A 144,179-nucleotide genomic window follows, 5' to 3' on the forward strand; every position below is an offset into this window, starting at 1 on the left:
TAGGTAAATCATTGATCTTACTGGAAAGAGCTGGCTTTTTTGCCAATTGATTATCCAGCCCATGGATTGCAGAAGAGCTAACGCTTGATCTCTTTGTTGAAGTAGCACAGTCTCTGACTGGGATAGGATTAGAATATCGTCCAGATAGTTGTAAATTCTTATGTTGGCCTTCCTTAGGATTACAATCGTCTCCTGCAGAACCTTGGTGAAAGTACGAGGGGATGTCGAAAGGCCAAAAGGTAGGGCTGTGAATTGAAAATGAATGTTGGCAAAGTGGAACCTGAGAAACTGACGAAATCTTTTGTGAATAGGAATATGAAGATAAGTGTCCTTGAGGTCTATGGAGATCATGAAGTCGTTTGGTTGGACAGATGATATTATTGAATGTAAGGATTCCATTTTGAATTTTTCTAATAGAATATGATGGTTTACCTTCTTCAGGTCTATAACTGGTCGCCAGTCTCCTGTTTTTTTCTTGACTAGAAAAATGGGTGAGTAGACTCCCTGGTATTGCTCCTTTGTAGGTACTCGTTCTACAGCCCCTTGTTCCACTAGAGTTCTTACATACTGAAAAAGAAAGACTTTCTTCTGCTCCGATTTTGGCATATTTGTTGACACAAAGATTCTGCGTGGTACCTGAGTTTTGAATTCCCACATGTGGCCTTTGGTTACTGTCTTCAATGTCCACCTGTCTTGAACATTGTCCACCCATATCGGACCGAAGTGAGCTAATCTCGCCCCCACCGGTCCGACATGAGTGGACAATGCCTCAAAAGGACTTCTGTTGAGAATGGGATGCGCCGGAAGCTGCTTTCACTGATTTAGCTAGCGTGGATTGGGAACTTCTCCAATTTCTTCTGTATTGTCTGCCAGGACGATAGGATTTAGCATCTCTGAAATTAGTTGTCTGATGAACTCTTTGAGTATAAACTTGTCTTCTAGCTTTGCGATCTTGGGGAAGCATGCCCGATTTTCCCCCAGTCTTTCTGCGGATGGCTGCATCCATCTTCTCGCCAAACAGTAGCTGACCATCATAAGGTATTTTGACCCAATTCTGTTTAGAAGAAATGTCAGCTGACCAGTGCTTGAGCCATAGGGCTCTTCTTGCGGTCACTGAAGAAAGAATCCCTCTGGACGCCAGTTTGACAGTATCAATGGCTGCTTCGCTAATAAAATCCGCAGAAATGCGTAGGTCATCTAAGGCAGGTAAGATTTGGTCTGGATCCACTTTTGCTTTAATGGCTTCTTCTATATTAGTAGTCCAGGCCTTAATTGCTTTAGCTATAGAGGTTAAGGCTACGGCTGGTTTAGCTGACCCTCCTGCAAAGAGATAAAGCTTCTTAAGATCTGTATCGATTCTTCTTTCTAGCGGATCTTTAAAAGAAACTGAGTCATCCATTGGTAGGGTAATATGTTTGATTAGGTCAGATAATGAAGAGTCTACTAAAGGACAATTATTTAACGGCTTGGCTTCTTTTTCAGGAAGTGGATACATTTTTGACAACTTATTGTTAAGACTTTGTTTCTTTTCCGTGTTCTCCCATTCCTCCAGCATTAAAGCTTTTATTTCCGTCATAAAAGGAAAAGAAGGGCCTATCTTCTGTAAATGAGGATAGTATTTTCCCACTTGAGATGAGGACTCCTCTACCTCTTCCCAGAGGATTGCGTCTTTGACTGATGCAATGTAAGCTTGAATCATGGCGAAATCGATATTTCCGCTGGGACCTAATTCTTCTTCTTCTTGATCTTCAGGTTGGTTTGACGCCGACTCCACCTCTCTTTCTGGAATAATTGAAGCAAACTCCTCTCTGACCACTTTACGAATTAATTCCAACGCTTCTGAAGACTCATCGTTCCTACGTCCCGCAGCGTTTAACAGGCAAGTATTACATAACTTTTTCCCAGGCAGAGAAAGAGAGTCACACGCCCAACAGACAGGATCTTTAGATCTTTGTGGAGATCTTGATCTTCGCCTGGATCTGCTTCTAGAGCGTGAACGTCGATAATAGTAATATTCATCCTTGTAATATCGTTCCCTAGGAGGCGACCCTCTTGGAGGATAATCCTTATATGAAGTGGCTTCCTTTTGAGATGACTTCCCGTCTTTCTTCTTGGACTTGTGTTTCTTTGTTTTTTCCTTGGAGTGGGCTCTGTCAGGGCTTAAAAACAGAATACCCGTAAGAAATAGGTCAAAGGACCCTCCTTTTTTTTTTTTTTTTTGCTTTAAAGGGATACTGTAGGGGGGTCGGGGGAAAATGAGCTGAACTTACCCGGGGCTTCTAATGGTCCCCCGCAGACATCCTGTGCCTGCGCAGCCGCTCACCGATGCTCCGGCCCCGCCTCCGGTTCACTTCTGGAATTTCTGACTTTAAAGTCAGAAAACCACTACGCCTGCGTTGCCGTGTCCTCGATCCCGCTGATGTCATCAAGAGCGCACAGCGCAGGCCCAGTATGGTCTGTGTCTGCGCAGTACACTCCTGGTGACATCAGCGGAAGCGAGGACACGGCAACGCAGGCGCAGTGGTTTTCTGACTTTAAAGTCAGAGATTCCAGAAGTTAACTGCTAGGAAACTCCTCCAGCCTCACAGACATCCCGATCTTCTGCTCGCAAAGTAAGTCCTCCGAAAGATTGTAGCTCCATGGAAGTGCTAAGGTCTTTTTTAAAAACCAATTTAAGCCTTCTGATCCGGAAAACAGGCAAGCCGGAATACTGATAGCTGACTTTTAGTCCGCAAACACAGTATCTTCCCGTGGGAAAGGGATAAACCCACAGGGGTAAAAACAAAAATAAGAACCCATACAGCTATATAGAAACCTGTCCTGAGGGAGGACAGGAAAAAAAAAAGACTAAAGGGTGACGCACTGTTAGACAGCTATATAGTTAATCTGTCCTATGGGGTTAGGGGCGGGACCTACCCAATTAGTATGCTGCCATGAAGGCACCTGGAAAGTGGGTAGTGGGTAGTGACTGGTAGCCGATCACTTGCCGCTGGTCTCCTCCTCTGCATAGCTGCTTATACACACTCTACTACCTGTTTGTTCTGGTAAAGTGGTTGCAGGAGTGGTGTCCCTGCTGGATTCTGACACCGGCGGACCGGTGTAAAACGTACAGTAGCATCGGTTGTGAGAAGAGAGTGTGTGGTTTTCTTTATACTATTAGCAGTAGGAGAACAGAGGCGCCAGCAGGATAAAAGTGGATAAAAACTTTAAAATTTGCTGGGAGGAAGTGGTGGACTTACCTCCATAAAGCAGACACGAAAGACTGTCTGAATAGTAGTCACATTTATTAATTAGTACCCCCAAAACAGTGCAACGCGTTTCGCATGCCCAGCCCGCTTCATCAGGCAATAAAAATGGGGACAAGACAGAATTTCAGCAATAGCAGGTGTAGCGCCTCAGTGAGGCGCTACACCTGCTATTGCTGAAAAAATTGTCCCCATTTTTATTGCCTAATGAAGCGGGCTGGGCCTGCGAAACGCGTTGCACTGTTTTGGGGTACTAATTAATAAATGTGACTACTATTCAGACAGTCTTTCGTGTCTGCTTTATGGAGGTAAGTCCACCACTTCCTCCCAGCAAATTTTAAAGTTTTTATCCACTTTTATCCTGCAGGCGCCTCTGTTCTCCTACTGCTATACCGTGTCCACCCATGGTGGAGGGGTGATCTACCCCCTTTCGCATCTACAGAGAGCGATTTCTTATCCCTGAGAGAGGACAGGTCTAATCTCCTCACCTGCCTATACAGTGGTTGCCTGTGTGGTAACCCATGTTTGTGAGTATAATTTTCTCACGATAACCTTTACTTCATTTATGCTTAACATACTACACTATATTGGGCTCTCGGTTTCTCTACACTTTTTCTTTATACTATTGAGCAACTCACCTCCCTGCCGTTCCAATTGTCGATCATTTGCCGCTGGCCTCCTCCTCTGCATAGCCGCTTATACACACTCTACTTCCTGTTTAGCAGGAAGTAGAGCGTGTATACGCAGCTATGCAGAGGAGACCAGCAGCAAGTGATCGGCGATTGGAACGGCAGGGAGGTGAGTTGCTCCCTGCGCTTACTCTGCAGCGGAGGGGGCAGCACGGAGGGCGGCCTGGGGAGAGGAAGTTCAGGAGAAATCGGGCCGACCTCCTAGTGACTGACTCCCCCCTTCATTTTGGGGGTATGGGGGGAGGGGGCACCTACCTCTCTAACTTATACTGGGGCATTTACCTATCTAACCTGTACTGGGGGCTCATATCTATCTAGCCTATACTGGGGGCTCATATCTATCTAGCCTATACTGGGGGCACCTACCTATCCAACTTATACTGGGGGCACCTACCTATCTAACCTATACTGGGCGCACCTACCTATCTAACCTATACTGCGGGCACCTACCTAGCTAACCTATACTGGGGGCGCCTACCTAGCTAGCCTATACTGGGGGCAACTATAATGGCTACCTGTATTGGAGGCACCCACCTAGCTAACCTGTACTGGGGGCACCTACCTATCTAATCTATACCGGGGGCACCTGCCTATCTAACCTATATTGGGGTCAACTATACTGGCTACCTATACTGGCACCTACCTTGCTAACCTATACTGGGGTCAATTTTACTGGGGCACCAATGCGTGGCTACATATACTGGGGGGACCTATAGCTGGCTACCTATACTGGGGCACCTATGCCTGGCTACCTATACTGGGGAGGGGGCCTATAGCTGGCTACCTATACTGGGGGGACCTATAGCTGGATACCTATACTGAGTGCAACTAGACCTGCCTAACCTACAGTGGCTTGCAAAAGTATTCGGCCCCCTTGAAATTTTCCACATTTTGTCACATAACTGCCACAAACATGAATCAATTTTATTGGAATTCCACATGAAAGATTAATACAAAGTGGTGTACACGTGAGAAGTGGAACGAAAATCATACATGATTCCAAACATTTTTTACAAATAAATAACTGCAAAGTGGGGTGTGCATAATTATTTGGCCCCTTTTGGTCTGAGTTCAGTCAGTTGCCCATAGACATTGCCTGATGAGTGCTAATGACTAAATAGAGTGCACCTGTGTGTAATCTAATGTCAGTACAAATACAGCTGCTCTGTGACGGCCTCAGAGGTTGTCTAAGAGAATATTGGGAGCAACAACACCACGAAGTCCAAAGAACACACCAGAGAGGTCAGGGATAAAGTTATTGAGAAATTTAAAGCAGGCTTAGGCTACAAAAAGGTTTCCAAAGCCTTAAACATCCCACAGAGCACTGTTAAGCGATCATTCAGAAATTGAAGGAGTATGGCACAACTGTAAGCCTACCAAGACAAGGCTGTCCACCTAAACTCACAGGCCGAACAAGGAGAGCGCTGATCAGAAATGCAGTTAAGAGGCCCATAGTGACTCAGGACGAGCTACAGAGATCTACAGCTCAGGTGGGGGAATCTGTCCATAGGACAACTATTAGTCGTGCACTGCACAAAGTTGGCCTTTATGGAAGAGTGGAAAGAAGAAAGCCATTGTTAACAGAAAAGCATAAGAAGTCCAGTTTGCAATTTGCCACAAGCCATGTGGGGGACACAGCAACCATGTGGAAGAAGGTGCTCTGGTCAGATGAGACCAAAATGGAAAGTTTTGGCCAAAATGCAAAACACTATGTGTGACGGAAAATGAACACTGCACAACTCTCTGAACACACCATCCCCACTGTCAAATATGGTGGTGGCAGCATCATGCTCTGGGGGTGCTTCTCTTCAGCAGGGACAGGGAAGCTGGTCAGAGTTAATAGGAAGATGGATGGAGCCATATACAGGGCAATCTTGTAAGAAAACCTCTTGGAGTCTGCAAAAGACTTGAGACTGGGGCGGAGGTTCACCTTCCAGCAGGACAACGACCCTAAACATAAAGCCAGGGCAACAATGGAATGGTTTAAAACAAAACATAGGCCTCAATTCACGGAGCCTTATCAAACGTTTATCAAACACTTTATCAAACGTTTGATAATTTACCTCATGGGTAAAATCTCATTTTGAATTCACTAAGGTGTTATATATTTGTTGAACGTTTTATCGGTAAAACATTCGATAAATATATAACACCTTAGTGAATTTAAAATGAGATTTTACCCATGAGGTAAATTATCAAACGTTTGATAAAGTGTTTGATAAACGTTTGATAATGCTCCGTGAATTGAGGCCAAAGTCGTGTTAGAATGGCCCAGTCAAAGTCCAGATCTAAATCCAATCGAGAATCTGTGGCAAGATCTGAAAACTGCTGTTCACAAACACTGTCCATCTAATCTGACTGAGCTGGAGCTGTTTTGCAAAGAAGAAAGGGCAAGGATTTCAGTCTCTAGATGTGCAAAGCTGGTAGAGACATACCTTAAAAGACTGGCAGCTGTAATTGCAGCAAAAGGTGGTTCTACAAAGTATTGACTCAGGGGGCCGAATAATGACGCACACCCCACTTTGCAGCTATTTATTTGTAGAAAATGTTTGTAATCATGTATGATTTTCATTCCACTTCTCACGTGTACACCACTTTGTACTGGTGTTTCACATGGAATTCCAATAACATGGATTCATGTTTGTGGCAGTAATGTGACAAAATGTAGAAAACTTCAAGGGGGCCGAATACTTTTGCAAGCCACTGTATACTGGCTCCATGGGGGGGGGCGCAATTTTTTGCGGGTGGTGGAACGGTGACAGATTGTGTGGGTAGTGGCTGGGTGAGAGATAGTGCAGGTAGTGACGGCTACTGGGTGGTTGCTGGGTGACAAATAATGTGGGTAGCGATGGGTAGGGGTGGTGGCTGTTTGACAGATAGTGAGCGTAGTGGGTGGTGGCTGGGAGACAGTGGGGATAGGAATGGGTAGTGAGTTGTGGTAGGGTAACAGATAGTCATGCCTCCCAACTTTTTGAGATGAAAAAGAGGGACCCTTAAGCCACGCCTATGCCATACCCCTAATCACGCCCCCATCACACCCCTAGTCTCGCATACCATAAAGATTTCATAAGAAAAATTTTGTTTTATAATTCAATCCACACTGGTCCTTTCTATCCTGGTTCATTTTTCTTCATATTAACATTTTAAAATATATATCGATTTAAAGGATGGGAATAAAGTTTAGAGTCAATCAAACAAATTTTAGTAGAGAAATATATATATTTACATAGAAAGAGGGACAAAGTCCTGAAAGAGGGACAAATGATGAGGAAAGAGGGACAGGGCTGAAAGAGGGACAGATGGACAGGACTCTCAAACAGGGACTGTCCCTCCGAAAGAGGGACAGTTGTGAGCTATGCAGATAGTGCAAGTAGCAACGGGTACTGGGTGGTGGCTGGGTGACAGATAGTGCGGGTAGCAGGGGCGTAGCAATAGGGGGTGCAGAGGTTGCGACCGCATCGGGGCCCCGTGGGGCCATCCCTCAACTGCAGTATTAGCTCTCTATTGGTCCTGTACTCATAATAATCACTTCTATAGATACTTTGATTAGTGGTAATCATTAACAAACTGCTCCCCATCCCCTTCTTACTCCTCTGACACTTTAGTTGCAATTGGCAGGTTTTGGTGCACCGTATCTATTGCTATGTATAGAGTTCTTAGGGGGCCCCAATGTAAAACTTGCATCTGGGGCCACAGCTCCTTAGCTACGCCACTGGCGGGTAGTGGTGGGTGGTGGCTGGGCGAGAGATAGTGTAGGTAGTGATGGCTATTGGGTGGTGGCTGGGTGACAGATAGTGTGGGTAGTGGGTGGTGGCTGGGTGACAGTGGGAGTAGAAACAGGTAGTGGATTGTGGTGGGGTAACAGTGCAAGTAGCAAAGGGTACTGGGCGGTGGCTGGGTGATATTGCGAGTAGCAGGTAGTGACAATGATAGATAAAATTAGATAATTGGTGGAATGGACTTACTTGGTGGTAGTGTATGGTAGGATTGCCTGTAATATCAGTATGCCAGACTTACAGCTGCACACACAAAGCATTCCTCTATCTTCTTCATACTCACAGCCCAGCTCTTCTCCACATGCAGGGGGTGGGGCCTCTTTCCCCAAGCTGGCAGCTGGGCGGAGTCCTCTGTCACAGTGACAGGGACACATACAGGGGGCAGAGCCTGTTACGCCCATCTAGCTGTGTTACCCAATCACGCAGGAAGGTTGGAGCTGGCAGCCAATAGTAGTTATCAGTTAAAATCACCAATATTCAGGGCTGGTTCTCTCATGAAGCAAGGTGAAACAGTTGCATCAGGCGCAGAGATTACAGGGGCGGCATGTTTGTACTGTGTTTACAATAACAGCATGCAGTCAGAGTAGGAGGAGAAGCAAGAGAAGAGCGAGCAATGTGAAGAGGTCATCATTGGGGAAAAGCAGCTCGTTGTGCTGTGTGAGGAGTCTGACAGTGAGTGAGGAGGGGGGAGACAGGAGAGCAGCAGTGTTTCATTTGACTTTCACAGCAGAAGGGAGGAGGTGACACTACCTCCTGACTAAGGAGTACTGGAAGACGGCCGACTGGCTGAGAGTGAGAGGTTTGTTTGTCCCAGACTCGCAGCCAGCCAGCAGGTGTGTTATTGTGTTGAGCTGCAGCATATCATTTCTCAAGTTGTTGCATATGTTCCCTTGCTGACTGAGAACATTAAATGAAGCAGAGTAAATTGTCGAGTGCTGTGCAATCATTCAAAATCGGGAAGGGGGGGGGATGGGTGGGGCGCAACCTCATAAGTTTGCCTCAGGCAGCAAAAAGTCTAGAACCGGCCCTGCCAATATTTTACTACAGCAAAATCTAACCCTATTCTCACACAGAACACTCTCTTTATGATACCTTTAACCACTCTCTTTTGGGTGCCTAACCTTAACCCTCCCCCCCTCCACGGCTAACCTTAACCACGCACCCCCACCTCACCTTAACACGCAACCTCCCCCACAGCTAACCCTTCCAACCCCCCAGGCCTAATCTTAACCACCGCGCACGCCTAACCTTAGATCTCCAGGTCTCTCTGCAAGCTGGCTGGCACACATCCAAGAGAAAATTAGTCGGATGCCTCCAAATAGCATAAAAATGACCTTATAATACCACTAAGACAAACAGCAATGTTAAAAAGATTGCTTCTGACACTGTTGGATTGGAAGCCGGCTCACTAAAGAGCTACCCGCCAGGCGGACCTGGTGTGAAAAGCATCAGTGCCAGAGAAAAATAATGAAAAAATTAAATTGTTAAAAATAAGTCAGCACCATAAAGTAGCAGCCGCGTCCGGCTCCACTAGCACAACTAGCATCTCCTTGTGACTACACAACTAGTTTTGTTAGATGAGGGGGGGGGGCTCATGGTGAGTGGTTATCCAACAAAAGTAGCAATATATATGTAGAGGGGTTGGACAAAATAATGGAAACACCTTGAAAATCAACAAAAATATATTTTAATATGGTGTAGGTCTACCTTTTGCGGCAATTACAGTCTCAATTCTCCTAGGTATTGATTCATACAAATTGTGAATTGTTTCTAAAGAAGTTTTAGCCCATTCTTCTTAAAACACCCTCCAGTTCTTTTAGAGATGATGGCGGTGGAAATCGACTTCTTACTTGAATCTCTAATAACAACCATAAATGCTCAATAATGTTGAGGTCTGGGGATTGTGGTGGCGAGATGAGATGCTCAACTTCATTAGAATGTTCCTCGTGCCATTCTTTAACAATGCGAGCTGTATGGATTGGGGCATTATCATCTTGAAAGATGGCATTCCCCTCCAGAAAACGTTCTGGAACCATAGGATGAACTTGGTCACCCAAAATTCCGAAATTGTCTTGGCTGTTAATTCTTCCATGAAGGGAAATCATTGGCCTGGCGGATTTCCAAGAAATAGCACCCCAGATCATCACAGAACCCCCGCCATGTTTTATGGTTGGGAGAAGGCAGTCTGGAGGAAATGCTTCTTTCGGCTGTCTCCAAATGTACACTTGGCCGGAGGTCGGAAATAAGGTAAACAATGATTCGTCAGAGAAAATCACATTTTTCCACTGCTCCAGGGACCAATTCTGGTGGTTTCTACACCACACTAAACACTTTGAAACATTTGTCTTTGAGAGCAAAGGTTTTCTAATTGCAGTTCTTCTGTGGAATCCAGATTTGTGCAGCTCCCGACGAACAGTTTTTGTGGAAACTGGGTTCTGTAGGTGTTCATTCAGCACTGCAGTGATTTTAGGAGCCGTGGTCTTGCGCGCTTTTCTAACAATTCGATTTAGAGTCCGACGGTCTCTCTCAGACAACTTCAACTTTTGGCCACAACTGTGCTTTGCTGAGGACGTTTTTCCTTCTCTTTCAAAGGCAGTCATTACTTTTGAGACAGTACCTCTTGAAATGCCATGCATTCTGGCAGCTTCTGTTACAGTAGCACCTGCCATGCGAGCCCCAACAATTTGGCCTCTTTGAAAGTCTGCCATTTTTATAAATTATAACCAACTTTTGTTTAAATATCTGTAAAAAACAATTATTTTAATTAAACATATCAAATAACAAAAATAATAAACAAAAAAAATGTAACATGTCAAGTTTTGATTGCTTCAAACATGTTCAAAGATTATGATGCCAAAATGTTAGGGGTTTCCATTATTTTATCAACCCCTGTATATTAACATTAAAGGGATACTGTAGGGGGGTCGGGGGAAAATGAGTTGAACTTACCTGGGGCTTCTAATGGTCCCCCGCAGACATCCTGTGCCCGCGCAGCCACTCACCGATGCTCCGGCCCCGCTTCCGGTTCACTTCTGGAATTTCAGACTTTAAAGTCTGAAAACCACTGCGCCTGCATTGTCGTGTCCTCACTCCCGCTGATGGCACCAGGAGCGTACTGCGCAGGCCCAGTATGGTCTGTGCCTGCGCCGTGCGCTCCTGGTGACATCAGGGTAAGCGAGGACACGGCAACGCAGGAGCAGTGGTTTTCAGACTTTAAAGTCTGAAATTCCAGAAGTGACCCGGAGGCGGGGCCGGAGCATCGGTGAGTGGCTGCACGGGTGCAGGATGTCTGCGGGGGACCATTAGAAGCCCCGGGTAACTTCAACTCATTTTCCTCCGACCCCCCCCCCCCTACAGTATCCCTTTAAATATATTTCATCACCTTGGCCCCAGTACCAGGGTACTACTTGTTAACTTAAACTTTGTTTGCCGTGAAAGTGATCCTGGCAAAGAAAATGAGTCATCTTTGTTGTCATCACCATAAGATGCTAGCCATAACTTTCACTTACCAACTACAGTGTCTCCCACTGCCTCTACAACCTCTATCTTTGGTAAGGGCTTTGGAATTGGCACAACCGTGGCAGTGGTGAAGGACACCCTATTACATAAGTGACAGTGGCGGTGGTCACCATGAATTTTTGTTGGTCTTGTGAAAGTTATAACTATGGTTTCTTTCTAATATGTCTTAAAGTGGAATCTCCATCAAAGCTTCCCCACTTCTGCAAAAACATTAGACAAACCATAATAACCATCTGTCCCTCTTTTTTTACTGAAAAGTTATGCCTGATATGCCATTACTTATGCCATTTTCCTTCAGATTGATGGCCGAATCGATTATTTCGGACAAGTCAAATCTGATTTCTGATCGTTTTTCTGATCACTTCTATACAAAAATTGATCGGTAAAACGATGGTAAAGCAGATCTGACCTGTCGGCCTTCTGATGGAAAATTGCATCATGAGAACCTGGCATTACTGAAGGGGTTAAAGTGCCCCCTTTATTCTGAGCTTATCAGTTATATGCAATATAACTGATACAATACCCTACTGCTACTTATATGCAATAGTGATAGGGCAGCATGGTGGCTAGCTAGCTAGCGCTGATCGCGCACGGGACCCAGGTAAAACAGCTGGAGACGCGGTTTTAGCCATCCCGAGCTGAGCTCGGGCTTACTGCTTCCAGCTACAAATACCTAGCCCAAGCTCAGCTTGGGAATACCGCCAGGGAGGTTAAGTCAGGCATATGTACGGCAGCCGGCGATCGCGGACCCGCCGACCCGTGAGCGATCTGCCTGGCGGATCTACTCACCCCCAGTGACGCGGTTCCCCCCACTGATCCCATTGTTTGCTCCGCTCCCCGCCTGCTGCATGACATCATGCACGCCCTGCTCGTTGTCCCTCCATCCCCCCGCATAGCAACACAGCGTGTCATCAGCTATACAACTGACACGAGTGTGTGCAACCCAGCCCAGTGATGTTCCCCAAAGGGATCAGGTCCTGATACCTGACAGAAATTAATCAGCAAGAGTGAATGAGGGCGGTGTCTGAAGGTTAACCCTTTCTGTTCTCTCAGGAATGTGTAGGAAGTTAACACTTCAGGTTTTTTTTTTTGTAGGATTTCTATAAGGCCCCTTTTACACTTGCAGAGTAGACCTGTGTTGCGTTACCCTATTTTACCGCGAGGGGCCGCAAAAGCAATGATAGTCTATGGAGACTTTCCCACTTATTGTGGTCCGTAGCAGTGCACCGGAAGTATGTGAGCCGACGCAAGGGCAGCAGCGCTTAATGCACGGTGCTTGGATTAATAGAAGTCTATGGGCGATGCACATGGTGTAAATAATAATTCAATGGCGGAGTGCGGTGTGTTGCAGCACGCTTGGGCAGACTGATAGAAATCGCAATGATGCATTTCCTGCCCAGCAGGGAGTAAATCACTGAGCGGGGGATGGCGCTATGCATATCACCCAGTTGGTGCACTCTGCCGCAGGGTAATATGAGTAAGGTTTTTTGTGTGCAGTGCGATGTGGCAGGAGCATCGCACTGCAACGCAAAGAAAAGTCTAAAATCTAACAATAAAATGTTTACCCCTAAAGGTTATCATGCAGTGGCTTATCTGTTGGAGCAGAGAGAAAGTTCTGAGTTTAGTTTCACTTTAACTTACCTGGGGCTTCTCCCAGTCCCCTGTAGTCCTTCAGGTCGCTTGCTGTCCTCCCGGCTCAATTCGTTCTGCTGCTGTGTCCTAGAAAGCTAGCCAACTGAGTCCTGTCGCCAGCTACTGTGCATGGGCGGCCCTAGTTGTGCGTCTCCTCAATCGCACTCCTGCAGCTGGGAGCTCTCTGCGCTTGCGCAGTATGTGAAACTTGCAACTGGGCAAATGCCGAGTGATTGGCCGAGGCCCTTACATGCGCAGTAGCCTGCAACATGGCTCAGTCGGCCAGCTTTCTGAGAGGCATAGCAGCAGAACGGATTGGAGCAGGAGGACAGCGAGGGTCCTGAAGGACCACATGGGGCTAGTAGAAGCCTCAGGTAAGTTAAACTGAACTTCTTTAGGTCACTTAAGATTTCCTTTAAGATCAGTGCAGCTGTCACACTCAGTCATGTAGATACGTAACAGACCTCTTTGTTCCTTTGTAGTCCCATACACACTCCTATGAGTTCTGGTTCACCATGAGCTTGCTGGGTACTCTGTAACACCGGGTGTTTCAAGTCCTACTCCATAGAGCCACTTTAATCCATGCCATGTACTGATGAGGATCAACCGATTCGAAACAGTCTGTATGCATGTTGGATTATCGTGTCTCTGTACAATTAACAAACTGACACATGATTGCATTTCAGCTGTTCTGATGGTGTGGTTAGCTTGCAGGGACAACAAAGGATGATTTCCATATTCAGCATTGATGCATCGTGGGAGACCTTATATGCTCACTCCAAGCTGAATTATCGCAAATACCTTCTGTTTTCAGAAGGCAAACTTTTCTTTTGCATAACATTTTAGCAAGAGGGCTTTTTGTTCCTTTGTAGTCCTTTACACACCCCTAGGAGTTCTGGTTCACTATGAGCTTGCTGGGTAGTCTGTAACTTTATGAATCAAGCAGAACCTTCTCTCTCTTCTCTGTGCATCAAAGTGTTTTTTTCTGCTCCCTGCAGGAGAACTGTGTACAGGAACACCTCTGTGATACGGCTTCACAGAAAATGAAAGTAAAAAAATGTCAGACATTCTAGGGAGTTTCTAGCATTCTGCTGTCGGATGCTATAATGTTGTACTTAGAGTGTTAAAATGGGAGGATTTAAATAAAAAGTCCATCTACAATCATGGGCGTCCGCAGAAAATTTTCCAGGGGGGGGCAAAAAGTGGGGAGTTAAAAATTTGGGCTGGTGTTGTGTGGCGCGCGTAGCGCGCCAAAAAATGGAGCTACGTCATGCGGCGCGCGTAGCGCGCCGCGCCGAAAAATGGGTGTGGTCATGAACCAGAATGTGGGTGTGGTCGTGGGTGGAGACAAGTTTACATGAACTAAGCAATGGTGGGACATTAGATTAGGACAGTGGTGGCGAACCTTTTGGAGGTCGAGTGTCCAAACTGCAAAGTCACTTTACTATCACAAAGTGCCAACAGCAATTTAAACTAAATACAAACGTTTTAACTCATACATGAACATTATGGAAAATTAAGTTGAAAATAAACTGTGAAGATAAACAATTTCATCCATCGTACTCCTGAAAAAAATTATTCATTTTTTTTAGAACCTCCCAGTTTCATTTTCTGTTTTAAAAAGCAGAAAAAGTAGGTTTAATGCTATTGTCTCATATGATGATGATTCAGCTTTTTCCATAGTCTCGCAGTTAGCAATCATGTGACCCCCAACAAGACAAATTCAGCAATCATGAGGCCCCCCCCATCAAGACAAATTCAGCAATCATGAGGCCCCCAACATGACCAACTCAGCAATCATGAGGCCCCCAACAAGACAAATTCAGCAATCATGAGGCCCCCAACAAGACAAATTCAGCAATCATGAGGCCCCCAACAAGACAAATTCAGCAATCTTGAGGCCCCCAACAAATCATGAGGCCCCCAACAAGACAAAGTCAGTAACCATGAGGCCCGCAACAAGACAAATTCAGCAGTCATGAGGCACATAAATAGACAGCTTTTCACATAAATAGGCAGAATGCCCCCTTAATATGTAGACACCTCTCACCTGGCAGCAGTTCCCCAAAATACACTCAATCTGACAGCAGTGGTTCCCCAAAAATAGGTAGCCCCAGGTCTATAGGTGTCCCCAGAATAGGTGGCCAGCGGTATAGATGTCCCCAGAACTGGTAGCCAGGGGTAGAGATGTCCCCAGAACAGGTAGCCAGGGGTATATGTGCCCAGTATATGTAGGCAAGGGTATATGTCCCAGTATATGTAGGCAGGGGGTATATGTCCCAGTATATGTAGGCAGGGGTATATGTCCCAGACAGTATATGTAGGCAGGGGTATATGTCCCAGACAGTATATGTAGGCAGGGGTATATGTCCCAGTATATGTAGGCAGGGGTATATGTCCCAGACAGTATATGTAGGCAGGGGTATATGTAGGCAGGGGTATATGTCCCAGTATATGTAGGCAGGGGTAAATGTCCCAGACAGTATATGTAGGCAGGGGTATATGTCCCAGTATATGTAGGCAGGGGTATATGTCCCGGTATATGTAGCCAGGGGGATATGTCCCCAGAAAAAGTGGCCATGTGTGCAGGAGGAGGGGAGCAGCGGAGAGAAGAGGGAGAGCTATGGGCACTCACCTTAGGGGGCTCTCCCTCCCTCTCTCGCTCTCCCCTCCGGAGTCCGGAATGAAGTGTGCAGCGGCTGGCAGCGGTGGGCGGAACTTACCTCCTCTCGTCGCACGCGCCGGATGGATTAGCCGCTACTCTGGCCTGATCCAGACCAGAGTGCGGCACCAGAACTTCCGGCGCAGGAGCGAGAGGAGGTAAGTTCCGCCCACCGCTGCCAGCCGCTGCACACTTCATTCCGGAGGGGACAGCGAGGGAGAGAGAGACCCCTAAGGTGAGGGAAGGGGGGGGAGACGTCCGCCCTTCCCCACTGTGCCCATAGCGCTCTCTCTCTTCTCTGCGTGTTCCCCTCCTGCTGGCTGCACGGGCACGCGGCCAGGGGGGGGCAGCGGGCGGCCAGGCTCGGGCAGATGCCCGGTTTTGCCATATGTGCGGACGCCCATGTACAATGCTACAAAGCCTAGTACAAATGTTTTTACTGTCATTTTATTTTCTTCAGTGTGGTTTGCCTTCTTAAAACAGAAGGACTTTCTGACGATAATTCAGCTTAAAGTGAACACCTGTGGTTACCCACAATGCACTGCTACTGAATATGCAAATGATCTCTTTATGCCCCAGAAGGCCTACGCTTACATCCAGAACCGTTGGTGTCTAGCAAGCCTATAGCTTTCAATTTTACAGAGCCATACCAACCCCTACCAATACCAAGCCCTATAGGCGTCCTGGATACAAGCTTGGCTTCTGGGGCATAAAAAGATAATTTGCATATTCAGTAGCAGTGCATTGTGGGTAACCACAGATGTTCACTTTAAGCTGAATTATCGCAAATTCCTTCTGTTTTAAGAAGACAAACCACACTTAGCAATGCTTTTTAGAAGGAGGGCTTTTCGTGTCTCTTTAAGTCCCCTATACTTTCCTAGTGGTTTTGGGTCACTCCGAGCTGCTTGGTTACTGTGTTTATTTTCTTCACAAACCATGTTTTAAAGCAAGAGGAAAAGTGTCATATATGTACAATGAATAATGTTAATCATTAACTGTTCCTCTCTCTTGCTTATAGTGAACCCGAGGTGAGAGTGATATGGTGGCTGCCATATTTATTTCCTTTTAAGCAAAATCATTTTCCTGGCAGTCCTGCTGATCTATTTGGCTGCATTAGTGGCTGAATTACACCAGAAACAAGCATGCAACTATTATTGTCAGTTCTGACAATATTGTCAGAAACAACTGATTTGCTGCATGCTTGTTCATGGTCTGTGGCTGAAAGTATTAAAAGAAGATGATCAGCAGGCTAGCCGGGAAACTGGTATTGTTTAAAAAGGGAAATAAATATCACTCTCACCTCGGGTTCACTTTAAATATAATGGAGGTGGAAGTGCAAAATTAATACTGGGGCCCAGAAAAGGATTAAGATGAAATGGGGCCCTAGGCAAGATAGCAGTTTTTGACCACCGCTGATGGTCACCTGGCTTTTTTAGTAAGCTTTGGTGGGGCTAGCATCAACCAGGCCCCTAGACTCTCTCCAGCCCTAGGCAACTGCCTAGGTTTGCCTTGTGGATGATCCGGCTCAGCTGGGCCCCATGGCTATATTACTATGCTAATGAATAATAATAACAATATCTACATATTAATTGCAGTAAGTGATAAACACCTCGCCACCTTGGGATCTTCATCACATCAGGTGACAGGAGTTACCGGTATAAGCAGGGAAAAAACACTACACAAATTTCAAACCAAACATAGATTTCTATATAGAGGTACTGTATATAGTAAAATTGTACACAGTGTACTAGCCATTAAAATAGGTGGTAGATAGGGATAGGCCAGTGGTATATAGTTAGGCATCCTCGGAATTGCAATTTACCGTTCCGCGGTAATTCCGCATCCCGCCGATCCAAAATTCCGCTTCCATTTAATTCCGGCGGTATTCCGGAGCTGTTCCGCGGAATTCCGCGATATTCCGAATTCCGTCGAAATTTTTTTAAAATCTCTCTCTCACTCTCTTCTCCTCCTCCTCCTCCTCCTCCATCCATCCATCCATCTATATCATCCTGTAGGGAATTGCAGTTTTTCAAAACAGCTTACATACCATAGCTGGGATTTGAACTCAGGCCTCAGTGTGTAGTAGGTATCTGTCTTACCCCCAACAACCACACTACATGCTAAAGTTGGCCTAGCATGTACCATACTACCATTATCATCAATTCAATAGAAAAAGTAGCATGATTAAGGATTTGTACTTTTTTAAAAGACAGCTTACATACCATAGCTGGGATTTGAACCCAGGCCTCAGTGTGTAGTAGGTATCTGTCTTACCCCCTAGACCATCAACCACACTACATGCTAAAGCTGGCCTAGCATGTACCATACTACCATTATCATCAATTCAATAGAAAAAGTAGCATGATTAAGGATTTGTACTTTTTTAAAAGCCAGCTTACATACCATAGCTGGGATTTGAACCCAGGTCTCAGTGGAGGAGGAGGAGGAGAGTTTTTTTGGGTGTTATTCCGGAAAATTCGGAGGGAAAAATAAAATTTCTGCGGAATTCCGTTTGAGAGGTATAGCAATTCCGTTCCGACTACTGGAATCGGAATTTACCTAATTCCGGCCGGAATCACGGAATTAATAATTCCGCGGAATTTACCAAGCATCCCTATATATAGTAGAAGCATATACAGCATACTAGCTGTACTGTATATGGCAGTACAATATACAGTGCTCTAGGCATGATAATGCAGCCAGTGATATATAAAAGATCACATACAGGAAACTGATAATCCAGCCAGCTATAACGTACAGTACTAGCCTAGGTATGGTAATTCAGTACAAATGCATACAGAATACTAGATGTCAGGGGCGCCTCTAGTATTTTTGTCACTCCAGGTGAGAAATCCGCTGGCGCTAGCCCACAACGTCGCCTACCCCACGACCCCCCTCGTGGCGCCCCCCCCCCCCCCCCCCCATGAAATAATTGGAATGCGGCAGTGTTTCACCAGAAATAGTCGGAATGCGGCAGTGTTTCACCAGAAATGATTGTAATGCGGCAGCATTTCAGAAGAAAATAATCGTAATGGAGCAGCATTTCACCAGAAAATAGGAGTATTGCGGAAATGTTTCACCAGAAAATAATCGTATTGCTGCAGCATTTCACCAGAAAATAATCGTAATGTGACAGTGTTTCAGCAGAAAATAATCGTAATGCGGCATAGTTTCACCAGAAACTAATCGTAATGCGGCAGCGTTTCACCAGAGAATAGACATATTGCGGAAGCGTTTCATCAGAAAATAAATGTATTGCAGCAGTTATTCACATATTGTGCAAGCGATTCACCAGAAAATAATCGTATTGCAGCAGCATTTCACCAGGAAACAGTGATAATGTGGCAATGTTTCACCACAAAATAGTCATAATACGGCAGCGTCTCACCAAAAATAACACTTATTGCGGCAGTGTCTCAACAGAAAAAACACGTAATGTGGTTAGCTTTCACCAGAAAATACGTAATGTGGGCAGCGTTTCACTAGAAAATACACATAAAAAAGGGCTCCTCTCCCGCCCCCCCCCCCCCCCCCCCCTTGCCATTAGTTCTCCCTAATAGTTCTGGTGCGGTACTGGTGTAGAGATGGCTCGAACCGCTGATTTTATGTTCGCGAACCTCGAATGCGAACTTCTGCAAAGGTTCGGGTTCGCGCGAACCGCAATAGACTTCAATCGGCAGGCGAACTTTGAAAACTACAAACATTTATGCTGGCCACAAAAGTGATGGAAAAGATGTTTCAAGGGGTCTAACACCTGGAGGTGGGCATGGCGGAGTGGGATACATGGCTGTACTTTGGTCCAGGGCCGCACGAATTCACGACAGCACGACCTCAAACAGACCTGCCGGGTGGCCTGCCTCTGGCTCTGCCTCTGCCTGCTTTGTCAATATTGGGGGGAGGAAGTGAAAGGTATGCACTGACTTGACTAATACAATGTGCAGTCACACAGGTGCAGTGAACAGGTATGTAGTGACTGGTATAAATACAATGTGCAGCTGTCACACACACACACACACACACATGTACACTGAACAGGTATGCAGTGACTGGTATATAAAACTGCGTGCTGTCGCACAAGTGCAGTGAACAGGTATGCACGGACTGGTATCAATACAATGTGCAGCTGTCACACACACAGGTACACTGAACAGGTATGCACTGACTGGTATCAATACAATGTGCAGCTGTCACACACACAGGTACACTGAACAGGTATGCAGTGACTGGTATATAACACTGCTTGCTGTCACACAGGTGCAGTGAACATGAACAGGTATGCAGTGACTGGTATTACAAATGTGCAGCTGTCACACACACACAGGTACACTGAACAGGTATGCAGTAACTGGTATATAACACTGCTTGCTGTCACACAGGTGCAGTGAATATGAACAGTTATGCAGTGACTGGTATTACAAATGTGCAGCTGTCACACACACAGGTACTGTGAACAGGTATGCAGTGACTGGTATATAACACTGCATGCTGCTGTCACGCAGGTGCAGTAAACATGAACAGGTATGCATTTAGTGGTATTACAAATATGCAGCTGTCCCACACAGGTGCAGCGAAAAGGTAGTCACTGAATGTGCTGGGCCTTGCACAGTATAGCAATTAGCAATGGCCAGCTGTGACTGACAGGGCTGTATATGCAAGTGTGAGAGGGCCACACAAAAACAAAACAAACATCAAAAGAACATTAGCTCTCAAAAGAGCTTTTTTGGGGTGCTTCTTAGCAATAAGTATCAGCAAGGAGCAAGCTAACAAGCCTAACAACAGCCTAACTAAGCTTTCCCTAATCTGTGCAGCAACCTCTCTCCCTTCTCTCACTACCTACACAGCACACAGAGTGAGGAAATGGCCGACGCTGCTGCTTTTTATTGGGGGGGGGGGGGCACCAGGAGGGAGTGTAGCCTGATTGGCTGCCCTGTGTCTGTTGACTGTGATGTAGAGGGTCAAAGTTTAGCCTAATGATGTAGTATAGGGGGCGAGTCGAACTCGCGTAAAGTTTGCGGTTCACCGCCAACGTGAACCACCGATGTTCGCACGAACAAGTTCACGGCCAAACAGTTCGGGCCTTCTCTATACTGGTGCTCCTGCACCCATAAAAAGCATACATGTTCAGTGTACCTGTGTGTGACAGCTGCACATTTGTAATACCAGTCCGTGCATACCTGTTCATGTTCACTGCACCTGCGTGACAGCACACAGTTTTATATACCAGTCACTGCATACCTGTTCAGTGTACTTGTGTGTCTGACAGCTGCACATTTGTAATACCAGTCCGTGCATACCTGTTGTAACAAACACGGAAGAGACGGCTGCGGTGAACAGCGATACCACCGCAGCCGTCTCCATTTCTCTGCCTAACGATCTATCCGGTCCTCTAGCACCTAGGTTCTCAACGTGTGGTACGCGTACCCCAGGGGGTACTTCTGATGGTTCCAGGGGGTACTTGGGCTTGATATACTCAACCAAGAAGAACAAATTGAGAGTTTTAGAAAATGATAAATCTTATTTAAACAACACCAAATTAGTGTTTTAGCTAATTAAAAAAGCATCAGTAAATGCTTGGAAATTGTTTAGAACCAATTATCATGTACTATGATGAAATATATATTTGTTAAGGGGTACTTGTGACAATGTTTACTAAGCGAGGGGGTACTTGGTGAGTACAGGGTTTTAAAAGGGGTACATACCAATAAAATGTTGAGAAACACTGCTCTAGCACGCCGAGGACGGGTTTGTCAGCAGCACATAGGGTTGCATTGTCACGTGCGCGCACGCGCATAGACGAGACCTCTATGCGGGAAGGAGGCGCGTCAGCTGACCGTCCGGTCGGCTGACGTCAGAGGAGACGCTCGCCGCTCCTCATTGGTTGATGAGAGGGGGTGTGCCGGAGGAGTCTCCTCTGCTTCTTAAGCTTCCCTGAATCACTCGCAACTTGTCTGCTGTTGCGAATACTTCGTGTTAGCGCTCAGACCTTAGTTAGATCTGGTGTGCTTTGATCCGGGAAGAAACCAGGGATTTCACACAGTGATAGGATTGTTTGATAGCCATAATTATAACTGAACAAATCCACTGCGCTCTAATCACCAGAACCTTCCGCAAAGTATCAATAAGCTTTAACCAGAGTGCAGCTCCTATCTTACTCTGGGAAATGAGTATGTCACTGTAGAAAACAGAAAAAGGAAGGGGAGAACAAAGAGCTCTCTCTGGTGCATTAACTTTTTAATCAGCTTCCTTTAGAAAGATAAAATCACACGTACAATGTTCAAAATGAAAAGTGCATTCATCACATGTCTGATGTACATCACCACGTCCTCGAGATGTTATCACCGGTCAGCGCGGCTCCACGCTGTGGCCAATAGGGGGGGGGAACTGATATAATTCCAGCGCCAGCGAGTGGAGGAATGCGGGGAGATTATGGCAGCTGCCTTGCACCTATTGCGTCATGACGCGTTTCGGCATTCCACGCCTTCTTCAGATCTAATTATAACTGAATATTGTATTATCTGTGTATGACTCTTGCTCGTTCTGACTATTCTTACTCTCAGTGATTCTGTACTTCTGCCCATCTGATCTTGTTGCCGACTCTGCCTGTTAAAACCTTCCTGCCTTTGCCTTCTGACTTTGTACCGTATCTGCCAGCCTGTTGCCAACTCGTTTAGTCTGACCACTCTACTCTCACCAGAGGGCCCTAGTCTCTGGTGAGGGGTTTTGTACTGTTAGTGCCCACCAGCTCCTCTGGTGTGGCATAGCTAAACCTGTCAGTACTACTGTTGCACCAAGCACTATACTTTGCTATCGCATTAGCTGTTGGTATACCTGTATTATTGGTGATTCTGCAGATCATCATATTATCAGGTATATATCTGCATTATAGGTGACACTGCAGATCACCTAATAATCAGAATCCAGTTCTTGCTGACACCAATCGTTACACCTGTTCACTGCACCTGTGTGACCACACGCTGTTTTATATAACAGTCCGTGCTTACCTGTTAACTGCACCTGTGTGACAGCTGCACATTGTATTGTAATACCAGTCACTGCATACCTTTCACTGCACCTGTGTGACTGCACATTGTATTAGTCAAGTCAGTGCATACCTTTCACTTCATCCCCCCCAATATGGACAAAACAGGCAGAGGCAGAGCTAGAGGCAGGCCACCCGGCAGGTCTGTTCGAGGTCGTGCTGATGTGATTTTGTGCAGCCCTGGACCAAAGCTAAGAAGAAGGCACGTGCCATCAACTCCCAAGATTGTCAGGACGTAGTTGACTATTTAACACAGAACACCTCATCTTCCGCAGCCACCAGCGCTACTACAAGCACCACATCCGCTCCATTTAACACTTCGCATGAGTTATTTGGTGAGGAATTAACTGATTCCCAGCCATTATTGTTACAACAAGATAAAGGCGTTAAGCAAGTTACACCACCTCATATGTCTGAGTTGGGCGTCACTATGGACGTAAGGTGTGAGGAGGATGATGAAGTACCTGGTGTTGGTGCAGTTTATGAGGTGTCTGATACAAGCAAAGCTGTGGAGGATGATTATGATGATGACGATGATGATGATATGGATGTCACATGGGATCCTAATAGACATGATGACCAGGGGGACAGTTCAGAGGGGGAGTCAAAAAGGAGTAGGAGGAGATGAGTTGCTGAAAGAAGCAGGGTGAGCCCGTCATCAGAAACAGATCGTGGCAGTGTCCGGCGGCATGTATCGCCGCCTATGGACAGCCAGCCAATATGCCCTTCAACGTCAGCTGCTATGGTGCCATCATCCCAGGGCCCAGCGGTGTGGACATTTTTTTGTGTGTCTGCCTCAGATGAGAGCAATGCCATCTGCACTCTCTGCCACCAAAAAGTGAGCCTTGGAAAGAAAGACCTTACGAAGGCACATGACAAAAAAGCACAAACTGCAATGGGAAGACGGCCTGAGCAAAAGCAGCACACAAAAGCAAAGCCACCCTCCTTCTCCTCTTCCTCCTTCAGGTGCATTATCTTTAGCCGCTTTCTTTCTTGCACCTTCACAGTCACCCTCCTCCACTCCGCCTCTAACCTTGAGCGGTTCCTGCTCCTCTGCCCACAGCAGCCAGGTGTCCGTGAAGGAAATCTTTGAGCAGAAGAAGCCAATGTCTGCCAGTCACCCCCTTGCCCGGTGTCCGACAGCTGGCTTGGCGGAACTGTTAGTTTGCCAACTGTTACTATACCAGCTGGTGGACTCTGAGGCCTTCCGAAAATTTGTGGCAATTTTCGGACACCGCAGTGGAAGATACCAGGCCGCAATTATTTCTCAAAAAAGGCGATACCTAAACTGTACCATGATGTTGAAAGGCAAGTGGTGTCATCTCTGGCACACAGCGTTGAGTCAAGGGTCCATCTGACCACGGATGCCTGGTCTGCAAAGCACGGTCAGGGCAGGTACATTACTTACACAGCCCTTTGGGTCAACCTGGTGACCGCTGGCAAGCAGGGAGTATGTGGCTGTGCAGCTGTAGTTGTGACACCTCCACGGCTTGCAAGCAGGCCTGCTGCCACCTCCTCTCCTTCTCCTCCTACTCCTCCTGCTACATCCTCTTCACTGTCGTCCTCCTCCTTGGCTGAGTGGCAGTGCTACTCTACTGGTGCTGCGATCTCCTCTCCAGCTACACAGCCCCAGCTCCCCAGGGCCTATGCTGCATGCCAGGTACGACAGTGTCACGCCATCTTGGACATGTCTTGCCTCAAAGCCAAGAATCACACTGGAGCCGCTCTCCTGGCTGCTCTGAACAAACAGGTGGATCAGTGGCTGACCCCGCACCAACTGGAGATCGGCAACGACAACGGCAGCAATCTCATTTCGGCTTTGAATTTGGGAAAGTTGACACATGTACTCTGCATGGCACATGTGCTGAATCTAATAATTCAGAGATTTGTGTCTAAGTACCCAGTCTTACAGGAGGTCCTGAAGCAGTCCAGGAAGGTGTGTGGGCATTTCAGGCGGTCCTACACAGCCATGGCATGCTTGGGCGATATTCAGCGGAGAAACAACTTGCCGGTGAGGCGCTTGATTTCGATAGCCCGACTCGCTGGAATTCAACGCTCCTGATGTTTAACTGCCTGCTACAACAGGAGAAAGCTGTCAACCAGTATCTGTACAACTACAGTGAAAGGTCATGCTCTGGGGAGCTGGGCTTGTTCTGCCCAAAGTACTGGACACTCATGCGAAATGCCTGCAGGCTCATGCGGCCGTTTGAGGAGGTGACACAGTGCAGTTTCTAGGCTAAAATGCACCCAGGGCGAGGGTGTAAAAATTGCGCCCCCCCCTAGGTTAGATAGGTAGGTGCCTCTCAGTATAGGTTAGATTAGGTAGGTGCCCCCTAGTATAGGCTAGATTAGACAGGTGCCCCCCAGAATAGGTTAGATTAGGTAGCTGCCCCCCAGTATAGGTTAGATAAGGTAGCTGCCCCCCCAGTATAGGTTAGGTAGGTGCCCCCCAGTATAGGTTAGATAGGTAGCTGCCCCCCAGTATAGGTTAGATTAGGTAGCTGCCCCCCAGTGTAGGTTAGATAGGTAGCTGCCCCCCCAGTGTTGGTTATATTAGGTAGCTGCCCCCAGTGTAGGTTAGATAGGTAGCTGCCCCCCAGTGTAGGTTAGATAGGTAGCTGCCCCCCAGCGTAGGTTAGATTAGGTAGGTGCCCCCCAGTGTAGGTTAGATAGGTAGCTGCCCCCCAGCGTAGGTTAGATTAGGTAGCTGCCCCCAGTATAGGTTAGATAGGTAGCTGCCCCCAGTATAGGTTAGATAGGTAGCTGCCCCCCAGCGTAGGTTAGATTAGGTAGCTGCCCCCAGTATAGGTTAGATAGGTAGCTGCCCCCCAGTGTAGGTTAGATTAGGTAGGTGCCCCCCAGTGTATGTTAGATAGGTAGGTGCCCCCCAGCGTAGGTTAGATTAGCAGCTGCCCCCCAGCGTAGGTTAGATTAGGTAGGTGCCCCCAGAATAGGTTAGATAGGTAGATGCCCCCAATAATGGAGGGGGGAGCCGCAGGGAGGGCAGCCCGACCTCTCCCTCCCTCTCCTCTCCCGGGCGCCCTCCGTGCTCCCCCCTCAGATGCAGAGTTCGTGAGCAGCAGGGAAGCGCTGTTTACAACTCACCGGCTGCCTGGCTCCAAGCGCTGCTCTCTCGCCGCTGGTCTGTCTCCTCTCTCTGTATACGTACTGATACACGCTGCTTCCGGCTACAGGAAGCAGCGTGTATCAGTATGTACAGAGAGAGGAGACAGACCAGCGGCGAGAGAGCAGCGCTTGGAGCCAGGCAGCCGGTGAGTTGTAAACAGCGCTTCCCTGCTGCTCACGAACTCTGCATCTGAGGGGGGAGCACGGAGGGCGCCCGGGAGAGGAGAGGGAGGGAGAGGTCGGGCTGCCCTCCCCGCGGCTCCGGCTCCCCCCTCCATTATAGCGCCCCCCTCCCAACAGCGCCCCGGGCGGCGGCACGCTCCGCACGGGGCAAGAAACGGGGCTGAGGTGACAAACCTGGTGAGTCGCAGTGAAGGAGCCATCAGCAACTTGATCCCATATGCTTTCTTCCTATGGCGTGCCTTGCCTAGAGCTGGATCAAGCTGTGGAGGAGCGTGAACAGGAAAAGTAAGAAGAGTTGTGGGAACAATTATCAGCAGAACCAGATGTTTCCTCCACACCTGCGGCAGCACAGAGGAGGGGGGGGGAGGAGCAGGAAGAGTCATCTGAGGAAGAGGAGTCAGATGAGGAAGGTGTTTTTTTTGAGGAGGAGGAGGCGGAAGAACAACCGTTGTGCTGCTCACCTTTCCCGTGGTATAGTTCGTAGCTGGGGGGAGGAGGAGAACTTACCTGACATTACTGAGGAAGAGCAAGAGGAGATGGATAGTACGTCGGCATCCAAATTTGTGCAGATGGCGTCTTTCATGCTGTCCATCCTGTTGAGGGACCCTCGTATAAAAAAACTCAAAGGGAATGACCTGTACTGGGTGGCAACGCTACTAGACCCTTGGTATAAGCACAAAGTGGCGGAGATGTTACAAAATTACCAGTAGGCAGAAAGGTTGCAGCACTTGCACCACAAGCTGGCAAGTATGCTTTACAGTGCGTTTAAGGGTGATGTCACAGCACAACGAAATAAAGGTGCCACTGCCAGTAACCTTCCTCCTCCTACCACGCATACAAGGACAGGACGCTCTAGCGATCTCATGGTGATATCGGAAATGCGGACATTTTTTAGTCCAACGCCTCGCCTTAGCCTTTCCGATCCACCCTCCACCAACGCCTCGACCGGCAGGTAGCTGGCTACCTGGCCTTAACTGCGGATGTAGACAACAGCGATGAACCCCTGGACTACTGGGTGCGCAGGCTTGACCTGTGGCCAGAGCTGTTACAATTTGCCATCCAACTTCTGACTTGCCCTGCCTCAAGCGTCTTGTCAGAAAGGACCTTCAGAGCAGCTGGAGGCATTGTCACTGAGAAGAGAAGGTGCCTAGTTCAAAAAAGTGTTCAGTACCTCACCTTTATCAAAATGAATGAGGCATGGATCCCGGAGGGTTACTGCCCGCCTGAAGACTAAGTCAGTCCCTGCACACAGCATCTCTGCCTGCACGCCGTGTGACTGCCTGCCCAAGACTAAGTCGCTCCCCAGTCACCACACAGCATCTCTGCCTGCAGGCCGCTTGACTGCCTTCCCCGCCACCACCAACAGGGTCCAGGACTCCAGCGGCCGTTAACAAAAACAATATCAATTTTTTCAGGTGTGTGTACATGCCTGCCTAATTTTTCTGGCTGCACTGCAGCTGCAGCAACATAACAAAAGGCATGTACATGTGTCGATTCCCCCTCGTGATCATTACCTTGCCGCGGTGAAGGGGCTTGCGTATCACATTGAAACAATGACCGCCGGCTATATGAAAGTGTTGGGGGGCACACCCAAGATAATAAGGTCATTGCTTCATTGTGGACAGACCAAATTCCATCAGCTGGACAGTCACTGTTGTTCTATCATTGAGCTACCTCAGCCCAGCGACCATATGGGCTTGAAACCCGCTATCGCCTGCACTCTCGCCATAGTGCGCACCAGTCCAGCACGGCCGTCACTACACAAACAGCTGTTTGCGGTGCGTTACACAGTGAGTTTGGTGTGTCAGTGTGAAGCAGTACACTAATTACACTACCTGATTGGTGTATACACATGCAAAATATTTTAAGCACTTCATGTCTCCAATTTAGCATTGCAATGTGATTTCTGCCCTTAAAACCCTGCTCTGCGTCAAATCCTGAGTTTTCTCGGGGACTTTTGGCGTGTATCCCACTCCGCCATACCCCCCTCCAGATGTTAGACCCCTTGAAAAATCTTTTCCATCACTTTTCTGGCCAGAATTAATGTTCGAAGTTTTGAAAGTTCGCCTGCACATTGAAGTCTATTGTGGTTTGCAAAGTTCGTGGGAACCCAAACTTTTGCGGAAGTTCGCGTTCGAGATCCTAAAATCGGAGGTTCGAGCCATCTCTAATGATTTGCATTGTCATTTGCACAACTGTGAAGATGGGTCGGGGAATGATTGTTTCTTCGGTACTGATCCCAGATCTATCTTCACGTGGGCTAGGGCTCGTTTCCACTAGTGCTGTGTGCGTCTCGCAGACGCACGCCGGCACTGAGCGGGTGGGCGGGATCGCAGGCGAATCCCATGAGCCGTGCCATGCACGGCTATGGGAATCGCAGCCTCCGCCGCGAATTCTGCGGGGGGTTCCGGACGAATCGATCCCGCAAGCGATTCGGCCACGGCGCCGCTATCACCTATGGCAGAGTTTCCCTGTGCGATTCATGTGCGGGGAAACTCTGCGGAATCGCGGCGGAAACCGCGATAGTGGAAACGGGCCCTTAGGGTTTAGACGGAGCAGACCCAAAACTCTTCTTTTTTGGCAGGTGGCTTTTTTCCCCATCTCCCGATCCAAGTGAGACAGGAACCCTCAAATAGTAGTTGAAAAAACATGACAGTTGAAATTTGGCAGTTGGAAAATGGCAATTGGAAAATGACAGTTTGAAAATGGCAGTTAGAAAATGACAGTTGAAAACAGTTGACATTTGGCAGTTGGAAAAGGACGGTTGGAAAATGACAGTTGAAATTTGACGGAAAATGGCAGTTAGAAAATGACAGTTGAAATTTGGCTGTTGGAAATTGACGGTTTTGAAAATGACAGTTGGAAAATGGCAGTTGGAAAATGACAGTTAAAGTTTGGCAGTTGGAAAATGACAGTTGGAAAATGGCAGTTGACATTTGGCAGTTGTAAAATGACAGCTGGAAAATGGCAGTTGAAAAATGGCGGTTTGAAAATGGCAGTTGGAAAATGACAGTTGAAGTTTGACAGTTGGAAAATGGCAGTTGAAATTTGGCAGTTGGAAAATGACAGTTGTAAATGGCAGTTGAAATTTGGCAGTTGAAAAATGACGGTTTGAAAATGACAGTTGGAAATGGCAGTTGGAAAATGACAGTTGGAAAATGGCAGTTGGAAAATGACAGTTGGAAAATGGCAAATTGATAATGACAAATTGAAAATGACAGTTGGAAAATGACAGTTGAAATGTGGCAGTTGGAAAATGACAGTTGGAAAACGACAACTGGAAATAGTAGTTCAACCTCCAGGCTTCGTCTTGAGTCATAAGTCTGGTTCAAAAAATGTTTACAGCCGTGGTACACTAGGTGCCATGGTGAACTATGTAAACACAATTGCTGTGTAATTTTTTTGGAGGTGTCTGAGCTGAAAACTGTCATGTCCCAGATGTGCAGTTGGACTTTGGACACAATGTGCTTGATTCACAAAGCGGTGCAAACTGTTAGCATGCCTGTGAAAATCCCCTTAGCACGTCTAAACGAGTTTTCGCGCGTAAAACTTTACGCGCGCAAACTTTACGCGCGTACTGCACAGAGCGCAGGGCGCTCCGCGCGAAGTGCCCATTAAAGCCTATGGGACTTAGCGCGCATAACACTTTGTGCGCGTAAAACTTTGCGCGCACAAAGTTAGCGCGCAATCTGATTGAGAAATCCGGTGCTAACCTACTTAGCACCCTGGTTAGCACGTCTAAAGACTTTAGACGTGCTAAGTAGGTTAGCACCGCTTTGTGAATCAAGCCCAATGTGGGCTGCAGGACCGCTGTCTGGAAACTACTCCTGATGTTAATTTACAGTCATTTTTTTTTTTGTATTTTTAACTCCCCACACAATAAATTAGTGTTTCCCTTTAAAAAAAACATGATGCTACATGCATCATTTACCTCAAAAAACGTTTTGGAAGCTATTTATAGGCCACTTCCGGTTTTTCTATCCGGATATCCAAATCCACCCGAATAGCCCGGATAAAGCGTTCGGATATCCGCATGTACGCGGATATCAGAACGTTTGGATCCGGATATCCAATCCGGATATCTGGGTATCAGGATCCGGATCAATTCAGATTTTGAAAAGGGGTATCCAAGCACCCCTAGTCATGATGTCACATGTTCCAGAGGCCTGGATGGGATGGGAAGTTAAGTATAGAACTTTATGATGGTAGCAAGCGGACTGGCCCACTGTACAACCTATTATTTTCTTTTGTTTTTCTTAAAGAGGCTCTGAAGCGAGAATAAATCTCGCTTCAGAGCTCATAGTTAGCAGGGGCATGTGTGTCCCTGCTAAAACGCCGCTATCGCGCGGCAAAACGGGGGTCCCTTACCCCGCGAAATCCCCTCCGTGCAGCCGGGGATCACCTCCTGATTGAGGTAGGGGTAACCGCCGCAGCCCTGCCCCACGCGCGTCTGTCAGCGCATATCTCCGCCTCTCCCCCGCCCCTCTCAGTCTTCCTTCACTGAGAGGGGCGGAGGAGAGGCGGCGATGCGCCGCTGATAGACACGACTAGAGGCAGGGCTGCAGCCATTATCCCTGCCTCTAGGAGCAGCAAAATCTACGACCAATTTGGTCAATGATTTTGCCGGGGGGGGTTGGGGGTGAAGGGACCCCCGTTTAGCCGCGGGATGGCGGCGTTTTAGCAGGGACACACGTGCCTCTGCTAACTATGAGCTCTGAAGCGAGAATTATTCTCACTTCAGTGTCTCTTTAAAGGGACTCCGAGCTCAAACTAGAATAGAAAATGGTACTCACCTGGGGGTTTCTGCAGCCCAGTTTAGGTCTGGAGGTCCCACGCCGGCGTCCTAGTTCCTCTCCCAAGGGTTGTCCAAAAATGGCTGGCCGGCGGCCCCCGGCGACACTGGCCCGGAGTGTCAGGCTCCTTCTTCCGCATACATCACTGATGTCGTCACGCCGGCCGCCTCGCGTCATCACGGCGGCCGGCGTGACAGCACGGCGCATGTGCGGTTTAATCGCGCTTGCGCCGTACTGTAACGCCGGCCGCCGTGATGATGCGAGGTGGCCGGCGTGTGACGACATCAGTGATGTATGCGGAAGAAGGAGCCCGACACTCCGGGCCAGCAATTTTTTGGACATCTTGGGAGAGGAGCCAGGACGCCGGCGTGGGACCTCCAGACCTACACTGGGCTGCAGAAAGCCCCAGGTTAGTACCATTTTCTATTCTAGTTTGAGCTCGGAGTCCCTTTAAAGCATGTTTGTCAAATTTATCAAAAATTATTTCTAACATTATATTTGTGTGCTGCCTTTATTAATGTATGCACACCATTGGTGTTTGTGTTTTGCGATCAGGTGCCTTCGCAAAACAGTTATCCCTAGTGGGTGTTGGGCTTCCCACGACTCAGTTTCTTTTGGCAGAGGTTGCACATGGCATTGCTGGTATCAGAGGCACACAAACAAAAAAATGCCACACTGGTGAGCTTTGGAATGTCGGCATTCGGTTGTTTGCAACAGCAGGCGTTGAAGGCCGTGTTGGCTGGATGACCCCAAGTGTATCACTAAATGCATCATGTATGAATAACTCCTCTGACACATCAAGTGGAGCAGCTGTATTTCTAGTGGTGGTGTTAAGCTTTTTTGGGGTACCAGAAGCAGAGCAGGAGGAGGACGGCGTATCAAGGAGGTTCTGCGCGGAAGCTGTAGTAGATGTGGTACGCTGTGTAAGCCAGTCAAACACGTCCTCAGAATTTTGGGGGTTGAGGGTACATGCCCTCTGAACACTGTGCATTCTTCCTGGGTCGCAGGAAATCACAGCAGCATGACCTTGAGGACACTTGCAGGTGCTTTTATATGGCACACAATTCGATATCAGAGTAAGTGGGCAGGTGTGTGGCTCTGTGAAAGTGTGCTGTCTGTGCACTAACACACAGACACTGAGAATGCTGAAACAGTAGTTCAAACACAATACAGTGATAATAACACAGGCCCTGGAGCACCATTGTGCTTGTAGTGAGCACTGGTCACAATGGTGGGTGCCTGTGGGCTGTGGAGTGTCACACACACTAAAAAAAAAAAAAACCTGCAAAAGGATGAAGTAGCCCTCAGAAGGGCTGTTTGGGGTTATAAAACTGCTATCAGCCAGCGAGGATCAAAATAAACCAGCCTAACTACCGCTTTCCCTATCTCCAGCAATGTCTCTCCCTTCCTCTAGCTATTCAAGCCGAAAACAGATTGGAACATGGCGGGCACTGTGGTGTTTTTATAGTGGGCATGAGGGAGTGCAGGCTGATTGGCTGCCATGTGTCTGCTGACTGTGATCTAAGGGGTCAAAGTTTAGCCCTATGATGTTGTATGGGGGCAGGTTGAATAGCGCCATGTGCTTGCCGCTCACGGTCAGTGCGAATACACGATCTTCGCAGAATACTGCTCACCGGAGAACTATTTGGGCCATCTCTAAATATAAGCCAGGTGATACCTGGTCTGCGCACACACCTCCGTTTTCTTTTTGGTTCGTAACTTGATGTTTTCTCCCTTCTCAGGGGTGTATGTGGTCTCCCCAGCGGTGGCAGCACTTGGGGGGCTGTTTGCCCCTTCTCTCCCCCACTTTCCCCATTTACCGATGATGTCCGCTCCCAGGACATGCATATTGCACACTCGCAGCTGGGCATAACTTCCAAAGGTAATGGATCTATCCTTTGGGGGGCAGTGTGGATGGTCCCCTCCGGGCTTCAGCAACGCCTGGGTGTGCAATGTCTGCATTCCTCTGCCCCCCCCCGAGGGGCAGTTGCAGCGCTCCCGGGCAGTAGATGCTTTGTGGGGGTGTCTGCAATGCCCCCCATTTCTTGGGGGTAGAAGGAGGCCTACACACAGCAACCCTGTTAAGATGCAAAGTAGGCTAACTCCTGCAGGATATAGCAGTGAAGTAGTTTTAGATCCTGCACTTTCTGGCAAGCAAATGTAATATGCAAATGCTATGCCATTTTAATCAGTCAATAGACATGAGGCAGCCAGTATATAAGTCAGGTGATATTTTGGTTGGTTTTGATTAAATAATATACTCACCGGGTGTTTTGACTTTCACCCTTAGCCCCGCCCCCTAGCACAATAGGTCATGGGCGCTTTTCTAATTTGAGCTAGAGAAGCACCTTTGCCCTCCTTATGCTAGAGGGTGGGGCTACGGGCTGAAAGCTGGACATCGGATAAGTATATAAAACTTCATTTCTACAGAAAATCACAAATCGTAAGCGATGTACATTTAATTGTACTGCGCTTCTGAGCGCACAGGAATCGCAATGCCAATCACTCTGGGGATAGCTGCACAAAGCGCTTCTGTGATTTTAAAGCACTGAAGCAATACCCAGTGGGTCCCAGGCCTCACTCTGATTTACATTCCCCCTGGGAAAGATGGCGAATCCTATACAGACAAGGGAGCCAGAGGAAAAGCACCCTGTAGGTTAGTAATGCGATCACCCCACAGACACACTCTATTACAAACCTATGTATATAAGCAGATCTGTGCAGAGAATACTAGGCATGATAATAGAGCCAGGGATATATAGCAGATGTGAACACAGAATACTAGGCATGATAATAGAGCCAGGGATATATAGCAGATCTGTGCACAGAACACTAGGCATGATAACAGAGCCAGGGATGTATAGCAGATGTGAACACAGAATACTAGGCATGATAATAGAGCCAGAGATATATAGCAGATGTAAACACAGAATACTAGGCATGATAATAGAGCCAGGGATATATAGCAGATGTGAACACAGAATACTAGGCATGATAATAGAGCCAGGGATGTATAGCAGATCTGAACAAAGAATACTAGGCATGATAACAGAGCCAGGGATATATAGCAGATCTGAACACAGAATACTAGGCATGATAATAGAGCCAGGGATATATAGCAGATCTGTGCACAGAACACTATGCATGATAACAGAGCCAGGGATGTATAGCAGATGTGAACACAGAATACTAGGCATGATAATAGAGCCAGGGATATATAGCAGATCTGTGCACAGAATACTAGGCATGATAATAGAGCCAGAGATATATAGCAGATCTGAACAAAGAATACTAGGCATGATAATAGAGCCAGCAAGGGCGTAGCAATGGGGATAGCAACCATAGCGTTGCTATGGGGCCCCTACGTCACGGGGGGCCCGCAGCAGAATGCCCCGCTAGGTGCTGGAGGGGTCACAGCATGAGGGTAGAGCTTGGTGGCACGTCGGTGGGGAGGTGGGAAGGGCCCTCCCTCCCTCCCTCACCTCAGGCTCTCCCCTCTGCGCTTTCCCCTCCAGCATTAAACAAAGATTGTATGCAGGAGGAGGCGGCGGGGCAGCGGCGGCAGATACATACTTTCCGTGCGCTCCAGCGTGGATGGTTCTCCCTCTAGTGTCTGACGCGACTTCCTGTTTATACCGGAAGTCGCGTCAGAGGCTAGAGAGAGGAGCATCCGTGGAGCGCACGGAAGGTATGTATCTGCCGCCGCTGCCCTGCCGCCTCCTCCTGCATACAATCTTTGTTTAATGCTGGAGGGGAGAGCGCAGAGGGGAGAGCCTCTGCGCTCTAACCTGGGAGTCCCTGTCACTCACTACTTTACTGGGAGGCGCCTGTCACTCACAACCTAACCTGGGGGTCCCTGTCATTCACAACCTAGCCTGGGAGTCCCTGTCACTCACGACCTAACCTGGGGGGCGCCTGTCAATCACAACCTAACCTGGGGGTACCTGTCACTCACAACCTAACCTGTGGGGCGCCTGTAACTCACTACTTAACTGGGGGGCGCCTGTCACTCACAACCTAACCTGGGGGTCCCTGTCACTCACAACCTAACCTGGGGGCGCCTGTCACTCACTACTTAACTGGGGGGCGCCTGTCACTCACAACCTAACCTGGGGGTCCCTGTCACTCACAACCTAACCTGGAGGTCCCTGTCAGTCACTTCCTAACTGGGGGTCACCTGTCACTACTTACACTGGGGGTCACCTGTCACTACTTACACTGGGGGGCTCCTGTCACTGCCTGAACTGGGGGGGCTCCTGTCACTACCTGAACTGGTGGGGCTCCTATCACTACCTAAACTTGGGAACTCCTGGCGCTACCTTAACTAGGGGGCACCTGTCACTACCTAAACTATCCAGGCCAGCCAGCCTAGCATCACCACCAGCCAACCTGCCCAGAATCACTGTCAAAAAGGCCGCAGCATCACCACCAGTCAGGCCAGCATTTACTTCAACCAGCCAAGCACAGCCCAGCATCACGGCCAGCCAACCCAGCCACAGCATCACCGCCAACCCAGCCACAGCATTGGCCACAGCATCACCGCCAGCCAACCCAGCCACAGCATCACCGCCAACCCAGCCACAGCATTGGCCACAGCATCACCGCCAGCCAACCCGGCCACAGCATCACCGCCAGCCAGGCCACAGCATCACTGCCAGGCCTTTCAGCCCACACATCATCCCCAATCCAGCCAAAACAGTATTGCCAGGCACAGCAGCCAGTACAGGAGAATTCAGAAGCCAGGTGAGAGGTGTCTACCATATTAAAGGGGCATTCTGCCTATTTATGTGAAATGCTGTCTATTTATGTGCCTCATGACTGCTGAATTTGTCTTGTTGGGGGCCTCATGATTGCTGAATTTGTCTTGTTGGGGGCCTCACGATTGCTGAATTTGTCATGTTGGGGGCCTCATTTTTGCTGAATTTGTCTTGATGGGGGCCTCATGATTGCTGAATTTGTCTTGTTGGGGTCACATGATTGCTGAATTTGTCTTGTTGGGGGCCTCATGATTTGTTGGGGACCTCATGATTGCTGAATTTGTCTTGTTGGGGGTCACATGATTGCTAACTGCCAGACTATGGGAAAAGCTGAATCATCATCATATAAGACAATAGCATTAAACCTACTTTTTTAGCTTTTTAAAATAGAAAATAAAACTGGGAGGTTGTACAAAATGAATTTATTTTTCAGGAGTAGGATGGATGAAATTGTTTATCTTCACAGTTTATTTTCAACTTGGATTTTCCACAATGTTCATATATGAGTTAAAACGTTTGTACAGTATTTAGGTTAAACTGCAGTTGCCACAAGGGGGCCCAGTGATTTTCTAGTTACGCCCCTGACTACTACCTAAACTGGGGACACCTATAGACCTGGCTACTTATACTGTACTTAGAGGGGTGTGGGAATGTTGGAGTGGAGGGTCCTGGAGGAATGTTTGCGTGGGAGGTCCGAGGTCCGTGGGATTGGATGGTCGTGGGGGGAGGGGGGGGGGGGGCATACAAATTTTTTGCTATGGGGCCCAGTCATTTCTAGCTACGCCCCTGAGAGCCAGTTATATATAGCAGATCTGGACGCAGAATACTAGGCATGATAACAGAGCCAAAGATATATGGCAGATCTGAACACAGAATACTAGGCATGATAATAGAGCCAGGGATGTATAGCAGATCTGAACACAGAACACTAGGCATGATAATAGAGCCAGAGATATATAGCAGATCTGAACACAGAATACCAGGCATGATAATAGAGCCAGGTATATATAGCAGATCTGTAAGCAGAATACTAGGCATGATAATAGAGTCAGGAATGTAAAGCAGATCTGAACACAGAATACTAGGCATGATAATAGAGCCAGGAATGTAAAGCAGATCTGAACACAGAATACTAGGCATGATAATAGCAGGGCTGTGGAGTCGGTCCAAAAATCCACCGACTCCGACTCCTCAGTTTAGGATTCCACCGACTCCGACTCCACGACTCCGACTCCTCTAATTTGCATATTACAATTTTGTTGATTAAAAGTATGTAACATGAAATTCGTCTCTTAACTGCCAACGCTTAGGAATTTTACAAGACAACTGAAGTGAGAAGGATATGTAGACTACTATATTTATTCCCTTTAGACTAAAACTAATCCTTGGTAAGAGTACTTGTAAAAGGTACAAACGGGAACAAAGAACATCTATCAGGCCCTAGGCAATGTAAGTGTGGGTACATGTAAGAATGATGTGCAGGTACTCTGCAGGGGAATGAGGAGATTGTAAACAGACAACACCTCTGTGTTCAATGTGCACAGCATTCTCAGTGGATTCCCTGCAGCTCTGTGGGGAGTGCATATGTAGAGTATAGTACTACTGTGTAACAAAGTAAACCTGAGACAGATGAAATTAAAGTTTTATACATACCTGGGGCTTCCTTCAGACGCCTTCAGGATAATCAGTCCCTCGTTGTCCTCCTCCACCACCTGGATCTTCTGCTATGAGTCCAGGTACTTGAGTCAGTCAGGAGTAGTGCGCATGCACACACTCCGCCGCCAGGAGCATACTACACCTGTGCAGCACTATTGCGCAGGTGCAGAATGTTCCTGGCTGTGGGAGCGGCATGCGGCCGGACAGCGCTGACTGGCTGAATTACCAGGACTCATAGCAGAAGATCCGGGTGGTGGAGGACAGCGAGGGACTGATTAGCCTGAAGGGGGCTGGAGGAAGCCGCAGGTATGTATACAACTTTACTTTTCATCCGTCTCAGTTACCCTTTAATTTGTAGTCAACAAACCAAATTTTAATAACATATCAAATTATTTGATTTCATCAGCAAAGGGAGTGCATACATTTGCATAAATCAGCATCAATGCAGAATTATTTCCATCTCGTTGACCATCTCTATTAGTGACACAGCTACACATCAGGCTTTAGTCTTACAGCATAGATGTTATTTAGTATATATAAGAGATTCCTGTGTACACATCATATATACAGTCACAATCAGATGTGTATATCTGACCTTAAAAATACGGGGACTGCTTTATTGAAGCAGCACAAGTAACTAATTTTGATTGGTTTATTTCATTTTTGTGGACTAAGCACAGCTATTACTGTATATATATACTGTATATATTCATTATTTTTAATGACTATTATCTGAGAAATAGAACATTTTATCATATTTTCTATTTTAATTACAGTTACAAATTCATTAGGAGTCGGAGTCGGTGCATTTTTTCCCGACTCCGACTCCAGGCACCCAAAATTGCCCGACTCCACGACTCCGACTCCACGACTCCGACTCCACAGCCCTGGATAATAGAGCCAGGTATATATAGCAGATCTGTACGCAGAATACTAGGCATGATAATAGAGCCAGAGATATATAGCAGATCTGAACACAGAATACTAGGCATGATAATAGAGCCAGGGATGTATAGCAGATCTGAACACAGAATACTAGGCATGATAATAGAGGCAGGTATATATAGCAGATCTGTACGCAGAATACTAGGCATAATAAAAGAGCCAGAGGCATATAGCAGATCTATATGCAAAATACCAGGCATGATAACACAGCTAGAGTATACAGGATCATAGGCAAACGCGGGGGGGGGGGGGGGAATTACAGCTGCCCTGAATCCCCCCTCAGACCAGGGCCGGTGCAGTGTCTGCGGACAGGCACAAGTTGAAACACCAGAATATCTGCAGGCATCCTGCAGCTCACAGCAATGCCCCCTTTCTTTCCCTTCTACAGTTGACTTTGGATGTAGGAGCAGCATGTGTACTACTGAGCATGGAGCAGCAGAGCAGCACATTGTGTACAGAGCACGGAGCAGCAGCGTGTACAGAATATGAAGCAGCAGTGTTTGTACAGAGCATGGAGCAGCAGCGTGTGTACAGAGCATGGAGCGGCAGCGTGTGTACAGAGCATGGAGCGGCAGCGTGTGTACAGAGCATGGAGCGGCAGCGTGTGTACAGAGCATGGAGCGGCAGCGTGTGTACAGAGCATGGAGCGGCAGCGTGTGTACAGAGCATGGAACAGCTCTGGGGAACTTAAAGTGAACCTTAAGTCAAATGGAAAAAATGAGATTTACTCACCTGGGGCTTCCCTCAGCCCCCAGCAGCCGATCGGTGCCCTCGCAGCTCCGCTCCGATGTACCAGGACCCGCCGGCGAGCACTTCCGGTTTGGCCGTCACCGGCCGACAGGCATGGGAATGCGAGTGATTGTTCGCGTTCCCAGCCTGTATATCGCCCCCTATGCTGCTATTGCGGCCAGGAGGTCGTAATAGCAGCATAGGGGGTGATATACAGGCTGGGAACGCGAACAATCACTCGCGTTCCCATGCCTGTCGGCCGGTGATGGCCAAACCGGAAGTGCTCGCCGGCGGGTCCTGGGACATCGGAGCGGAGCTGCGAGGGCACCGATCGGCTGCTGGGGGCTGAGGGAAGCCCCAGGTGAGTAAATCTCATTTTTTCCATTTGACTTAAGGATCACTTTAACAGAGTCAGGTATGAGTACAGCCCTGTGCCCTGCTGCGTGAATGCTTCACTTTCCCCCTCATTAGCAATTTCGGCTGTCCTCATTATTATCTGTATCCAAACTGCTCCTGATCGATTCTGTCGTCGGTCAGTCAGTAGGGAAATGTCATTATGTGTACCCAGCATGAAGTCCTACCATATTATAATACTGTATTGTGCAGGGCTGAGGGAGACCTTTCGGGAATCCCTCCCTTCAAAATCCTGGGTTTTCCCCTGAGGGTATAATATACTAGGCATCCAGAATATAAGGCATAAAGCTACAGTGGGACAAATACTGTACGTCATTGACAGGTGGAACTACATTGTCTACAAGCAGACGTTCGCCCTCTAGTGGCATCTGGTTGTATTACAAATGCCCGGATCTATCCCTACGTGTGATTCTGGATGAACTCTCGCGTCCCTTTGAGTCTCTCTCTAGCGCTCTCGCAGAAGTCTCGCGAGACATATGGGGACTGGACGCTGGGCTGGTGGTGGAGGAGGCTCCGGGAGCTGGGCCCGGGCTGAAGGCCGTGGCGACCCGTAGCGGAGGAACGTAGGGAACGGGAGATCCACGGTGAGTGCGGAGCAGGCGGGGGAGTGGAACGTGGGGGGAGGGGCGAGCGCAGCTTTCTGTTGTCATCGTCGGGGGTGTCGCGGCCTCCTGACGGGGACCACTAGTCCCAGTATGCCTCACTATACTATATATTTATCATGAAGACCTCTTGCTGAAGCGCTGCAATGCTCCAGCAGGCTATGGGTGGTAAAAGGCATGCTTATTCTTGTAGTTCTTTTGCGTGGACTTTAGGCTAAGCATTATTTGCTTAATCACCATAGCAAGGCAATTATATGGCAGAGCTCCCCACCCATCCACATTACATCATCTGAAGTTTAGATGATGTAATGTGCATGGGGAGCTCTGCCATAGAATTGCATTGTTAAGGTGGTTCTGGACAGAACGAATACCATATTGCTAGGTACAACAGGATGAGATTTTCTGACAGATTTATTGTCCGCTCAATCATTTCCAACATGTCCGATCTAATTTGCAAACATTTTCCAATCGATTCTCGTTCACTTATATGGAAAATTAATTGAAAGACGATTGGAAATCAGATTGAACATGTTGGAAATGATCGATCTGACAGTAAGGGCCCGTTTCCACTAGTGCGGCGTGCGTCTCGCAGACGCACACCGCACTGAGCCGGTGGGCGGGATCGCAGGCGAATCCCATGAGCCGTGCCATGCACGGCTATGGGATTCGCAGCCTCCGTGGCGAAATCTGCGGGGGGGTTCCGGGCGAATCACTCCCGCAAGCGATTCCGCCGCGGCACCGTCATCCCCTATGGCAGAGTTTCCCCGTGCGAATAATGTGCGGGGAAACTCTGCCGAATCGCCGGCGAAACCGCCCTAGTGGAAACGGGCCCTAAAGCTAAAGGTGCCCATACTTCTAGCGATGATAGGCAGATTCAACCAATCTTTGTTATTATAAGGTATGCACACCCATACATTTAGAATATAGATGCGATTGAACAGACCGGGGTGCTAAGTGTAGTAAACAGGTCTATAGCTGCTCTAAGGAATCGATAGTATATAGATGGACCAGCACACCAAAATGCAGTTTGCAATACATTTGTATTAAAAATTGCATAACAAATACACAATCGATGAGATGAAGTTACTCAGTGTAAATAGTGAAACTCTGGTATACACAAATAGAGATTACACCTATAGCATACAATGGCTGTATATGCATAAGTACATAAGCAGTGGAGCAACACAGCACAATAGTGAACAGGCAGTGTACGAGCTGAATGAGACAGCAGCAGCCTGAAATGAGCCACTTTGTCGAATACCCTTTTGATGTTGGACGCAGGTCCAAAACGGCACTGTCAGAGTAATGAACTCTTGACATGTAGTCGCTCTGCTGCAGTATTCTGCTGTCTCATGCTACTCCTGCGTTGGATAAAATGCACCTTATTTACCTTTTAAGAAATATATATGTACAGTATATCTTTTGGTCCTTCAAAAGAGATTTCTTGCTAAAATTCTAATGGATATGTGCAATCATTATTATACTAAACCAGACTTTATTACTTCCTGGTCATCATCCTATCTAATAATACCTGTGTCCTGCACCCCCCTGTGTCCATGTGGTGCATGTGCCTGGGTGGAATTTGGACATCGGTGGAAGACGGGCATGCTTGCATCATGGTGGGCACTTGTTGTGGTCATGTGTGCGTTGCGGGGGGGGGGGGGGTCACAGCTGTGGCCTAACAACCATTTTGTAATGGGAAGGCCTTTTAACTGGTTAATTATAATGTATTACTGCACAGATTGTGCTCTCCTAAAGTGTAGAGATGGGATCTGAAAGCAGGGTTCTCACTACAGAATGGTTCAGTTGACAATACAGAGAAACTGACATGTTGACAGAATCAATGTTAATCAAAGGATTTGTTGAGATCGGTTTGTTCTGTCTAGTGTGTGTTCCAGTAATTAAATGCAAAGTCCCTACCTGCACGATTTTTACAGATACTAGACAGAAGTCATGTGTGTCAAAATAGTAATGCTGTAAGGACATTCTCAATGAGAAGAGATACTCTGAACAAAGGGTTCCTGCTGTGGAAGGTGTAGCATATGTGTTATATGTGGAGTTTTTAGTGTTTTTCCAAAAGGAACACTTGCATTTGGATGCAGTTTTCTCCCCAGGCTCTTTTAGCTGGGTGCTCCACCCAGCTAATTTTGGTGAGCACCTGGCTGTCATCACCTCATCCTCCTCCTATGCTGTAAGTAGCAAATTCACCGGCCCTACTTTTCCATGCCACCCTACTGGGAAAAAATTCTGCGGGGAACACTGGGATGCATGCTAATGAAAACCAATGGGCAGTTTTTCACACATGATGCTTCATTTTTTTTCACGCATAATGAATCTCAATGGCCTCCCATGTGAAATTCAAAAATTTGGCATTTAGGTTGCATTTAATGCACATGTACACATACGTTACTGTGCACTATCATTAAAGAGACTCTGTAACAACATTTTCAGCCTTATTTCTTCTATCCTATAAGTTCCTATACATGTTCTAATGTGCTCTGTCTAACTGCAGCCTTTCCTAGTTGCACAGTGGCTGTATTATCTCTGTTATATGATCTAATCTTCTTTCCTCTGTCGGCTCTGTGGGACTCAGGCTGGAATGTGCAGCTCTGCTTGTGATTGGATAGAAGCTATACACACCCTTCTTCAGGCCCCCTGCAAGCTCTGTATGAGTCACAGACTCTGCTTATCTGAGCCTATCACATGATATGTCTTTTGTTTGTAAACACTGCCTGGTACACTGGTAATGCTGGTTGAGCACATGACAAGCATAAAGATTTAGCAGGTTGTTGATCTCAAAACATTAGCATATTTCATCCGACCAATAAAAGAAAAGTGTTTTTAAAACAAAAAAAGTCAACCTTCAAATAATTATGTTCAGTTATGCACTCAATACTTGGTCGGGAATCCTTTTGCAGAAATGACTGCTTCAATGCGGCGTGGCATGGAGGCAATCAGCCTGTGGCACAGCTCAGGTGTTATGGAGGCCCAGGATGCTTCGACAGCGGCCTTAAGCTCATCCAGAGTGTTGGGTCTTGCGTCTCAACTTTCTCTTCACAATATCCCACAGATTCTCTATGGGGTTCAGGTCAGGAGAGTTGGCAGGCCAATTGAGCACAGTAATACCATGGTCAGTAAACCATTTGCTAGTGGTTTTGGCACTGTGAGCAGGTGCCAGGTCGTGCTGAAAAATTAAATCTTCATCTCCATAATGCTTTTCAGCAGATGGAAGCATGAACCCACTTTTGAACCAGAAACAGCGGCAGAAGCGCCTGACCTGGGCTACAGAGAAGCAGCACTGGACTGTTGCTCAGTGGTCCAAAGTACTTTTTTCGGATGAAAGCAACTTTTACATGTCATTCAGAAATCAAGGTGCCAGAGTCTGGAGGAAGACTGGGGAGAGGCATATGCCAAAATGCCTGAAGTCCAGTGTCAAGTACCAACAGTCAGTGATGGTCTGGGGTGCAATGTCAGCTGCTGGTGTTGGTCCACTGTGTTTTATCAAGGGCAGGGTCAATGCAGCTAGCTTTCAGGAGATTTTGGAGCGCTTCATGCTTCCATCTGCTGAAAAGCTTTATAGAGATGAAGATTTCATTTTTCAGCACGACCTGGCACCTGCTCACAGTGCCAAAACCACTGGTAAATGGTTTACTGACCGTAGTATTACTGTGCTCAATTGGCCTGCCAACTCTCCTTACCTGAACACCATAGAGAATCTGTGGGATATTGTGAAGAGAAAGTTGAGACACAAGACCCAACACTCTGGATGAGCTTAAGACCGCTATCGAAGCATCCTGGGCCTCCATAACACCTGAGCAGTGCCACAGGCTGATTGCCTTCATGCCACGCCGCATTGAAGCAGTCATTTCTGCAAAAGGATTCCTGACCAAGTATTGAGTGCATAACTGAACATAATTATTTGAAGGTTGACTTTCTTTTTGTTTTAAAAACACTTTTCTTTTATTGGTCGGATGAAATATGCAAATTTTTTGAGATAGGAAATTTGGGTTTTCATGAGCTGTATGCCAAAATCATCATTATTAAAACAAGAAAAGGCTTGAACTACTTCAGTTGTGTGTATTTGAATGTAAAATATATGAAAGTCTAATGCTTATCAGTACATTACAGAAAATAATGAACTTTATCACAATATGCTAATTTTATGAGAAGATCCTGTATCTCTGGAATCATGTCTCCTCCTGGGAGATCTACGTGTTTGAGAACTATAGTAATAGTAATGTCTCTCAGGGGATCTTCCTCTTCTGCTTGAGGTATATCGCTTTGGAGAGTCCTTTCTAGGCGAATGATTCTTCCTCTTTTTAGAAGACTTTTTATGTTCCTTAGAAGAGTCTCTTCTAGATGATCTTGCATCGTGTGAAGAGTAATGGCCAGCCGACTTTTTATGTCTTGACCTCGAGCGGGATCTCGCTTGGGATGAGGATTCGCGTCTTTTAGACACACTACTCTCCCCTTCTCCCTCTGGCGGACTGTGGAGATATAAAGAAAAATATATATGTTCCACTAAAAACATCCGCCTCTTCTAAGAGAGGTAGCACTCATATATACAGGATCTTCTCAAAAAATTAGCATATTGTGATAAAGTTCATTATTTTCTGTAATGTACTGATAAACATTAGACTTTCATATATTTTAGGTTCATTACACACAACTGAAGTAGTTCAAGCCTTTTATTGTTTTAATATTGATGATTTTGGCATACAGCTCACGAAAACCCAAAATTCATATCTCAAAAAATTAGCATATTTCATCCGATCAATAAAAGAAAAGTGTTTTTAAAACAAAAAAAGTCAACCTTCAAATAATTATGTTCAGTTATGCACTCAATACTTGGTCGGGAATCCTTTTGCAGAAATGACTGCTTCAATGCGGCGTGGCATGGAGGCAATCAGCATGTGGCACTGCTCAGGTGTTATGGAGGCCCAGGATGCTTCGATAGCGGCCTTAAGCTCATCCAGAGTGTTGGGTCTTGCGTCTCTCAACTTTCTCTTCACAATATCACACAGATTCTCTATGGGGTTCAGGTCAGGAGAGTTGGCAGGCCAATTGAGCACAGTAATACCATGGTCAGTAAACCATTTACCAGTGGTTTTGGCACTGTGAGCAGGTGCCAGGTCGTGCTGAAAAATGAAATCTTCATCTCCATAAAGCTTTTCAGCAGATGGAAGCATGACCCCACCTTTGAACCAGAAACAGCGGCAGAGGCGCCTGACCTGGGCTACAGAGAAGCAGCACTGGACTGTTGCTCAGTGGTCCAAAGTACTTTTTTCGGATAAAAGCAACTTTTACATGTCATTCGGAAATCAAGGTGCCAGAGTCTGGAGGAAGACTGGGGAGAGGGAATTGCCAAAATGCCTGAAGCCCAGTGGCAAGTACCCACAGTCTGTGATGGTCTGGGGTGCCATGTCAGCTGCTGGTGTTGGTCCACTGTGTTTTATCAAGGGCAGGGTCAATGCAGCTAGCTATCAGGAGATTTTGGAGCACTTCATGCTTCCATCTGCTGAAAAGCTTTATGGAGATGAAGATTTCATTTTTCAGCACGACCTGGCACCTGCTCACAGTGCCAAAACCACTGGTAAATGGTTTACTGACCATGGTATTACTGTGCTCAATTGGCCTGCCAACTCTCCTGACCTGAACCCCATAGAGAATCTGTGGGATATTGTGAAGAGAAAGTTGAGTGACGCAAGACCCAACACTCTGGATGAGCTTAAGGCCGCTATCGAAGCATCCTGGGCCTCCATAACACCTGAGCAGTGCCACAGGCTGATTGCCTCCATGCCACGCCTCATTGAAGCAGTCATTTTTGCAAAAGGATTCCCGACCAAATATTGAGTGCATAACTGAACATAATTATTTGAAGGTTGACTTTTTTTTGTTTTAAAAACACTTTTCTATTATTGGTCGGATGAAATATGCAAATTTTTTGAGATAGGAATTTGGGGTTTTCATGAGCTGTATGCCAAAATCATCAATATTAAAACAATAAAAAGGCTTGAACTACTTCAGTTGTGTGTAATGAATCTAAAATATATGAAAGTCTAATGTTTATCAGTATATTACAGAAAATAATGAACTTTATCACAATATGCTAATTTTTTGAGAAGATCCTGTATATATATATATATATGTATGTATGTGTATGTATATATATATATATGTGTGTGTGTGTGTGTGTGTGTGTGTGTGTGTGTGTGTGTGTGTGTGTGTGTGTGTGTGTGTGTGTGTGTATATATATACATACACACACACACACACACACACACACACCCTTCACCTAGTGAGGAATTAATAATAGTAACCTAACACCCAGTGCAGAGAAAGGGACTAAACGATGTCTGTTAGACATCAGTTACCTCTCCTCTATCACTTCCTCCATTTGCCCAGAGTCCTCAATATCCATGGTTCCCTCTTATGGACAACATGTGTATGTCAGTGTAACATGAACATAACATCATAAAGCTGCAATGCAACGTTAGAAGCCATCCACAAAAAAATGCCTGCTCCTACCTGTCCAGCAGAAATCCAAGAGATGTGGCAGTGTGGGTATACGAACTCCATCCAGAAGCGGCTGAATGCAGGCCAAACGTCCCTTCCGCCGACACCAGAGCTGCAGCAACGCTGTATCAGCTGTGTCCGCTCTGGCGTCTAGCGTACATCTCCAAATATGTCGCTCAGGCCAGAGATGACGTCAGCGGTTGCCGCCGACCAATCAGGAGGGATCTTGCGAACTCCCGCGAGATCTCAGGCGCCTGGAGAAAGTGTAGGGCGGAAGATTCCCACTCACGTCCTGTTTTCAGCTAGGTAAGGCGCATCTATAACCGCCATTTAGGCAGTGCAATGTCCGGAGAAGCAGGAGAGGCTGAACCTGCTTAAAATATTGCAAAAATAAAAAAATAATAGGGCGCCAATCAGGAATTGTAAATAAAAAAACAGACACCCAAAAAAAAGACCTTGTCCATGGAGGACAGAAAAAAAGAGAATGGGGGGGGGGCGGATTCTTTTAATTTATTCAAAAAGATCTGTCCAATTGGGTTCAGGGGAGGAGTTGAACTCAGGAGTATGCCACCATTTCTGTCCAGGAACCTGGCAATTACAAGCCAGGATTGCAGCAGGGAGAGGCAGAAACAGCACAGAGGGGCCCAGGAGAACATAATGAATAGAATGGTATGCTTTTTATTGTAAGAATTTTAGAGTACAGATTCTCTTTAACATAGCGTTTGTCAGTGTGTAGAAGTGTACTTGTATTACCTTGTAATAGATGTGCATAATGCACATCCGTGTGTGCTCTGGTAGCAATGCATTGTAGTTTGTGCATTGATTTAATGGATTTCACTGCATCACATTACAACTGATGCAGTTTGGGTACTTGTATCATCGCACCGCAGACAGTGTGAAAGGACCCTTAGTAATCTATTTTACATAAACTAATCAAGGATCTTCCTTGCATAAATTGAATCCAACTCTAGTGAGTGCCTTTAGAAATCTGGGGAAACAATTGTACTTGGAGTGGGAATTTAATGCAGAATTACTATTGTGTTTTTCTTTGGTACTAATCAGGTCCAATACTTTTGCTGAGCATGCCTATTACAATCAATGTCTCCTGCTTCTGGACTTGTTTGATTATTCCTCTGTGGTGGCTCATGGAGGTCCAAGGCTGAAATCACAGAATCTCTACACAGTCATTATTCCCGTCACTTTTAAGGTGCCAATAAACTTACACGATTTACCGCTGATAGACAGCAGATTCGATCACTGTGATATCGATGCGCAAACGCTGACCGAACGACCGATTTCTGTCCGAAATCGATCGATCCCGTCAATCTGTCCGCGCGGAAGATTTTGCTCAATCGCCGGCGGGTCAGGAGTGCGTCGATAGCGGCGTTCGAATATCCGACGATTGACGCTGTCCAATGACATTAACTGTTCCGCCGGCGCGTGTCCCCGCTGTCCCTTCGCTGCGCTGCGCTCCGGCTGGCTTCACTTACTTCCTGTCGGGGGAAGTTTAAACAGTAGAGTGCACCTCTACTGTTTAAACTTCCCCCAATAGGAAAGTGAAGCTGGAGCCCGGGGGACTCTCACCGGCCGGATCAGGTAATGTATGCAGGGGACGGCAGAGGCAGCTGCACAGAATGTGAATCGGTTTCATAGTGAAATCGATTCAAAATCTGTTTGCAGTGTAAGCAGCCAATAGATCCCTCTTTGATCAGATTCAATCACAGAGGAATCTATCTGCTGGTCGATCTGGTGGCAATCGACCAGTGTATGGCAGCCTTTACAGTAGCTAGTGAAAATCTGACAGATCTGTCAGGTTTTGGGCTAGTCCATCCCCTTGTGGGAGATGCTCAGTTATTTATTTACATAATAAGCTGGCTGACATCTTTGTATAAATCCTGTACAGCTCCTTTCCAAGGGGTGCATTTGTAGAGAATAAAGGGAATATCTAGTGAGGAGTTGGACTAGATTAAAATTGGTCAGATCAGCTTTTTACTACCTGCTGTAAGTAATAGCAACATAGGGAAGAAGTAATTTATACGCTGGAAGCAAAGTACATTTTATAGGTATGCAGTTTATTTTTTTGTGATGGTGGTCCTTTGAAGCACAACTGAAGTGGCACAATGAGATAAGCATAGGTACATATAGTACTAGCACTACTAAGAAATTAAGTTTCCCAGTATAGCAAGAGTTAGGCTCCCTGCACACTGCATGCGATTCCAATTTTTAATCTGTTTTTACATCCGATTCCGATTTTTAATCGTTATTGAATGCTGCATTTTCCCCTCCACTTTTCTGTTGATTGCATTCAGAGAAAATCGGAATTGCAAAACGGTTTTGCGGTGTGCATGGAGCCTTAAAGGGACTCAGAGCTGAAGTAAAGAAAATGTTTTATACATACCTGGGGCTATATCCAGCCCCATAGACTTGTATTGTTCTGCTCGCAGCTTCGGTCCAGGGTCCCCGCACTTCCATCAGTTGGAGACAGTCTAACGTAAGAGAAGCGTGCCCTCTATGTATCGCTCCAGCAGCTGCTGGAGACATACGCAAATAGCACACTTCTCCGGCGTAGACTGGTCCCGACTGACGGAAGTTACGGGACCCGGTACCGAAGCTGTGAGCAAAGAAGGACGGCGGCGTGGGAGCAATCCAAGCGTATGGGGCTGGAGGAAGCCCCGGGTATGTATAAAATATTTTCTTTACTTCAGCTCTGAGTCCCTTTAACAAAATGGACTTATCAATGCAAATTATCTTTTTGAACAGCTTGTTCTATTTAGTTTGTTCCCTGAAAGGTAAATAGAAGCCAAAAACAAGTTTTAGCTGAGTGAGAAAAGGTTTACTTCTGATTTGTTTTTAGCTCAGCAAGGCAGATTTAGAACTAGGTCTTCAAATGAATCATTAGAATCATTTTTATTACTACACAATATAGACATATGAATACGGTAGCTATTAGATTGTGACCCCTTCTGAGGGACAGTTAAGTGACAAGACATTATATACTATATAGTACAGTGTTGTGGAATATGTCGGCGCTATGTAAATACTAAATGATCATTATTTGCCAAGCACAACTGGGCCGTGTCCAGATTTGGATTTGGTACAAACGGTTCAAGTAGGAGATGGGATACACAATGTACAAGATAATATACAACTGAATAAGCAAGAAACTTTAAAAGGAAGTGACTCGTTACACAATTTATCAATGGGTAGTGACTCAGTAGCGTTCAAGAGGTTGAACTGAGGGAAAAAAGGTGTTTCAATGCCTTGAGGTCCTTGTGGGGATGGCCCAAAACTTCTGGCCTGATGGGAGCTGACTGAAAATGAGGTTGCCTGAGTGTGAGGCGTCATTGACCATTTTCATTGCTCTTGAGCACAGTTTGGTGTCATAAGGTCTAATAGGGGAAGGGGTTTCCCAATAATCTGATCTGATGGCCCTCTGCAATTTGTGTCTGTCACTGGCAGAAGAGCCAGCATACCCAAGCATTATAAAAAAGCAGAGGACACATTCAATAGTGGTAGAATAGAAGCTTGTCAGAAGCTCTTGGGCCATATTGAACTTCTTCAGTTGATTATTCTACCTGCGTCAAGTGAATGAAGCCTGACCTCAGAACATCCTCTGCTCTAATGCTAGCTACACACTATACAATTTTCTGTTAGATTAATGCTGGGCTCATTTACACGGCTTGTTTTTGATGCTAGATTCTCCCGTTCGATCATTATGCCGCTAGATTCCGCAGTCAATTCTCTTATCTTCCGCTCGTTTTTTCTTATCTTTTTCCATTCACTGCAATCCGGAATCGAGCGGCAAAACTATTGGGCGAGAGATCGGACATGTCGGAAATGATCTATCGAGCCATCTTAATGGCTCAAAAATGAACTGTGTATGCCCAGCATTAAGGTGTGTATACATGTCTGATATTTCTGAACGACTTGTTGTTTGAACGACTTGTAGTTCAAACAACAAGTCGTTCAGACATCATGTACACACTGACCAACAAGTCGTTTGATATGCTAATTTACATGTCGTTTAACCAACTTGATAATGAAAAATGGACTGAATAGAACAATGGACTAGATTAAATGACTGATCAAACGACTTGTTGTTTGAATGTCTTTTAGTGTCACACTAATAGACTTTCAAACAACAAGTCGTTTGTACACATGTACGGACCTAAATGCCGTTTGAACGACAGTTAGTTCACGGATCCGCCAAACGGATCAGTCAAAACTGCTGCTATCAGTCTAACGATTGTTCATACACACACCAAACTGTTGACCAAACGACCAGTTTGAACGATAAGTCGTTCAGAAATTTCAGACGTGTGTACGTACCTTTACTTGCCAGAAAGATAATTTCCAATCATCTATCTGCCTAGCAATTAGTCATTGTTCTACTCAGCAGGAGATAACCAGAAGACAATGCACCAGAGATAATGACCAGCCTCTACAGAAAATAAACAGAAAAATCTAACAGAAATTTGTGTGGTGTGTACTAAGCATAAAAGATACACAACAGCATAATAACCTTTTAAAGAACAAGCGACACCCATGCTAACCTAGAAATAAAAAATACACATATAAGTAGATAAATACTACTTCTACTTACATAACAGATATATTTCTTTGTTACAGCTGATACAAATCCTAATGCTAGGTACCCACCATTCAATGTTGTGTCAGATAAATGGTTCAATAGATAATTTCCGTTGTGTCCGATATTATTTCCGATCGTTTTTCTGGTCGATTTGTCATAGAAATGAATGGAAATTGATCGAAAAAAATGCATCGTGTGTACCTAGCATTACATAAATCTGCACGGTTTCTACTTCCTGATTCATGGAAGCAGACATATTGTTAACATCCAGTGCTTTCAAATGAGCTTATCTGCTTTATCTGCCGTGGCAGTCATGTGACACGGAGGGGGATCAAATTACAAGTTGTGATTAGACTAGGGTTGCAACGGTATGAAATTCTACGGTATAATAACTGTAAATAAAACCACGGTATACGGTATTAAACAATTATTTGGACCCGGGGGCCAAATTAAATAATGTGCCCCCCCACGCCAGTAGTGGGTGGCTGCAGCATAGGTAGCCAGGGATAGGTGTAGCCAGTAGTAGGTAGCCGCAGCATAGGTACACAGGGATAGGTGTAGCCAGAATTAGGTGGTCGCAGCATAGGTAGCCAGGGATAGGTGTAGCTAGTAGAAGGTAGCCGCAGCATAGGTACACAGGGATAGGTGTAGCCAGAATTAGGTGGTCGCAGCATAGGTAGCCAGGGATGGGTGTAGCCAGGATTGGTGCCCGCAGTATAGAGAGCCAGGGATAGATGTAGCCAGGATTGGTGCCCCCAGTATAGAGAGCCAGGATAGGTGCCTGCAGCATGGGTAGTCAGGGATAGGTGTAGCCAGGATTGGTGCCCGCAGTAGGGAGAGCCAGGGATAGGTGTAGCCAGGATCGGTGCCCGCAGTATTGAGAGCCAGGGATAGGTGTAGCCAGGATTGGTGCCCGCAGTATAGAGAGCCAGGGATAGTTGTAGCCAGGATTGGTGCCCGCAGTATAGAGAGTCAGGGATAGGTGTAGCCAGGATTGGTGCCCGCAGTATAGAGAACCAGGGATAGGTGTAGCCAGGATTGGTGCCTGCAGTATAGAGAGCCAGGGATAGGTGTAGCCAGGATTGGTGCCCGCAGTATACAGAGCCAGGGATAGGTGTAGCCAGAATTAGGTGGCCGCAGCATAGGTAGCCAGGGATAGGTGTAGCAAAAATTGGTGCCTGCAGTAGAGAGAGCCAGGGATATGTGTAGCCAGGATTGGTGCCCACAGCATAGAGAGCCAGGGATAGGTATAGCCAGGATAGGTGCCCGCAGCATCGGTAGCCAGGGATAGGTATAGCCTGGATAGGTGCCCGCAGCATAGGTAGCCAGGGATAGGTGTAGCCAGGATAGGTGCCTGCAGCATGGACAGCCAGGGATAGGCGTAACCAGAATTGGTGCCCGCAGTAGGGAGAGTCAGGGATAGGTGTAGCCAGGATTGGTGCCCGCAGTATAGAGAGCCAGGGATAGGTGTAGCCAGGATTGGTGCCCGCAGTATAGAGAGCCAGGGATAGGTGTAGCCAGGATTGGTGCCCGCAGTATAGAGAGCCAGGGATTGGTGTAGCCAGGATTGGTGCCCGCAGTATAGAGAGCCAGGGATAGGTGTAGCCAGGATTGGTGCCCACAGTATAGAGAGCCAGGATAGGTGCCTGCAGCATGGGTAGCCAGGGATAGGTGTAGCCAGGATTGGTGCCTAGAGTTTAGAAAACCAGGGATAGGTGTAGCTAGGATTGGTGCCCGCAGTATAGAGAGCCAGGGATAGGCGTTGCCAGAATTAGGTGGCCGCAGCATAGGTAGCCGGGGATAGGTGTAGCTGGCTGGATTGGTGCCTGCAGTAGAGAGCCAGGGATAGGTGTAGCCAGGGATAGGTGTAGCCAGGATTGGCGCCCGCAGTATAGAGAGCCAGGGATAGGTGTAGCCAGGATAGGTGCATGCAGCATAGTTAGCCAGGGATAGGTGTAGCCCAGGATTGGTGCCTGCAGTAGAGAGAGCCAGGGATAGGTGTAGCCAGGATTGGTGCCCACAGTACGGAGAGCCAGGGATAGGTGTAGCCAGGATTGGTGCCTGCAGTATAGAGAGCCAGGGATGGGTGTAGCCAGGATAGGTGCCTGCAGCATGGGTAGCCAGGGATAGGTGTAGCCAGGATTGGTGCCCGCAGTAGGGAGAGCCAGGGATAGGTGTAGCCAGGATTGGTGCCCGCAGTATAAAGAGCCAGGGATAGGTCTAGCCAGGATTGGTGCCCGCAGTATAAAGAGCCAGGGATAGGTGTAGCCAGGATTGGTTCCCGCAGTATAGAGAGCCAGGGATAGGTGTAACCAGGATTGGTGCCCGCAGTATAGAGAGCCAGGGATAGGTGTAGCCAGGATTGGTGCCCGCAGTATAGAGTCAAGGATAGGTGTAGCCAGGATAGGTGCCCACAGTTTAGAGAGCCAGGGATAGGTGTAGCCAGGATTGGTGCCCACAGTTTAGAGAGCCAGGGATAGGTGTAGCCAGGATTGGTGCCCGCAGTATAGAGAGCCAGGGATAGGTGTAACCAGGATTGGTGCCCGCAGTATAGAGAGTCAGGGATAGGTGTAGCCAGCATTGGTGCCCACAGTTTAGAGAGCCAGGGATAGGTGTAGCCAGGATTGGTGCCCGCAGTATAGATGCAGCAGCAGAGGGTACAAAACCAATACTCACTTGCTGGCAGCCGGGTCGTTCTGCACGCTGTACTAGCTTAATTATATTTCCTGTTCTTGCATCATTTCTTTGTAATAGCGCCTAGGGGGTGCTGTTTCAGGGAAATAGGATAAGAACAGGAAGTAGAAAGAAGCTAGTACAGCGTGCAGGATGACTCGGCTGCCAGCAAGTGAGTATTTGTTTATCCTCGCCGCTGTTCGTTCGCCCGCTGCTACGTCGCATCCCCGCCGCTGCGTCACTCCGCCCCCCGATAGCCCCGCCCCGTGAAAACCAGTAAAACGACATTGTGCATGGTATGATTACCATGCACAATCAAACCCGGTATACTGTGGCGGCAACCCTAGATTAGACACAAATGAGGGGGAATTAGACAGGCTAAATACATACAGGGCACGTTTCTCTGTTTTCCTTGTATTCTGTGCAAGAGTTCGGGTCCACTTTAAATTGAAAATAACATTTCTGCTCAGTTCTATGTTATATTTACCTTTAGTAAAACACGTACATTTTAATAATATCACAAGTTTATTTTCACATCAGGTTTGCTTTAAAGAGAACCTGTAACAAAAAAAAAGTTCCCCTGGGGGGTACTCACCTCGGGAGGGGGAGGCCTCAGGGTCCCAATGAGGCTTCTCCCTCCGCTGTAGCTGCAGGCAAAACAAGCGCGGGCTCCCCCGAAGTGTCTGGCGATCCTCCCTCGACAAGCCTGACAAGCGCTGAATTATTTACCTTTCCTGGCTCCAGTGGGGGCGCTGTTGCGGCTCTCCCCACAGAGATAGGCGAAAATAGCCGATCTCTGTCGGGTCCGCTCTACTGCGCAGACGCAGGAGACTAGAGCGGCCGACAGCGATTGGCTATTTCCGCCTATCTCTGAGCGGAGAGCCGATACTGCGCTGGAGCCGGGAAGGTAAATATTTACATCCCCGCTATTCGGGGAGCTTTATAGCCGCCTCCCTGGGACCGAGGAGGATGGGGGAACCCTCAATAGGATCTGGAGGCTTCCCCCTATCGAGGTGAGTACCCCCCAGGGGAGGTTTTTCTGGTTACAAGTTTTCTTTAAAGAGAGTCTGAAGCGAGAATAAATCTCGCTTCAGACCTCATAGTCAGCATGGGCATGTGTGCCCCTGCTAAACCGCCGCTATCCCGCGGCTAAACGGGGGTCCCTTACCCCCCGAAATCCTCTCCGAACAGCACATCCCCTCTTCCACATAGAGGCAGGGCTAACCGCCGCAGCCCTGCCTCTTGCGCGTCTGTCAGCGCATATCTCCGCCTCTCCCCCGCCCCTCTGTCTTCCTTCGCTGAGAGGGGCGGGGGAGAGGCGGCGATGCGCCGCTGATAGACGGAGCTGAGAGGCAGGGCTGCAGCCCTTAGCCCTGCCTGAAGAGCAGCAAAATCTACGACCAAGTTGGTCGTTGATTTTGCAGGGGTTGGGGGGTCAGGGACCCTTGTTTAGCTGCGGGATAGCGGTGTTTTAGCAGGGGCACACATGCCCCTGCTGACTATGAGACAAGAAGAGAGATTCTCGCTTCAGTGTCTCTTTAAGTGTCAAGTAGCTGCTCAGGATGTAAGGGAATCCCTGTTTCTGCTGTGAACCTTTATACAGGGAGTGCAGAATTATTAGGCAAGTTGTATTTTTGAGGAATGATTTTATTATTGAACAACAACCATGTTCTCAATGAACCCAAAAAACTCATTAATATCAAAGCTGAATATTTTTGAAAGTAGTTTTTAGTTTGTTTTTAGTTTTAGCTATTTTAGGGGCATATCTGTGTGTGCAGGTGACTATTACTGTGCATAATTATTAGGCAACTTAACAAAAAACAAATATATACCAATTTAAATTATTTATTTTTACCAGTGAAACCAATATAACATCTCAACATTCACAAATATACATTTCTGACATTCAAAAACTAAACAAAAACAAATCAGTGACCAATATAGCCACCTTTCTTTGCAAGGACACTCAAAAGCCTGCCATCCATGGATTCTGTCAGTGTTTTGATCTGTTCACCATCAACATTGCGTGCAGCAGCAACCACAGCCTGCAAGACACTGTTCAGAGAGGTGTACTGTTTTCCCTCCTTGTAAATCTCACATTTTATGATGGACCACAGGTTCTCAATGGGGTTCAGATCTGGTGAACAAGGAGGCCATGTCATTAGTTTTTCTTCTTTTATACCCTTTCTTGCCAGCCACCCTGTGGAGTACTTGGACGCGTGTGATGGAGCATTGTCCTGCATGAAAATCATGTTTTTCTTGAAGGATGCAGACTTCTTCCTGTACCACTGCTTGAAGAAGGTGTCTTCCAGAAACTGGCAGTAGGACTGGGAGTTGAGCTTGACTCCATCCTCAACCCGAAAAGGCCCCACAAGCTCATCTTTGATGATACCAGCCCAAACCAGTACTCCACCTCCACCTTGCTGGCGTCTGAGTCGGACTGGAGCTCTCTGCCCTTTACCAATCCAGCCACGGGCCCATCCATCTGGCAAATCAAGACTCACTCTCATTTCATCAGTCCATAAAACCTTAGAAAAATCAGTCTTGAGATATTTCTTGGCCCAGTCTTGACGCTTCAGCTTGTGTGTCTTGTTCAGTGGTGGTCGTCTTTCAGCCTTTCTTACCTTGGCCATGTCTGAGAATTGCACACCTTGTGCTTTTGGGCACTCCAGTGATTTTGCAGCTCTGAAATATGGCCAAACTGGTGGCAAGTGGCATCTTGGCAGCTGCACGCTTGACTTTTCTCAGGTCATGGGCAGTTATTTTGCACCTTGGTTTTTCCACACGCTTCTTGCGACCCTGTTGACTATTTTGAATGAAAGCTTGATTGTTCGATGATCACGCTTCAGAAGCTTTGCAATTTTAAGAGTCCCTCTGCAAGATATCTCACTATTTTTTACTTTTCTGAGCATGTCAAGTCCTTCTTTTGACCCATTTTGCCAAAGGAAAGGAAGTTGCCTAATAATTATGCACACCTGATATAGGGTGTTGATGTCATTAGACCACACCCCTTCTCATTACAGAAATGCACATCACCTAATATGCTTAATTGGTAGTAGGCTTTCGAGCCTATACAGCTTGGAGTAAGACAACATGCATAAAGAGGATGATGTGGTCAAAATACTCATTTGCCTAATAATTCTGCACTCCCTGTAGTGGATTGGCCTATGGTTAAATTATTTGATTAGTTATAAGTGACAGAACTAGGGATATTACAGGGGAGGAGTTCTGATTCTGTGATGTTCAGAGATAGACCTGACAGATTCTTGAAAACTGACAAGAAGATTAGTAATGAAGGTATGGATGTGGTAGGGCTAGTTAGTGTCAGTGCCAGATCATCTGCAAATAATGATATTGTATAGGACCGTCGGCCTATCTGGTAACCCTAAATATCTATTGCGTGTCTAACCTTGATTGCGAGAGGTTCCATGCATAGCGCAAATAATGCTGGGGATAAAGGGCAACCTTGCCTAGTTGCCCTTTTTAAATTTTAATTGATGAGTGACGTGTGTAGGGAAGCTTGAGGGATGCGGTTGGGAAATAATTCAGAGACTTGATTGCCTGGAGGAAGGAGCCAAATATACCAAATCTTTGCAGGTTATGGAGCATTAAACGCCAGGACAAAGTATCAAAGGCCTTTTCAATATCAAGAAGGAGCACTGCTAAGGGGTGCTTAAGGTGATAAGCATGGTGGATAATATTAAGGAGCTTTCGAATGTTATCGGTGGCCTGGCGTTGGGGGATAAATCCCACCTGGTCTTTGTGGATGAGTGAGTTACTCCTGGCAAATATTGACATAGGTGTATGTGGGAAAATCCAAAGTTTTATACCATTCCAAATAGTTCAAGCTATTCTAAAGCATCCTAATTAACCTGATTAGTTGGGAACAGCTGTTTTAATTAAACAGTTGAAAAACAGCAACTCTCTGCAGTTGGATTGTGGACAGTCATAGCTAAGACAAAGGAGCTCAGTGAGGACCTGCAGCTGCGCATTGTGGCTGCTCACAGGTCAGGAAAGGGCTACAAGGCCATTTCTAAATGTTTTCCAGTTTCAGTGGCTACAGTGCAAAGTATTATTAAAAAATACAAGATGTTCAGCACTGTGGAAAATCTTAGAGGACGTGATTAGAAGCCAAAAGTAACACCTGTGCTTGTCAGGAGGATAGTGAGAGAGGTGATAGAGAATCCAAGGATCACCACCAAGGCCATCCTGGTGAATCTGGACTCTGGAGGTGGCAATGTCTCAAGGCAGACAATCCAATGGACACTGCACACTGCTGGGTTCCAATGATGCAGAACAAGGACACCATTTCACCAAGTAAGGCACACAAAAGCTCGCCGCTTGGCCTTTGCAAATGCTCATCTGCACAAAGAAGAAGACTTCTGGTCTTCTGCGAAACAAAAATTTAATTGTTTGGTCACAATGATGTTTCCTTTATTTGGGGTGAAAAAGGAGAAGCCTTCAACCCAAAGAACACCATCCCCACTGTCAAACATGGTGGTAGGAACCTAATGCTTTGGTGTTGTTTTTTCAGCCAATGGACCAGGGAACCTAATCACAGTAAACGGCACCATGAGAAAAGAGTAATACATGAGGAGTCTCAAGGACAACATCAGGTAGTCTGCAGAGAAACTTGGCCTTGGCCACCAATGGACATTTCAGCATGACTATGACCCAAAACACACAGCAAAAGTGGTGAATTAATGTTTAGCAGACAACAACATTCACGTTTTGGAGTGGCCCAGCAAGAGTCCTGACTTGAATCCAATTGAGAATCTGTGGAGGGAGCTTAAGATCAGAGTGATGGCAAGAAGACTCTCCAACCTGAAACATTTGGAGTTCAACGCTAAAGATGAATGGGCAAAAAAAAAAAAAGTATAGTTGCTCCAGTATAGGGAGTATAGCTGCCCCAGTATAGGTAGTATAGTTATCCCAGTATAGGTAGTTTAGTTGCCCACTTCCCTCCCCCGTCGGCCACCACTAGTGTTATCTTAGCTGGCGGCTGCTTCCTCTTTTATATTGACCGGTCAACCCCCTCTCCTTTATGCCCCGTCCTCTTCTTTCACAGCAGCTGTGAAGAGGCAGGAAGCATGGCTGCTGTGAAGAGGCAGGAAGCATGGTAACGGCGATATACATTGCCACTACAGGAAGCCGATCTGCTTCTGCCTCTTCACAGCAGCCACAGGACGCGTTGCTGTGAAAGAAGAAGACTGAGGCATGGAGGAGAGGGGCCGACCGGGCAGTATAAAAGACGAATCGGCCACCAGCTAAGGTAACGCTAGCGGTGAGCCCAGACCCGTGAACCGGCAGTGGGCCAAGGACCGGAGGTTGGGGACCTCTGCTTTAAAGGAAACCTAAACTGAAAATAAAAAGAGCAGTTTAACTTGCCCCTGCTGTCATTAAGTGTTCTCGCTGTCATTTCGTGTTCCTCTGTCAGCTGTATACGCGGCCGAAGGCTCCCACAGTAGCATGATCAGGAGCTGCGCTACATGGGGTTGCGCATGCGCAGTAGCCCGTGACTGGCCAGCTTTCTGAGAAACAGTTTACATGATTAACCAATCCAAAATTGATTGTGACACTTCATAGAGAATTTTTAAGTGTGTATCAAACCAAGCAACACCTGACAAATCTGGCTTTGCAAATTTGGCCTAATTGGCTACTCACAAGACATAGCTCATGCAAATAAGCATTTGCTTTCGCATGCCAAAGTTTGCAGGGTTAAAACCAATACCGCAAAGCGGTTGCCCCACGGGAATTAGTTCATGCTACATAAGTACTATCCAGGAGCGCCACAGGGAGGCTACCCAATGCCCCCATACAACCGGGGTGCCGCGGGGCCCCAAGCGCTCTCACTGCCTGGAAACCACAGCAGCATCCCGGAGGGGGAGGCTGGGTGGTGTAGACAACCCCCCCCCCCACCAAAAAAAATTATTGTGCCCATATATCTAATGATGTATTGGCAGATCAAGAGGCTGATCTCTCTCTGAATGAACCTGATCAGACAGAGAGATCTATTGCCTGCCCATACACAGAAGGCTGATTCCCAATAGTTTTCAGCATGAAATCTATCAGGAATCGGCCTAGCCACCTGTCAGGCTGACCTCCCCAACACATATTCGACTTATTGATCAAGCAGACATGTTGTGGATGAAATGAATGGTCGATTGGTCTGCAAAATTGGTAGATGTATGAGCACATTTAGATTGTTGAAAGAAACAATAGAATGGTTGGTTACTGTCTGAAGGGAGTTCCTTTTTCTTATCTGTACATTTTTTGAAAAGTGATGTTATTCCTGCTGACATGCCAGTATTTCATCTGCAATTTGCAGATCATCCGCTTTATAAATGGGTCTCCTGATGTGCTAAAATGTATAGCTTATAGGCTCAAATTAATAGTTGTAAAGCCCCATACAGAAATTAGACATGACAGATGACTAGGCGATGTCTGTATGCCGCCTGTCAGATGTTGCCTGTGTAGCATTCAGCTGCGTTTGATATGTTCATCTATCATCTTTGTCTGCACACACAAATGGGAGCTTATTCCTTCTACCTCTCATCCAGAGATGATGCTACCAGAGGATCATCCAGGGCAATTGCCCCAGGGCCCCAGAGCGTTGCCTTGCCCCCCAGGTCTCCCTCTGTCTTGTGCTCCCCTAACTTGCACTTCCCAGGGAGCACAAGTCAAGTCAGCACAAGCATAGCAACTCTCTTGTCCTAGTGCACTGCTCCATTAGTCTGTGCTCCCGGTCTTCATCCCCGCTAGCCACATTTTCATCCTGGGAGGATGAAATCCAGAACGCATGGCCTAATGGAGCAGCGCACCAGCATGGAAAGGTGAGTTCTAAGCTCCCCAAAACAGTGCAGGGGCCCCGAGGAGCACAATGAAGTTAAAGGTGAAGATCTGGGGGTAGGAGGTGGGGTTAGGCAGTTTGAGGTCCCTGGGGAGTGAATTTATTGGCTGGGTCCCATTGTGGCTTGAAATGGCCCTCCTCTTCTCCCCCTCTGTTTTGGCTTTTTTTTTTTCAAGCGCAGGCGATTTTCAAAATCGGCCACAAAACGCTTGTGCTATGATTCTCTGTGAGAAGGTTTATATCCGCGCACTTCGTCCACTTCGCGCTCTGCGAAGTGGTGCCTGTACCATTTTGGGGCGATTTTGCTCTAATGGAAGGTATAGTAAGGGCGCTAAACGCTCACAAAATCACATTGTGTGGCGATTGTGTTCACGTTTTTTAGAATAAATTCTTTATATTTATTATTTTCCGGGTCAAAGATTTCACTTGCTGACTTGCGTCAGGGAGTGAATAAAAAAGTCGCTCTGCAAAAGTGCTTTAGAAAAGCGCCTTAAAAAAACGCAGCACGCAGGCAAGCGCCGGGAGGCGCTAAAAAAGGAAAATCGTGCACAAAAACAATTGCGTTTGCAATTTCAAAGGGTGGATGTACTACACACATTCATTTTTTTGTTTCCCGATTCCATCATTTGATCAAATCTGGCACTAGCATACCTGATTAAGTTTCAAATTATTTTTAACAGTTTAGCGATCATATCGCAGTTTTTTTTTTTTTTTTAAGTTTCCGGAGGTGATGCATGTGTGTTGGTGGGGTTTTTGTAGTATTTAACCCATTCAGGTTCCGTCGTTTTCACGTGAGAAATGTTCACCTCCCATTCATTAGCCTATAACTTTATCACTACTTATCACAATGCACTGATCTATATCTTGTTTTTTCCGCCACCAATTAGGCTCTCTTTGGGGGGTACATTTTGCTAAGAGCCACTTTACTGTAAATGCATTTTAACAGGAAGAATAAGAAAAAAATGGAAAAATTCATTATTTCTCAGTTTTCAGCCATTATAGTTTTAAAATAATACATGCCTCCATAATTAAAACTCGCGTATTGTATTTGTCCATATGTCCCGGTTATTACACCGCTAAAATTATGTCCCTATCACAATGTATGGCGACAATATTTTGTTTGGAAATAAAGGTGCATTTTTTTCCATTTTGCATCTATCACTATTTACAAGTTTAAAATAAAAAAAAATATAGAAATATTTCATCTTTACATTGATATTTAAAAAGTTTAGACCCTTAGGTAAATATTTACATGTTTTTTTTATACTAAACATTTTATTTGGGTACTTTTGGGAGGGTGGGAGGTAAACAATAGATTTATAATGTAAATGTGTGTTAATTCTTTTTTTTTTTTTTTTTTTTTTTTTCAGGTGTAGTATTACTTTTTGGCCACAAGATGGCGGCCATGAGTTTGTTTACATGACGTCACTCTAAGCGTAGCACGCGCTTAGAGTGACGCATCGGGAAGGAGACGGCCAGAAAAAGCTCAGCTTCCGAGAGAAGCTGTCGCTTTTTCAGCGGGGGAGAGGAATCAGTGATCGGGCTACATAGCCCGATACATTGATTCCTTGGCTACCGAATCCGCGGCCGGCGCACGATGGGGCGCGCGGTAGCGCGCATGTTCCCTGGACGTAGAAACTACGTCCAGGAACCAAAATAGGTTAAGGTTTATAGCACTAGGTTGAGACGTGTTTCGATAATAAAGTTTTTCTCTCTTTTTATTTATTTAAGGTCCCAGCCAAGATGAGTTCCCTATTAGAACGCCTCCACGCCAAGTACAGCCAGAATCGGCCATGGCCTGAAACCATTAAGATGGTTCGGCAAATTATGGTAAGAGCTACTTCTGCATGGTTATTTAGCGTCTTAGATAAAGATTGGCTCTGCTAATGGGAATCCTTTGTTTACAGTATTTAAAAGAAAATCCTGCTGTTGAAAAAAATTCTGGGTAGGCAGACTGACTGACCTGCTGGTGATTTTATTAACAAGTGTGTGCCATAGGATGAATATTCACAGTGAATAAAGGGTTTAACTAGTCGTTAGCTGTGCAGGCCCCAAAAGAGACAGCTGAAGTGTAATGAAGAATGAGTTACTGAAAGGACTAAAGTTCAATGAAGTGTGAGGTATAGAGAGTGAGGAGATGGAGTGAAATATGAGGTGCTGTGGAGGCTAAGATTCAAAAAGCACTGCAGTATGAATTAGAGAGGTGCTAAGATGCAGTGAATCCAGAGAAACGCTGAAATATCAATTTAAAAGAACAACAGGGAAGGTGCTGGGTGTCTGCACTAGATGTGACTGGCAAAGCAGATGAGGGAAACAGGTGCACGGCTGTGCTTCTGGATAAACAGTTTCCAGTAACGATTAGATAGATGCAAAGTTCCGGGCACCAGACCATAGCAGTGTTCTCCCCAGAATTTTTTTTCCAGCTGGCTAGCACAAAAAAGTAGGCAGGTGGGGCGCAATGGGAGACAACAGGGCCGTTACTTCTCTGTGCAACTCTGCTTACCGCATAGGAGGAGGATGAGGAGGTGAGCCAATGACAGCCAGGTACTCACCAAAATTAGCCGGGTGGAGCACTGGGGAGGACACTGCGTTGGATTTCCATAGACACCTTTATTATATCCTCATGAAACCGATACTGTAATGTGTGGAAAGCCTGAAATATGTTTCACAGGCAAAGCCCACTTCTTCGGAGGCAAGAAGAAGACTGAAGAAGTGGGCTTTGCCTGTGAAACAGCTGTCAGTCTTTCTACACATTACAGTGTCTGTTTGAAGAGGGTGTATTGTAGACCTGAAAGATTTAAGGAAAAAATTGAATTGAGCGATTTCTGTCTGAAATTGCGATTTCTTTTCGATTCACAATTTCCTGCAACTCAAGCTTTGTTCCTCCTCTGTCCCCCTGTCTCTCTTTGTGCCCTCTTTGCCTCTTTATGCCTCCTCTGGGTCTTTCTCTTGCCCCCTTTGTGCCTCTGTGCCCGCTCTGTTTCTCTCTGTGTCTGTGCCCACTCTGTGTCTATCTGTGCCTCCACTGTCCCCCAAGCTGCATCAGTACTGGACATAGCTTCAAGCACGAGTCCAGTGATGCCCGTCTATCCACTTCGCCTCCAGCAGGCTCTAATGCACGGAATACTTCCTGTATGTCGTGTGACAGAGGAACCTGGAGTTTTGCCATGCACAACAGTCGGCAGATGAAAGTGTTTCGACTCGTGCGGAAGGTATGTCCAACGCTGCAGGACGCACGCGCCGGGACTTTGGGAAAGTTTGAATCCACTTCTTCAAACTTCCCCATGTGGAAATGGCGTGATCGCGATAATTGCCGCTTTGACGATTCTGAAATTGTGGTCTTGGTGATCGTGATTTCGGTTTAAATTCGGTTTATCTTTCAGGCCTAGTGTATTGGTGTCTATGCAAATCCTATGGTCTGGTGCCCGCAATTTTGCATCTAACTAATCAAAACACTGAAATATGAGGTACAGTGAATTCGAGACAGGTGATTTTGGTGCGTGATTACAGTCGCGTTGCGCATGCTTCCAGCTCTGCCATAGACATAATATTACCGGTATTACTTTTATAGCGGCACAGCAGGTGTTTCAATGTAAATTGGGTGTCTGCAGTAGCCAGACCTTGAATTACGTGTCCCTTCGAGTTGCTGTGGAATTTCAGAGGCAGCAGGATGATCTGTCATTTGGCTCACCATTCGCCCAACTGACTGGCCAACAAAATAATATGTACGCCAGTAGGGCTGCACGATTTTAGGAAAAGATTGAAATTGCGATTTTTCTGTCAAAAATTGCGATTTCGATTTTTTTTTTTTCACGATTTTCTTCAAATCAAGCTTTAGCACTAAATTCACATTGCCCCCACTACACTGTGCTAACACCTGATGATCCACCAATACACTACACTATGCTAACTTGAATCTTGATGCCCCACCAATTAAACTCCACTGCACAATGCTAACCTCTGATTCCCATCAATAACACACTAAGCTAACTCCTGATGCCCACCAGCTATGCTACATACTCTAACACCTTCTGCCCCCATTCCCAGCTACACTACACTTAACCCCTGCAGCTACAATGACTACTCTGCAACTGCCACTGTTAACCCTGAAGCACTAGGCAGACAGACTAGTTAAAGTAGTGGCTAAGCTGCATGGGCATGAAGCAGAGCCTGTGACAGAGAGCACAGCAGGACCAGGCAGATAGAGCATACACACAGGCTGTCTACAGACTGTATACAGCACAGTTCTGTTAAAGCCAGTCTAGCTGTCCGTTTACAGTCCTGTTAAAGCGTGTCTAGCTGTCCATTTACACAGACAGCTCTAGCTGTAATCTGATCTTTGCTGGTATCATTGCCCATATATTAATCCTGCCCTTTTGACCTCAAATTGCCAGCACAGCTCATTACAGCTAAGAGCTGTCTGTAAACGGACAGGTAGAGTGGCTAGCAGGACACTGCGCTGTGTGCTGTATACAGCCTGCGTGTGGTCTATCTCTCTCTGCCACTGTTCTCTGGTCCCCGCTGTGCAAGAGAGCCTGGGTGACTGTGCGTGGACCGGAGAAAACCATGCGTGCTTCACCGCAGCCAAGACAGCTAAAGGAAGAGAGAGCTGGCCGTGCATTCCTTGATTCAGTGCCTCACTCCTCCTTCTGGCCGGAAGGAGGAAGCGCACCTTAGTAACAAGCAGGAAATGTACGCGTGCAATGCTGGGGACAGCATTCGACGCGGAAATACAGCCGGAATGGAAAAAAAAAATCGCCACTCTGACGATACTGAAATCGTGATGATGCAAATCGCGATTTCGATTAAAAAACGATATATCGTGCAGCCCAATACGCCAGTGAAGTCTAGTAAGATTATAGATGTCAGTTAGGGTCCATTCACACAAGCAGTGGAAAGGGGAACTCAGTGTTTCTGCCATTTTTATATTTATAATTTGTTTTGTCTGGCTCCTTATGATGTGTACACTGACTGCATATTACAGGAGAAGAGGACAGGGATGGTGACTGGGGGGCACCAGAACTTTGTTACCTGCCTGGAAACTTTACAGAAAGCTTTGAAAGGTGAGCTGTGTTTAGAATTACTATTCTCAGCTATATTATACACTTAATGCCTGTTAATGCATCATAAATACATTCCTTTTCTTTGCAGTGTCTTCCCTTTCTGCAATGACCGATCGCTTGGAGTCCATAGCGAGACAAAACGGGTGAGTCATTTTCTGCTGCAGTATGCCAAATTCAGTGTGGGTCTCCACTTACATTTTTGTTTCACGAAACGACTATTGATGTGCAGAAATTACGCCTGTGCATAATTATGCATTGTAATTCACAATTACGCATGGTAATGTGAAATTTCGGGGAAAGGCATATCGGTAATTAATTTCGTATGTAATTGTAAGCATTCATAATTACGCATTAATTTCCACGTAATTATGTGTCGACTTTTGCGGTGAATAGGAAAGTCCCCATACATGCTGTTGCTACTAAAATCGCATATGTCAAGGAGAATAGTTGGGTACAAGTTTAAAAAAAAAAAAAATAGTTTAAAAAGACCTTGTTGTTTTTGAGAAAATTGATTTTAAAAATACAAAGAAAAATGTTTTTTTTTAACTTTAATTTTTCTGAGTTTAAAAAACCATTTTTCTTTGCATTTTAAAATTGATTTTCTCAAACTACAAGCTTTTTGAAAAATTATCTTTTTGACTTGTACCTAGTATTCTCTTTAGAGGGACACTGAAGCGAAAAAAAATTATATGAATTGGTTGAATAGTATGGATAATTACTCGAACATTAGTAGCAAAGAAAATATTCTCATTTTTATTTTCAGTTATGTAGTTTTTTTTTTTTATAACATTGCATCAACCTCTAATATTTGCAGTTTACACACTACTCAGCATGCTAGTGAACTGTCCTCTGGAGTAAAACAATCAATACAGTTGAGATAATAAGCTTCAGAAGACAGAGCTTCCTGCGACTTTGAAAGTCTGGAGCTCAATGGCTCTTTTGCATAGATAACTGGAGTTTAACTCTTCCTGTACTGGAAACAATATTAGATGTATGTCTCTGCTTTTAATGTTTTATTTCTTAGCTGTACTACACATACAGGTAGTCCCCGACTTACGAACACCCGATTTACGAACGACCCGCAGAAACGAACGGCATAGATTCTTTGTTTCCATAGGAACAAGTAAAAAAAAATGTTTTCAGATTAGACTTGTAGTTTTTGAGAAAATCGATTTAAAAAAATCAAAGAAGAAATGGCTTTTAAACTTGTATAAACAGGTACAGAGGGCAGATGTGACACAGAGGGGTACACTGGGGGCACAGAGTTACAGGGGACAGAGATGGCACAATGTTCCAACTTAAGAACAGATTCAGGTTAAGAACGAACCTACAGCCCCTATCTCGTTTGTTAACCTGGGGAGTACCTGTACAAATTTATTATATCATCATTTTTTTTCGCTTCAGTGTCTCTTTAACTCATGTAGCAATTTTGGTAGCAATAGCATGTTTGGGGGCTTTGCTGGTTATGCGTAAATGCATGCGTTATTACGATTGATTATATGAAATCAACTGAATTAACAATTTCTAATTACGTATAATTGGGAAAATGTACGCAAAATTTTGCATAATCGTAATTAGCTGATTATGATCATCACTGGCTACTAACAAGCAAGGCTAGACCTGCTGTCGTGTCTTTATTGCTGTTGCTGACAGCAGGAGATTCCTGACCACCTCAATTGCAATCCGCCAGACAGAACTCAGCTCTAAACACAACTAGTTTCTTCTTTTTTGTGGAAAACAATTTTTATTTCTATAAAACACATAAACAAGACATAAAAAACTTACATCTGTATCCCCCCCCCCCCCCCCCCCCCCCCCCCTTACCCTCCCATCCCTGGTTGGTTCCAGTCCGAAGGAGCATCAAAGTTCATAGTCCATATGACAAGTATGGGATCAGGATTATAGCATCTAAAAATGCAGTTAAGCAGGTGAAAAAGGCAATAAGAATTTAAAACATGTTTCTATATCCAAAACGTTTGGTTAGATAAAGAACACCCAGAGGCAATACAGCAGAGAAATTATTTACATATCTAGTTTGAATTTAGACATCCACTTAGCCCATATCTTATAGAATTTCTTTGACGACCCTCTGTTAGTATATACACCTTTGTAGATAGGCAGATCACAATTAATGGAGCAAATTACTTCATGTGAGGTGGGAGCATCAATAGATTTCCATTTCAAAGCGATCTGCCTCCTCGCATAGAATAAAATCACTCTGCATAGGAACAGTTTCTTTTCAGAGAGAGTTTTAACACTAAAGCTGGCCATACACTGGCCCGATTTGCCGCCGTTTCGACAGCAGATTCGATCACTGGGATCAAATCTGCTGCCAATCGTTCGTGCTACACGCCGAATTTCGATCCATTTCGTCCGATCCCGTCGATCGCTCCGTGCAGAAAATTACCGTTGATCGCCCGCGGGTAGGGAACGCGTCGCTAGCGGCGTTCGAGTGCCCGACGACCGACGCAGTAGAGCGGCAATACATTACCTGCTCCGCCGGCGCGACTGCCCCCGGTCACCACTGCTCCGTCTCCGCTCTGGTCTCCGGCATGCTTCAGTTCCTCCTGCCTGGCAGGAAGTTTAAACAGTAGAGGGCGCTCTACTGTTTAAACTTCCTGCCGGGCAGGAAGAAGTAAAGCATGCCGGACCTGGAGACCAGAGCGGAGACGGAGCAGCCGTGACCGGGGGCAGTCATGCTGGCAGAGCAGGTTATGTATGCGGGCGCAGCAGCAGCACCACCACAACAGATTGTGAACGGTTTCAGGCTGAAATCGGTTCACAATCTGTTTGCAGTAAAGGTAGCCATACGATCCCTCTGATCAGATTCGATCAGAGAGGGATCTATCTGTTGGTCGAATCTGATGGCAAATCGACCAGTGTATGGCTACCTTAAAGATATTAACCCATTCAGGTTCCGTCGTTTTCACGTGAGAAATGTTCACCTCCCATTCATTAGCCTATAACTTTATCACTACTTATCACAATGAACTGATCTATATCTTGTTTTTTCCGCCACCAATTAGGCTTTCTTTGGGGGGTACATTTTGCTAAGAGCCACTTTACTGTAAATGCATTTTAACAGGAAGAATAAGAAAAAAATGGAAAAATTCATTCTCAGTTTTCAACCATTATAGTTTTAAAATAATACATGCCTCCATAATTAAAACTCACGTATTGTATTTGCCCATATGTCCCGGTTATTACACCGTTAAAATTATGTCCCTATCACAATGTATGGCGACAATATTTTATTTGGAAATAAAGGTGCATTTTTTTCCGTTTTGCATCTATCACTATTTACAAGTTTAAAATAAAAAAAATATAGAAATATTTCATCTTTACATTGATATTTAAAAAGTTTAGACCCTTAGGTAAATATTTACATGGTTTTTTTTTATTATTGTAATGTTTTTTTTTTTTTTTTTTTTTTATAGTAAACATTTTATTTGGGTAGTTTTGGGAGGGTGGGAGGTAAACAACAGGGATGAGCAGAAACTACGCCAGTGCGAATTTACGCATCGTAGTTCGCATCTACGCATCGTAGTTCATAGGTGAAGTTTCAAATCTACGCTTACGAATTTACGCGTAGCGAAGTACCGCTACGCGTAGCTTACACCCACTATGCGTAGTTAACATGGGTATTGCGCAGTGAACTACGAATGCGTTACTCGCGTCTAATTTTCCGCATGCGATTGTATGCATACAAATTTATGCATGGAAAGGGGAATGCACGCATAGAAGGGTTCCCATTATATACATGTCTAAAGAAATTAATGCTTACAATTTTCTGCATACGGGCATAAGTATCCGCATACACTACGCTTCGCACTATGCGTAATTGCGTATTTTAACGCGTATTCTACGAAATGCATACGAAGCGAATATTTGTTTTCGAAGCCGTAGTTTGACGAAGCGTAATTGCGTAAAACTACGCGTATTTCCAGCGTAGCGAAGTTGGCTGACTACGACCATCCCTGGTAAACAATAGGTTTGTAATGTAAATGTGTGGTGTTTTTCATTTTTTTTTCTTTTCAGTTGTAGTATTACTTTTTGGCCACAAGATGGCGGCCATGAGTTTGTTTACATGACATCACTCTAAGCGTAACACACGCTTAGAGTGACGCATCGGGAAGGGAACAGCCAGAAAAGGCGCAGCTTCCGAGAGAAGCTGTCGCTTTTTCAGCGGGGGAGAGGAATCAGTGATCGGGGACCGTAGCCCGATTCACTGATTGCCTGGCTACCGAATCCGCGGCCGGGAGTGCGCGGTAGCGCGCATGGTTCCTGGACGTAGTTTCTACGTCCAGGAACCAAAATAGGTTAAGCAACAGGCTTTTAGATTTGCTCGGAATAGACGGGCTCACTAAATCAGAAAGCAGGCTGTGAATACTTTCCCAATAGTGTTTTATTTTGGAGCATGTCCAGAATATGTGTAGGAAATGAGCATTGGAGTCGCCACATCTCCAACATTTGTCTTTATGTTCAGAGCTAATCTTGGATAGCTTATGTGGTGTAAAGTATACTTGATATAAGTATTTAATCGCGGATAGCTTGTGTCGGGCTTCTATTGGGGTAGATATAAATAGAGAACTAGTTTCTTCTTTGGATATTATAGTGTACATATAGGGGGAAAAAAGCGCCCTAAATAGCAGGGCTGTGGAGTCGGAGTAATTTTTGGGTACCTGGAGTCAGTGGTTTCATAAACTGAGGAATCAGAGTTGGATGATTTTTGTGCCGACTCCACAGCTCTGCTAAATGGGTTACCTACCTCAGTAGAGGGTAGCCTCTGGATATTCCAGAGGCGTCAGCCTCTCCATTCCAGTGCTGGGACCCCCCCAACCCCCCTGACAAGGGCTAGTGAAGGAGTGCGAATGGCCGAGCTCCCGTTCTTGAACAAGGAAAGCCGCGCTCACAGACGGGAGCACAGCAGTAAACGTCCAGAGGGTCCCGGCAACCAGCGGTGGTCAGGAGAATGTGGGAAGCCTCTATTGAGGTAAGTATCTGCATTTCTCTCCTTAGAAAGTTCCAGGTTTACTTTCATTTCTGTAAAATGGTATGTAACAGAAATGTTACCTGTTGCATTGCTTTGGCCAAAGAACAAAGAGTCCCCACAGATTGACAAGCCCAATTATATTGTTCATGAGTAAGAAATATTCAGTAAGAGTGAGAGATTGTAACCCCTGGGCCTCTTGTACATGTGAGGGGGCATTTCTATGGTCCTTTCTGTACCTTATGTGCCAGTTCAGTCCAGCGTGAGCAATGTTGTCGTGACAGCCTGATCTAGTACTTCCACCCCGCCTTCTTCATCAATCATTCATTTTTCACTATCTCGAAACAGATTGAAGGACACCTGTAGTGTGAGGGATATAAAGACTGCCATATGTATTTCCATTTAAAGAGAGTCTGAAGCGAGAATAGATCTCGCTTCAGACCTCATATATAGCAGGGGCACTTGTGCCCCTGCTAAAACGCCGCTATCCCGCGACTTAACGGGGGTCCCTGTCCCCCCAAATCCCCTCCGTACAGCGAGGGAGCGCTTCCTGGTTGGGGCAGGGCTAACCGCCGCAGCTCTGCCCCACGCGCGTCTGTCAGCGCGTATCTCCGCCTCTCCCCCGCCCCTCTCAGTCTTCCTTCACTGAGAGGGGCGGGGGAGAGGCGGCGATGCGCGTCTGATAGACGCGACTGGAGGCAGGGCTGCAGCCGTTAGCCCTGCCTCCAGGAAGAAAGAAATGTACGACCAACTTTCCGACCATCTTTTGCGGGGGGTGGGTTGGGGGTGAAGGGACCCTCGTACAGCCGCGGGATAGCGGCGTTTTAGCAGGGGCACACGTGCCCCTGCTTTATATGAGAGCTGAAGCAAGATTTAGTCTCGCTTCAGTGTCTCTTTAAACAATGCATCTTGCCTGGCTGTCTTGCTGAGTCTTGAATACATTTAGCCATTGACCCTGAACAAGCATGCAGATCAGATGTTTGAGGTGGATTTGTTGCATGGGGGGGCAGCAGAGCAGTTTTTTTTTTTTTTTTAAATCATGTAGCGAGCCCAGGGCTCGCTACATGATAGCTGCTGTGCAGCGGCATCCCCCCACCCTCTTCGATTGCCTCCGGCGATCTCCGATCAGGAAATCCCGTTCCAAGAACGGGATTTCCTGGAGGGCTTCCCCCGTCGCCATGGCGTCATCGACGTCGTGACGTCATTGGGAGTCCCAATCTACCCCTCAGCGCTGCCTGGCACTGATTGGCCAAGCAGCGCACGGGGTCTGGGGGGGGGGGGGGGGGGCGGCGGCGATGATCAGAGTGCACATGCAGCTGCTCAGCACGGGCTTACCGCCAGTGAGGTTAATTTAGGCGGTGGATTCAGTCAATACTGATACCCAAAAAATCAGCAGGACGCCAGTCAACTGGTATTGTTTAAAATGCAATAAAGCCACCATATCTCTAATTTCAGGTTTCATTTAAAGTGAACACGAGGTGGGTTTGAAAAATCCTATTCGGACATAGAGGTAAATTCTGCATACAATGCCCAGACTCTGTGTCCGTACAGTGTCCCCCCCAGTCTCCCCCCGTGCTCTGCTGTCCCCGATAAAAAAAACAAACCGCCAGGCTAGCGACATGCAGATTGTCACTAGCTGGCTGTTTACCTGAAGGCTGTCTGTCACCACGGCTCCCGGCTCCTCTATAGAGGGAAGGGACACAGGCGGGGAATGGCGCTATAGAGGGGAGCGGCGGTGACAGACAGCCTTCAGGTAAACAGCCAGCTAGTGACAATCTGCATGTCGCTACTTGCTAGCCTCGTGGTTTTTTATGGGGGACAGCAGAGCACGGGTGGTGACTGGGGGACACACTGTCAGGACACAGAAGCTGGTCATTGTATGCAGAATGTGCCTCTGTGTCCTAATAGGATTTTTCAAATCCACCTGGTGTTCTCTTTAAGGAGTATTTTAGATAGTAATATTTTCACCTAGATTGGAATATTAAATAAATATATATTTGAATGTGATCAGTTTAGGTACATCTGTATTTCCATAGTGGTTTCATTTACATGATGCACAAGGGGTTAAGAGGCACTCAATTTGAATAAAATTAAGTTAAACACATAAAATAAGAAAATGACATAGCTCGTGGCACAATTTGTGGGCTCTCGCCCACTTCCTCTCCCCCAATATAAATGCCTATAAGTCATCAATATAGAAACATACTCAAAGCTTGAACAACCAGTCAGTGATAACTTGTAGCGCCTTGACTACAGTGGATGTGTTGGCTTTTGTTATGTGAATAGAAGTCTGTTCGATAGCCCATAAAGTGGAATTACAATTACAGCTCTTGGAGCTTAATCAGCTAAGTCTGAGCACATCCATTTTCTCTTGTTTGCAGTGTTATGATATCCGCTAATACTGTTTAATAAAAACTGTTAAAGAGGAGCTGTCAGCCATACTATCTCAGAAAAAAACAACACATACAGTATATAAGTAGATAAATACTTGCTCTACATAACATAACATATGTATTGCACTGTCCATGTTTTTGATTTTAGTGATTTTTGTACAATAGAGAAAATCCTTCTTAGCATTTCTCATATTAAGTGTGGCTATTTTGAAGCCAATCCTGATGTCATTTCCTCACTTACTCTCCTCTGCCTGATTTGCCCATCCTTCACTATAGAAAGTGCATTGTCTCAGCATGAGAAATATTGGCCAATCAGAGAGGAATAGAGGTGTGGGAGGGGAATACAGGAGGGAAGGAGGCTTCAGACAATCAGGCTCTGCATTAGTTAAGTCGGAGGGGAAGTAGAGAAGCAAAAAATGACAACCCAGCATGCCCTGCAACTTCCTTTTTGTGTACCAAATTTTGTGTGTACCAAATGAGTCAGATAAACTGGGTAATTATCATTTATCAACAAGAAAAGTAATAGTGATTTTAACTTTTGGATTGCGTGGTTAGGATCCTTATTGTTTACCAGATAAAAATAAATGATTTCTTTTTTTATTTTATGCCCGTCAGTTACACTTTGAAACAAATGTAAAAGTTTGAAGAATATTTTGGTGTTGTAAATGGCAGCATTTCTCAGTTACTAATGTCCTGCTGTTGTCTCTTTCTTTAGTCTTACATCGCACTTAAGTCCAAATGGCACGGAGTGTTACATTAGTTCAGACCTCTTCTACTTAGAGGTTCACCTGGATCCGGAGGGTCAGCTGTGTGATGTGAAGGTGGCACATCAAGGTGAAAGCCCTATGGTAAGTATTTCAATGGCTTCAGAGGTTACACATTTGCAGTAACACAGTAGCTTGCATAAGTTCATACCTGAGGTGAAACCTGGCTGCAGAGCACCAATTAGTAAAAAAATAACCTGGTCACTAGGGAGGTGTAAGCCTATGGTCTTTAAAGAGGATCTGTAACGTGAAACCGTCCCCTGGGGGGTACTCACCTCGGGTGGGGGAAGCCTCAGGATCCTAATGAGGCTTCCCACGCCGTCCTCCGTTCCTCGGGGGTCTCGCTGCAGCCCTCCGTACAGCGGCGACGTAAATATTTACCTTCCCGGCTCCTGCGCAGGTGCTCTGGTGGCTGCCGGCTCCGAAGTAGGCGGAAATACCCGATCGCCGTCGGGTCCGCTCTACTGCGCAGGCGCAAGTCTCCGGCGCCTGCGCAGTAGAGCGGACCCGACTGAGATCGGGTATTTCTGCCTACTTCGGAGCCAAAAGCAGCCACAGCGCCCCCGCTGGAGCCAGCAAAGGTAAATATTGAACTGTCAGTCGGGTCTGTCGCGGCTGTTCAGAGAGCTGCAGCGAGACCCCCGTGGGACAGAGGACGGCGTGGGAAGCCTCATTAGGATCCCGAGGCTTCCCCCACCCGAGGTGAGTACCCCCCAGGGGATGTTTTCGATGTTACAGAGTCTCTTTAAAGAGTAACTCCAGTGAAAATAATGTAATAAAAAAAGTGCTAATTTTTACAATAATTATGTATACATGATTTAGTCAGTGTTTGCCCATTGTAAAATATTTTAAATCCCTGATGTACATTCTGACATTTATCACATGGTGAAATTTTTACTGCTGGCAGGTGATGAAGCGGCTGCTTGCTTTTTGGCAGTTGGAAACATCTGTAAACAGCTATTTCCCACAATGCAACAAGCTCCACAGACCAGAAACTGCCAGGAGTACCATGGTCCGTAGAGTTTCTTGTGGGAGGGGTTTCACCACAATATCAGCTATACAGAGCCCCCTGATGATCCCTTTGTGAAAAGGAATAGATTTCTCATGTAAAAGGGGGTATCAGCTACTGATTGGGATAAAGTTCAATTCTTGGTCATGGTTTCTCTTTAAGTGGTTAAAGAAGAACTGTAAGTTGGAACAGAGGTACCTGTACAAGTATACAATGTATTAAAAACTGTTTAAAAGAGGAGGTAGTTGTGGACTTACCTCCCCAAAGTAGACACAATTCTGTTGATTGCCAACAAGTACCTTTATTCATATACTCCACGATGCAGCTTTTGCTGATTTCATTCTGCTTCATAAGGCAGTCATTGTAGCAAACTATTGCTCTGGAGGCTTTCTGACATAATGCAATAATTTGCTCCAGTTACTGCCCAATGAAATAGGATTGAACCTGCAAAACGCATATTGATTAGTCTTGTTCAGTCCACATGTATTGTATGAGTCAATAGACTGAGAATATGCTGAACACATTGAGACGGTATTACTCTATGCAAGTCTTATGCTCTGTTTTAAGAATGAAACACTAGATGATCCAGTGAGATTTTGGTATCCAGAGGGGAATTTGGATTGAATATGTACCCATGAACCATGAACATATGAACCATGATCGCCAGAGTCCTTTTTAACCACATATAATCTAGTGGTTTATTGCCTGGTGAGCTACTGCAATCACAGAGTGGTGGTGTGGTGAGAGGTGTAGGAATCACTGCAGTCGTTTGTACATCACACTGGAAGTGTTATTCTGTCTCATCCATTGCTTTTGTTAGGCTGTGTATGGCTACAGCAGGTACTGCGAATATATTATCAGAAACAATGCAGACCGTGCTGATAAATGTGAAGGACAACTAACCTGAAAGGGATATGGGAGTCGATTCATGAAAGTAGCAGCGCAAGTTAAAAAACAACTTGCAAACGCTGTTTGCTGTTGTGCTGCGTAGCGTACGTTCCTTAGTTATGCGGCCCTGTTTACTTGTAGATGTTTGACATAAAGTTTGACTGCATTTGCTGCATGCTTGTTTCAAGTGGGTGATTCAGACACTACTGATGCATGAAATATCAGCAGGACTGCTAGGAAACTGGTATTGTTTAAAAGAAAATAAATATGGCAGCCTCCATATCCCCCTCAGGTCAGTTAACCTTAAAAATTTAGAATTATAATTTTATTAGCATCATATTTAAAGCAACCATATAAAACCACATCCTAGGATTGTAATTGTATTTCAGAAGGAAGCATTCCCTTTAGTAATATGACTTCTTTCTGTTCTGTTTAGAAATGTTTGTTTTGCTATTGTGTAGCTTTTGACTCACTTAAGATGTTATAATCATGCTTGTTTATTTTAACTCTGCAGAGCAATCAAGAGCTGGTACAGCAGTTAAGGTTTGTAGACTTTCACTGTGATGCGTCTAAACAGTGTGATTCATTAGGGAAACTATATGTTTTTGTAATTTGTAACAAGACTGTTTATAGCTACTGTATGTCCCCGAAAAGATCTTTCATTCATGATTGCTTCAGGTGACAGTTTACCTGAAATCCGTGTACTGAGGCACCCAACATATTCTGTCTAGGAAGGGGGGGATGCTGCAGCTTTTAGTGGGAACCTGTACATACAAGGTTTTCAACCCAAGTGATCATGAATAATTTAGGCAGTGTATATTAGTGTGCCCACTCAGCTTTTGTCTAATAGGCTTTGACTAATAAAAGTATCAAAAGTAACTTTAGTACTCAAAAGGACTTTTATTGAATGTAGAATTCCAGCTAAAACATATCTGCATGAGTAGGTATGCATCTCTACAACTGTAGGTACAAAAAGATTGCCGCTGACCACTCTCTTCAACAGTATGGTGTAGTTCACATGGCAGGGTGAACAGTGCTATGTAGCCACCCAGCAACCATTGCTCAACTGCTTACCTAGTTGCTGCACATGGAGTGAGTGGTGGCATCCATATGGGCAATTGAGGCTACTGTTTGGCAGATGATGATCAATCATGTGGTACCACCCCATGGTTCAAAGCTATTGGCTCTCGCCTTGCAGTCCTAGAATCCTAGATTCTAATCACAGACCAGACACACTCTACATGAGATTTGTATGGGTTTCCTGTGGGTTCTTCAGTATCTTTCTACATCCCTAAAACATGCTGATAGGTTAGTTTGCTCTCCCCTTTTCCCAGGGGGCACGTAGCAGCTTGACGTGTTCAATGTACTCTACAGCGCCCTGCAAAAAATGTATTTATACTGTTTAAATGCATACTAATAATTCCCGTTCCTATCAGCAGCCCTGCTCACAAACAAGGAGGTGCCTGATATTGAAAAATATAATTTATGACAATTTTTTGAGGTATACTGGGCAGTGTTCTCCCCAGAAGTTTTTTCCAGCCGGGTGGCATGAAAAAGTAGCCGGGTTGCATGAAAAAGTAGCCGGGTGGGGCGAGATGAGAGAATACAGGCTTGGTGCTTCTGTGAGCAACTCTGCTTACAGCATAAGAGGAGGTGAGCAAATGACAGCCGGGTGCTCACGAAAACGAGCCGGGTGGAGCACCCGGCTAAAAGAGCCTGGGGAGAACACTGCTGGTGTATACTGAGCATTTTATTCTGTTGCTGTTAGATGAATGACTATAGTGGAAGCAAAATATCCACATTTCTGCTGTAGTGGACCTTTAAGTTGATTGTATACCCATCAACATTAAGGCTGCCATACACTGGTCGATTTCCACCAGATCGACCAGCAGATAGATCCCTTTGTGATCAAATCTGATCAAAGAGGGATCTATTGGCTGCCTACACTGCAAACAGATCTCACTATGAAACCGATTCACAATCTGTGGAGCTGTCGCTGCCAAAGCTGTATATCGGTGGGAAATAGTATAAGTGTATGGGCCCCTTTACGCTATGTTGAACCAATGAGCCCTTTTCACTCCAAGGTTTGAGCAGAGCAGTCCGTTAAACAGTAACACCTGTTGTGTTGTTTTGAAGGAGAACTGTAGTGAGAGGTATATGGAGGCTGCCATATTTGTTGCCATTTAGGCGAATACCAGTTGCCTGGCTATCCTTCTAATCCTCTGCCTCTAATACTTTCAGCCATAGGCTCTGAACAAGCATACAGCAGATCAGGTGTTTTTGACAGATCTGACAAGATTAGCTGCATGCTTGTTTCTGGTGTGATTCAGACACTTCTTCAGCCAAATAGACTAGCAGGGCTGCCAGGCAACTGGTATTGCTTAAAAGGAAATAAATATGGCAGCCTCCATATACCTCTCACTACAGTTCTCCTTTAAAGCTTATCTGTTACATAGGGCTCTTATTGGTTTCAGCTAAGGCCCTCATTCACCACTGAAGATTGCCTGGGTTCTGGAAGCTGTGATATTTCCAGAATCAGTGCAGCATTACACACTGAGGCCTACTGTCGTGACAGGTTCCCTTTCGTCAGCGACTCAAGTCTGCTTCTTATACTGTTATTTGTATGCTTGTTTCTAGGGAGAAGAATTTTGAGGATTTTTCTCAGTATCTGAAAAGTCTTGTAAACCTATACAAGATGCCTGGAGACAAGTGAGTGACCCCAGATGGGTGGGTGATCCTGTTAACATGCAATCTAAGAGCCTATGTGAGTTATTGGTGTTTTCTTTACAGGAAAATGTTTTTGGCACTTCAGTCACTGGAAATGGACCTCACAAAAATGGCCGCCATGTACTGGTAAGGATTTTTCAACTCAAATAAGACATCATCTTTTAAAGGTAATGACTGTATATTGATTGTGTTGGATATGTGGACATCTTGCAGGCAGGTCACGAATGCAACTGTACTGGACAAAATATTGCAGGGCACCGTTGGGTACTTAACTCCAAGAAGTGGAGGTAATAAATTGCTCTGAGTGCAGGAACCTCTGTGTGATATAGCAAGACTACTAGCAGACATGTACAGGGATTTTCTACTGTATGCATGCTAATAAAGCTTTTCTTTTTTATGTTGAAGGTCATGTCATGAATTTAAAGTATTACATTACTCCGTATGACCTCTTTGATGTTACGGGAGCTACGATTACACTCAGTGAAAGCCATGGTGAGCTATATACTGATAAAGAAGTACTGTTAAGTTGCTGCCACTAGATGTCATGCATGTTCATTAGGCTGTACGAGCATTACGGCTGCTTGAAACTTGCTTCTAGGGAAACGCATATACAGTATTTTAGTTCTGGATGGTGTGTCAAGGGGGGGGGGGGGGGGGGGGGTTAGAATCTCTCTTTATTTCTGCTGCTTCCTGGTGCTCATGGAGGATTCTCATTGACCTTTTGAAAACCAATGGGATGCTGGTGCTTTAAATAGGGCTGTAGGATTGATATACTGGCATTTCTGGCGTGCAGAGGACTCGAACGGCAAAGGGATGTCGCGATATAAAAACGGAATGGGGAGACCCAGATGAAAAACTGATGCCATTGTAAGAAACTGATCCATTTAAACAGAAAATGGATGTGTTTTTACAGGATGAGTTTTTCATTTGGAACAGTTTGAAGCTAGCCTTAGGCCCCGTTTTACGCTTAAACAGTTGCTCTCAGTTATAGCTGGAAGAACTACTGATTTTCAAACTAATGTCCATGTTTTTCTATGGCACAGTTCAAACTTAACGCGGTATAACTAATATTTTTCACACTGCACTGCTATGGAGAAGAAAAAAAAGTGTACCAACTGATTAAGGGCCGGTTTCCATTGCAAAATGATGCGAATGCGGCTACCTAGCTGCATCACTTCCGCCGCCTCCCGTGTCTCTTCCGCATCTCCCGATGCGGAAGTGTATTGAAGAGATGGGACGCAGCTGCGGGCGGTTGCGGCCGGGCGAGAATCTGCAGCATGCTGCAGATTTTTGTATCACTCCGCACCGCTCGGCATTACATGCACGCAGTGGAAACTCTTCCATTGCCGTGCATGTGTTTCAGGACACCTGCGGTGCGATGCGGTTTTCCTAGTGGAAACGGGCCCTAAGTGTAAACGGGGCCTAACTGCTGCCAGGACTGGCAAGTTGTAGGGTTAATTTCTCACCCGTAATTCCTCAGTGACAGCAGTCACAGACATTTTACCGAAGTTCTGCGGCCATCCCCACCTGCGCTGCTGTGAGCCCCCCCTCCAGCTCGGCATCCAACAGTTATACCACTGCTGCCAAGTTGGGGGCGGGCCAAGGCGAGAGTTGAGAGTGGCCCCAGCTACAGAAGCGTTTAGAAAAAAAACGCTACGGCGGATTTGCCTGGGGGGGTGGAGTTCCTGTGATTGATGCATTATAGGTGAGTGATAACCCTACAACTTGCTGATCCTGGCAGCATTAATAGAGAGCCTTACATTGCAGGCTATTTTTCACTGGAAGTACTTTTTTAAAGTAAAAAAAAAACTTGGTTGCAGATCAGTTGCAAGATTGAAGGAATGTAGGTTACAGAAATGAGGTTCTTACATCTTATATGTAGTATTATTTATATGCTGTTTGTTAGTGTATGATATTAGTAGATGTCTTATTCATGCTTGGTCACCTCATTTCTCTGTCTCCACTTGTTTAGCACTTCCTCGAACCCTCGGCCTGAATGTATCTGTTACCATTGAGTCCACGTCTGCCATGTACAAGCTTCCAATTGCTCCTTTAATAATGGGCTCTCATCCCATTGATAATAAGGGGTAAGGATAAGTATTCATTGCAAAGTTAGGAGAAAGGTATTAAATCAAGAGTAATAACAGTAAAGGTCACATAACTGTTATTAGTTATGTTCTTTTATGTTAATTGTCACTTACTAAACTCCTGTGCACAAGGGCCATGTCATGTAGGCAATTATTTGATTTAGTAGTGTCGTTAAAAATGTTAGTGTTTAAAAAAAAATAAAATATAAAAAGCCTTCCAAAGTTAGATGAAAGCAATACATTTAACTGGATTATAGTCCAATTTCTAGTGAAAAATCATTAGATCGATCAGAAATTCTGATCGGATTGGTTGTAAATAATCTCCATTGATGGGCACAATTGATTACAAATGATTACTAAATAGTCGTCCGATTGGATTTTGGTCAAACCAAAATTTGGATTTTGTTGTTGGTTGTGATAGATGAGAAGCAAAGATTGCTTCGTTGATGGTGTAGTGAATGATTTTTCTTCCGATCAGAGTTATCTGGTCGCTCAAATGATTCGCTAGAAATTGGATCGTTAGTGGCCACCATAAGGAAAAGTTTTCATACAACTTTCAGAAGGCAGATCCCCTAGTCTAGTGGTAGAGACTCTGCCTTCGAAACAAGAGCTGATGAATTCAATACTACTTTTCACCGTAATAATTTGGCTTCCTGTTTTTTGGTTCGCAATGCACACAGCTGTGTGTGCCGCAACAAATGCAGTTACACGCGGCTTGTGCTGGAGAGGAAGACCGTCAGCTAGTAGTAAGTGCAAAGGTGATTACCTATAAGGGAGCAGCCTTCCCGACCAGGAGATGAGCTGTAAAAAAGTTTTCTGATATGGAACTTCTAGACATCTTTAGAAAGAAACTTAACCATCAAAACTCATGCAGTCACCGTGATTAAAGTGCTAGTAGCATTATTCCCCCCCCCCCCCCCCCCCCCAAAAAAAAATGTTTTTGTGTATATACTTATTTTAACCCACTGAGAATAACCATGTTCTTTTGCAGCACCCCTTCCTTCTCACCTGTCACCAATGCTAACAGTGTGGACCTGCCTGCTTGTTTCTTCCTCAAGTTTCCACAACCCATCCCCGTTTCCAGTGCATTTATCCAGAAAATCCAGAACTGCACGGGTAAGTTTGCCTGGTACCTGTTTCTGCAGTGTGTAATTCTTAAACTATGGGACACAAGCAAGCTAAGTGTGGCAGGTATACACTCAGTCTACAGTGTTCTGACAGGGTATACATCCCCACAGTGTCCTAATGCCAGTACTTCAACCCCCTTCAGAGTTTGGTAGACTGCTTAAAGTGAACCAGAGACGACGCACCTTCATGTATTTTACCATATACATTATATCAGTGTGAACATTAGTGAAAACGCCTACCCTGCTCTGCTTCATTCTTCACTGTTCAGCCTGCTTCTTACCAGCCCTGATGAAATCCCTGACTGAGCATTCAGTCTGGCTTTGCTCAGAAATCATTATAGCTGAGTCTGTCTTCTCTGATGTCTTTTCAAGCCCAAGCCTGCCCCCTTGTGGCTGTTATGATTCCTGAGCAAAGCCAGACTGAATGTTTAGTTGGGGATTTTATCAGGGCTGATAAGAAGCAGGTTGAACAGTGAAGAATGAAACAGAGAGCAGGGTAGGTGTTTTCTCTAATGTTCCCACTCATATATATGGTAAAATACATGAGGGTGCTTCGTCTCTGGTTCACTTTAAGTGTTCCATTGCTTCTTAAGGCCCTTTCCCCCAGGGCTGTGGAGTCGGAGTCGTGGAGTCGGAGTCGTGGAGTCGGGCAATTTTGGGTGCCTGGAGTCGGAGTCGGGAAAAAATGCACCGACTCCGACTCCTAATGAATTTGTAACTGTAATTAAAATAGAAAATATGATAAAATGTTCTATTTCTCAGATAATAGTCATTAAAAATAATGTATATATACAGTAATAGCTGTGCTTAGTCCACAAAAATGAAATAAACCAATCAAAATTAGTTACTTGTGCTGCTTCAATAAAGCAGTCCCCATATTTTTAAGGTCAGATATACATATCTGATTGTGACTGTATATATGATGTGTACACAGGAATCTCTTATATATACACTAAATAACATCTATGCTGTAAGAATAAAGCCTGATGTGTAGCTGTGTCACTAATAGAGATGGTCAACGAGATGGAAATAATTCTGCATTGATGCTAATTTATGCAAATGTATGCACTCCCTTTCCTGTTAAAATTTGGTTTGGTGACTACAAATTAAAGGGTAACTGAGACGGATGAAAAGTAAAGTTTTATACATACCTGGGGCTTCCTCCAGCCCCCTTCAGGCTAATCAGTCCCTCGCTGTCCTCCACCACCCGGATTTTCTGCTATGAGTCCTGGTAATTCAGTCAGTCAGCACTGTCCGGCCGCATGCCGCTCCCACAGCCAGGAACATTCTGCACCTGCGCAATAGTGCTGCACAGGTGTAGTATGCTCCTGGCGGCGGAGTGTGTGCATGCGCACTACGCCCGACTGGCTCAAGTACCTGGACTCATTGCAGAAGATCCAGGTGGTGGAGGAGGACAACGAGGGACTGATTATCCTGAAGGCGGCTGGAGGAAGCCCCAGGTATATATAAAACTTTTAATTTCATCTGTCTAAGGTTTACTTTGTTACACAGTAGTACTGTACTCTACATATGCACTCCCCACAGAGCTGCAGGGAATCCACTGAGAATGCTGTGCACATTGAACACAGAGGTGTTGTCTGTTTACAATCTCCTCCTTCCCCTGCAGAGTACCTGCACATCATTCTTACATGTACCCACACTTACATTGCCTAGGGCCTGATAGATGTTCTTTGTTCCGGTTTGTACCTTTTACAAGTACTCTTACCAAGGACTAGTTTTAGTCTAAAGGGAATAAATATAGTAGTCTACATATCCTTCTCACTTCAGTTGTCTTGTAAAATTCCTAAGCGTTGGCAGTTAAGAGACGAATTTCATGTTACATACTTTTAATCAACAAAATTGTAATATGCAAATTAGAGGAGTCGGAGTCGGTGGAATCCTAAACTGAGGAGTCGGAGTCGGTGGATTTTTGGACCGACTCCACAGCCCTGCTTTCCCCACTTGTACACTGCATTCAACGTAGGTGGCTGTAGCAACGCATGGCGCTTGTGTTGCTTTCCTATGTGGTGCATTTTGCAAAATTGCATGTAACCATGCATTGCATTACCGAGCTGGTCGGAAACATCAGACAGTGCTGTCTATGTACTTCTGAAGTTCTTGTGAGTTGCGCACCCTGTGCGTTGCTGAAAACATGATCAGCAATGCAAGGACACAGAGGCAGGTCATTGTATACAGAACATGCCTCTGTGTCCTGATAAGATTTCACAAACCCACCTCAACTTCTCTATAAAGCTTATAATCTGCACATGAGAAACGCACAGGGTATGGTAACACATAAGAGGATGATAAAGATAGATTTTTCTCCTTCACAGCAACCGGTAGGGTTTCTGCATTTCTTTAGTTGCTGCACTTAAAATGATCCCGATGTGATAGTGATGTGAAGGCTGCCATATTTATTTCCTTTTAAAACCGCAGGGACAGCCATATCCCAAGAACTAAAACACACACACACACACACACACACACACACACACACACACACACACACACACACACACACACACACACACACACACACACACACACACGCGCGCGCTTGTTCTACTTAAATAACATATGTATTGTGCTGTTCATGTTTTGATTTCAGTGTATTTTATATAGTAAATGAAGAGAATTCTGTTCCTGGCATTTGCTATAAATTTCCTCAGACTGAAGCCAATCCTGATGTAATTTCCTCACTTACTTTTTTCTACTAATAAACTGCACTGTCATAGCTAACTTGCTTTGTAAACATGTGAGCACGGCCAGCATAGATCAGATTTCAGCTTTACACTGAACTTCCCTCTGCCAATCAGTGAGAAGCAGTCATGTGGGAGGTTAACAAGCTTCCTTCTCCTCTGCCATGGCAAGGCTGACTGTGAGATAAAATTTATTACAACATAAGCATTTCTGAATAGATTGGAATTCTTGCAATGCAGGGTAAGGCTGCAGAGGCTGCATAATAGACAAAGAGCAGTGCGTAAATGGAATTTGATTTGTGGCTGACTATCCCACTTTAAGCAATACCTGTTGACTGGCTGTCCTGCTGATCCACTGCTTCTAATACTTTCACCCTGAAAAAGCATGCAGCAGATCAGGTGTTTCTGACAATATTGTCAGAACTGGCAAGATTAGCTGCATGCTTTTCTATTGCAATTCAGACACAGTTGCGGCCTAATAGACCAGTAGGGCTGCCAGGCAACTGGTATCGTTTGAAAGAAAATAAATATGGAAGCCCGGGGGTGGTGGGTGGGTTTAAGACACCAACTATAGATTGCCCTTCTTTTTACATTTTTGTCAGAGAGTCCAGCTAGTTCTGCCAGACCTCCCTAAATTTCACCGGGCACTTACGTCGGGAATACAGCACTTTCTTAAAATTAATAACCTCTAGGACCAGATATATCCAATGGAACACCTGTGATTGATCAGGGGAGAACCACATCAGAATGATCATCTTTCTGGCTAAAAACAGTGTTTCCCTTAGGAGTATTCTGTGATGGTATTGGCCATCTAGTTCCTCCATTATTCCAAAGTGGCATAATTTGGGTTCAAGGGTTATAATCATACTTAACCTGTCTGATAAAAACCGTACCACTAAAGTCCAAAAAACCTCCACAACGGGACACGACCAGATAAGGTGGACGAAATTCAGGGGAGGGTAGATGGGGATGGGGGTAGTCAGTGTATTTATGGATCGTTTTACCAGATCTCTAGGGTTTTCTTTCATAATGTGAAAGCATGTAGGCAGGTTGGTTGGCTTCTCCATAGAGTGCTTTAGTGAAGAATAAAGGTGATACTAAGAACAGGAAATGGACTAGTCCAAAGCCTGTCAGATCTGCAATATTTGACTGCCTACTGTAAGTGATAGCAAGATGGGAGAAAATAAATTACTAATGTATTTTATTCTAGGAGAAATGTACTTCTTATAGGTGTGTGGACGTGTGCATATTACCTTTTTTGCAATTGGGGTCCTTTAACCTGCTCAGTTACTGCAATACTGATCACTATGTGGATAGCTGTGCCTCTTTGGCTGCTGTTTCTTGCAAAGAAAACTGCATTCACTGATCACACTGTTCACATAAGTCTCACTGCTAGTTTATGCTTTAGGATTTTTTTTCTTTTCTGCAGCGTTCAATCCACACTGACTAATTTCCTTTTTGACATTTTATATTCATAGGTATTCCTTTGTTTGAAACCCCTCCAACTTTCTCTCCTCACTATGAGCTTGTCACTCAGTATGAGGTGGCTAAAGACAAGGAACCTGCACCTCTGAACCACAAAATGAGATTCTATGCAGTAAGTATCTAAGTATTAGCCAACCAACCTCTGAGCATTTTTTTTCTCTTGAGCTCAAAAGCCTTGTACATATGCTAAATGTTTCTTGGCCAAAGCAGACAGTAGGTACCGCCTCTGCTGAGCATCTAGCACGTGTACAGTGGTCAATGATCCCCCTCGGTGTGCTACTGCAGCTCTGTTGTATGACGTGCCGTTGTCCCTCCTCGCTCTTTCCTACCAATAGATTGAGTCACTAGCCTGCAGGCTAGCAAAAAGTCTTTACAGCCTCAGGTCCAAACCGTTGCCTGAAGGATCTAGTCCTGACTTCTGCTGGGCAGCAGTCCACTAGCCTTTAGCCTAGCAAAACGTCTGTACAGCCTCAGGCCCATACCGTCGCTTGAGGGATCAAGTGCGGATTCTTGCCAGGTTACAGCTCTTGTACGTGTGTACGAGGCTTAAAGAGAAGCTGAAATGAGAAGCGTCTCAGGTTCCATACTTACCTGGGGCTTCCTTAACCGCTTAAGGGCCACGGGCTTGAACCCCTGTAAAGACCAGGCCATTTTTTACAAAATGGACCACTGCAGCTTTAAGGCCTCGCTGCAGGGTAGCACAGCTCGGCACACAAATGATTCTCCCCCCCCCCCCCCCCCCCATCAACAGAGCTTTCTGTTGGTAGGCAATGATCGCTTCCCCAATTTAAAAAAAAAAAAAATAATAAATACATTTATCATTTTAATAATAACTTTGACTCTTTTTTTAAAAAAAATTTTCACAGCCCGTCCTCTCTCCCCCGCCACCCATTCACCGTGAAAGGCTGTTATAGGCATCAGCCGATCACTTCAGTGTTTCCCAGGGGGACAGCCATGTCACACGGCTGTCCCCAGTACATCGCTGCCATAGATCGCAATAATGCCCAAAAGCCTGGCCAGATTGCACTTCATCGCGTAGGCAAGTGCGCTCCTCCTTTGCACTCCCGTCCCTGGGAGTGTTCTGCGCCTGCGCAGTAATACTGCGTGAGCACAGAACGCCTCTCAGCCGCTGGAGTGCATCTGGCCGTGCATGTGCGACTTGCCCAGGCTTTCAGGCACTATTGTGGGTGACAGGAGACACTTGAGGTGATGGTGAGGGACGAGTAGCCTCAAAGGGGCTTAAGGAAGCCCCAAGTAAGTATGGTACCTGAGGAACTTCTCGTTTCACGTACACTTTTAAAGCCAATGGGTACCGCTGTAAAAATAAAAAAAGTCAGAAACTCGCCTAAGGAGAGGGAAGGCTCGGTCCTAATGAGCCTTCCCTCTCCTCTCCCGGTGCCCTCGGTGCTGTGCTGGCTCCCCCGTTCGCATCTGCCGCTGCATGGACTTCGGAGGTCTTCGGGAGAACTCGGGCTTCCGAAGACGAGCCGCTCCATACTACGCATGCACGCGCGATTGCGTCATAGAGGACACTCGCGCATGCTTAGTATGGAGCGGCCCATCTTCGGGAGCCCGAGTGCTCCCGAAGGCTTCCGAAACATCGCTTCGGCAGTGGAAGTGGCAGTATTTGACCGAACTGGTCGAATACTGCTACGGGGATCCTGCGCGGGACCGGGCATCAGGAGAGGAGAGGGAAGGCTCATTAGGACCGAGCCTTTCCTCTCCTTAGGTGAGTATCTGACTTTTTATTTTTAAAGCGGTACACATTCACTTTAAGGGTTAAAGGGAAGTGTATGGATACACATCCATACCGAGTGTAAGTTTGGTAATATCTTGTTTAAAGTATTAATCTGACTAGTTTTGTTTTCTTTGAAGCCACCCTCACTCTATTTTTAGTCATAACACAAAATTTTAAACCTGAAGATTTATTTTACAGATTCTGGCCACAGCAAGCCAGTTCCATTGCCAGTTCTTGGAAGATGAGTACTATTTCAAGAACAGAAATGAAGGCAAAATTGTAAGACAGAGTAGAGCCTGGGACTCGCTTGCAATTGCAAAACGCGTTTTTGAGAGCGATTCTGCCTCTTCGTGGAATTATTTCAGGGAAAGTGATTTTTGGGCCCATCTTTCCCTTATAAAGATTGCTCTGAAAATGCTGCATGCAGAGCGATTGCCGTTTCAGCAAAATCACAATTGCTCCAGTAGATCTATGGCCATTCACTTTCAGCAGCGAAGTGCTTTTGGAATCATTGGTGAATCTTTGAAAACATACAGTGCTGCCCATAATTATTCATACCCCTGGCAAATTTTGACTTGGTTACTTTTATTCAACCAGTAATTTTTTGACGGGAAATGACATAGGTGTCTCCCAAAAGATAATAAGACGATGCACAAGAGGCATTATTGTGCAAAAAGAAACATTTCTCAGCTTTTATTTACATTTGAGCAAAAAGTGTCCAGTCCAAAATTATTCATACCCTTCTCAATAATAAAAAGAAAAACCTTTATTAGCTATTACAGCCATCAAATGCTTCCTATAATTGAAGACCAGCATTTTGCATGTCTCCACGGGTATTTTTTGCCCATTCCTCTTTAGCAATGAGCTCCAAATCTTTCAGGTTGGAGAGTCTTCTTGCCACCACTCTGATCTTTAGCTCCCTCCACAGATTCTCTATTGGATTCAAGTTAGGACTCTGGCCGGGCCACTCCAAAATGTTAATGTTGTCTGCTAACCATTTCTTCCCCACTTTTGCTGTGTGTTTTGGGTCATAGTCATGCTGAAATGTCCATTGGTGGCCAAGGCCAGGTTTCTCTGCAGACTACCTGATGTTGTCGTTGAGAATCCTCATGTATTTCTCTTTTTTTGTTTTTCATGGTGCCGTTTACTGTGATTAGGTTCCCTAGTCCATTGGCTGAAAAAACAACACCAAAGCATTAGGTTCCTGCCGCCATGTTTGACAGTAGGGATGGTGTTCTTTGGGTTGAAGGCTTCTTTTTTATGCTAAATGAAGGAAACCATCATTGTGACCAAACAATTCAATTTTTGTTTCACGGAAGACCAGAAGTCTTCTTCTTTCTCCAGATGAGCATTTGCAAAGGCCAAGCGAGCTTTTGTGTTCCTTACCTGGAGAAGTGATGTCCTCCTTGTTCTACATCAGTGGAACCCAGCAGTAGGCAGTGTCTGTTGGATTGTCTCCCTTGAGACATTGTCACCAGCAGAGCCCAGATTCACCAGGATGACCTTGGTGGTCATCCTTGGATGGTTCTTTATCACCCCTCTCACTATCCTATCCTCCTGGCCTGCACAGGTGACACTTTTGGCCTCTGACCACGCCCTCTCAGATTTTCCACAGTGTGGAACATCTTGTATTTTTAATAATACTTTGCACTGTAGCCACTGGAACTTGAAAACATTTAGAAATGGCTTTGTAGCCCTTTCCTGACTTGTGAGCAGCCACAATGCGCAGCCGCAGGTCCTCACTGAGCTCCTTTGTCTTAGCCATGACTGTCCACAAACCAACTGCAGTGAGCTGCTGTTTTTCACCTGTTGCATTGATGAACAGCTGTTCCCAATTAATCCTGGTAATTTGGATGCTTTAGAACAGCTTGGACTATTTGGAATGGTATAGACCTTTGGATTTTCCCAGAGACTGTGACAGTTTGGGAAGGGTATGAATAATTTTGAACTGGACACTTTTTGCTCATATTTAAATAAAAGCTGAGATCCCCCCCCCCCCCCACACACACACACAATAATGCCTCTTGTACATCGTCTTATTATCTTTTGGGAGACACCTATGTTCTTTCCCATCAAAAAATTACTTGCTGGTTGAATAAAAGTAACTTTAATTCAAAATTTGCCAGGGGTATGAATAACTATGGGCAGCACTGAAAATCACTGCTGGAAGCACTGAAGTGGCACTAGAGAAAAATTTTAATCGGATATGGCATATATGGATATATCATGATGCCTAACATTTAGGTTTATTAGTCGCATTCCAACACAGGGCGGCATATGAACACTGTACTTCTATGACTGTGCTCTTTTCTTGGTAATGTAATAAACTCCCCATTTATCCGAAATATACCTTTCTTTTTCAGTCTCTTCCAGGCCAGCAGCATTGCTACTTCCTCAATAAAGATGCCCCCCTCCCTGACGGGAGATGCCTCCAGGGGACGCTGCTGAGTAAGATTCCCTTCCAGCACCCTGGCCGTATTCCCACAATCCTCAACCTCATCCGCCACCAAATGGCCTGCAACACTCTGATAGGAAGCTGTGTGAAGCGTACTGTTTTAAAAGAAGGTGAGTTACTGTTTCTGTTGTAGCAACTGTGAAAACCACCTCTCAATGGAGTTGATTCATTAAACTGCACTGCTACAGCAGCGCAACTTCAATTGAACAGCACGAGTTACAAATGCCCAAGCAGTAGTGCTGGGTAGCGTGCGCTCCTAAATTATGCGTGCTCCTTTTTAAAGTACCGGCCACTCCTAGTGCGAGATGTGAGGTTGCTTTAACCATTTCAGCTGCCCGGACGTGAAGCTCACGACCGGGCGGCTGCTCTGCTGCGGTGCCGCGTGGAGAGCCCTGTGGTGTCCCCCGGTAGCCCTGGGATCAATGAACGGGAACATGGTTCCCGATCACCGATCCGTGTCCCCCGCAGAAAAAACCGAAGCGCTCTTACAAGAGGCTTCAGTCTTTCTGCGTGTCAAAATTTCCGCATCTCCCTAGTGCTTCCGCTTAGCGAGAAGCACAAGGAGGGAAAAAAACTGAAGGTGGCCATCTTGTGGCAAAATAGTAAAACTACATCTACATATTTGTTACATTACAATTTACACATATAACAACATTAAAAATTAACGGTTTATTTCCCACACCAAAATATTACCCAAATAAAATCTTTAATGGAAAAAAAAAATTACAATAAAAAAAAAGACATAAATAATTGCCTAAGGGTTTGAACTTTTTAAATATGCATTTGAAGGGGGTGTACTACGAACATTTTTTAAATTATAAGCTTGTAAATAGTGGACGCAAAACGGAAACAATGCACCTTTATTTACAAAATAAAATATTGGCGCCATTCATTGTGATAGGGACAAAATTTCAATGGTATAATAACCGAGACAAACGGGCAAATAAAATACATAGGTTTTAATTATGGTAGCGTGGATTATTTTAAAGCTATAATGGCTGAAAACTGAGGAGAAATTAATTTTTTCCATTTTTTCCTTATTAATCCTGTTAAACTGCATTTATAAAAAAAAAAATAATTCTTAGCAAAATGTACCACCTAAAGAAAGCCTAATTAGTGGCGGAAAAAACAAGATATAGATCAATAAATTGTGATAAGTAGTGATAAAGTTATTAACGAATGAATGGGAGGTGAAAATTGCTTTGATGCATAAGGTGAAAAATCCTTGCGGGCTGAAATGGTTAATACACCTTGATTGGGCCAAAATGCTGCCTGTCACGCAGCGCATACAACTTGGGGGCTTTCTGCAAGCCCGCCTGAACCACCTTTGGCGCTGTACTAGCATACTGACGGTTCTGGATTGGGCAATGGTCGTGTCACTTATATGCACACAGAACCATTGCCCAATCCAGAACCATCAGTATGCTAGTACAGCACTGCTATTGGAGCCAAAGGTGGTTCAGGCGGGCTTTCAGAAAGCCCCTAAGTTGTATGCGCTGCGTGACAGGCAGCAATTCGGACCAATCAAGGTGTATTAAAGCAACCTCACATCTCGTGATAGGAGCGGCTGGTACTTTAAGGGGAGCGCACGTAATTTAGGAGCACATGCTACGCAGAAGTACTGTGCTCGGGCATTTTCCACTTGCGCTGCTCAATTTAATTTGCGCAGCTTAATGAATCAACCTCATTATTCCCTACTGGGCTGATACCTACATATTATAAGCATAATAAATTGCATGGTCTGTTTGTCCACAATCGCAATGTATGCTGATTTCTTCTGTTTCTGCCTTGCAGACTGCCCTAACCTCTTGCAGTTTGAGGTTTCGCCTCTTTCTGACTCCTGCATTAGCATCTCCTTCCAGCATCCTGTCAATGACTCTTTAGTGTGCGGTAAGTGCTTGGGGCATGGAAAGATTCCTGTAGACTGTTAATTACTGCATCTCTTTAGTGTACAATAATAGCATCAGTGTTAGCTATGTTATTTCAGCAGAGAAGCATGCTTTTAGTTTGTTTGTGGTTAAACCTGAATCTTAACAAAACAAAAAAAAAACCTCGGTAGTGGGAACCTCTGGATGGTCCAGAGACTTCCCATCTTCCAAAGCCTTTCCAATCCTGTGCTGGGACCCCTTTTACAATCTTGGAAATTAAAGTCAAAGATTGGCACTCCCCTCCATGTACTCCCCTGCACAGATGCACAGTACAGCCTGCGCAGTATCATGTAGCCGCTCAAGCATGGACCTCTTAGTTCACAATCTTGTCTAATCCCTTAAGGATTAATAAAATGATCCTGGGATGTGATGCTTTAACATTAGACACTGCTGTCATCAGGAGATCGTTCACGTATGAAATGAGTCTCATTCAGTGAGTAGAGTACCACCATTATGGCCACCATGATTTTTTAGAAGACCCGCTGTATGGTCACCATGATCTTTTGGAAGACCCACTGTATGATCACTATAATCTTTTGGAATACCCACTGTATTGTCACCATGATCTTTTGGAAGATCAGCTGTATGGTCACTATTATCTTTTGAAAGACCTGCTATATAGTCACCATAATCTTTTGGAAGACCCACTGTATGGTCACAGGTCAAAATGAAAGGGCAAGAAAATGAAACGGTTGGTCTTGAAGTGTACAAATCTTTGCTAGTTTGTGTAGATTGTCATGTGGAAGCGGACAGCCTTGATTTCATTTGAAGGGCAAACTGCATACTGACTGGAACATTCTGATTAATTGCTATATATGCAGTTATTAGAATTATTTGCTGCTGGGCAGACATACTTTATAGTTTACTGATTCATTCTACAAAAGCTTAGGTTCATCTATATTAGGAATGCCGAAAAAGCACATGCATTGAACGTAATAAACCGTTCTGATAAAGAAAAATGCATGAACTTTGACAAAAAGTGAAAAGTCGTTATTGTATTGAGTGAAAAGGCTTGGTAATCTATTCAATCTATTCAAAATGAAAACTGCATTTCATGCACATGGACCCCTGTGTTTTAAATCTGTCCCTTTGTAAAAAAAACAAAAACAAACCTGAAGCCAAAGGTTTAGCTGTACAGTAGGCAACAGGCACTTTTTCAAGGAGAACCTATATGGCAGCCTCCATATCCCTCACTACAGGGTAACTTTACTTGTGCTAGAGCAGTTATTTTTCTTTCTACTTCAGTGATAATGCTTTCTGAAACTGATATCTATTGTTTTTTTTCTACAGTTGTTATGGATCTTCAGGATTCCACCCATGTGTCTTGTAAACTGTACAAGGGTCTGTCTGACGCTCTTATCTGTACTGACGATTTCATCACCAAAGTTGTCCAGAGGTATGTTCGTATTCTCTGCTTATGTTAATACCTTACCCACGACTGTATCATTTCCTTCTTTTCAGTGCGGGTTATTTTGTACTCTTAAAGTACAGTTATCGGAGAACTATGGGCTGTCATTTTACTTTAAAATAGGTAGTTTCCTGACTATAATGCTCATCCTCTGGCTGTAATACATTCTAGAAAATGCACTTGGTATAAGCAGGGGAATCGGGTTCTACCCTTTCTCTGCCCCTCTGTTTGCATGCTGCATGCTTGTCCAGGTGATTGACTCAGAAAGCACTTTAGGCAGGTATTCAGCATTACACCTGGGGGAAAAAAAGCAGCGCAAGTTAAAATATCAGCCCGCTGTGTAGCAACTTACGCGTGTTCCTTTTAAATAACTCCCTCTTCTTTAATTCCACCCTGAGCCCCATCTGGTCTAGTGGTTTTCTAGGACGTGATCCACACACTTTGATTGGCCCAATAGGCTGCCTGTCACTTGCTTTCTTTGATAGTCTGTTGACTTTTAAGTTTGCCCTGTCCTGGAACTAAGTTTGTGGCATGTCTAAAGTTGTATCTGCAGATAAAACATGCATAGAATTTGTTAACAAAAGTAAAACCAATACAGATTGATGTACCGTATCTGTGCTAACTGTATTGAAAAAAAAATGTAACCTCCTTGACATTCTGATAATTTCTGGATTTGTTTGGGTCTAAAAGCAGTGTATTTTTGTTAGCTTTGACACCCTACCCTACAATTCGGAACTAATCCTACTCCATATTCCCCCCCCCATTTAAGCAGCCCTCCCCACAGAACTCACCTCCCCCAGATCCAGATACGTGCTGCAATACTTCCTCCTGTCCTCCTTCCTCCTGTCCTCCTTCCCCCAGATCCCCTGTGCTCTATCTCCATGGTTGGCGCTCTGTCCGTCGGCATGTGACAGATGGCAATTTCACTCGAGAGATCGAGAGCCTTGTAAGACGCGGAGGAGACTGTTCTAAAGCCGGGAAAGTGACCCGCACCGGCATTCACAGGAGACACCGACCCACTGGGGTCGGCGATCCTTAGAAGCTGCCAGCAGGACACCGGAGAGAACTGAAGCTGCGACAAGGGACCCAAATGACATCTAGGGGCTGGAAGAAGCCCCAGGGAAGTAAAGATAGATTTAATATTTCGTCTCAGATGTCCCTTAAGAAACTTTGATGACTTGTAGTTTACCTCTGTTATTAGTGACTGACATTACAATCTCTGGAGATGTCATACAGGTCCATCCAAAAAGGGCAGAAAAGCCTGTGCTGCTTGATATACCGTATTTTTCGAAATATAAGACGCACTTTTTCTCCCCAAAAAATGGGGAGTGAAAGTCCCTGTGCCTTATATTCCAAAGACAGGGAACCCCCAACTTAAAAACGCCCGCCGATACAAACCGCCTACCCGTCGCTACGTTGGGGACTCCCTGCCTTGTCCCCCTGTGTGGTCCGCTCATGTCTCCGCTCCCCTGAGTAACAATAAGGGCAGAGTGACTCACCTTCCTATGGATTCCAGCGCTGGGTGGTCCTCTCCGCCTCCATCATGTCAGCGCTACCCCTGTAAAAGAATTGTTAGTGGCAGAGCTAAAGAGAGTGTGTAATATTTTTAGGATAATTGGGGTTTATTTTGTGGAGGGGAAGGGGATGGGGGGGATGGGGAGATTAGCATCAAAAAAATTTATATTTACTGACTATTACAAAAGCCTCATTTTTTGGAGCTCTGCCTGAAGGTTTGACAGGTAACTTTTTTGGCCAGAAAATACAAGGAACTCTAAAGGTGCGTACACACACACTACAGCAGCCAACGACGGGTCCGTCGGCACCTCCCGCTGGGCGGGTTTTCAGCAGACTGCCTTATCAGACTGCCGGATCGTTCAGCCTTATCAGTCCGCCAACAGTGCGTACACACGCACTACAGTCTGCTGAAAGTCCGCCCAGCGGGAGGGTCCGACGTACCCGTTGTTTGCTTCTGTAGTGCGTGTGTACGCACCTCAATTATACTGGGTTTACACCATACAATTTTCTGGTAGATTTTCTGTTAGAATGCATAATTAGATTATTTTCTGTAGAGAATGGTCATTATCTCTGGTGCATTGTCTTCTGTTTATCTCCTGCTGAGTAGAACAATGCCTAATTGCTCGGCAGATAGATTGTAAGATAGATACATTTGCAACATGTTGAACTTTATCTATCTGGCAGGTAAATCTAACAGAAAATTGCATGGTGTAAACCCAGCATGAGGGATGGCTCACACTTGAGACACTATTGGGGGGCTTTCTGATCGCCGGCGAATGCAATTTAACCCTTTGAGGGTGATCCCAATGCAGCATTGCGATTTGTATTAAATTGCAATCACATTGCATGCAAAATCTTTGGAACAATTTCCATTTGAAGGAATGTGTACAAATCCACATTCCTTCAATGGCGCTTGGAAAATCACTTTGCAAAATTGCAGTCGCTTATCGATTGTGATTAGCAAGTGTGAACAATGCCTTAAAGTGAAAAACATTCCATCGCAAACACAAAGCCTCTAGATTGGGGGATATATGAGGACTAGGAAAGGTTCTGTTTTTTCGCATTAAAATTCACATTTATGTGTACATTTTCCCATGCTCTGGAAACCTGCATTACAAAATTTGCACACGAACGCAAATTATAATGCGGAAGAAACATGTTTTCTGCCAAAAAGCTGGAGAGTGGGGAAAATTCAATTCAATGTATTTTTGGCATAATTTTGTGTTTGAAACTTCATTATGGTGTACTCAAAATGTATAGACCCTTGCTTGACACATTTTCGTAAGTTACAGGCAAAATTTCAAATAAATGAATTGAACCACTTTTTTTGCACAGAAATGCAGCTGAAATTGAAAGCCAAGGAGGTTAATAAAGTTCAGTATGTAAATTGTGCGGCCTTCCATCACTCATTTCCAATACGATCATATTAACTACATCCTGAATGATAACTGAGATTGAATGTATAATTTTGGCTAAATAAACCATACTTCAGTGCTTGCAGCACACCAGAAAAATGTAACCAAGAATACCACTTTCAGTTAACAACGCTTGGCATCAAAAATGTAATATAAACCCCTAATGAGTTGCTGGGGGAGGGGTGCTAAGGACTATAAGGGCATTCTATGTATTAATTGCTCCGATAATCTACGTCAAACACTCTGGGGTCACCGAGTCATTTGAGTAGAACAAATGGCTCATGACACACTACAAGACTATAAATAGTGAGCTGGATCTCCCTGGTGCGTTGTCTGATCAAAATAGCTCAGGGACTCCATGTCATGGTCTTATAATAGAACCATGAGTAAAGCCTGCCCACTAATTAAGCATAAATGGCTAAAGAAGTAGGCTAAATCTCCACCATGTTCATCCACCGTTTCCATTTATCTATGGTGGATCGAGAGTTTTATTCATGTCAAAACACTGTATACAGTACAGTTACTTAGTCTTATTAAAAGATATTATTGCTATTTTAAAATTATCTTTACTTTTGAATCTGTAGCCAGTTAATACATTTCAAAAATAAACACAAATTGCCCCACCCCCTTTGTACCCTTGTAAAAACCAGTTTGTGTACACAAACTATGAGAAGTACATTTCTTATAAAGTAAAATGCTCTATAAATTACTTTTCTCCTATGTTGCTGTCGTTTGCAACAGGTAGACACAAATCTGTCAGACGTTGGACTAGTTTATCTCCTCATGGGGATTCTCAGCTTTTCCTTTATCCTTCACAAAAGTATTCCCTGGAACAGATCTATACGAACATGCTGGATGGCCTCCCTATTCTTGCAGTTCAGACTAATAACTGTTGTTCAGTAAAACACTCAGTTAAAAAACCCTTCAAGAAACCCCTGAGGAGACAGATCCACCAGGTGGACCTGTCAAAACCAGCCTTATCAGCCTGCCGACAGACTACACACTGGCAAACTGTCGGCAGATTGGCCGCCCCACGGGCGGGTCTGATGACCCATCGTTTACAGGAATCCGGTGTGTGTACGTGCCTTTAATCCTCACTCTGCCTCTCCTTATGCTATGTACACTCCATTGAATTTTCCGGCAGATAGATGGGTCGAACCGATTATTGATGACATCCAATCAGATCCCGGTCCATAACTGGATCGATTTTCCAATCACTACTGGCCAAAATCAATCTCATTATCGATCACAAGTAGAGCGGACATGTCGGAAATAATCATTTCGGCCCGTCGTTCTGCCAGGAAGTTGAATGATGTGTACATAGCATTAGTAAACTAAGCCCTGCCTTGGGCACCAATGCAGTCCACTTCATGGGAGGCAAGTCAAAGTGCAATCCCTGCTGCAGCCACACCTCCCAAGTGACTGAGAGCATATTTGTTGGTTTTCAGTCACTGGGAAGGTGTGATAGCATCAACCCCTACATGACATGGACTGCATAGGGTGAAGAGTGCACAGATGAGCAGTAAAGTTGGATGAAACTCACTTTTTAAAACTCTTGTACCTATTGTTATGTGCAAGAGTAGTTGTTTAACATTTATCTCCCCCATATATATATAATATATTTACCTGACTGATCCCCCAGTATGATTATAGCAGAGTTTTGAGCAGAAAGGAGTTCTGAAAACACCCTCCCACTCCTCCCTGACTCCTCCTTCATAGTACTGCGTCATTGTGGTAATGGCTGATGCATCACTCATTCATGGACCCGTACTGCATGGATTTCCACTGGCCCAAACACACTGACGTCACAGTGACTGACAGTGTGCTTGGGCCAGCGGAAAGTCGCACAGCACGGCCCACTAATGAGTGACGTGTCATATGTTGCTACAGTGACATATCACTAAGAAGGAGGTGGGGCGGGCGGGAGTGTGTCTTTAGAACTTCCTTTCATTTGGCACTCTACTACATTCACACTGAGGGATTAGCCAGGTAATTATTAACTGGTATTTATCTGTATACAGTAGATAAAAAGGGGGGGGGGGGGATCAATGTTAAACAACTACTCTTGTACCCATCAATAGGTGCAAGAATTTTAAAAAGTGAGTTCCATCCCACTTTAATAGTAAGGATTTGGCCACCAAGTGATCTGTTACAACTGTAAGTTAAAAATTTTATAGTGCAACATTTTTTTAGTTTTGCAATATAAATGTCAAGGCTTAGATTTTTATTAAATTCAAGAAAAAAAATGGTTGAACCAGTGCTTTAATTTATTTTTTATGTATTATTATTAGCAATTTTAGTTGTAATATGTGGAAAAATAGTTACCTTCTAGTGTGTAAGTGAACTTTTACATGACCTTCTGCCTAGACTGCCTTTCTATTTATTAACTTACTTTACTACAGTATAAATAACCATTTCTAGTGACTGTGGCTGTTTTAACTGTATAGAGTCAGGTAGGCTAATAGCAATAAAGGCTAGTGCAAGATTATCACCAACTTTTTAGGTAAAAATTATTTTACACTTGGATATGAGTAATTTTGATGTTCATGGTTTGTAGTCAAGTTGCTTATATATCAGATTCACATATATCTAATTTCTCCTTTCCGTTTCTCTTGTGTTGCAGGTGTATGTCGATCCCAGTTACCATGAGGGCTATTAGAAGGAAAGCAGAGACCATTCAGGCCGACACACCAGCTTTGTCTCTTATTGCTGAGACTGTGGAGGACATGGTGAAAAAAAACCTTCCTCCAGCCAGCAGTCCAGGCTATGGCATGACAACTGGATCAAATGCCCTAAGTGGAATCACCACTCCAACCAGCTCATATTCGTCAGGACCCATCACTTCACTTTTCAACATGGGAATGAAGGAGCGACATGATTCATCTAGCCATGGAGATGACTTCAGCAAAGTGTCTCAAAATCCCATCTTAACCAGCCTTCTGCAAATCACAGGAAATGTTGGAGGAAGTCTTGGCTCAAGTCCAACACCTCCCCATCATACTCCACCCCCTGTGTCCTCACCAGCAAGTAACACTAAGAACCATCCTATGCTGATGAACCTGTTGAAGGACAATCCAGCACAAGACTTCTCCTCTTTGTATGGAAGTAGCCCCCTGGAGAGGCAAAATTCTTCTGGGTCACCTCGCACAGAACTAGGTCCATCTGGTACTGGAAAGCCCAAGAAAAAGAGACCCAGAACAGGGGCAGAAAAGATGAAAAATCAGACTGAAGATGAATTCCAGAGGGAACTTTTCTCTATGGATGTGGACTCTCAAAATCCAATATTTGATGTGAGCATGACAGGAGATGCACTGGATACACCTCACATCACCCCAGCACCTAGCCAATGTGGCACACCACCAACAGTCTATCAGCAGCCCATGTCTCATTCCCAGTCTGGTATGCAGAGAATGGTGCGGCTTCCCAGCACAGACAATATGATTCCAGATGTCACAGATATCCTCTCAGACATAGCAGAGGAAGCGTCAAAGCTTCCAGGTGCTGGAGAAGATTGTCCCAACCTTGGGACTCCTGTCAGAGACTCTTCTAGCTCTGGACACTCTCAAAGCACTTTGTTTGATACAGATGTGTTTCCAGTGGATGGTTCTGGCAATGGGGATAATCCATATGCAGATCCTGCTGATCTCATTGCAGAGGCCAACGGCAGCCCTAACAGTGACTCTTCAAATAATTTCTTCAACAGTGTGGACTTTAATCCAGAGCTATTGAACAGCCGAAGCGATTTTACTGATGACTTCAATGAAGACAGCAGCCAGAGTGATGATCATGATTTTAAGGACTTTCCTGGTCAAGGGCTAGCATCACTGGGTGTAGTTTCAGGAATCCCAGTTGATGGGAGTGAAGGCAAGTATAAGGTAGGGCTAGGAGCTGAAACCATAGATTTCAGCATCATTGGAGGTGGTAAAGGACTAAGTGCAGTAGATATGATTGAAGCACATAGTAGAAGTCAAAGCCCTTTACTTGGAGGAGAATTAACAAAAGATAGGCCACAAAAACAGAGGGTTAAAGAGGGCAGCAATGGTGGAGGGGGTGGAGGAGCTGTTAGTGGGATTCCAGGAACAGGGATAGATACAAAATCTGGAAAACGTAGCAGGACACCTTCTAGTGATGGTAAAAGCAAAGATAAACCACCTAAGCGGAAAAAAACAGAGTCAGAAGGAAAGTCACCTTCACATATTGCCAGTCGGCCTTTCACCCCTCCGACCAGTTCTGGGGGTTCAAAGTCTCCAGGCACGTCAGTAAGATCGCAAACTCCACCTGGCATGGCCACTCCTCCAATACCCAAAATCACCATTCAGATTCCGAAAGGCACAGTAAGTGTTGGTAAACCGTCTTCCCATAGTCAGTATTCAAGCAGTGGTTCAGGAAATTCATCTGGTAGCAAAAGCCATCATGGGCACTCCTCGTCATCCTCTTCAAGTTCAGGGAAGATTAAAAACAGCAAGTCTGATGGATCTTCTAGCATGAAGATAGGAGGCGGAACAAGTGGAATGTACTCTGGACAAACAGGATCAAATAGTAGCCAGACCAAAAGTGGTTCTCAGTCCCTTAGCAAGCAAGGATCCTCTCCAATAACCAAGCATGGCATAGGCAGTGGAAACAGCAATTCTGCTAGTAGCAAAACCAAACCGCAAGGAAAGCCATCAGTGTTAATGAACCCTTCACTTTCCAAGCCAAACATCTCTCCTTCACACTCCAGGCCTTCCGGAGGTTCTGAGAAGTTATCACCAATGAAACCAATGCCAAGCACTCCACCGTCCTCAAAAGCCAAGTCCCCAATTGGCTCTGGCGGTTCTCATATGTCAAGTGGAAGTTCTAATTCCACTTTGAAATCCTCATCAGGTCTTGTATCTTCAGGATCTCTTTTACAGAAACCAAATTCTTCCTCATCTTCATCCTCTTCCTCTTCTTCCTCATCCTCCTCTTCATCATCATCATCCTCTTTTTCAGGTGGTTCCAGTGTCTCTCAGAATGTTCATGGTAGCTCAAAAGGGAAGTCTCCCAGCAGAAATAAGAAGCCTTCACTTACAGCTGTTATAGATAAGCTGAAACATGGGGTGGGTACTGGAGGCCCTGGTTCAGAGGATTCAGTGGAGGGAACAGGTGGGGGAGGTAACCCTGGAGCACCCAGTCACGGAATGTCCTCAAAACATGGACTTGGAGGTGATTTTACAGCAAAGCGTGAGAAGAATGATAAAGACAAATCAAAAGTTTCAGGGTCTGGGGGATCCTCTGATCCTACCAAGAAAGGGGATTCCAAGGGGTCAGGGAGTACTGGAGTAGCTAAAATTATCATCAGCAAACATGATGGAGGTTCACCTAGCATCAAGGCAAAAGTAACTCTACAGAAGCCCGGGGAAGGAGGTGGAGATAGCTTGAGGTCACAAATGCCTAAGAGTTATGGCTCTCCTTTGATCAGTGGGTCAACTCCAAAGCATGAGCGTTGCTCACCAAGCCACAACAAATCACCAGCATATACCCCACAAACTCATGACAGTGAGAGTGAGTCTGGGTCCTCCTCAGTTGCCGAAAAATCCTATCAAAATAGTCCCAGCTCCGATGATGGAGGTGGTGGCAGCCGTGCTCAGCAAGAGTACAGTGCTGAAAAACATAAAAAGCACAAAAAAGAGAAGAAGAGGCTAAAAGACAAGGATAGGGATCGAGAAAAAAAGAAGTCTTATAGCATGAAGCCTGAAAGCTGGTCTAAATCCCCTATTTCTTCTGACCCAGCACTTTCTATGGGAGGAGGCTCTCTGCTGTCTTCAGACAGAGCAGCTCATCCCAGTCCAACTTACCTAATGGGTGAAGATGACGATTTAATGGACGAGGCTTTGCTAGGGAACTGAACTGTGTATCTCATAATATCTGGAATGGGTGTGCTGGCTATGCGTGTTCTTTTAATTGTATGTACAGTATGTCCTTTTTCTGCCTGTAGGTCTGCCTTGCAGTGGAATGCATCACTTGACTCATTTGGTGGTGAATAGGACTAGTCCACTTTTTTAAATTGGCCCATTTTAAATATATAATAACTTATAGCGATGACAGAAAAGTCCAAGATATAAAAATGCATTTTCTGCCACTTTTTAACTTGTATATTAAAAGGAAGTATTCACTTAGTGGAGGGAAGAGATTTTTACTAGGAACAGTAGGCCCTACAGGTGTGGGGGGTGCCTCAGTGGTATTACGAATTGTTGTTTGAGAGTATTAGACCAGTTAACAGAAAAGATGCTCCATTGTGTCCTTGTGACAGATCCACTTTAAAACCCTTCAGTATTTTTAAGTAAAGGCACCAATTTAAGGTGCTGCTAAGAAGTGTAACGTTGTGAGAATGTGTCATATGGATGTAAATATTTTAATCGATATAAGACTTGTAAAAGGTCTACCGTACACAGTACTCATCTTGCTAAATACGCAAGCCTTTTCTTCGAAGGTTTAGGAAAGGCTGCGCATTACGCACCAACTAAATTTCAGCTGTGATTAAAATGCCTTATTTTTTAAACATCCCACTCATTTGTATTCCTGGTTTGTTTGTAATAATTATATTTTAAGAAGTTTACATTTTATGTTCTGTAAATACCCTTCCTTTCCTATGTGTAAATAATTCTGATTATTCCTTTTTTTGTCATTTTACTCAAAAGGACTTTTTGAAAAGAGTTCAGGAAATGTTTGTTATGAAAATAAAACATTTGGTATGAAACTCGTTACAGTGAGATCTTATTTTTAAGTTACTGCAGGTCCCCAAGTAGCTATTTGGCTGGTGATGTGATACGGAAGGTGTTTTAATATTGGGCTAAATTCGGTATGGTTCAGTAAAGCATGATTGCTTTAGATTTTACTTTTTTTTTTGTTTTTTGTTTTGTTTTGTTTTATTCTTGCCTTAGGTGACCGTTTCTGGCTTGTGGTGTATGCTGGTTTTTACTTCAGCTTCTGCATAGTTAGGGCTTAAAGTAAATCTGTCACAAATTGGCAATTGTAATTGTCTGAAACACTGATATGAAATTGCCCGTAGAGAGATGGCTTATCTTGGAATGAATGTTTTATTTGCTGTTTAGAATCTTGTTAAATAAACCTCTGGCTTTAGTAAACGTAGTCCTCATGTCCTGACCATGCGCCCGTATGACTATACAATGTGTGACCATTTCTGATATGGTAAACTTCTAATATAGTAAACTACTTAGTCTGGTCCCCTGCAGTTTACTATAAAGGGATTTTACTGTACTATCTTTGCAGTCAACATGCCGAAAGGTGCCAGAATTCGACATATAATTTCCAACATGTCTGATCTGATTTTCGATATTTTTTCTGATCAATTTCTCATAGAAGTGAATAGAAATTGATCGGAAAAACGATCGGAAAATCGATCAAGCAGTAAATCTGCTGAAAAATCTCATTTTGTATTCCCAGCATTAGAGATATTAGAAATATATGTTGCTGATGCTTATCTCTGTAGGTGTGATATACCCCTTACGTTTGTGCCTCAAAAATAGGTTTGAGAGGACATAAAGCACTCTAAGCAATACAGACCTCCAACCATTAGTAAGAAAAAGGGGCAAACAAATAAGTTACACGGAAACTTTTAATACAGCTTGATGCAGGGCAAAACTATGTATCTGCTGATCGTCCCATAGATAAGTGAAAATTTACTGCTGCTCCCAGCCACTCTGCCGATCGACAAACAGTCAAAAATCGATTTTGTGAATTGATGGGACAGGTGACAATGAAAAGATTACTGGTAGTAATTAAATCTGCTGAAAAAAAATCAAGCTTCCAGACTAGATTGGTGATTCAGATTATTACAAATACCTATTGAATGCACATTCATGACAGTTATACTTTGAAAAAAAAAAAACCAGTAGAATACAGTGGTATAGTTCCGATTCTCAAACCAAGTATTACTTCCAGATTCTGTTTTTTATTCCTTAATTCGTGCTAAACAGGTAATTTAGTTTATATTATTTGATATTTTTATCTAAGTATTACACTAGTTATCTTCCAAGCTCTCATGATGGGGTATTTCTGTTGTAGAGAGATTTAGCAAAACACTGCCCTCTTGAATATCCACAAGCAGATGTGTGACATCCCAAAGCAGTTTGTGCATTTGCCTAGCAGTGTTAGCCTTGTTTCTAGGACCATTCAGTCGACTGTTGTGCTGCTCAGGGTATTAAATAGGTGGTTGGAGTGGAAATGGTTGTCATACACGTCATACTATTTAGGCTGTTGTGACACCCAAAGTAGAGGAACAGTAGTTGGGCTACATTTCCCAGTATCACTCCATTACATATCTTAAACAGACTAACAATATAACGTATCATGCAGAACAGGCCAACAGATGCATCAAATCCTTGAACAAATATACAAAAAGGAAAATGAACAATGGAGGATTATAACCTTAGCAAAAGGAGATCATTTGTATATGGAAATGAAAAATTAGCTAGAAAGCAGTTGTTGAACTTGAGAAGTTTAGTTCCAAAGTAAATACTTGCTGTATCTTTTACATTTGTTGGGTTTTAATAACTAGAACAAGTTTTGCCTTTTAGCACTGCCGTATGTGTAATACTTATGTGAATGTGTGTGTGTGTGTGTGTGGGGGGGGGGGGGGGGGGTGTATGAGAGATTTTATTTCTTTTTATTGCCAAATAGGGTTTTTATCAATAGTAAATTATATAAATATTTGTCTACTTTCATAAGCATATTTGTAGAAAATGTAACCTAAAAAAACAGTATTTCAAAAATTGTCTCTGCCGTTCATTTTTTAAAACACCTTTTTCTTCCCAAATTAAAATGACCTAATATATATTCAGATTGTTCTTTTTGAAGAAATTATACATATGTAGCACTTATAATTTTTAATTCAGCAGATTAATAGTAATTTACAATATTACAGATTTATTATTACATTATTATTATTATTATTTTAGTATTAATATTGCGGCATCTTCTGCAGCGCTTTATAGAATATATATATATATATATATATATATATATATATATATATATATATATATATATATATATATATATATATTATAGTCCCTACCTTAGCATGTAGAATGGTAGCCATGTTAAATAGCCCTATGTGGATTCATAGATTCCAAAAATCGCCCCACTTTTAAAATTAGAGATGATTTGATTACCTTTTCTGGCTATCACATTGCTAATTTTGTTAGTAAGCATCACAAGCAGCAGAAAAGGATGCTGTCTGTAATGCTGGGAATACACGGGTCATTTTTGAGCCAGTTAGATGGTCATTTCCGACATGTCCGATCTCCGGCCCGATCGTTTCGCCGAAAAAGATAAGAAAAACGAGCGGAAGATAAGAAAATCGACTGCCGAATCGAGCGGCGAAACGATCGAACAAGAGACTTGAGCGACAAAAAACAAGCTGTGTATGCCCAGCATAAGAGTTGTTTCCAGACTTGCAGTAGTAGTTATCCAAAATGAATGCACTTGCTTGTTTTGGATGTCCTTTCCCTGTACAAACATGTTGCTCGTCTCTCTGTGGGTCATTGTGCTTCAGTCTTTGAAGAATAGAGGACAAGCAGGAGCGAGCTACAGGTCCCTGCGGCGGTACAGTAGCTGTGGGGGGGGGGGGGGGGGGGGGGGGCATGGTCTGCCAGCATGCTCAACCGCTAAAAAACAGCTGGGGGACATTTGTACTTAATTGCGAAAGGTGACCAAGAAGATCTCAAATAATTGTTTCAGGTGACCTACGCTGAAAGTGTATACAGGCCTTTACTTGCATCTTAGATAAGACAATCAAAGTTTGAAATATATCTATATTCTAATAGGCCAAGTTAAAAATCACAGCTCTAGATAAAAGAAATGTAAACGTACGGTAATTGTCTATAAAAAAAAAAAAACCTGCAATGAAGTCTGTAAAAGCCAAAATAAACGGCTTGGTTTAGTGATAGTTCCATAATGTGAGCAGCCATACAAATGTTTCTGCTAGATTTTAGGAGTCTTCCCATCGGTGATGTGCCCAGTTGGTGCTTTGCTACCTGTGCTACTTTACTTTGCATGTATGGTTTAAATGTTAGAAATTACGTCACTTTCCCAGAAGACATCAGACCTTGAACTTTTTGACTAGACAACGGAAAATCCAGAGGAGCTTTTCCCAATGAAACCTTCTGTTTCTTGGCAAAATAATATTGTTAGAGAATATATTGTGATATGAAGGCAGTTATGCATACTTTGAATTTGGTTGACAAATCCACTTTGAGAGACATAGTACTTTATTGTTTAAAGGACAACTGAAGTGAGAGGAATATGGAGGCTGCCATATTTATTTCCTTTTAAATAATATCAGTTGCCTGGCAGCCCTGCCGATCTATTTGGCTGCAGTAGTGTTTGAATAACACCAGAAACAAGCATGTGGCTAATATTTTAAGATCTGACTATAATGTCAGAAACACCTGATCTGCTGCATGCTTATTCAGGGTCTATAGCTAAAAGGATTAAAGGAAGAGGATCAGCAGGATAGCCAGGCAACTGGTATTGTTAAAAAGGAAATAAATATGGCAGCCTCCATATATCTTACTTCAGTTGCCCTTTAAAGAGAACCAGAGACGAAGCACCTTCATGTATTTTACCATATATATCAATGGGAACATGACAGTAAACACCTACCCTGCTCTTTGTTTCATTATCCTCTTGATAAATCTGCCTGTTATCAGCGCTGATAAGAATCCCCAACTGAGCATTCAGTCTAGATTTTCCGGTATGATTATAGCCGAGTCAGTCTTCTGTGATGTCTTTTCAAGCCCAAGTCAGCCCCCTTGTGGCTCTAATGTCCTGCTATTTATCCTGGAAGCAGCAAAGCAGAGCCACAAGGGGGCAGGCTTGGACTTGAAAAGACATTACAGAAGACTGACTCGGCTATAATCATTCCGTCACAAAACTAGACTGAATGCTCAGTCGGGGATTCTTATCAGAGATGATAACAGGCAGATTTAGCAGAGAGGAATGAAACAAAGAGCAGGGTAGGTGTTTACTGTCATGTTCCCATTGATATATATGGTAAAATACATGAGGGTGCTTTGTCTCCGAATCTCTTTAAGCAGACCTGTGCATTTGTTTACCATTTTCTTTAGTATTGTCTTTACATATGATTATTACACAGTATGCATGTTGTTTGGTGGTACAGGTACAGAATGACTTGAAATGTTTGATGGCTCAGTATTAATGTGCAATTCACAAATGACCCCTCCTTGTCCAAAAAAATGGATGCATTGCATTTGTCACTTCAGCAAAGATCGGCAAGAGCAATGGCAGTCAGTTATCCCATGGATGGAAATATTTTTTTTTCAATGGATCTTTAAAACAGTCAGAGTTCTCTGTGGACAGTATGGCTTTGTTCATAGGCAGTATGGTCATTGTTCATAGTCAGCTATAAGTGCAGACTGGGTTTTGGTTAATCATACTGAGTGGTAGAATGGTATTGGGAATGAAATATCTAGTCGTAGCCCTGGATTGTAAGTGTGGTTGTGAATGACTAGCGCAGTTGATTTTCTAGATGATGTAGTATTTTGATGTTAGCATCCACTTTAAATATGGCTGCCTTTCTGGTAGTAAGCTGTATAATAATATATCCCCCATGTCTGTGTACCCCAGTAAAGAGAAACAGAAGACATTCACGAATGGAGAATCTGATGGTGTAATCATTTCGGAAGACGACCTTTCCAGAGAGAGATCGGGAGTTTGTCGGGGAAACCTGTAGTGCCTTTGGAATCTGTGCAATGGATTGTGTCCTCTCGCACTGATCCAGTGTAGTACGCACACATCGGTGTTTCATAACTCCTGCTTGGCTGAAGAATACAGCTTGGGATCAAAATTCAACTTAAGCTTATTGCTCTTCTGGTGGAGTTAACCTAAAAGCTGCTCATCTAGAACCTCTTTTGTTGCTAGCTCCAGTACTAAATCAGACCTTGCAACAACCTAGGAATATAATATATGTGAACACACAAGGACACATGCCTACAAAGTCCTGTCAAGTGCTTTTCTTTTTGGACAAGGGCATATTTGCCTTCAATGTATCTCCTGGTTTACTTTAAAAAGAACTAGGAGTTGGGTCAAAACATCTTCAGAATAGCTGAACTCTCATGTTTTAGGATGATGAAAATTAATGCAGACACATTTCCTATCCTGCTTGTGATACAAGCAGTGTATATATTGAGCATATGGACTTTTTCAACCTCTAATGTAATTACCTCAACAGCTTAGGAATAAAAGACCAGCTGCGAATTTGGAATTTGGTGGCCCAATTCCTATTTATACAACCAAATACTTGGAGTGACAATCTGTTATTATTCATACCACTTGAAAACCATGAGTTAATGGAACACTACAAGCTATGAAGACAGCCATTGTGTAGAAATTTTCAGTGCTGGTGGAATACATAAAACTACATAATAGTGCTCTTGTCCATCTTTAGAGGTTTTTACAGTGGGATCAGTTCTTTTACTTGACATCTTCATTTGAAAGTAATGGAGCCTCTTAAGATTGGCTCCGTAAAGGATGTGTCTTAATATTAAACATAAAAATATGGACTGGAACTAAACTGCATCTTTGCATACAAAGTGCACCAGCCCACACCTGAATTATGAATTTGAATTATGATTGTACGTCTTGTTAGCAACTCTATTATATACTATGTTGGGGTACAACTACAGAGCATACTTTGCTTTAGAAAAAAATGGAATAAGAAAAGTCTAGTTTACCAGTATTTAGATCATTGGCATGAAGTTAAAGTGGATCCGAGATAAACGTTTACTCATTGCATAATTGTGTTCTTTTTCATATAGTTTATAGGGCATTCCTCAAGCCAAATATTTTTTTTTTTAATACTCTAATTCGCTATAAACTAAACAAGCTTCGCCCACAGCTTCAGAGTGCCTTGGCACTGTAGCAAGGGCTTATGGGAGCTCAGTCTGGGCTGGAGGAGGAGGAGGTTACTAGCCAGAGATGGCAGAGGGGAGGAGGAGAGGGGAGTGAATTTGTCATAGGCTGAGGGCTGGAGATACAGATCAGCTTGCCTGTGTTTTTAATGTGACAAACAGAACATGGCCGCTCTCATTGTATCACAGGAATAAATAATCATAAACTGTTGAAGCTGTTTGCAACTAGATTTGCTGTGTAAACTAAACTTTAGATAAGATATATAGACTAGTTATTTGTTATAGTTAGTTTTTCTTCTCGGATCCGCTTTAATGTTTTGAAGTTTAGTCAGTCCTTTATTACTGTGTGACACATCCACTCTTTCAGCATAAGCCACAAGTACAGGTTCACCAGTCAAGACTTGGCTATGCTTATAGGTTGTATTCCACAAAATATAAACAGATGGTGGCTGTAGTGAGAAAACAATGGATTTTTAAGAGCAGATTATTTGATCTTATTGCTTTTTAAAATTAACATATCTAACCTACTCGGTGTAAATGATTTCATTGTGACACGAGGATTTATTTTTTACCATCATTCTCCAACACGGATATGTTTTGGAAACTGGTCTTAAATAGGCCCTTTAAAAAAAAAATTTGCAAAAGTAGTTTGACATCTGTAAAGAGAGGTTCAATGTTTACTGTCTTAGATGTATAAATTTATCACTGAACTAATGTCAGATTTTTTTTGTTTTTGTATTTTTGCTGTAGTTTTATTTATTAAAAATATGGGCGTATGAAGATAAGTTACACACAACTAATTTTGCCTGTAGATTGGATGAGGAAATAAAGTCGCAGAAATTTTAGGTATGTTTGTTATGCTCCGAGTGTCTAATTAATGTGGCCTGCTGAACTGAAGTGAACATGTACCACAGATTCCTTAGCTTTCGTGTTCTTTATTCATTCCACCACTCATGCTTTGGCACCACATGACTACAATAAAAACTAAAAATCTATTGGGGGGTGGGGGGAAGGGAGTCATGTTAGTTGTTTATTTTCCTTTGTTTTTACTTCTTATGTTGTAGTGTTTTGACATTGTATTTATTTTTTTTACAACTTTACCAATTTAAAGTATTATTGTTTAGTCAGTTTCTAGCGTTTTTATTAAATAAGTACGATAGAACACCATTTAAATTCTGATTTACGGACGCTATACTAAATGAGTTAGTTTGCTTGAAAACATACGCCTTAAACATATGCCCGGGCGTTCTATTTCCCCAGGATTTCTGTGCAAAAAGTAATTTATTTTCATAACCTTTTTTCCTGTAACTTGCCAAAATGTGTCAAGCAAGGGTCTATTATACAGTGCAGGAGAGTACTGACTTGTATGCACAATACTGTTCACAACATATTTTGTATTGACGTGTATATCCGTCAATACCGCCAGGGAGGTTTAAGTAAAATAATAAAACTATCCTGCAAGCTCAGAAAACTTGGTTGATCCCAAGGAAGCCCTTGGAAAGCCAAGGACAATATGCTTTAAATGAGGAAAAAACAAATCCTTCTAGATTCTACGAGGCAATGACATAAAATCCGTGGATCAACATTCTGTTATTATTTAGCGGAAATGTGTGTGTATTTGTTCTTAGAAAATTTCCATTCCCTTTTTAAAGCAGTCTACTGTATCTGCTTGAAGCAGTAAAGATAGCAAAGTATTCCAAATTTTCACAGTACTGTATTCCACACTATTTCACAGTTTTTAAAGCCTTCACAGGGAATGCTATGATAATGAATCTGTAGGTTTCACACATGGCACTAGAACTAGCCGACCCATATGACTGCTGCTAAATATGTGTTTATAAGTCTTTGCTTGTGTGTGTATGTGATATAAAAGTTTTATGCATTTCTGTTGCACCGATGCATTTGCTGCAGCACTCTACAATGTACAGGGAGTTCTCAAATCACATCAGGGTCTTGTGTTATAGGAATGTGTGTAATTACACGTTTCCTTGATTCCCTATTCAAAACTAATCCTGTGTTCCACATGTGTAATTTTCACCATACTTACATGCTATACAAGGAAATTATGGGACCTGCTAAAACTATTTGTTGTGTCTTCTACCAATATAGGTCAGAATGTATAAAGAGTCTTTGTAATGTGCTCCCATTACAGGTGCAGTCAGATCATTTGTAGAGTTGCACATCTTAGGATTTATGTAGGGTACCAACCCCATCTGTTTACAATAAAACAATCTCAGAAATTCATTGTAGAGCACCAGATCTCTGAATTTTTTTTATTACATATAGCACTGCATTGGTGTGTGGGATTTACAATACCTTCACAGCATTTGTTTTTGCCAGTTTTCTCAATCATGTGCCTAAGTCAAGTTTTTTTTAGACGGCTTGCGTAATTTAAAGTCGCTGATATGGCACTGGTGATTTCACATTTGGGTAATTATGTGTACCATTAAAACTCTCTGTAGTTTAAACAGATCACGTCTGCACTTGTCCCTTACTCAGTCTGGCAAGTCTGGGGCTAATTTCAGGGGAAGTATCCATGTTTATTTCTGGGTGTTTCAGTTTTCTTCTATAACCCAAAAGCTATGCTAACACAAGAATAACATACAAACACCATGCAAGCCAGACCTGTTCTATTCTATAACCCAAAAGCTATGCTAACACAAGAATAACATACCAACACCATGCAGGCCAGACCTGTTTTATATACAGAAGTGCACATAAAATACTGACTTTATTGCATGAGAAAGCATGGCTTATCACCAGTAGTAGAGTGTGCCAAACTTAAGGTGGCCGTACACCAGGCGACTTGGCGGCCAATCGACCATCCAATTCAATTATCAAATTAGATGATAGTCGGTGCCACCAAGTGCATAATCAACCCGACAATGTGACCAATTTTGGGACAACAATCGTTTATTCTTGAGCGTGCATGCTGCAAGATGTTTTTTTCGATCGGGTGCCTGGTGGTATGACATGCAGTTTCTCGATGAGTGCGCCGAAACACCCAATGCTGTCCCCCCTAATGTAATTGTCCCCCGTGCCCAGTGTAAATGTATACATTACCTCTCCGCGGCCTCCGCTTGACCCCCGCTGGCTTCCAGGATTTCGTCTCTGCATACACGCACACCCCAAGTGGTTTCCTAGTAGGTATGTGTGTGTGACGTCACATGCACGTGATGCAATTGTTGATGCAATTTTCAGAGTCAGCAAGGTTATGAGATTGTGTTTGAGAAAAGGGGATCATCATGCAAAGCAGGTGTCAAACACAAGGCCCGTGGGCCGAATGTGGCCCTCCTTGCCAGTTTATATGGCCTTTGAGAGCTTCTAATGTGCATCATTGTAAGCCATAAAAGAACCGTACACTGCCTTCCCATCCAGAGGGTGACAGTGTTTCTGGTTGAAATAGTGTCAGTTTGTGCCTGGGTGCAGCAAACCTCCCCCTGTGAAATTAGAATGGGGCCCCCTCCTTGGATCTGAATTCTCCCATGTAGCTGGTAAGCCCACACACCCTCTGTCCACATAGCAGAATAGCGGAGCAATGTAATATTTACCTGCTCCAGCTTTGTGTTGAGTCTCTCCTGTTCCTCCTGGCAGCTGCTTGCTCTATACTTCCATACATCCAGCTCCCAATCAAATAACATGCATTCAGAGCCAGAGGAATGCAGGAGAGAGCATAGGTCTGTCAGCAGGATAAAGATTAGAGGAGACCAAAAGCAGCACTGGTACAGGCCAGTATTAAACTGCAGCAATGTGCTACTCCGCACAGGGGCGGAGTGGGGATCCAGCCCCCGCCCACCAAGTGTGAGGATGGAGGGAACTGCCTGTTTGTATCTCTGGAGGGAGAATAAAACAAAGGTAAAATTACTAATTTTAGTCATCTTTAAAAGAAAATTTTAAACAGCTGAATATATTTATACAAACATTACAATATCTCACGTGCTATAAAGACACTGTATTTTTGGTTTCATGGCATCATTACAGGAAATGTACCTTTTTATAGAAAATGTTTTACTATTTATAAATATGCAGTTTTACAAATTTTGTCTTGAATCGTCCCTTTTATAAATCATGCTCTAGTTTCCCCCCCCCCCCCCCCAAAAAAAAAAATCACTACCCTAATTTTAGACAACTGAGACAACTAAAATATAAACTATTCTTGCTGAAACATTTGCCACATTTTTATTGCTTACATGTTTCTCACTTCATAGATTTCTCTCACTTCCTGTCCCCATATAGTCCTCAGAAAGCATTTTATGTGGCACAAACAATAATAATACATCTGACTACGAGTCAGCTCTTCCTCATGCCACAAAGACTTTATTGTTTTCTGAGTTGAAGAGATTCCCTCATGTCTAGTTGCTGGTTACACCCGCTAGAGGTAAATTTAAACCGCCACATTAAAAGTGGCAAATGTAGCAAAACCCTAGAAAGATGGTCTATACTGGGGTCCTCAGACCTGTCCTGAAGCATGTTTTGTGCTTCTCCACATTAGAGCTCAGGAAAAGCTAAATGGTGTGATCTGTGTTTAGCTCGGCCGTGTTCTGCAGAGGAAATCCACAAAACATGCAGTGCTGGTGAGACCTAAAGACAGGAGCACCCTGTAAACCTTGGCTTTAAAGTGTAATACTTCAGCCTTGAAACAACTCATCTGGGAGCAGTGAGTAGCCTGGCACTGTTGTGGATATAGAGAAGACAAGTGCTTTCCTTTCTTCAGGTACACAGATCATGGAAGACACTAAAGAGAATTACCGTATTTTTTATACAGTATATACTAAACCTGGTGCGTCCATATTCCAGGAGCGTATTGTACAGTACATGTTCTCACCATTGTCCTCTTGTGTCCACTATGTGTTCCTTTCTGTCCCCCTGTGTGTGGCATCCCTTCCTGCCACCTTGTGTGATCCTCTTGCCCCATGTGTCCCCTCATGTCCTGTGTGTCTCCTCCAGCCCCCCTCTGTGGTCCTCCAGGCCCCTTGTGTCCACTCCTGTCCCCCTGTGTGTGTCTGTGTCCCCTCCTGCCCCCCTTGTGTGTGTTTCTGTGTCCCCTTCACCGCCCCTATGTGGTCCTCCAGTCCCTGTGTCCCCTTCACCCCCCCCCCCCCTGTGTAGTCCTCCAGTCCCTGTGTCCCCCTCCTGTCGTCCTGTGTGTGCCCCCTCCTGTGCATGTCCATGTGTGTGCCCCCCCCAGTCCCCATCCTGTCTTCTGTTCCTCCCTCCCCCCATGTCGAGCTCTCCCCCGGTAACAATAACTGCAGAGCAACTGACCTTTCTATGGATTCCAGCGCTGTGTGGTCCTCCGCCTCCAGCATGTCAGCTACACCTGTAAATGAAAAGTTAGCGCAGAGACACTCAGCGGCACGATCTGCAGACATCTTGGTCCCAGGAGGCTGAGATGTCTGCTCACCTACTCGGCGGCAGCCGCGGTGGTGGCAGCACGATCTGCAGACCTCTCGTCCCGGGAGGCTTCCCCTAGTGACGGCTCCTGCTAATGACTCATTGAGTAATGGGGAATGACTCATTGAATCATTCACAGGAGCCGTCTCTAGGGGAAGCTGCGCGGCTCCCCCTAGTGACGGCTCCTGTTAATGATTCAATGAGTCATTCCCCATTACCAATGAGTCGTTAGCAGGAGCCGTCACTAGGGGAAGCCTCCCAGGACGAGATGTCTGCAGATCGTGCAGCTGCCGCCGTGTAGGTGAGTGTCTCTGCGCTAACTTTTCATTTACAGGTGTAGCTAACATGCTGGAGGCAGAGGACCACACAGCGCTGGAATCCATAGAAAGGTGAGTTGCTCTGCAGTTATTGTTACCGGGGGAGCAGACCACACAGGGGGGACAAGGCAGGGAGTCCCCGACAATGCGGCGGATCGGCGGTTGGCATCTGCAGGCGGTTCTGAAGTCGGGCATTCCCTGCCTTTGGAATATAAGACGCAGGCACTTTTTCTTCCTATTTTTGGGGGAGAAAAAGTGTGTCTTGTATTACGAAAAATACGGTACATTTTACTCTTCTTATTTTGTTTTCCAAAATAACAGCTAAACTAATCGCAAGGGTACAAAAAAAACAAGAAATGGGCAAATTGAACACCTCCCAATATAACACAACTGAATAACAAGAATATCATGATATTCTTGAGCCTAAAGGTGCGTACACACATGCGACTATAGTCGTTTGAAACGATAGTTCCCCGATCCTTTCAAACGACGATCGTTTGAAAAAAAAGCAGCCAACGACCATGAAGTGTAACGACGGACGAGCTAGATCGTTCAAAACGAATGATCTAGCTTGGCGGATTTTTCCCAACAACGATCGTTTGCAAAAGTAGTACATCGTTGGAAACGATCGTTCGTACTAGGCTTGACATGCGCATTTCACTATTTCTCCATGTAATTTTTCATTTTTATGCGCAGGCGCAATAGTTACTTTTACGTGGTGTAACGTTCGTTCTAACGATGTGATCGTTACACACCTTTTAAAACTAACTTTACTTAGGTCGTTCTTTCATCAATTAAAAGTTCGTTCGTCGTTGACAACAAACGATCGTTGTCGCATGTGTGTACGTAGCTTAAGGGCCATATGCAATTCACTTTTTCACCTGAGTATTCTCCTAGGAGATACTTTCATCTTCGTTTTAAAATACCTTTCCATCACTTTTCAACTAAAAAAGTAGGTGAAAAGGTAATATCAAAATAATTTTGAGTATGTTCTTGCTTTCTGGTGGCTTAACCACTTCCCGACCACCCCCAGCCGATGGGCGGCGGCAAAGTCCGGGCCCAAACGACCGCAATACGCCCATCGGCGGGGGCGGCTGCGGGAGTGGCTATGCGGCGATCGCGTCATTCGTGACGTGATCAGCCGCCAGGGACTGGCTCCGCCCCCCGTTCGCTGTAACCCGCCGGCCGTTCGGAAGCGCCGGCGGGTTACTAGCACCCGGATCGCCGCATGTACAAAGTATAATAGGCTTTGTAATGTATACAAAGCCTATTATTCTGGCTGCCTCCTGCCCTGGTAGTCCCAGTGTCCGAGGGACCACCAGGGCAGGCTGCAGCCACCCTAGTCTGCACCCAAGCACACTGATTTCCCCCCCCCCTGCCCCCTGATCGCCCACAGCACCCCTCAGACCCCCCCCGCCCACCCCCCAGACCACTGTTTGCACCCAGTCACCCCCCTAATCACCCATCAATCACTCCCTGTCACTATCTGTCAACGCTTTTTTTTTTTTAGTCCCTAATCTGCCCCCTACTCCCTCCTGATCACCCTCCCACCCCTCAGATTCTCCCCAGACACCCCCCCCCCCCCCCGTGTACTGTATGCATCTTTCCCCCGTGATCACCTGTCAATCACCCCCTGTCACTGCCACCCATCAATCAGCCCCTAACCTGCCCCTTGCGGGCAATCTGATCACCCACCCACACCAATAGATCGCCCACAGATCCGACATCAGATCACCTCCCAAGTGCAGTGTTTACATCTCTTCTCTCCTCTAAACACCCACTAATTACCCATCAATCACCCCCTATCACCACCTGTCACTGTTACCCATCAGATTAGACCCTAATCTGCCCCTTGCGGGCACCCAATCACCCGCCCACACCTCAGAACGCCCTCAGCCCCCAGCCCTGATCACCTCGCTAGTGCATTGCTTGCATCTATTTCCCCCCTCTAATCACACTTTGAGACACCCATCAATCACCTCCTGTCACCCCCTAGCACACCTACCCATCAGATCAGGCCCTAATTTGCCCCGTGTGGGCTCCTGATCACTCGGCCAAACCCTCAGATCCCCTTCCGATCACCTCCCCAGTGCATTGATTGCATCTATTTTCCCCTCTAACCCCCCCCCCCCCCCCCCTGAGACACCCATCAATCACCTCCTGTCACCCCCCCTAGCACTCCTATCCATCAGATCAGGCCCAAAACATCCTGTCATCTAAGAGGCCACCCTGCTTATGACCGGTTCCACAAAATGTGCCCCCTCATAGACCACCTGTCATCAAAATTTGCAGATGCTTATACCCCTGAACAGTCATTTTGAGAAATTTGGTTTCCAGACTACTCAGTTTTGGGCCCGTAAAATGCCAGGGCAGTATAGGAACCCCACAAGTGACCCCATTTTAGAAAGAAGACACCCCAAGGTATTCTGTTAGGTGTATGATGAGTTCATAGAAGATTTTATTTTTTGTCAAAAGTTAGCAGAAATTGGATTTTTATTGTTTTTTTCACAAAGTGTCATTTTTCACTAACTTGTGACAAAAAATAAAATCTATGAACTCACCATACCCCTAACCGAATACCTTGGGGTGTCTTCTTTCTAAAATGGGGTCACTTGTGGGGTTCCTATACTGCCCTGGCATTTTAGGGGCCCTAAACCGTGACCCCTTAGCGCACCTAGGCTGCAAAAAAGTGTCACACATGTGGTATCGCCATACTCCGGAGAAGTAGTATAATGTGTTTTGTGGTGTATTTTTACACATACCCATGCTGGGTGGGAGAAATCTCTCTGTAAATGGACAATTGTGTGTAAAAAAAATAAAAAATGTGTCATTTACAGAGATATATTTCTCCCACCCAGCATGGTTATATGTAAAAATACACCACAAAACACATTATACTACTTCTCCTGAGTACGGCGATACCACATGTGTGACACTTTTTTGCAGCCTAACTGTGCTAAGGGGCCCAAAGTCCAATGAGTACCTTTAGGATTTCACAGGTCATTTTGAGACATTTGGGTTCAAGACTACTCCTCACGGTTTAGGGCCCCTAAAATGCCAGGGCAGTATAGGAACCCCACAAGTGACCCCATTTTAGAAAGAAGACACCCCAAGGTATTCTGTTAGGTGTATGATGAGTTCATAGAAGATTTTATTTTTTGTCAAAAGTTAGCAGAAATTGGATTTTTATTGTTTTTTTCACAAAGTGTCATTTTTCACTAACTTGTGACAAAAAATAAAATCTATGAACTCACCATACCCCTAACCGAATACCTTGGGGTGTCTTCTTTCTAAAATGGGGTCACTTGTGGGGTTCCTATACTGCCGTGGCATTTTAGGGGCCCTAAACCGTGAGCAGTAGTCTAGAATCCAAATGCCTCAAAATGACCTGTGAATAGGACGTTAGGCCCCTTAGCGCACCTAGGTTGCAAAAAAGTGTCACATGTGGTATCGCCATACTCAGAAGAAGTAGTATATTGTGTTTTGGGGTGTATTTTTACACATACCCATGCTGGGTGGGAGAAATCTCTCTGTAAATGGACAATTGTGTGTAAAAAAATCAAACAATTGTCATTTACAGAGATATTTCTCCCACCCAGCATGGGTATGTGTAAAAATACACCCCAAAACACATTATACTACTTCTCCTGAGTACGGCGGTACCACATGTGTGGCACTTTTTTGCACCCTAAGTGCGCTAAGGGGCCCAAAGTCCAATGAGTACCTTTAGGATTTCACAGGTCATTTTGCGACATTTGGTTTCAAGACTACTCCTCAAGGTTTAGGGCCCCTAAAATGCCAGGGCAGTATAGGAACCCCACAAATGACCCCATTTTAGAAAGAAGACACCCCAAGGTATTCCGTTAGGAGTATGGTGAGTTCATAGAAGATTTTATTTTTTGTCACGAGTTAGCGGAAAATGACACTTTGTGAAAAAAAACAATTAAAATCAATTTCCGCTAACTTGTGACAAAAAAAAAAAAAATCTTCTATGAACTCACCATCCTCCTAACGGAATACCTTGGGGTGTCTTTTTTCTAAAATGGGGTAATTTGTGGGGTTCCTATACTGTCCTGGCATTTTAGGGGCCCTAAACCGTGAGGAGTAGTCTTGAAACGAAATTTCTCAAAATGACCTGTGAAATCCTAAAGGTACTCATTGAACTTTGGGCCCCTTAGCGCAGTTAGGGTGCAAAAAAGTGCCACACGTGGTATCGCCGTACTCAGGACAAGTAGTATAATGTGTTTTGGGGTGTATTTTTCCACATACCCATGCTGAGTGGGAGAAATATTTCTATAAATAGACAATTGTGTGTAAAAAAAATCAAAAGATTGTCATTTACAGAGATATTTCTCCCACCCAGCATGGGTATGTGTAAAAATACACCCCAAAACACATTATACTACTTCTCCTGAGTACGGCAATACCACATGTGTGGCACTTTTTTGCAGCCTAACTGCGCTAAGGGGCCCAAAGTCCAATGAGCATCTTTAGGCTTTACAGGGGTGCTTACAATTAGGCACCCCCCAAAATGCCAGGACAGTGAACACACCCCACAAATGACCCCATTTTGGAAAGTAGACACTTCAAGGTATTCAGAGAGGAGCATAGTGAGTCAGTGGCAGATTTCATTTGTTTTTTGTCGCAAGTTAGAAGAAATAGAAACTTTTTATTTTTTATTTTTTTTGTCACAAAGTGTCATTTTCCACTAACTTGTGACAAAAAATAAAATCTTCTATGAACTCACCATGCCTCTCACTGAATACTTTGGGATGCCTTCTTTCCAAAATGGGGTCATTTGGGGGGTATTTGTACTATCCTGGAATTTTAGCCCCTCATGAAACCTGACAGGTGCGCAGAAAAGTCAGAGATGCTTGAAAATAGGAAAATTCACTGTTGGCACCATAGTTTGTAAACGCTATAACTTTTACCCAATCCAATAAATATACACTGAATGTTTTTTTTTTTTTATCAAAGACATGTAGCAGAATAACTTTCGCGCTCAAATGTATAGGAAATTTTACTTTATTTGAAAAATGTAAGCAAGTTAAAAAAAGTCATTTTTTTGACAAAATTCATGTCTTTTTTGATGAATATAATAAAAACTAAAACTCGCAGCAGCAATCAAATAGCAGCAAAAGAAAGCTGTATTAGTGACAAGAAAAGGAGGTAAAATTCCTTTAGGTGGTAGGTTGTATGAGCGAGCAATAAACCGTGAAAGCTGCAGTGGTCTGAATGGAGAAAAAGGCTCTAGTCCTTAAGGGGTGAAAAGACTGTGGTCCTCAAGTGGTTAAAAGGCATTTTATTTGCACGTTTAAAAATATCACCTAGGTGAAAATTAAGGAGAAAAAATAAAGTGCATATGGGCCTAAGTCTTAAAGCAGATGGCCATTATATTTTTCCCTTCCTGTCAGTCACCTCAAGGTGCCCCTTCCCAATAAAACCCATGCTATGTACCTAATCAGCAGTGAAGACATGCCACATATTTCAGACAGGTCTAGGATCTTCTGGAAGCAGGATGCAGTGGCCTAGCATACAACAGTGCTTTCTGGGAGTAGAAGTGGCTTATGGTATCTACCACATATCTTCCATATGGAACATGAGAGAAGGGACAAGGTGATGTGTTTGAGGGGGTTGACCTGTCAATCTCTGCTCTCCCATTAATTCCTAATAGATTCAAAAAAGGGTTTGATTTTTTTATGGTTACCTATAACCTCCAAGTCTCTGTGAATAAGAGACACCAGGAAACCAACGGTGCAGTATCGCTAGACAAAGGTATGTAGGCCCACATGTATAAGTAATACACTTACAAGGGTGGGTTGCAAAACTTGCACTGAAGTGAAATTCCTTACCTTCCCAGAACGACAAACCATTATTTAATGGAAACAGTTATATTTATTCATGCACGGTAGACAATGCGTTTCATGGGTCTTGGCCCGCTTCCTCAGTTCAATATAAGTGCCTACAATAAAAACATACAGTATGTATTAATGCGCTAACAAAAAGTTCACATTATAATTCTTAGTTCATATAGGGCCCAAAATTAACAATGATCTGGGTTATGTATGTGCATACACCTTTGCCACAAAGGATCTGTTTAACCATCTAAATTGTAATAGTATACAAATCTGGATAGAATGCAATAGAATTATCATAAGCTATATATCTACTGACGATATATAATCACACCAATATGCTGTAAAGTGTAAATATATATCATATGGTACTATCTGCATAAAGTGCATGTGCAAGAGAAATACTGGGTATGTGCAAAATTCTGTTTATAAAATTTGTTCAAGCCAGTGAATGTGCAATGATGCATAATGTTGCAAGAAGTGCATGTGCAAATAATGCATACATTATATTGCAAAGTGCATGTGTATAATTTGGTAACAAGGTTGCATGTTCAATATAAATAATAATCGCAGTAAACGCATTAGGCATAATAAAATACCGTGTGACATTGTAAAAACAACAACCGGTTGCTCTGCATGGTGACATTGTAAAGTTCAATTGCAAGTGTAATGTAAGTGCTTAAACCAATGTGCATGTGCAGTAAAGTTTAAACGTAAAATGTTTAGAAACCGCAAGGTACTGGTGAAGTGGAAGCCTTGGATACTATAACCATACCATTGTGCTTGCTTCAAAAAAGGCAGTGAGTAGTTTGTCTTTAAATGGTTTAAATTACTAGTAAGTACCTTTTTATGCATGTGCATAATTTTGTTACAAATAATGCATAAATTATATTGAAAAGTGCATGTGCATAATTTGGTAACAAAGTGCATGTGCAATATAAATAAATAGCAGTAAAAAAGCATTGTGCATGATACAATATCATGTGACATTTTAAAAAGAACAGGTTGCTCTGCATAGCGAACACGGTAAATCCAGCGCTGGAGACTTGGGCGCAGCCGGCGCCACCATAGGCTGTAATAGGAACTACGGCTATCGCAGGCACAAGGAGTAACTTCAGCGCCGTCAGAAGACGGACCTGAAGTTGCTTTTAAAACAATAATTCGGCTTCCAGCTATTGCTGGAAGCCGAATTATTTCATTCCCCCACTATCCATGTCGGCCTGGAGGGGGAATAGTAATTAACACGGCCCGGACTTGTGCGGCAGCAGGATCAGCCATATACTGGCTGTGTCCTGCACCCAAGTCTCCGGCGCCGTTCTCTCTCGTACGCCTGCATAGTGACATTGGAAAGTGCAAAGGCACTAATGCTTAATCCAAAGTGCGTGTGCAGTAAAGTTTAAAGTAAACTATTTAGCATTTTAATAATAGATTAAAGTGTGGTCAAGGGTTAAGTCTACAAGTTAAGCAAAGGCCAATTGTACAGGATAATGTAACTCCAATAGGAGAATAAATGTAAGGCGAGTATGTAAGGGGGTCCTTTTTAATGTAAGAGGTGAGGGATTGACAGAGAAAAAAAATTAACTTTAATTTATTTTGTACTTATCGGCTGCAATCGCACAATTCAGCTGTAGAATATTTGCAGTGAACATCAAAAAATAAACACGAGGAGGTTGCGAAGAGTGGAAGAGGAGGAGAAGGCAGCTAACAGCACACACTACAGGTAAAAGCAGATGAGAGAGAAGTTGGGAAGGGATGGAAAAGGATAACCTGATCTGAGATTGTTGAAGATGGGAATGTTAAATATCAGTGCTCAACCTCTGTATAGTTTTAAAAGGAGAGTATTCTAGACATTTTTAAACTAACCATAGAAGTTCATTTTTGTCTTCAGGTATTAAACCAACAATCACATAGGACCAGCATACCCTCTGAAGACTATAACATGTACATCGCAGAGCAATGTTCGCTAAATTAAGGTCTTATTGACTATTAGCCCTGCTTCATCTGGAAGACATTTTGATAGAGCAATTAATATTTCTGTTTCACCGCTGGGCCATAGTGATGTAATATCAACCAATCTGCCCCAGTGGAAAATTTTTAATTTTTTTTTTTTTGCTAAGAACAATTTTCAACAAACTGTGGTGTGCTAATGTGTAACCTTGCCTGTGCCCTCAACCTTACTTGATATCCTTGACTTTGTCTGATATCTGCTGGCAACTCCCCTCAACCTTGTCTGATACACAAACTTGGGTTGAGAAACCGACAACAAACATGCTGGCAGTTGGGTTATGACCCTCACCCCACTCAGGCATAAGGTAGCCATTAGGATCTTACGAGTCACTCTCCAAAAGATAAAGAAATGACGATTATGTAAAACATCAGAACCAACCTCTATGAGGCAATGAAAATAAAGTAGTAAGGAATAAAAAGTTTAAATTTAGTTTAAGATGGGATGGTAAGAACCACTTACATTCCAATACATGGCCGCATACCACAGATGAAGCCAACAGTTGTATTAATTGCACTTAGACAATGCATTTCACTGGCAGACTTGCTGGACCTTCAAGTCCTTCTCTGCCAGTAATTGGCCGAAAGGTAGCCGAAGCACTGTGGGTTCCCTTATGATAAATAAAGGTAAATCCTCAAGGACCAGCACACTCCAACAGTACTTCTGCAAATACAATTGTGTTTTTATTCAAAATTTTCTTCAGTTACACAAGTGAACACTGACACATCTAGGAAATACCTCAGCAACAAGATAGTCATCAAAGACAACCAAAGTCAATAAAAAAGATAATTAATTTGGCTATATAGTTGTAGAATACAGTAGATTCCAGGTCAGTTTATAACCTGCCTAGAAGATAACGGCAATAGACACTGGCCTAGAGCTGCTTTGGGCAAAAAGCCTATCTTCAAGACAAAAAACCAAGGGCCTCAAAATATTCTACAACTATCGCCACACTATCTAGTGGAATTGAGCATTTTGATGGACTTTGGTTCTTGTTGATGACAATGGCCTCTATTCATAAACAGCAGTGCGATAAAGAAATCTTGTCGGGAAAATACCGCACTCGGTATTTTCCCGGTCTGTGTGCTAATTCATAAACATTTTCCCAGCTGCCCTTGGAGGTCGGTAAATTACTGCAGCCCATTTAGCGGTAGAGCAGAGCAGTGTCTCGATTCTCTCTTTGCCCTGCAGAAATGAATCACACAGACGGCTCTCTGGGCGTACGAGAGAGAACGGCGCCGGAGACTTGGGCGCAGGACACAGCCAGTATATGGCTGATCCTGCTGCCGCACAAGTCCGGGCCGTGTTAATTACTATTCCCCCTCCAGGCCGACATGGATAGTGGGGGAATGAAATAATTTGGCTTCCAGCAATTGCTGGAAGCCGAATTATTGTTTTAAAAGCAACTTCAGATCCGTCTTCTGATGGCGCTGAAGTTACTCCCTGTGCCTACGATAGCCGTAGTTCCTATTACGGCCTATGGTGGCGCCGGCTGCGCCCAAGTGTCCAGCGCTGGATTTACCGTGTTCGCTCTCTGGCTCTCTCCACAGATGACTCAGACAGATGAGTCACACAGTCTTTCCCTGCCTGCTTAAATGATTCACACAGAGGGCTCTCTGGCTCTCTCCACTGATGACTCAAACAGACTTCGGCTCTCTGCACTTTTGCATTCATCAGAGCTGTCGGTAAGGTGTTAAGACCTCACCAGAGGTGTCGGTAACTACCTCCAGGCTTACCGCTTGTTGAAGGCTTTATGAATTGACATTTGCTGACAATTTACTGACGTGTTGTCGGTAACTGCAGCCAAGTCGGTAATTTATCTCCCTGGACGGTAATGTCAGATTTTCATGCAGTAACAGCCTTTATGAATTGACACATTGCTAAGTGGTCGGTAAAGTCTGCTGTTTTCAGCATTACTGCATGAGGTAATGCTTTATGAATCAAGGCCTATGTTGTTGCTGAGGTATTCCCTGGATGTCTTAAGCCCCATCTACACCATGGGACATTGAAGCGATCCGGCGGCTCGAATAGCCGCCGGATCGCCTCTTCCGCGTGCCCGCCGCGCGTGCGCCGCATTCGATTCCCCGCTCGTCCCCGCCGGCGCCGCTTATCTTCCGCTCGATTCCCTGCCATTGTCCCCTCGCGGGGATCGAGCAGGGAATCGGCGGTGCGAAGATCCGTCCTGCCGGATCTTATCAAGGAGCATCGCGGCCGCATCTACGTGTGTAGATGCGGCTTTAAGGTGTTCAAAAGTACTGTTGATTTACCAATTGGCCTCCTGCCTGGTGCTCTGGTGGACTGACCTTGCACCTCATTTTTAGGTAAAGGGGTGAGGAAAACCCTTGTCGTCATATCATTACAATACAGGCTTACAGTACTTTTTTTAAACAGGTACATTTTTATTAAGTTTCCATTCACATACAGAGATGGATGCAGGTAGAAACTACTTGCCACCACAAGCACAGTATAGGTCAGCATTACCCATATACCCGTATGCATTTTGTTGACATGAAGTGGGAACACGATTTAATATCACGGACGATAAATTGCTTATACTCTATGGGTACCCCTCACATACCAGGTATATAATTGGTAGACAGTGCAGCTTCCAAAGAAAAAGATTGCTATATTAATAACGTGTTCTATTTTAAATCTAGTAACACAAGCTCAATTACTGTCTGCCAAAATGATCATTCGTAATTGGGTTGACCATTAAGCAGCAGTTGTACACTGATTTGCAAGCAGCATGTTCTGTTACTTGGAAGGGGGAGGGTAGAGATGAACAGGATGCACCCTGCTGTTGGCATTTTTTACCGGAGATGATCACAAATGGTCTGAGGTGACAGATTTATTGTCTGTCCATAGCCATCACATCTATGCTAAAGTTGGAAACCATTGTAAATTAAGATGTTGTTCAGAATCAGTTTATTCGCCGAGTACGACAGGCATCGCACCCGGAATTTTTTGTGGTACGCACGGCATGGAAAAGTTTGTTACATGTGAAAGGGGCATTTAGACAATAGAAAGACAGAGATATAGAGAATGCAAAATAATACTAATAATAACAACTATATTGTTTAAGCAGCAGCGAGATTACATAACAGACATAACTTGATAAAGGGTGCAACTTGATTTGGGCCGCAGTGTGAGACTATCTTGTTTCTCGAGGGTGGTAGCTCGAGTACAGCAGACAGACGGCTTGGGGAAAGTATTTAAATGTCTGGTGGTCTTGGTAGGGACGGATCTGTAGCGGCGACCCAAAGGCAGGCGGTCAAAGTAGCGACTGCCGGGGTGGGAGGGGTTGTTCCGTATTTTATTTGCTCTCGACCACAGTCTAGAGGTGTGTAGGAGGTCCAGAGGTGGAAGGGATGACCCAATGATTCTCTCTGCAGTATTGATTACTCTCTGGAGCTTGAGTCTGTCACTCGCAGTGGCGCCTGCATACCATACGACTATGGAGGAGCAAAGTATAGACTCAATGGTGACAGTGTAAAAAGTTGTCATCAGTTCCCGCAGCATCCCAAATTTCCTCAGCTGCCTCAGGAAGAATAGCCTCTGCTGGGCCTTCTTCTGAACCTTGGTGGTGTTCTCAGCCCACTTCAAGTCATTGGTGATTGTGGCACCTAGAAAGCGGACACTCGACACCCTGGAGATGTCGGTGTCTTCAATGGAGACTGGGTCGAGTGTGTGGGGGCGCCTCTGCTCACAGTCCACAGAGCCCTGTGCTGGTAGCACAATGAAAGTCTCTGCAGTCCATGCAAATACAGCACTAGCAGGCAGGAGAAGGTCATGCATGGTGCCAAACACCTTTGAGTTAAGAATTTTTACAAAAACTTTGCACTAGCTACTGAATACCCAGATAGCTCATAGTGACCCAGAACCACTAGGAATGTATGAAGGGCTAAAAAAATAATGAAAAGCCCTTTTATTACAAAATGATGTTAAATATAACTGTATGGCCTGGTGCACACCAAAAAACGCTAGCAGATCCGCAAAATGCTAGCAGATTTTGAAACGCTTTTTCTTCTTTTTCTGTAGCGTTTCAGCTAGCATTTTGCGGTTTTGTGAAGCGTTTTTGGTGTAGTAGATTTCATGTATTGTTACAGTAAAGCTGTTGCTGAACAGCTACTGTAACAAAAAACGCCTGCCAAACCGCTCTGAAGTGCCGTTTTTCAGAGCGGTTTGCGTTTTTCCTATACTTAACATTGAGGCAGAAACGCATCCGCAATCCAAAATCTGCAGCAGCCCGGGAGTATGCGTTTCTGCAAAACGCCTCCCGCTCTGGTGTGCACCAGCCCATTGAAATACATTACCCTAGCGGATCCACACCCGCAAGCGGATCGCAAACCGCAGCCGCACCGCTCTGGTGTGCACTAGGCCTACCTTCTTAAAAAAGAAGATATTTGCAATAATTCAACTTTAAAATGAACCTAAACCCTTGCACAGGACACAAAGAAAACAGAAGGGCACCGTGTGTTTCTAGAGAGAAAAGCCTGTCTGGTTCCCGCTCATCTGTAAGTAATCACAAGTGTAATTTGATCTTTCAGCTGTCAGCACAAACACAGCTAATATTTAAAGAGACACTGAAGCGAAAAAAAAATTATGATATTATGACTTGTATGTGTAGTACAGCTAAGAAATAAAACATTAAAATCAGATACATCAGTCTAATTGTTTCCAGTACAGGAAGAGTTAAGAAACTCCAGTTGTTATCTCTATGCAAACAAGCCATTAAAGGTAGCCATACACTGGTCGATGTGCCATTAGATCGACCAGCTGACAGATCCCTATCTGATCGAATCTGATCAGAGAGGGATCGTATGGCTGCCTTTACTGCAAGCAGATTGTGAATCGATTTCAGCCTGAAACCGATTCACCATCTGCTGAGCTGCTCCTGCCGCCTGTCCCCCCCCCCCCCGTATACATTACCTGACGCTGGCTCCCGGGCATCTTCTCCGCATTGCACGGCTCTGTTCCGGATCCATTACGGCGCTTCCTGTGTTACTCCGTGACCAGGAAGTTCAAATAGAGCGCCCTCTATTAGAACTTCCTGGTCACTGCAGTGACACAGGAAGCGCCGGGATGGATGGAGCTGGAACAGAGCCGTGCAGCACGGAGAAGACGCCCGGGAGCCAGCCTCAGGTAATGTATACCTGATCGGATCGGCCGCCGCTAGCGACGCGCACTTTACCCGCGGGCGATCGAGGGTAATTTCCCGCGCGGCGCGATCGACGGACCGATCCGATTCCGGGAGGGAATCGGATCGGCGGCTGCGTTTACTGCGAACGATTGGCAGCAGATTCGATCCCAGGATCGAATCTGCTGTCGAAACGGCCGGGAATCGAGCCAGTGTATGGCTACCTTAACTCTCCGACTAAGTTTAGTCCTGGAGAGGGCTGTTATCTGACTTTTATTATCTCAACTGTTTTCTTTTTCTCTGCTAGAGGAGAGGTCATTAGTGCACAGACTGCTCTGAAAGAATCATTTTGAATGCTGAGTGTTGTGTAATCTGCACATATTATAGAATGATGCAATGTTAGAAAAAACACTATATACCTGAAAATAAAAATATGAAAATATTTTCTTTGCTGCTAATCTTCTAGTAATTATTCATAGTACACAACCAATTCACTATATCATATATTTTTTTTCGCTTCAGTGTCTCTTTAAACACAGGATGTTAACCCTTTCTCTGCTTCCATGAAACCAGGAAGTAGCCATACTGCAGATTTATTGTAGGTGTTCTATAAACTGTAACAAAGAAATGCTTTTCTTTAAAGGTTATTATATTGTTGCTCATCTTTTAGAGCAGAGAGGAAGTTCTGAGTTCAGGTCCATTTTAAGAGAGCAAATGTGGTTTCCCATGATGCTCTGTGAAATAGATAAGCTATAGGCTCACTATACATCAGCGCTTCTTGGTGTGTCTGGCTTTCAGGGGCATAAAGAAATAATTTACAGAAGTTCTTCCAGAACTTTCTATACCTGCTCATTTGGACTTAAATCTGGGGAATCTGATGAACAAAGAAAACTTGATTCATCAGTCCTGACAACCTTGTAACATTGCTCTATGGTCGTTTCAATTGTAACTGGCCCAATGTAGGGGGCTTTGCAGCTCTGACTGTGGCTAAGGAGTCCCATACACAGGAGCATGGAATATTTTTATTTTTTTAAGTTGAAATTTTTCAAGCTATAATAAACATATCAATCAACCCAATCCCCCCTCCCTGCCACCCCACCTGCCCAATGACTCAATGCACTGCATGAACATTTACAGGAGACACCCATCACATCTGCCTGTTACACCACAAGGTCAACCGTAGCAAACATCACCCATACCGCCGGGTTTATATATGCTCATACTGAGGAGCTGCCCACAACATTGTGCAAGTCTGTATACTCCAGCTAATACAGCCAGATCGTATCAAACTTAGTAGGGCACTTACGATTCAGGTAGGTGAGCTAGTATCATGTCATGGCTTTGTTCATTCTTTTAGCACATGAGGAGATGGACGGGGTAGTGTCAATGCCTCATCTATAGAAGACCTCATGCCTGCCATAAAAGCACATAATCTTGACCAAGACAATGCCGTGTGAGGAGAGGGTCGATTCAGTATATAGTCCTAAAAGGAGTGATTTAGGATCGACCACTATCCTCTCACCCATCACCTCCGTCATAACTCGGACCAATTTGGACCAGTAATCTCCAATAACTGGGCAGCTCCACAATGTAAGGACTGGCAGATCTCTTGCCTTCCTTCAGTTCTTATGCCCCAATCTACCACCACGCTCTTCACCTATAGACAAGCCCCCTCGTGAATGGGATATGGAGTCATGCCTACCTGACTATGGTTACCCCCAGGAATCAGCATGCAAAGCATAGGGACTGAGGCCAGGAAGACAGAAGAAGCACCAGAATCCACAAAGCAAGACTATGCAGAGTAATATCATGTAATAGAGCAGGATGCACTAGTGGAGGAGACTACACAGGTCACAGCAGGAGCTAGGAAGATACAGCAAGGTAGTGAGCAGACAGCTGTCAAATCTACAGGAGCTATGATGATACAACAAGGTAGTGAGCAGGCAGCTGTCTGCTCTACGGGAGCTATAGACTGGAGAGCAAGATTCCTCACAGCGACCGCAGCTCTGAGCTACCGATAACCACCACAATAAACAAGACACAGTGGTTGCTCAGTGCGACCGCAGCGTTGAGCATCTGATGTCCACCACACTGAATAGACAGGGACAGACATACAGGAAGGAATGTTTGCCAATCTAATCGCTGCCCCAGCAATAGCAAACATCCACACAGGCACAGACAAGAAAAACAGTAAGGAGCGTAACTAATAGCAACTGCAGCTATAGCCTTGTCCACAGGATCAGAACTAGCTGGAACGCTAGCTGCGTCCAGACTAGCAGGACTAGAAGGACTATGAAGTCCACAGGATCAGAACTAGATAGAGAACTAGCCAATCACCACTGTAGTGAGGCTGCATCCAGGCTAGCAGGGCTGGAAGGACTTTGCTGTACCCCCACAGGTACAGCAAACGTCCACAAGCAAAACAAGAAAATTCCTGATTCAAACATGGACCCCAGCAGAGAGCTCTAGCAGAGTTGAACGCTATGACAGGCAAGGTGTGAGAGGAGGAGGAAACTTTTCTATGAACATTACCCAATGAGAGCAGGCATGCAAATGCCCACACAGCTGAATGGTAATCACTCAATCCTGTGCTAGCCTGATTGAAGAGTACAGGCTGACTGGATGGAAAGGACTCTCATTACAAATGCATGCAATATTGTGCTGCAACATGCATGTAGGGACTTCATAGCTGTCTGGCTGCAGTTCAACAGCAGCAAGCCATAGGTGGATTCATGAAAGCATCCTAAGCTGCTCTGAACTGCAGAGTGATTGCAGATGGCAATGACACTTATTGCAAATGCAATCAAAACTAAACAACTAAATGCATGCAGAGAAATCAGAACTGCTTGGTTGCAGTTCCACTGCAACCAACAAGACATGCTACAGGAGAGATCCTGACACACAGCATGTGGAAGAAATCCCCAGCATCAGTGTTACATTTGGGACACACCTCTGACCTGTCAGGGAAATCTGAATGCAGCTGCCGAGGTGTATGGTGGGCGCGATAAATCAGGTGAACGTCTCTGTCCGAGGCAGAGGTAAGCACCCCACTCATACCAAGAAGATGGAATACTTAAAGGGAACCTGCACTGAGTAAAATGATTTAAAATAAACACGAGGTAACTTCAAATGAACATTACATAGTTACCTTGCCATCAGTTCCTCTCAGAAGCTCACCATTTTCTTCTTACAGTGATCAATTCCAATTCTGACAACATTTTGTCAGAACTGAAATATATCAGTTGCTGTCAGTTACAGCTGAGAGGAGAACTGATGTGTCCATGTTTCCCTATGGCTCAAGTGGGCGATGTTACAGTTTAACTGTGCTGACCAGAAAGCTGTTATGGTGTAATGGCCATTTTCAAAATGGAGGACAGAGTATTCCATTGATCACAGTGGACAAACAGGACAGGAAAAAGATTGAGGAGTAGACTACACAGGAGGTAAGTATGACTTGTGTATGTTTATTTTGACTTTTAATTTTCAGTTCAGGTTTTCTTTAAGTAAAAGGTTTAAAATGCATCTCATTGGCTTCTACCCCATTAATCACAAGGTGCAGCCTTGCACAACTACTGTGGCCAGCAGCGATCGGGTCCTAGATGGAATAAGAGATGCAGCCTCTCACCCTGGATGGATGCGTGACAGTGTCAGCACTCACTAGGCGTATTGGTGCATCCACGCCTTCGTCAGGTTCCCTACGCATTGGATATCCTGAAACACTGGCTTTTCGCCTTGGATATCCTTTTAATGTAATTGATTTATATTGGCAAAGAAAATCTGTCTCCTGATGTCTAATGCCTGGTACACACAATGTAATTCCCACCAGATCAACAGTTCGAATTAATAATTTTCTGCATGTCCAATCAAAATGAGCAATAATTAAAGAATGTGGCTTTGGTGGGACTACAGGTTTAGGAAACAGGAAAACTGTATACTTACCTTTCAGCAGTTTTCCTTTCCTGGTGCAACTCCATGACAGCATACAAATGGGCAGTTCCTCCTCCCATCTGCCCTACAGGACCTCCCTGAAGCTTTTAAATGTATCCCCCTCCCAGGGGCGTAGGAATAGGCCCTGCAGCCCCTGCGCCCGCGGGGGGGCCCGCCCCCCCCCCTGGGGCCCGCTCGGGGCCGTTTTGTGGGTGCTGGAGGGGTGGCAGCATGAGGGGAAAGCCTTGCCCACAGTCGGCGGGGAGAGGGGTAGTTCCCCCCTCTCCCTCACCTCGGGGCTCTCCCCTCTGCGCTCCCCTCCAGCTCGTAAGTGTCTGTGGGGCTGTGGTGGGCAGCGAGCGGCGGGCAGATACATACCTGCTTCCGTGCTTTCCATCGGAGACTTCTCCCTCTAGCGGCTGACGTCACTTCCGGAAGTGACGTCAGCCGCTAGAGGGAGAAGTCTCCGATGGAACGCACGGAAGCAGGTATGTATCTGCCCGCCGCTCGCTGCCCACCACAGCCCCACAGACACTTACGAGCTGGAGGGGAGCGCAGAGGGGAGAGCCCCGAGGTGAGGGAGAGGGGGGAACTACCCCTCTCCCCGCCGACTGTGGGCAAGGCTTTCCCCTCATGCTGCCACCCCTCCAGCACCCACAAAACGGCCGCGAGCGGGCCCCGGGGGGGGGGGGGGGCCCGCTCAGAAAATCTGCAGGGGGGCCCGGTGGGGCCTAGTTACGCCCCTGCCCCCTCCCATATCCCAGCATTCTTTAACTTTGAACACCGAGACGGCCCAGGGTGGGTTTGTATGCTGTCATGGAGTTGCACCAGGAAAGGAAAACTGCTGAAAGGTAAGTATACAGTTTTCCTGTTTCCCTGGTGCCTCCATGACATCATACAAATGGGCCTTAACTAGCATACGAACAAAAAATGGGAGGGGAAACACTTATGATGCTGACCACACTTTAATATGAAATCAAAATTATTCCACTTTTTTTTTTTTTCTAACCATTATTCACACAGTAGAATGTACAGCTGAAGAGATAATAGATTTACCAAAATTAACAGTTGAGAGAGCTGTGATAATGTGAAATAAAAGTATTACTGGTAGCCCAATTGGCCGCCTTGCAAATTGTCTCAATAGACACTTGTCCATAAGCTGCCCACGAGGTAGACATCCCTCTAGTGGAGTGTGCTGATAGTACCTGCGGAATCTCAAGTTCGAGAACCTTGTAGGCTCTTTGAATAAATGTCACTACCCATCTAGCAATAGTTCTAGTAGCAGCTGCCTGACCCTTCCTCTGTCCATAAGTTACCACAAACAACCTTTCAGTCTTTCTGAAGGACTTAGCTCTTTGAATATATTCTTTCAGAGTGGACACCGGATCCAAGGGATGTAAACAAACTGAATCTTCAGGGTCTTTAAACACAGGTAAAGCCCACTCCTGATTGAAGTGTTTTGCTGTTGATACCTTAGGTATAAAAGCTTGCACAGGCTAAAGGTTTACTCTATCTCTGAAAAATACTGTGAAAGGTTCCTCTGAACTAAGAGCTTGTAACTCTGACATTCTTCTCACAGACACTATGGATATAAGGAAGGCAGTTTTCAAGGTTAGATTTGTTATAAAACAGTCCTGCAACGGAAAGAAGGGTTTAGTAGAAAGAAACTTCAAGACTAATGGCCAGTCCCATTTTGGAAATCTTGGTACTCTGGGAGGCCTGATTGTCAATATCGCTTTAAAGAATTGCCTAGCCATTGGTTCCTCGGCCCAAGAACCACCAAGAATCGCTGACAGAGCAGACACTTGCCCTTTAAGAGTACTGTATGCCAGTCCCATCTTTACTCCTTTATCAAGGAACAGCAATATTTCTCCCACTTTTGGTTGAAATGGATCAAACTTCTGTGCTTTAGCAAATTCAGCGAATTTTTGCCACACTCTATTGTATGATGACATTGTAGTAGCTTTTCTTGCTGCCAACAAGGTAGAAACTACCTGTTGGGGACACCCAGATCTTAAGAGCCTATCCCTTTCAACCTCCAGTCCATGAGTCGTAGTCTTTGTGGATTTGGATGAGCAAATCCTCTCTGCGGAAGATGATCTATCCTGCAAGGCAAAGGCAGAGGTAGTTCCAGGACTAATAACTTCAGGAGAAGAAACCATGGTCTCTTGGGCCAGTAAGGGATGACTGCTAAAACTACTGCCTTCGTCCTCTTCAATTTCACCAGAAATTTGTGGATTAGAGGGACTGGGGGGTATGCGTAGGCCAGGCTGAAGTCCCATACCTGGCATATAGCATCTACTGCCAAGGCATTCTTCGTCGGATACCTCGAAAAGAAGAGTTTTTCCTTGTTGTTGTAACTGGATGCAAAGAGATCTACTTGGGGGCACCCCCATCTCTCCAGTATCATGTTGTAAACATGCTGATTTAGACCACTTGTCTATCATCACTTGTGACAGAAGATCTGCTTGACCATTCTGGTGTCCTAGGAGATACACTGCTGTTAAATTTGCCAGATGTTTCTGAGCTAATGTCCTGATTGGAAAGACTTCTTTCAAGAGCTCCCAACTGTGAGTTCCCCCTTGCTTTGCTATATAAGCTACGGCTGCACAATTGTCCATTCGAAGCATAACCGACTGACCCTTCAATCCCGGAAGGAAGGCTAATAGAGCTTGCAACGCCGCCCTCAGCTCCAGAGTATTGGAGATCAGATGAACAGTAGCGAATTCCCATTTTCCTTGTATTGCATGATCTCCCCAGACTGCATCCCAGCCTGATTGACTGGCGTCTGTTATGACATTCCAATCTGGTGTTTCCAGTGAGTGACAGTTGTACAGATTCTGTTGACTGTACCATCAATGACCATCAATGAAGACTGGACTTCATGTAGGGTGACAGAACGATCTGCTGACTCAGATCCTTGAGAACCCACTGACCCAACAACCCCCACTGGAGGGGCTGCATGTTCCAGTGTGCCCACTTTACTAGTGGAATTGTTGAAGCCATAGACCGTAGAACTTCTAAGACTTGCCTGCGTTCTAACATCTCTCTGGACTGAGCTAGAAGAAGGATATCGTCCAGGATATGAATTCCTTCTTCTCTCAATCGAGCAATCATTAGGAGAAGAACTTTTGAGAAAGTCCTGGGCGAAATACACAGCCCGAAGGGTAGGCATGTAAATTGCAGGTGGAGGTGACCCACCACAAAACGTAAATAGACTTGAAATGAAGGATGGATGGGAAGGTGATAGTAGGTGCCTTGAGATCCAATCGAATCTGGTAGTTTTGAAGGATGAAAATGAGGTAGAATTGGGTTTACCTTGAAGGACCATGTATGCCCTTTTGAAACCTTTCTTTGCAACCAGGGTTCTTAAAAGGCTCCCGTCCAGACCTGATCAGACTGAGTTAATCGTGCTCCAATCTGCTCTGCCTGAACGGGCATCCCCTCAAAACGACTTATGACTTTGCCCACAAGACTGAGAACTCTTATTCTTATCAAGTTTCAAAAAGTTAGACTGTGTCCCCTTCCAATCTCTCCTAAAAGGTCTACCAGGCTTATAGCTTTTAGCATCTCTAAAACGTTCATTAGGTTGTCTTTTACTTGGATTGAATTTTTGTATAACAAATTTTCTATCCTGCGGGATAAGACCGGACTTGCCCCCTGTTACACGAGAAATTGCCTTGTCCATCTTAGGACCGAACAAATTCTCTCCATTGTATGAAATCTTAGTCCAGGATTGTTTGGACGATGGATCTGCTGCCCAGGGTTTGAACCAAAGCGCTCTCTTCGCATTAGTCGAGAACAACATTGCTCTGCCAACACACCTCAATGTGTCTACTGCCACTTCTCCTATAAAATCGGCAGCCAATTTTAACTCATCAAGAGCAGCTATTATCAACTCGTGATCCATGTTCCTTCTAACAGCAGTCTCAATATTACTAGTCCATACTTTGCAAGCCTTGGCTACTGAGGATAAAGCAATGACTGGTTTAGCAGCTTCTCCAGCTGCCAGGTATGTTTTTTTAAGTTCCATGTCTGTCGATCCATAAGGTCCCTAAAAGAGACAGCATCCTCCAAAGGCAAAGTTACATTTCTAGCTAACTTCATGATAGAGGCATCTACTACAGGTGAGGCTTCAAACATTTTAGCATCCTGTTCAGACATAGGATATAATTTCTTAAGTCGATTTTTCAAAGACTGTTTCTTAACTGGATTCAGCCATTCCTCCCCCAGTGTGACACAGCTGCTCTTCCAGCCCTGATTGGCTACAGCAGCCTGGCTGCCAAAATGCCACTCCCCACTGCACACAGCACTCGGTGCAGAGAACAATTAGGCTGATGGATGTAAAGCAAATCCCTAATTAGGGATACAATGCGACTCCGGGAACACCAAAGGGAGTCTTCCTGCCTTATAGATACATTTAGTACCCGAAGGACAGGAACTCTAGCCAGGAGAGGCATTACAGAACCTGGCTAGTATGCTACCATGTAGCAGGTAAGGGAAGCATCCAGGGAACCTGTCTGGCCGGCGAGGACACAAAAAAGAATGCTGGGATATGGGAGGGGGATACATTTAAAAGCTTCAGGGAGGTCCTGTAGGGCAGATGGGAGGAGGAATTGCCCATTTGTATGATGTCATGGAGGCACCAGGGAAACACACTTTTCCACCAGGTGCGATCCAATAATCTGATGGCGTCCGCTTTGCTGATCGTAACAGCATGGCGATGTACATGTAAATCACGGTGCTGTTTTTCCTCTGGCGTGACTCCTTTTTTTCCATCCGCCAAGAGCAATCATGGCCAAACCACAGTAGTAGAAGTAGAAAAAAGCATGATGCATCCTGATTTTGCATACAATCGTGATTCACAGTGGAAAAGGGCCCTTAGGCCTCATTCACAATATCTGGGTTTTGTTACATAAATATGCAATGCATTAGCACATTTAAATGCATTGCCCAAACAACTCAATGGGCATGTTCACAAGTCTCCATTGTAACGCATGACATTCTCTTAACCCTCCTGGCAGTATAAAAAATTCCGTGGGGAGGAAGCGCAGCAGTTTTTCTTTGATTTTTTTTTTTTATATCATGTAGCGAGCCCAGGGCTCGCTACATGATAGCCGCTGCTCAGCGGCATCCCCCCGCCCGCTTCGATCAGGAAATCCCGTTCAAGCCATGGCGACGGGGTGGGATGACGTCACCGACGTCAGGACGTCATTGGGAGTCCCGAACCACCCCTCAGCGCTGCCTGGCACTGATTGGCCAGGCAGCGCACGTGGTCTGGGGGGAGGGGGGCCGCGTGGCGTGACGGATAGCGGCGATCGTGCGTGGGGCGGCGGCGATCGGTGTGCTGACGCAGCTAGCAAAGTGCTAGCTGCGTGCAGCAAAAAAAAATTAAACAAATCGGCCCAGCAGGGCCGGAGAAAACCTCCTGCGCGGCTTACCCCGTTCGGGGTTACCACCAAGGAGGTTAATATTCTTTCTGCAGTGCATTTCTGAATACATTGAAAAAAATGTGCACATGCCATAGAAATTTAGCTGGCGAGAAAAAGAAAATGCGTGTGTTGCTTTAAATCTGCATTCAATTGGTCAATTTTTGAGCTGCATACCTTTACATAAAAACATTTACATAAAAACATAAATGTATCATTTATTTACATAAGTAAATAAATAAATTACACCCCAAATGCGTCACATTACAGCAGCGGTAAAATTTGCATGCAGCACAACACCCAAATGATTCATTTTGGATGGCAATTACCCCTCTACATATGCTCACGTGCCCCTTAAAAGGCACAAGCTTCACAAAAGGCGCATGCCACCATGTTTAAAAGTCACATTATTTTCAGGCAAACTAGCATTGCCATTTGTTAACATTAGTGCTCCATGACGCATGTTGACACATAACGCACAGCAACTATGTCTTTGTTTACAACGCACCGTTTTGTCGCATCGCAACGCAGTAGTTGTGAGCTGCAAATGTAGAAAAAGTTGCATCCCTCTGGCAAAAAAGTCACATTGCGTTAGTGCGTAGGTTTCAATGCGATTTAACACTACTTGACACATTCAGTGTGTAAGGGTCCTAATGTCCCAGGAGTTAGGAAATATCTGGTGCTAATTAAAAAGACACTGAAGCAAAAAAAAATAAATGATGTAATGAATTGCATGTGTAGTACAGCTAAGAAATAAAACATTAGGAGCAGAGACATAAGTCTAATATTGTTTCCAGTACAGGAAGAGTTAAGAAACTCCAGTTTTTATCTATGCAAAAGAGCCATTGAGCTCCACGACTTTCAAAGTGACTTTCAAAGTCGCCGAGAGCTCTGTCTTTTGAAGCTTTTTATCTCAAGTGTCTGGCACTGTATTGTGTTTTTTTTTTCCTGCAGAGAACAGTTCAAAAGTTCACTAGCCTGCTCTGTAAAATCATTTAGAATGCTGAGTAGTGTGTAAACTGCAAATATTAGAGAATGATGCAATGTTATCAAAAAAACCTATATAACTGAAAAGAAAAATATGAGAATATTTTCATTGCTAGTAATTATCCATACTACACATACAATTCATTATATCATATTTTTTTTCACTTCAATGTCTCTTTAAATGCAGGTATTTAATTACATTTCACCATATCGAGGTGAAACCAGAACTAGAGAAAAAGTAAAGTACAGAACAAAAGGAACTGAAATTACGCAACTCACATTTTTACATAATTATTGTATGTGTTAAACCTATTTATTAGTTATTTACAAAGTTTACTGCAGTGTCTTGCCCTCAATGTCCCCTATGGCACCCAGTTTTGTGATTCAAGATTATTCCAGTTAATCTTCAACTCTGCTAGAAATTAACATTGTTTACATATGTATTAAACATGCGCGGAAGAAGGAAATTGTAATGTATTTAAACCTATACATTCTGTGTACTAAACAGAATGGCAGATGTAGTCAAGTGTACCTGTAGGGGAAAAAGTACCCAGTTTAGATACTTTCCTCAGTAGAAGGAAGCCTATATTGATCCAGCTCTGGGACTGATGAACCTCTTTGACAAGGGCTTATCAAGAGGTGCATGCGGCCACACTCTTTTCTGAGAATAAGCACTTTTTCCTCCGAGCCCGAGCAGCAGCGTGTTAATGCATAGGCTTGAGGCATCCTGCGCAGTGCAGCCCTGCTCGTTTACTGATGGGAGCATGGCCAGAGGGTCCCAACACTGGATCTGGGGTCTCGAGGTAATAATGTGAAGCCTCTGGAGGACCCATACGCTTTCCACTAATGAGGTAGATAGGTGACTTTCACTACTTTTAGGCTGATTTCACATATGGTGCAGTGTGATTGTCCTGTGGCAGGAGAGCCCGGGGCAAGACAATCACATTGCGCCTTACCCTGGGGAGATTCCCCTTATTGTTCTTCCCCTGATCAGCGCATGTGCTCCGCACCGCCACCGCAACAATCTAAGAAGGTTGTTGTGGTGCTATTGACACCAATGCAAACGTTTGGCACCCGGTACTGCTCTCTGCAACGCACTGCAGAGTTTGCATCGCCTCTGCAAGTCACAAATTTGCTTTAAAGAGAATATGTAATGAAAAAGAAACCCTCTGGAGGGATACTTACCACGGGAGGGGAAAGCCTCTCTTCCCCCAGCTTGAGTGCCAGGACCCCCAAACTGCGGCAAGGTAAATATTTATCTACTGTGATCCTGTGCAGGCGCATTAGTAGTAGCTCTTCCTTCAGGCTAAGGCAAAATTAGCAGAGCCCGATCAATCCACTCTTACTGCGCAGGCGCAAAGGACTTGTGCCTGCGCAGTAAAGCAGATATGATCGGGCTCGACTATTTCCACCTTAGCCTGAAAGAAGAGCCACTAGTGCGCCAGGGCAGGATCGTGACAGGTAAATATATCACAGCTTGTCAAGCCTTGTCGAGGCAGTTGCGGGAGGCTAGTGCTGGATTCCCCCGAGATTCAGAGGACAGGGAGAGCCTCAGGGTCCCGAGGTAAGAGTACATTTGAAATCGGCGCCGGTAGACTTGGGCGCAGGATACAGCAGTATATGACTGATCCTGCTTCTGCACAAGTCCGGGCCGATGTAATTACTATTCCCCCTCCAGGCCGCCATGGATAGTGGGGGAATGAAATAATTCGGCTTCCAGCGATTGCTGGAGGCCGAATTATTATGTTTTTAAGCAACCTCGGCTCCGTCTTCTGACGGAGCCGACGTTACTCACTGAGCGCTTCAATAGGAATGATTCCTATTGAAGTCTATGGAAGCGCCGGCTGCGCCCAAATCTAGCAGCGCTGAAAAGCACTGCTCCGTCCCGAGGTAAGTATCCCCCAGGGGTTTTTGTTTCTTTAGTTACAATCTCTTTAAGCAAAAAAACAAAACTAGTATGCAGGAGGTTATTCCTAGTACAAGTATGACCAAATGTGTGACCAATCATGCCCACGCACCACTGAACATACAACAACTTTTGCATTGAAATAAAGACTGGTTTATAGTTAGGTGGTGGTAGTGGCATAATCCGTTTGGTTGAGTGCCCGCTGACAGCTTTGCTCACCCTGCCCACCATGTGGTGTCACATCTGTGCCACTCCGGTGGCCCTTCGCCCCTCCTCCTTCCAGCATTGCAACAGAACATGTTGTTAGTCTGCACGCTAACTATGCATCTGTACAGCCTCAGGCCAGCAATGTCGCCCAGTGGATCGGTTCCTGATCCCCGTCAGGCAACATCCATCTAGCGTGTGTACTGGACTTTAAATCTGCAAAAACTGATGGTGACAGCTAATTAGAGATGGCTCGAACCTCAGATTTTGGGTTCGCGGACCGTGGACGCGAAATGATGCAAAAAGTTCGAGTTTGGGCAGGCGAAATTTAAAACCTACAAAGACTCTTTCTGGCCACAAAAGTGATGTTAAAGTTGTTTTAAGGGGTCTAACACCTGGAGGGGGCATGCCAGAGTGGGATACATGCCAAAAGTCCCTGGAAAATTACGTATTTGATGCAGAATAGGGTTATAATCCCAAAAGGGCAGAAATCACATTGCATTCCTAAATTGGAGGCATAAAGTGCTTTAAAACATCTTGCGTGTGTATACATCGATCAGGTAGTGTAAGTAGTGTACAGTTTGGGTAGCGACTTTTTTGAAAAATAATTGTGGCCTGCGATCTTCCACTGCGGTGTCCCAATCGCCACAAACTTTCAGAAGGCCTCAAAGTCCACCAGCTTGTATGGTAACATCCACCAAGCCAGCTGTCAGACACCGGGCAAGGGGGGTGACTGGCAGACATTGGCTCCTTCCGCTCAAATATTTCCTTAACGGACACCTGACTGCTGTGGGCAGAGGAGCAAGAACTGCTCAAAATGAGAGGCGGAGTGGAGGAGGGTGACTGTGAAGGTGCAAGGGCAGCAGAGGATAAAGCGGCTGAAGATGCTGCACCTGGAAGAGGATGCGGAGGGTGGCTTTGCGTTTGCGTGCTGGTTTTCCTCATGTGCTCATTCCATTTTGGTGTTTGTGCTTCTTGATCAAGTGCCTTCGTAAGGCCGATGTCCCTAGGTGGGTGTTGCTTTTTCCACGACTCAATTTTTGGTGGCAAATAGCACAGATGGCATCTGAGGCAGACACACAAAAAAATGTCCACACTGGTGAGCTCTGGGATGACAGTATTTTGGTGGAGGCGGCAGCAGCTGACGTTGAAGGGCGTGTTGGCTGACTGTCCCTAGGTGCCGATACATGCTGCCAGACACTGCCACGAGCTCCCCCTGCTTCTTACAGCAACTGGTCTCCTCCTCTCTGACTCCTCCTCTGAACTGTCCCCCTGTTCATCTTTTTTTCCGGGATCCCACATGACAGCCATGCCATGATCATCATCATCATCATCATCCACAGCTTCGCTTGTATCAGACAACTCCAAAACTGCACCAGCAACAAGTACTTCATCATCCTCATACCTTAAGTCCATAGTGACGCCTAACTCAGACATATATGGTGTTGTTGCATCCTTTGTTGTGGGGTGCCAGAATCAGAGCAGGAGGAGGAAGATATGTCACGGTTTCATGCGGAAGCTGAAGAAGATGAGGTGTTCTGTGATAAATAGTCAACTACGTCCTGACAATCTTGGGGGTTGAGGGTATATTCCTTCTGAATGCTGTACTTTGGCCAAGGGCCACACGAAATCACGCCAGCACGACCTTGAACAGACCTGCGCGGGGGGGGGGGGGCCTTCCTCTGCCTGTTATTTTTCCATATGTGTGTGGGGGGGCGATGCGCAGTAGTACTAACAATATTCAATAGTGCGCGCTCATAGCCAGGATATAATTGAAAATAGCTCACAACCGTAGTGAAATACAGTTCAGTTCCTTTCAGGTATGGTTCACACTGTAGTTCAAGACCACGTCGTTATCAATTATCACATCGAGACTCACACGTCATATGCAAAGAGAAACAGAAAGAGGCATATAGTGTATAACTGCGATAATGGTTAATTCCAACACCTCCCATGTGTATTACTCGCCGTCACCTTTACAAGCCAACAACACCAGTGCCAGGACACCCCACTTGTGCCCGCACTCACTCTGGAAACCTCTCTTGAATGTCCGGAGGCAAAAATGACAGCTTTGGAGGTCAGAGAACCATAATCTGCTGTTACGTTTCAGCTTGCTCCAAAGTTGAAGTCTACAAACGAAAAAGCGCCAATATAGTGTAAAACCTATGTGTGAGAAAACGCGGAAAAGCCGCCGCGTGTGCCAAGAGCAAGGCAGCTGACTCCGCGTCCGTCGCGGAGGTTTGCACGCATAGACGCGTCTGGTAGTGTGGTGGAATGCAGAAAAGCCGCCGCATGTCTTGACGGCGGAGCAGCTGTTTCTGCATCCAACGTGGCGGTTTGCATGCAGCGGCGTGTGCTTGGTGTGGCTGGGTCTGTTAGTGCACATAGGCAGATGGAGAGCTACGCGCGCGCGGGCCTGAACTCAGGACCTTTATACCAGCAGGGGAAGAGTCAGCTGATCAGGAAGATCAGCTGATTCCTGCAGGACTCATGATTGGCTGAATGGCTCGGGTGGGGCGGCAGAGTCCAGCAACTATATATTCTGCTGCTTGTCAGTTGCTGGTTGTCTGCCATTGCTAACACTTACGTGAAGGCACTCAGACCATAGTCAGATCCTAAAGGCTCATACACACATCAGACTATAGTCTTTGGAAAAAGAAAGATCACAGACCCATCTTACCACCCTTCATGTAGTATGAGAGCCATACCTACACAGTCTTTTCTATGGAGCTGAACTCCCCATCAGAAAAAAATCTTTGCAAGATGCTGCACACACAGATGCTGTACAGACACAAAAGATCAGTATCTGCAAAAGATCTGTGCCTGCCAAAAATCCATTCCTGCAAATTGCAATGATAGTCTATGAGATCTGCAGATCATCATACACACATGATTTAACTGACATTCATCTGCAGATCAAGCAATCATCTGCAGCTCTGAAAATCCATCCTGGTGGATCTGATCTGCAGATGAATGTCAGTTAAATCATGTGTGTATGATGATCTGCAGATCTCATAGACTATCATTGCAATTTGCAGGAATGGATTTTTGGCAGGAACAGATCTTTTGCAGATACTGATCTTTTGTGTCTGTACAGCATCTGTGTGTGCAGCCTCTTGCAAAGATTTTTTTCTGATGTGGAGTTCAGCTCCATAGAAAAGACTGTGTAGAGTATGGCTCTCATATTACATGAAGGGTGGTAAGATTGGTCTGTGATCTTTCATTTTCAAAAGACTATGGTCTGATGTGTGTATGTGGCCTTACAGTGTGTTTGAACTAGGAGGACCTAGGAATTCACACTTAGCCAGATTCTGTTGATAGCTTAAAGTACTAATTGAATTGTATTATTTGTTAGACTAGTTCCAGGGTGTTGATGATCACGGAACTCACACCCAAGACTAGGGAATTGTATTATCATTTATGTTATACTCCAGGCTAGTTCCAGGGTGTTGATGATCACGGAACTCACACCCAAGACTAGGGAATTGTATTATCATTTATGTTATGCTCCAGACTAGTTCCGGGGTGTTGTGATTGCGGACCTCACACCCAAGACTAGGATTGTGCTACTATTGTATTACGTTGGCCCAGTTCAGGGCAAGACTTTATATTAGCAGCAGGGCTTCCTGCAACCCCAGCCTTGGTCCCTCGCTCAGGGGTACACAGGCTACAGGAATATCACCCACAGTCAGGGGTGAATTCCTCAGGAGTCTCAGGCCGCCAGCTCCTCTGGTGGTCTTCACTCAGAGTTGTTACTGTTGCACCAAACACTTACACTCTCTCGGGTGTCTAGAGGTTAGACATATCTGATTATTGATGATTCCGCAGATCCTCAATAATCGGGTATATCTGTATTCTTGGGGATACTGCGGATCACCAAGGATCAGATTCTCTCTCTGGTTGCTGACACCGATCGTTACAGAATGGCAGACCGAACCCAAATGGACGCACTGTATAGCCATGTTGGAAGTCCTGACCACCGCGGTAAACCAACTTTCCGCGGCAGTTTTGAACCA

The 144,179-nt window shown here is 44.8% G+C and overlaps 1 protein-coding gene across 1 annotated transcript; it reads left to right on the forward strand.

The window, feature by feature from the left end:
• The first annotated feature begins 39,637 nt into the window (after positions 1-39,637).
• On the forward strand, positions 39,638-102,806 carry MED1 (mediator complex subunit 1). Its single transcript, XM_068263298.1, has 17 exons — positions 39,638-39,749; positions 62,129-62,227; positions 65,382-65,460; positions 65,549-65,603; positions 73,559-73,691; positions 76,019-76,047; positions 78,142-78,213; positions 78,295-78,357; positions 78,445-78,518; positions 78,637-78,723; positions 80,204-80,318; positions 81,310-81,434; positions 85,623-85,741; positions 89,731-89,932; positions 91,617-91,712; positions 93,041-93,146; positions 98,712-102,806. Exons 2-17 carry the CDS (start codon positions 62,141-62,143, stop codon positions 101,953-101,955), a joined length of 4,686 nt encoding a protein of 1,561 aa, XP_068119399.1. The 5' UTR covers positions 39,638-39,749; positions 62,129-62,140; the 3' UTR covers positions 101,956-102,806.
• The last annotated feature ends 41,373 nt before the right edge of the window (positions 102,807-144,179 follow it).

This window comes from Hyperolius riggenbachi, chromosome 12, assembly GCF_040937935.1.
Source record: "Hyperolius riggenbachi isolate aHypRig1 chromosome 12, aHypRig1.pri, whole genome shotgun sequence".
Taxonomy (NCBI): domain Eukaryota; kingdom Metazoa; phylum Chordata; class Amphibia; order Anura; family Hyperoliidae; genus Hyperolius; species Hyperolius riggenbachi.

Bases quoted from the DNA above. Each gene is read 5' to 3' on its own strand.
- MED1 (XM_068263298.1), top strand. From the start codon at position 62,141: ATGAGTTCCCTATTAGAACGCCTCCACGCCAAGTACAGCCAGAATCGG. The intron at 80,319-81,309 runs GTAAGGATAAGT...GTTCTTTTGCAG, and splicing joins CATCCCATTGATAATAAGGG to CACCCCTTCCTTCTCACCTG. The intron at 85,742-89,730 runs GTAAGTATCTAA...TTTCTTTTTCAG, and splicing joins ACAAAATGAGATTCTATGCA to TCTCTTCCAGGCCAGCAGCA.